Genomic DNA, 144,179 nt, shown 5'->3' with positions numbered 1-144,179 from the left:
GCCATGCTGTTCTGGAATGTAAGGATTGCTTTGGAAAAGGTAATGTGAAGATTTTAGGAGTAAAGTAAGAAAAATAAAATAAAAAAAAATACAAAATAACAGGTGTCTGTCAAGCATCTGCAAAAAACCCCCCAGAAAAACGGCTCTTTTCAGAGCCAACCTCAAAGGGGAAATGGAGCACACTATTTAAATGTACATTCACCACGCTCAGATTTACGATATGTCTGCGGACATGGCGGTAGTCCGTGGACATCGAAATCACTAGTTAGGGGTTCAGTATGTTCTGTTACATGTATATAAAGTCAGGGATATTATGATTAAGTTGTGCTACTTAAAACATATGAAATTCAGTAAAAAAAAACTTTGTTAAAGGGACGTTATGGTTAAGTTGCGCTAATAAAAACCTATGAAATTCAATGAAAAAACTTTGTTAAAAGGGACGTTATGGTTAAGTTGCACTACTAAAAACCTATCAAATTCAGTAAAAACACTTTGTTAAAGGGACGTTATGGTTAAAAGTAAAACCAAAAAACCCCTGAAATTTGTAATGTCATCTTTGATGTCCTGGGTGTTAGTGTTAGCAGTGCACGGTGGCGCGAGTTATGGTTGCTTATCTTACCATAACTGCCGAATTTCAGGGGTTTTTCAATTTTACTTTGAACCATAACGTCCCTTTAACACCGTTATTTTACTGAATTTGATAGGTTTTTAGTAGCGCAACTTAACCATAACGTCCCTTTTAACAACATGTTTTCATTGATATATATATACCTCTTAGTTTCCATATAATTTGTCATCTTTTTTAATTCTTGAGATGATTCCTCTGCTCGACTTTCATTTGGCTCATCAATCAGTCATAAAGCATGTCTGGGATGACAGCTTTTCAACTGATTGATGTGGACCCATTTTTCCTCTGTTCTCCTTTTGGGATGCGGATCTTGTAAGCAACAGGAGATATTTTATTCACAATGTCAAAGGCACCAAGCCAAGTTGGGAGGAAATTCCACTTCTTGGCCATATTCCTTTGAAAATTATACAGGTAAATCTTTCCTTCTACTTCATACTCTTTCTTGTTCGTCTTTAGATCATACTAGCTCTTCCTTCTGTCAGCTGACTTTTCTAAATTGTTCTGAGCATAAGCAAAAGCATGCTAGAAATACTTCCTTACATTTTCAATGTTCTCATGAGTAGTGTGCTCATTTATCAGTTTCTTCTCCTGGGTCCTATAGAGCAGATGCTGTGGTAACACCATTTTTCTTCCGGTCATGAGGTCAAATGGCAACATCTTAGTTGCAGAAAATGATTTAGAGCTTGTAGCCATCGGGACAAGCAGCAATCAGATGTCCCAACTGGGTGCAGAGTCTGCCACAAACTTCTTTAAGATACAGACAATTGTTTTGTTGTATCCCTCCAACCCCTGCTTGAGGCAGGCGGTAGGTAATGTAGAGTTTTCTTTTTACCCCGATAATCTCCCACATCTTCACCATCACCTCACTGGTAAAGTGTCTTCCTTGGTCGGACTCAATCATTTGCAGGAGGCCTGAAAGTGAGAGAAGATGTGGTTGATCATGAGTGCAGCAACTATCTCCGCCTTATAATTCGGGGCTGGTAGACATTCTACCTACTTTGTGAACAAGCATGTCACCGTCAACATGTACAAGCAAATCATTGGCCTGATGAAATCAACTTGCAAATGTGACCAAGGTAGTGTCATTCCCCTTTTTTGTAGAGGAGCTTTGTGTGTGAGTGAACTGGGTTGGAATTGAGCACACACAAGACACACCTTTAATTAAGTGTTGCGGTCCGGGCTCATGCATGGCCAGTAAACAACCGTGCGCAAGGTTCGTAATGTTGTGTGAAACCCCCTATGACCGGCAGTGGCCACATCAGGGTTGTGGTTGAACATCAGACTTTGGAATGAGGTAGGTTCCACCACTGGTTACAGCCAGATAGGGTTCTCTTTACCAACAAACCGACTTGGATCAACAACACCCGACACCCAGTGAACCTCTTTACCGGTATAATCCAGCTATGTTAAAGGAAAGATTACGGGGTCTTGAATGTGTCAATAAAATGTCCCAATTATCGGGTTCTTTTTCTGTGCTGTGATAAAATCTTCATCGGGGGTCTCTTTACTCCACTGGGCTGTCAATAGTTTGCTTTTTATGATATGATATGATATGGCATTTATAACGCGCCTATACACAATTGTTTCAAGGCGTGATGAGGCAAGGGAGGGGAAAACGGTGGAAGACAGACAACGATCCTACTAGGCCAGGTGTCATTCAGATCGCACAAGTGCGAGGGTAGGGACAAAGGTAAGAATGCCAGGGGGAAGGGGAAAGTGCAGTACATGGGAAAGAAGAATAAATACAATAAATAAAACGGCCAGATGGTGGCAAGGGCAAGGTAAGAGCAGACATAAGTGCTGGAAGGGGACTGAAGGGATACAGAAACAGTCCCTAAGTGCAGGGGGTTGCCATGGAGGCAGGGGAAGATGCAAAGGTGGGACCTGGGCAAAGATCACGAAGGGTGACCAGGTAACCAGTGCAGAATCGGCAGGAATTTCAGCAGGGGAGAGAGGCAGAGAAAGCAGAAGCAAAGAGGAAGGTTTTGAGGTGTTTCCGGAACCGGAGGCGGTTATCCTCAAGTTTCAGGGAGGCAGGAAGGCTGTTCGAGAGGGAGGCCCTAGCCGAGGAGATAGATCGACAACCAACTCGTTGCTTGGAGAAGCGGCTAACCCTGAGGGAGTTGGAGGCAGATGAGTGAAGAGCCTGAGAAGGAAGGTATTTAGGAAGTGAGAGTTGAATGTAATACGGCCCCAGGCCCCAGAAGGCCCTGTGGATAATGCAGAGGGTTTTGAACTTAAGCCTCTCAGCCACTGGGAGCCAGTGCAGAGATTTCAGTCCTGGAGAGATACGGTCCCTGGGCTTGAGGCCAAGGACAAGTCTCACAGTCCTGTTTTGGATAAGTTGCAAAGGCCGGAGAGTAGAGGCAGGCAGATTTAGATAGAGGCTGTTGCAATAGTCCAACTTAGAGAGAACCAGGGCTCTGGAGACGGTGAGCTTCTAGGGGAAGGAGAGGAGAGGAAGAATACCTCTGAGGAGTTGCAGCTGGTAGTGTGACTTCTTAGAGACGGAGATGTGAGGAGAGAAGGAGAGTGTGGAGTCGAAATGGACACTGAGGTTTTTAGCCTTGGAGGTGGGAGCAGGAAGACGGCCAAGAGAGGCCGGCCAGAGAGCTGGAGGGAAGGAAGAAGAGGGAGTGCTGATGAGTAGAATCTCGGTCTTGCTGGCATTAAGACAGAGGTCATTGATGGCGCACCACGCCTGGATTGCAGACAGACAGTCAGAGATGAGGGAAGGCGAGGATGAGGCAGAGTGTAGCGTGAAAATGAGCTAGCTATCATCCACATAGCACTGAAAATTTGAGCAGAGAGCGGCGATGCGGTGGGCAAGAAGTGCCAGGTATTGGTTGAACAGACAAGGAGAGAGGTTAGAACCCTGGGGGATGCCACAGGTAGAGAAAAAGATATTGGCGAGGAAGGACCCAAGTTGGACCTGGGAGGGTCGGTCGGAGAGGAAAGAAGTCAGCCACGCCAGAGCCTGTCCAGTGATACCCAGGTTATCACGGAGACGGTTGAGCAGGATGTCCACGTTTGTGACCTGGTGACAACAGCCATTTCGATTTCATCCAGCTGGGATTCCGTTTCTATGAAATCCTGCTGAAGAGTCCTGGTTTTAGCCAGCTGGTCAGCCAGGTAATTCCCAGTCTTATCTGGCCCCTCTATCTTGGAATGACCTATCTTCTTCCATTAGATGGTCATCTAATTGGAGGTCACCAGATCGTCAATTGAATGGATCAGTTTGGCATGCTTGAGGGGTTTGTTGTTGGCACAAAGCATGCCTCGATTCTTCCAGTTAATCAGATATTCCACAAACACTTTCCTGACATAATCAGAGTCAGTGATTATGACCAGTTGATTGAGTTGGTGGTGCACTGCAGTAGTATGTCTTGATAAACGACCATTAACTCTACAAATGGACTACTTTGGGGTCCTATTTGATAACCAGCAGAGGGTTCCAGGGTATCATTCACCCATATATTCCCTATGTCAACCATTAGTTATTTTCCCCGTTGCTATCAACATGGTAGGAGCACCCATCTACATAAACTGTGGGTATCCCCTGACACGTGTCTTCTTCATAGACCTTTTGTGGGAAATTAAGTATAGCTCAATGTTGTTGTAGGTCATTAGACTTTCGTCCTTGAGATAGTTCTCTTGAGCACAATCATGCAAGTCTGTCAACCTTTATGCTAGGGACTCTTATTGTTTTGGCCATATCTGACCTCCACAGGAAAGCCTTTCATGGACAGAATACAGGAAGTAATTCTGGAATTACTAACCTTCCCCACCTGGATTCTGCCACTGTGAAAATATTGCTAGGGTTGGTGAGGGGTCTTGACAATGATGTGCTCCCCCTCTATGAATGGGCAGTCATTTTTCAGCACCCACATCATTGCCAGGAGTGCCTTCACGCAGTCAATGAATTTTTCCTCCACAAAGGACAAAGATGTTCTTGCTTATGACATGACTTTTTGCACCTTGGCATGGTTTTGGTACAATACTGCTGTTATGTTATGTTATGTTATATTATGTTTGTTGGCATTTATATAGCGCTCTATATATCATTAGTATGACCACAAAGCGATGGTAGGTTGAACACCCTCGGGAACAGTAGTTCTGGTCAGTAGAGAGGGATAGTCTTGTACTTCGGGTGGGTGCACCAGATATGTGTGCAGCTGATGTAATTGCCGGATGGTAGCTGCATCCTAGCTTTAGGTGTGGTGATGAGGATATCAGATAGATGTTTGCAGTCTGGTGAGTGGACACCCAGACTGGGCTTTGGCTGTGGTAGGCCTGAAGGATGCATATGTGAGCAATTAGCTGGAATGTGCTCAGCTAGCTGTGTTTTATAGGGTGATGAGGTGATCATGGGGTCGAGTTCATATGTGGACAGCTAGGCCGAATTAGACAGGGTTATAGCTGTGTTCTAGTTGAATGATGGTGTATAGTAGAGAGTAAGCGTAGTGATGTGATGTGATGGTTATATTTAAGGTGCCCGAGACAGGCACGTGAGCAAGAAGGCAGGGAGCAGAGCGACCTACGGACACATCGAGACCGGGGGCTGGGTTTATAGTGACAGGAGGGGGATACGGATATAAAGCAAAAAAAAGGAGAACCAGGTTAACATTTTCTTTTGTGTTTCATCTGCTCTGTCAGTTCCATCCACTCTGTCCGTTCCGTCCACTCTGTCCATTCCTTCCACTCTGTCCATTCCATCGGCTCAATCCACTCTATCCATTCAGTGCACTCTGTCCATTCCAGCTACTGTTATTCATTCCATCTATTCCATCTATTCTGTCCGTTCCCTCCATTTTGTCCATTCTATCCATTTTGTCCATTCAGTCCTCTCCAACCAATCCATCCACTCAATCCATTCCATCCATTCCATCCTCTCTATCCATTCTGTCCACTTTTATTTATTCCATGAATTTCATCCACTCTATAAATTATATCCACTTCATTTCATTTATAGGCAAGAATCTGAGAACCCTGTCTCCCAGATGAACTATTTATGGGTTGAGCCAAAAAAGGAGCCTGGGAAGGCTTCTTTTCAGTTGTTTAACTGCCTCGGATTGTTCTGGATCCCACTCCCACTGGACTCCAGCCTTTAATAAGTGAACCATGGGTTGAGTGACCTCTGCGTAGTCTTCAATGAACTTCTGACTATACTAAGTCCAAGAAGGCTTCCACCTTATTTGCCGGGGATTACGACCCTCAGGGGTTATCTCCTGCTCTAAGAAGTTCACACAAGTCTTATAACAGTGTGCCTTCTAAAAGTACAGTTTTGCTCAGGCTTTCTGCAACTGGATTACAACATAACAAAATATTTGACAATGGTTGACATGTCGAGAATTGAATCTCAAAAAACCTATGCCCAGGTTTACATGTTGGAGCATAATCATACAGCCTTCATATCATAGCCTTTATGAGAAACCCAATGGTGTTCGCCCACCTACTTTCCCAGGATCTTCCATTCAGGTGGCCAGGGAAGGGCCATTGCTTTTGGGGATCCGACCCTAGGGGCGGACAAGCGAGGAAGGATCACTTGAGTGGAGGGTCAAGGGAGATTGGGAGGAGAATACCCAAGGGTGAAACATGGTATTCTACCTTTCCCAATTATACACCAACCCACTCTCCCTCTGCCTTAGTGGGGTATTTCAATCACACCCCATTCCCCCTTTCCAATAAGTACTCGGAGGAAGAAGATGAGATCAGGAGGGATGAGGATTACCCATATAAACAACATGGGAATACAAAGTGAGGTCTACCATGTAACACCAGTAGACTGTCCCACTGATAGAGTCAGGCATGGTCAGGCAAATAACCCAAACCATTTACACCTGACTCCACTTGAAAATTACATCAGGTAAGAAAAGTGTGATTCTGCCAAGAAGTACAAGCAAGCTGGGGTTGCTGGTTGGAATGTGAAGGCAGCAACACAAGAGTCCTGGGAGGTCCGGAGGGGAACGGGATGCTAAGATGCTGGCCTGGTGTACCAGAGGGGTTGCAGCACGGCAAAGCAGCAATGTCTCTTTGAAGCCAGAGGAAGACGATTGGTTGCTTATTGGCCGTGTCCCGGCCAGTGCTCATTCCCTTGGGATGTGTGTCCATCCAAGGGGTATCTGAGGAGCAGATGGTGAGACCCTGACCTCAGACCCCATATCGTGCTAGCTGCTCACAGGCGCTGCGCTGCCTGGGTGCGTGTCTATGTGAATGAGAGGAGCCAGTCATGTGAGGATGGCTGCAGCAAGAGCGGCGGCTTGAAGGAGAAAGTAGAAGGTAAAGCAGTAAAAGGAAAGAAAGAGAAAGCAAGTAAAAGCAGAGTGCACAAGAGGTGCAAAGGAAAAGACAGTACAGAGAGGGTGCAAGTGACCTGAAACAGGAAAGTAGGGTGTAAGCAACACAGCAGATTGGAAAGGTTAAAGATAAAGTGAAAGAAAGTAAAGAAAACGTGAGAGTGACCAGAAAGCAGGAAAGGAGGTATGGAGGGCCCGCAGGTTGAAAAGAGAAAGTGCAAGAGGCATGATACAAGGAAAGGAAGGTGAAAGGGTGCAACAGCAAAGAACAGAAAGTGCCAGGGGCATCATAAAGTAAGAGTAGTGTGCAAGAGGCACAGTGAAGGAGAAGAAGGTGTAGATGTGCACCATCAAAAGAAAGAAAGGTGAAAGAGTAATAAAGTTAGACTGTAAATAGCACAAGAGGGAAATGTGCCAGAAGGTAGAAACAGATTTCAAAGAGAGGGTTCAGGAGTGGTCATGCAGGGGAGGAGCCAAAGAAACTGGCCAAGGACATCTTAGAATTTAAAATTGAGGTAATTTATCCTTACCTTGACCCAAATTTTGCGGCCAATACTGCAAGCCAAAGGAACCAAACGGGCACTGCACGACAACGACGTCAAGTGACATTCTCAGGCAGCAGCAGTAACTCATTAGGATCTGACAGTGATTTCTACTACCCTCCCTTTTATTACCCCTTTCGAGTCCCTCCACAGTCTTTTTTAGGCGGAGGACCATCCCGAGGCCCCAGCCCAGGAGGGTTCCCTCCCCAATTAAAACCATGCGGTCGAATTCAGAGGCGACCCCGATATCGCAGGAGGAACATCAGACCGACACAGAGTCAGTAACACTGCCTATATTTAACTTATCCCAAATTCCGTTGTCTGAGACTGAAATGCAAGTCCTAGCTTAAGGATTGACATTAATTCCCACACACCCTGCAGACTGGTTCAGTGTTCAGACTGAGATCAGAAGATTTTTTAGGTCTGTGAGGCTCAAGATCTTCTTTTCGGACAGAGAAAATTTACCAGATGAGAGTGAAACAGGTCTGCATCCTCCTTCCACATTCACTCCGGAAGACAATACTATGCCAAATGAACTTCTCACATTTGAGAAATGCGTTCTAAGAGACCTTAAACAATTACAAAAAAAAGTATAAATCCATTCATTATAATCTGTCACAATCAGAATGACAGGCTTTAAAATCTCTCAGTAACAATCCACATATTGTTATAAAGCCTGTGGATAAGGGCGGTGGCATTGTAGTACTGAATCAGGCACAATACCATAACATGGTCCTAGATCTTCTTTATGTGCCGGGCAGTTACCGCCCTCTCTGTAAAGATCCAACTAAGGACATCCAGAAGTCTATTCTGGAAATTACGGAGTACGCCCTGCAACATACCTGGATCACTCCTAAAGAAGCACAATGTCTCAACAAACCAGATTGCTCTATCTCTAAATTCTACGCAATCCCAAAAATCCACAAGGATGCGGTTAGACCACCAGGCAGACCTATACTAGCAGGCTGCGGAACTATTCTTGAACCAGTTTGTCAATTTATTGACAAATATCTTCAGCCCATTAGTCAACAAACGGCGTCATACCTTAGGGACAACACCTCAGTATCTCACTGTTCGAAGGTAAGTTCTTTGACCCCTCTACTAGCCTATTAGTTACGCTCAACATCATAGCGCTCTATACTAACATTCCGCATGATGAGGCCATGGAATCCCTGCGAGCTAACCTTACTCTCTCTTCACTGTGCAATAAAGCTCTCGTTGAATTTATCATGGAACTGGTTACCTTGGCACTTAACAAGAACTATTTCAAATATCAGGACCAGTTCTATGAACAAATCCAAGGAACGGCCATGGGGGCAGCCTTTGCACCCAGCCTGGCCATTATTTTCATGGCCGACTTTGAAACCAAATTAATTTTCTCTGACCTCCTTTTCGCCAACACATTGAGAACTGGAGGTGATATATAGATGATATTTTCATCTGGCATGGCACCACTGATGAACTCAATTCTTTTCTGTCATGGTTGAATGAATGCCACCATATCATTAAATTTACTCTTGCTAAGAGTAAAACGCAAATTCCTTTTCTTGACTTACTAATTCAGTATCATACTAACCAACTGGTCTGTTCACTCTTCAACAAACCCACAGATCGCAATACTTTATTACACTTTGACAGCTACCACCCACGTACACAAAAAGAAAATCTGCCTTACTCTCAATTTTTGAGATTAAGGAGAAATTGTACATCCATAGTGGACTATGACCACCATGCACGTATCATGACCACTAAATTTCAGCAACGTGGGTACCCTAAAAAACTGATTACAAATTCTAACAAACGGGCAAGATTTACACCCCGTGACACCCTGCTTCTACCTAAGGATGTTGCACCACAGGACAAATTAGTATGTGCTGCATACCTTTCTGATTAAAAAATCTATTAAAAAATATTGGTCTGTCACACAGCTCTGTCTACCGGCAGAACCATTGCCAATATTTGCATGAAAAGACAAAATAATCTAAAGGACCAATTGGTCCATGCGTCCACTCAACATAAGACTTCCAAATCCTCTACATCAAGTTGGGATCTCCGTCCTCTGACGGGACATTTTCCTTGTGGGACTTGCTCAATTTGTAAATTTGCTGTTAGGATCAAATCGTTTCCTTTACATGGCAAATCCTGGGAAATACGCCATCACTCAAATTGCAAGACACTATGGGTAATTTACTGCATTGAGTGTCCTGTGCAACTTGAATGGATAAAGACCTTCAACAGAACAAATGTTTTTTCTTAATACATTACTTGTTGTTGCAATTTTCTTTTCCCTTCCTCCTTCCCCGTTTATGATTTTGTCCCCCTTTATTGCATAATTGAAAGAATTCCGTTTCTACTTGTAGATTGGTCTATATTTGTCTACCTATTTGTGTAAATACTGTTCATGTCTATAGCCAACAAATAAAAATTCTCATATTTTTGTAAATATCTTCTCAATGGTTTTTGAGGTTTATCTGATTGGTGATGTAAAAAAAATATATATGAGTACTGAATGATCTGTTCTGTTTTAGCTATTAGTTGAATATGCACTGATAGCTGTTTAAATTATATTACAACTTTTAGTCCCTTCGGGAACACCCTCTTGTTAAAAAGGAGCCAAAGCCCATCATTTTCAAAAGTCTCTGACATTACTCCATCGAAAGACAAGGTGAGCTTTTGTGTGAAACCAGACGGGCTTAGGCTTGGGGAAGGGACCCCTGTGAGGCCAACAAAACACATTGTTGAGTTTGAAGAAGAGGGACCTAGGCTTGGAGAAGGGAACCCTGAGAGGCCCATCAGAGACATTGATGATCTTTGTGAAGAAAGGCCTAAGCCTTGGGGAAGGAAACCCTGAGATACCTAACAGGAACTGTGGTTTTTGTTTGGAACTGGAAGGGCCAAAGCTTGGGGAAGGGAACCCCAAGAGACCCAGAGACATTGTGAACTCCATTGACTTACAGTGAGAACCCTACATGGAAGGTTCCAAGGGCAACCCTTGTGAGTTGAACTATTTTGAACTTGCAGAACTACACCTATTGGTAAGACTACCTGAAACCAGCTATGGTTTACATTTCCTTTTTTTTGGGAACCACTATTTTTCTTTAAGAGGACGTCCTATCACATTTTGTAAAAGAGTCAGGGCAAGCATAGGTTTAGACACAGGCAGATTTTGTTGTGGACTTTCAGACATGGACGGCCCTTGGAAGTGTCAGTTGAGGCAACAATCCCTTTAGAGTTAGGACCATTTAGGTATTTCACCAACCCTGTATTTTATTAAATAAAGGATTTCAAACTGTTACCTTTGAGCCTTTGTTTCTCTTAATACCATGCCTGTCTTGTGTCTTCCATTGATATGGTGGGACATAACTGTATTCACTAGTAGCTAAGCTCACATAAACACTTTAATGATTCAATAGCTTTTCACTATACATTTCTGAAGATTTCTAATGAAATCCGTGTAGAATTCTATCAAAGATTTCCAAAGGTTTAGTTATAATCATTTGATTTATTTCCACAAACTCTAGGCATCTATGTTTCTTAAATTGTGTGATCAAATTGTTAAGCTAGTTATGTTTCATTCTCAATATGTGTATTTTTCTCAGCACACTTTGAGTCCTTTAGATTGACACTTTCAGCGGGTGTTGACAATCCAAAAATGTCTTTAAAGAAACATAATTCTTCAATTAATATCCATGAATGAACAGCTCAATAAACATAAACAATCCTGCATATTTCATGACACTGACCTTGCAATTTTCATAATCCACTACCAACGTATTTTATTGAATATTTTGGATTAACAATATACCGGACAATACTATTATATCATACTCAATACACCATATCAGACAACAGGAATATTACATTATTAATGCACCCACTCAATATTACAACAGCCTGTATTTGCTTCTGAATCCAATAGCAAAGCTGGCGTATTTCAATGATTAGGTCAACTTTGAATCTATGTCAAGAGCATACTTGGAAGTTAAGGTTGAACATGCAAAAAAGTGTCTGTTTCCTGCAGATCATGTCAGGTCCATTTTCAATGTTAGTTTCAATGTTTTCAACACCATTACATTAACCTGCACTACATTTTTAAATTACATTAATCCTAAAAGGATGTTTTCCATAGGGCACTGAATGCAGAGGCCTTCTCCTAAAGCAGAACCAGATTACTTGACAGGATTTCTGTGAGCAGATGCACAGACTAGACGAAAGAGGTTATCTGGTGGAGCAGTTTGTAGCCAGTCAGTGTCCTCACCTGTTCTAGGCCTTTGAAAGACAGAGATGAAGTGACTACCATGATACCAAATTATTTAGCAAATGTCTAAAGAATGAATGAATTACCATACAGCAATTAAAACTATTTGGTGAGCACTGTTTAAAGGAAGTCACTGAAAGGGGGATTTAGTGCAAGTTCTGTTTGCTTTTGGATTCATAATTAACATGGAATCCTTAGGCAGTTTCCACATAATATCGCTTTGTCCTGCAATTTGATATAGGTGGATGCCTTAGACATCTCATGTTGAAAATTTGAGTGACAGGTCCTTTGATTGGTGTCTGCCACAGCCAATAAAGTAATGAAAACACATTCCTTAATGAACACATCATACTGAGGATAATTCTGATTCCCAGAGAATAGTGAGCAGTGTAGACACTGCTATACCAGCATTCCAAAAGAAAGCAATCCTAGTTCATATTTTATGGAAGCAATCAGAACACTTTTAGGAAACATTTTTCCACAAAATGGTTTTCAGTTTAACCAAATCTATTTTTAGATTTCAGATATAAACTTCTGCCACGTAAGTAATTTTTGGGATTGTTATAAAATCGTATCATAGGAGCAAATGAGAAATACCCAAATGTACCATTTATTATATTAATGTGTGCCAATGATGGCAAGGGGGCTACCCCATCCCACCCCCCACTAAGAGCTTTGGAGTAAGGAAAGCTGCATTCAAAGCACTATGATGGGCCAGGGATGAGGGAGACAGTGGTAGGACGCTACCCCAATATAATCAACCCACATACTGTAGCGCAGGGCACGAGCAAGACTGCCATATTTGTGTAAATGTTAGTAATCATAGTAAAGAGACAAGGCCTGCGCAGTGAATGCTGCATTTAATGCACTAGGTCCTTATTGCGATACAAGGGAAACCTCCAGCCATGCCCGAGCTCCCTTGAGGACAACCCACACCCCCAGCCAACATAAAGTTAATTCATTGTTCTAACAGATTTGCAAATATGTTTTTCTACCTGAAAGGAATGTGCCCTACAATGCCACAATCAGAGACTGGTGCCTGGTGTGCATGTTATCTCACACTGGCCAAAGCATGACCCTCCCCACCCTCAGGTGACCACAAGTTATAGACCATTTAACTGAATTCCATGGCTCCAGGTGACCTTCGACCACCAACCCTAAAGTAACAAGTCATGAATGTTCAAAGAGAATGGACTTTGCACGTTTTTGAGCTATAATCATATGATTTGTATTGCGAGGTGCTGGGAGGGACAAATTATAGTTCAAAACGAGGGTGGAGAACTTGGAGTCGGATGGTGCGAAGGGGAGTGATTGAAATGTGTGTCTGGAGGTCAGAGCACTCTAGAACCTCCTCTGTGACAGTCCTCAAGCCTGCCAGGTGCACAGAATAATAATTAAGTAGCATTGTGTTAGTAGTGTAGTTAATTTGTTCTTTGATCTTCGTTGGTCAGAAGAAGATGTTTTCCGCAGCACCCAAGTGATGGAAGATAGAAGGACTGGGCTGGAAGCGATGACCTACCATACCTTATGAAGCAGGCTGATTGTAAATAGGTGCACACCAACCAGCTGTGCGGGTTGCTACTCTATGGAATTGCATCACGATGACAATATCCCTCCTCTTAAGTCTCTGCTTGTACCCTTTTTCAGCAGAACATTCTTGGCAGCAAAATGTTTTGCTGTTGTTCTCATCTTTTTGTGAGATTAAAATGTGTATCCTTACAACATCGACTTGGGCATTTCTTGCCTAGCGGGTTGTATTCTCTATGGTTTGTGCGCAGTACAGAGGTGTGCCTTCACCACCAAGGACAACATTGACAATTGTATTTCTCAAATGACTTCCTGAAGTTCATTTTCCTATTAACAATGAATCAGAGGTATTTCCATGGATCTACTATCTTAAGCTTGACACTGTTTAAGGTCCAACAAGACAAACTAGCCTGATCATGGGCTTGAAAAATCATTACCTTGTTGCTATTGATTTCAAGATCATTCTTTTTCATGTAAGATTCCAACATTGTAAGGCTATGCTGATGGTTGAATGGACTTTGGTCTAACAGGACCAAGTCATCGACATATGGCAAACATTAAATGGGGGCTTCTGATAAAAGGGGAGGAAAGTATAAGTCAGTGTTGTATAAATGAAACAGGGCTAGCCCAAGGACACATCCGAGATATCGAGATATAGAGGACACAATTGGCGGAGACAAGGAACCCTCTGTGTTCAGTATTACCTGTTCCTGTGTGGCTTTGTTTAAATCTATTAAAATATTTACTGAGTGGTCCGGATACTTTCACCGTAACAATTTTTTCCAAAGTTGATCTCTATTTATTCAGTCAATTGCTGATGTTGAATCTGTAAAAAACAAGTATATGGCTTACTGGCTGATAATAGATTGATTTTTCAAAAGAGAGATTAAACGGTTATTCAGAGTGTTTCCTAAATGTTTTCTGGAACCAGATTGTAATTTATCAATTGAAGAACTCTCTAGACTCCATCGATTTAAATCTTCAAGAATCAGAGCTCAAAAAAGTGACTTACCCGCTCCAAAAGGGCTATTAGCCTATAGTCAGCTGGGAATATCTCCTTTCTTATAATTGGGAATCAAACGTCTAATTTTCCATCAAAATGACAAAGTATAATAGTGGAATCTAGACTCAGATCATAGGATGAAACTCCAGGCACTAGGATCACTTTGTAGGATTCAATTAGAAATTTGATCCAGAGTTGGATCTTTTGAAGATTTCACATTTTTAATTACTGCTGCAATCTCTTCCACTGAGGTTAACACACCTCTGTGGTATGTTCTATGGGGAATCAACAGCTTTTGAGGTAAACTATGAGAAACATGTCATTCACTAAAGTATGTTGCCAATTAGCTTTTTGTATCGGGTTGACCTGTGTCATTATCTGAAGTTGATCAGCGTTATTATTTATGTCCCCAAAGCTTTGGCTATTTTTGGAGTTGAGTTTTTGCAACATTCCCGCTGAGTACATGCGTATTAGGATGTACATTTGTGCTTTCAACCAGTTTTTGAAATTTAGTCTGATCAGTTTACAGATTCTCACTAGCTAAAAGGGATTTTAATTCAGTATGTTTCTGAGGTTTCTTCTGATCTCAATTTATTTACACTATACTAGCATGCTGGACACGTGTCACCTATGTCAATTAAGATTTTTGGGTAGAGAATTAGAATGACCGAATTGACATCCCCGCACGTTTTCCAAGAATGTCTAAGAAAGAGGTAGGAGAAGGATGTTGCACTGTTGATTATTAGTTAATATGTCACTCCATATCACCACTTTCTGGTTTAAGGCCAGAAATGATTTGAGATGCCATTTAATTCTGTTTTGAGCATTGTTATTTCACAAAGTTTCAAAGACAACTCCTCTAGGTTAGGTAGATATTTTTATATATATATAATTAGCTGGAGTGCAAAATGGTAGCTAAAAAGAAGTTTCTTCTATTGATCAATAGGTAATTTTATTGAATAGTGTTTGAGTGGTAAAAATATAATCCAATGAAGAGGATGAAGACGCTTCTAGGTTACAGTGAAAGGAATATTGCCAGCAAAATTGCCATTTAATTTCTTCGACCCCACGTGCTCATGACAAACCTGCTCTACCACTAGAAATGATTGGGCCAAAGTCATATCAGGTAGAGAGGTTAGTGATTTGATCAGGCTCTCTACAGAGGCAATTTAAATGTCCCACCCATCAAAATATTGTTGACTGTTTAGCATCAAAACAATTACTAAGACTGTCAGGTTCTCTAAGTACAAACATTGTAGGTATTTCAGGGATTCCAGTAGATATTGATCAAAGGGATTTCTTGATCTGTCCTTTTCTGGATACCTTTGCAAATTAGCTATTTTCTAAAAGTGGGGCCATTTACTGTACCAAATCGTAGAGTAAAATGTTCAGTTGCTTCTAACCACCATAATTAGACCACCAAAGGGATAAACCTTAGTCCCACTTTTAGCAGCTTTAAGATGTACTCCAAAACAATCCAGAAAAGGTTGTTATGAGAGCCAGACCTCTTGCAATAGTAAAATATCAAAATCTTTTAAGAGGGGAACCTCATTATGTTTATGTAGTAGATGCTTGAAGCCATAAGTATTCCAAAAGAGAATGCTGGAATCCCTTATGTCTTGTGTTCAATATATTTATATAGCCAGCACTCATTTATAATTTAAGAAAAATCTTGTTTTAAGTTAGCGTTCACAATGGTTACTTTATTGTGGCAGTGGATTTTCATCTGTGACACAAACTGGGACTTTTTGATTCTCCATTTGGTATAGATGGAGTCTGGTCTAGGAATTGAATCTATCAATAGAGAGTTTGCTTTATGAACACCATAGCCAAGTGACAACAATGTGTGAACGTCTTCGAGGGCTGTGTTACAAATTAGGTTTAAAAACACATGAAAAAATACAATACCCTTCCTATTTTCCACTGTAAACTTTATACAATTAAAGTCACTTTTATTTACAGGTCTAAGACAGGGAATTTAATTTAAAAAAATATCAAATGTTTTGCTGCTTTAAGATTACTGAGCCACCAGTGTGAAACTCCCTTTTCTAGGATTGTTTAGGGTGTTTCCATTGATGGGAATTTGGCGGTGAGCAGTGAGGAGCTGACAAGTCTTTCAACAAAGGGTTTAAAATGGTTCTTTTTAGTAAAGGGTGGCTCTGGCTGAACCTCCGCCATGTGAGAGACTATGTTAGGAAGTGATTCGGGGTCAATGTCAATATCCTTGTCAAAATATGTTGGGATATCACTTAAGTTTATCAAGATTAGATTTGTGTTTAAATCACCTTTCTTTCCTTGCTCTCTTTGTGGAGGATGCACTGAACACTTGTTGAGAACTGTTTTCTGACTATAAGTGTCTATGTTGAACACATCCCTTCCACCTCCGTGAATTCCTTTTCACCTCTTCTTAGATGTGTGCTTACTTGAGGTATGTTGAGGGAGAGATTAGAATACAACACTTTGGTGTGTAGGATGTTTTATATTCTTGGGGTTTTTGTTTGTTGCTTTCACTTCAGCTTATTATTAAAGAAAACATGATCCCTTACATTTGTACATATGCGTTTCGCTTTTGGTGATAGAAGAATTTGTTATTTCACAGCTCTAGGTACCACTACTTCTGATATGGTTATCAGGTCAGATTAAATAATAGAGAGGTTTCCCTTTAATATAGACTAAGACTTTCTTGTTCTTCAAAAGTTTCCTTTTCATCCGCGCAAACAACATCTCTTTGTGCACAAATGAAGCCTTCTATAATCGAGAATTTAAAGCTTAGTGAGTACATTATGTGGGTGTTATCTTTAAATTCGGGATTGATATTCTCGTGTTGCTTTACCAAAGAGGTTATCACAAAATATAGTGTACTGACTCCCAGCTTGACGTTGTTCTGAGGAGTCCATCACTTGAGGAGAAATGGGCGTTGGTTTGTAGGAAAAGGATGAGGGTGTAAACAGCAGAGTATTGTTTCCCGAGGGATTGCAAAAATCTCTGAGTGGAATTAGAGAACACTAGCCACTCACAGAGTGGATCATGATAGAGATGTTTTTTCAAGTCCTCCCAAAGCTGTTCCATTAGATTGGATCTTTCCACAGTTTGGCATAATGTAGCATCCATACGTTGTGCTTACATTACAACTTCTTGCTGAGTATCTATTAACTGTATCTCATTGAAATGCTCAGACAGATTTCCTTTTCGAGAGGCAGATTCACAAATTGTATTCAGATAAAAATCTGTAATTTTCAACCCCGATTTCTATGTTGGGGGTTATGTGATGTCCTTTTGACTAGATTGCATTGCCGCTTTGCTCTGGAGAGCTGATATTGCACACTGGCTTTAGGTTGAAAAGGGACTTAAGGGACTTAAATCTTGAAAGAATAAAAATTCAACACCACTTGTTGGAATTGCAAGCCTCTTATGTGACCAGTAAGACAATTAGAATGTACACAATGTACTACAATTATAGTTAAAGATAACCTCTACAAGAGTTGTAAACTCAAATGACTAGTCCTTTTTCCTCTCTAAAGTACAAGGCCATCTGAAATACATTCCGGGCCCTGCATTTTGACACTTTAGGAACTGGCTTCAGTTTCATATCATAGGACAACTGAAACTTCTATGTGTCAAATAATTATTGAGGTGCACCCAAAGAGATCACCTGTTAATATATGATGCAAAAGGACACACAGATGTATGCCACTTCTGTGAGAGTACACAAGAAATATCCCAGAGGAATGTCACAGTTAAGTGTTACATTTAAAAGCAAACTTTATATAGACTCAGAGAATACACTAGAGGCCTTTATGAATTAATTCACTTCACGGTTGATTAGCACACACATTCTATTACCATTGTTGACTAATTACTAATTACTTATGATTTAGTAATTGCATGTATTTTTTGCACAATCTTCCAAACAATGAGGTAGGACTAGAAAATAGTTTGTGTGTTTACAAATACTGCCAAATTTGTAAAATAATCATAGTGGCTCATTTCGGTCTTGGTGTGGCTATTTCATTCCTGGTTTTCTGCAGTGGCTTGTCTACTGTATCAAACATGTGTACTCAAAGTTAGTTAGGCATGTAGTGTAACTGGCCTTTCAAATTGTTCGTACTCAAGTACAGGTGAATATATATTAGAAAGATAACACTAATTTGTGCTACACAGTCAATTCTAAAAACAAATAACAGGTTGAATGCTTACGTGCATCACCATCATCAAACGCAGGTGCCTATAGTATGTTTGGACGATTTCCAAAGTTCATCAATGCCTAACAGTTGGAAACCATTGTAAAATTACTACCCAATTGTCCCCTAATAAAGTAACCATCCAACAATGGCATCCGACATTGATTCACTCCTTCTATTTCAGCATTGCTCAATTCCATGATCAGTTTCTAGACAACAAACACTTGACTGGACTTAAGGGCTGTCAGGCTAACATAGGACCTTGGACCTTTTTCAAGGACTAACATATCTTCTGACAGTCAAATATCTAATTAGGTAAACAGTGCTGCTTTTAAAACACCTCCTCAGTCAGTACTTAAATGGCTTTCAACTAAATCAGCATCTTGGGTGATTCCATTAGCAGCATTACCTTGTCTGGGCACCAGCCATTGCATCAATCTGTTAGTATTCACTAGTTACGTGAAACCTATTGAGGTTTAAAGCTATCATCATCTAACAACAAGCTCAACTTTAGGGTCGACATGTGTTACTGTGCCACTACAGAAGCACCGGGAACACTTAAGATCACTCGGATCTCTCCTAAGTCTGACCTGCCCACACACTTGAATTACTTCTCGATAGGGGGCCAGACCAGGTGGGAATGGGTTGGGGAGGATTTGCTGAGAGAAGAAACTTGGTGTAATCAATGAAAACATAAGTGACAGGTTAATGTGCTTCTTACCAGAAATCCTTAGATCTGCAGTCCCGTTCCCTTTGCAGGCCTCCCTTCAGTACACTAACAAATAAAAGCCCTTTCTTGTAAAAAAAAAAAATCCCCAGCAACATAGTTCAGGAGTACATCAACACCTAATCCCCTAATACCTTGTGCTTAACTAAAATATGACAAACAAATGTTAACTTTAGCTAAACCTTACATGTGGTACATTCCAAAACGAAACTTTGTCTCTCAGAACCATAGCTGCGCCTCATGGGAAGTCCATATTTGCATTTCAAATCCACCTTCACCTGTGCAGGTATTAGCCTGATGACAAATTTCTTTACAACAGAAAATAATCAGGATGAATGCCTTGCAATGCCTTCTGCTAACTTTGACAATATAGATCACAGTAAAAATGTTCTGCCTTAGGAGGACAATGGTTAAGGAACACCGGGATCACCATTTTCCAACCCAGATGAAAATCCAGTGAACCACGGCCATGATCACAGACACGGTCCACCCTGCCAGATTCTGAACAGAATCTAAATGACTCTGTAAGCACAGTCACTGATGATGCTCATAATCGAGTCCACTGCGATTTATTTTAGCAATTTATTGTGTTACTGGTCTATTGGACGTCTTATATGTTTGTCACAACTGCCACCGACATTGCTGGCCTTCTCGTACAAGCGATGACTACAATATCTGCAGAATCACTGTGAGTCTTTCAGACATCCCAAAGTGATAGTTTTGAATAGCATACTCACTCCCATTATAATTATAGCAAATGTCCAGCTTCCCGGTACTGATTGCATTCCCATTCAATACTTCTTTTACGCCTCTCCTATTCTGAACTCTGTTGGAGTCTCTTACATTCTGATGCCAAACTTGTGTTAGCCAATTCATCCTGCCCCCTTCCATGCTTGCTTGCATTCATGGTTGGCGGGGTGCGGTTCATTTCTAGGGCAAACAATATGGACATTTTAAGACTGATGATGAGTGAAATGTTCTTGGCCACTAGCTAGCTAAAGTGCAATGGACGGTTGCAGTATCTCCAGGCCAAACTGCTCTGACAGACCCAGGGATACTTCGCCTTGTTATACTCTGTGGTACATTCTACTGTTGATCTGAGGCATTTGGAACATGGAAGCCAGGCTAAGTGAAATCAATGTAAAATATTGAGAATTATAGGAATTGCCTCTTCGTTCTCTATATTTTAAACGGCTCTTAGGGATATATTGACAAGACACGTATGTTGCGGACTGATTAAGGATGTAGAACGAATGTTAAAAAGGAATTGCCCAAGAGTAATTGATTATGTACTTAAACATAATTGAAAGAAAATAGTGAAGCTCTGGACTAGTAGTTCAAGAGCCTCTTTTGAGAGGACTCCATTGCAATATTAATTTACACAAATGTAATGACATTTTGTGAGTGTTTTTAATTTAGAAAATGTGTCCTGTCTTAATTTAATTTTTCAATTAGCACAGAATACGGTAAACAGAGATGTAGTACTCGATTCCCATATATATATTTTTAATTATTTGTACACGTGCATGCTGCGCCTAAACAGCCACAGCTCCGGTTTGCGCACAAAAAAAAAAAGAAAATGTGCGAGATCCACAGAAAGGTGCATTTGCAAGATGTGTGTATGCATGAAAATCGGACGCATCGTGTACAACAGATGGCATAGTGGATGGACAATGCACATGACATGCTCTCCCCAAACACAAAAGGAGTAAGTGGACACCAAAAGTCAGCCACTATGATGGCAAGGCAACAAAAGTCGCACACGTTAGAACAGCACATCAACAAAAGATATATAAACAAGAGTGCATGCAGGTGAGACAAACGTTCAGCTTGCAAATGTACACACTTTGGTTTGGCCTTTCTGCCGAGAGAAAAGCAGACAAAAAAACAAACAGAAGAAATGTATCAATTAACACATCAACAGTGTGTCATGTCACTCCAAATAATGCACATCACATCTGTGCCAAAGACGACAGTAGGTCTGCACATCACTGTCAACCCTGCCTAACCTAGTGCTTCAGTACATTCACGGAGCTTGCGGTAGTGGATGTCATTTTTCAAGGCATGACAAACAGGGACTGATTTTCTATCAGATTGCACCATTGTAAATCACTTTTACACATCAGGCCCAGAGGGTGTTACCATTACTCTATGTAGTGTACATGAACTGCCATCTTGTGGATCCAAAACTAAATGAACACTTCCATGGCGCAATGATGGTGCCATGACTTCTCTTTGTTGTGCCAGTAGGTACATATGATGCCTAGCGTGCTATACAATTGTGTTATAATCATCACGCAGTACCACAGGTTGGTTGAGAGGATTTATTTGAAAGTGGTTGTAGGGTGAAGTATAGAAGATCCTCATGCAGGCAGCTTTCATAACTCTCCACCTCCCTGCCGTTCCAGTACCCGTCGGGTCTGTAACTCTTCGTTCAGATCTCGCACATAATGTGATGTGCTTGATGAACCAGCGGCATACCAAAGCTTCGCTCTCGACTGTTGAATCGTTATTTTCTGCGCCTTGCAGGGTGTATTAAACAATGGCCCCTATTGCTTTCTACCTCTGCTGTATTTGCTTCAGAGATGCCCCCAGTCTTACATTGCTCACATCTGTGGGTTGAATACTATGATCTAATAGATGGACATGACTAATGAAGGTATCCGGGAGCTGTGTTCTTTCATGTGAGTGAATATTTGTTCTTTTGTTCCAACCACACAAATATTGAGTTTGCCTTGAATAAGTCTCTTAATTGCACACATTTGCAGGCCGATTCATGGAATAAATGTGCGCCGAAAATCCCGGCGCAGAGGGGCCAATACGTGCGCTGCGCCGAAAATTAGCGAAAAGCGCAGGGAAACCAGCGCACGTCGATTCATGGAAGTCCGTGCGCAAGAAAAGCAGAGGACGTGCGCTGAAAAAGCGCGCGGCGCAGGCCGGCGCACAGGTCAACCAACGTCGTGCGCCACGGCCACTGCGCTATCACTCCGAGCGCAGCGCACAGCTCTAAAGTAGGCGGAACACAGGGCAGGACACTCGGAATGGGGAATAAAATGGGGCACAACACTCGGAATGGGGAAGAATGTGGGCGGCACGGGGAAAGTTTAGGAGGCAAGTGCGCGGAACGCCCACACGCTCGCATACAACACGTATTCATGGAATAGAATAGGGCAAAAAAGCGCACGCTCAAAGCAGCGCACAGGCACAAACAGGCACAAACACGACCGCCACAAGAAAGCAGGCGGTAGCGTCTCTGCGCCTGCAAGAAATGTGCGCTAAAAGGTGCGCCAACAAATAGCACCTATATACAGACATGATCAATGTCCAATACTGTAGCCCTCCAGGACAAATGACGTACAAAGGGGTACCCACAAACACAGACACGCGCTGAGAGAAAAAATAAACGTGTGCGTGTATACCGGGGTGCGCGGGAAGTTGCACACGCGATATGGCCGGGTACGTGGATTTCAGGGGTGCGCGGGAAGTTCCACACGCGATTAGTCAGGGTACGTGGATTGCAGGGGTGCGCGGGAAGTTCCACACGCGATATGGCCGGGTACGTGGATTTCAGGGGTGCGCGGGAAGTTCCACACGCGATTAGTCAGGGTACGTGGATTGCAGGGGTGCGCGGGAAGTTGCACACGCGATATGGCCGGGTACGTGGATTTCAGGGGTGCGCCGGAAGTTCCACACGCGATTAGTCAGGGTACGTGGATTGCAGGGGTGCGCGGGAAGTTGCACACGCGATATGGCCGGGTACGTGGATTTCAGGGGTGCGCGGGAAGTTCCACACGCGATATGGCCGGGTACGTGGATTTCAGGGGTGCGCGGGAAGTTCCACACGCGATATGGCAGGGTACGTGGATTTCAGGGGTGCGCGGGAAGTTCCACACGCGATATGGCCGGCTACGTGGATTTCAGGGGTGCGCGGGAAGTTCCACACGCGATATGGCCGGGTACGTGGATTTCAGGGGTGCGTGGGAAGTTCCACACGCGATATGGCCGGGTACGTGGATTGCAGGGGTGCGCGGGAAGTTCCACACGCGATTAGTCAGGGTACGTGGATTGCAGGGGTGCGCGGGAATTTCCACACGCGAATAGTCAGGGTACGTGGATTTCAGGGGTGCGCGGGAAGTTCCACACGCGAATAGTCAGGGTACGTGGATTTCATGGGTGCGCGGGAAGTTCCACACGCGATATGGCCGGGTACGTGGATTTCAGGGGTGCGCGGGAAGTTCCACACGCGAATTGGCTGTGTGCTCCCAGGCATTACCTGTACACCCTCCACGGCCCCTGCAGGCAGCACACACCACAGGGAACTACCCTGCACACCTGCTCATGTCTCCCACCACCCCCACCCCCCATCCACCAGGGACACCTTCCACCAGGCCCCCACCCATGTCTCCCACCACCCCCACCCCCCATCCACCAGGGACACCCTCCACCAGGCCCCCACCCATGTCTCCCACCACCCCCACCCCCAGCACTGTGGGGAACCTGCCAGCAGGCCCCCACCCATGTCCAACCCATGTCTCCCACCACCCCCACCCCCCATCCACCAGGGGCACCCTCCACCAGGCCCCCACCCATGTCTCCCACCACCCCCACCCCCCATCCACCAGGGACACCCTCCACCAGGCCCCCACCCATGTCTCCCACCACCCCCACCCCCAGCACTATGGGGAACCTGCCAGCAGGCCCCCACCCATGTCCAACCCATGTCTCCCACCACCCCCACCCCCCATCCACCAGGGACACCCTCCACCAGGCCCCCACCCATGTCTCCCACCACCCCCACCCCCCACCCCCCAGGGACACCCTCCACCAGGCCCCCACCCATGTCTCCCACCACCCCCACCCCCCATCCACCAGGGACACCCTCCACCAGGCCCCCACCCATGTCTCCCACCACCCCCACCCCCCACCCCCCAGGGACACCCTCCACCAGGCCCCCACCCATGTCTCCCACCACCCCCACCCCCCACCCCCCAGGGGCACCCTCCACCAGGCCCCCACCCATGTCTCCCACCACCCCCACCCCCCATCCACCAGGGACACCCTCCACCAGGCCCCCACCCATGTCTCCCACCACCCCCAGCACTGTGGGGAACCTGCCAGCAGGCCCCCACCCATGTCCAACCCATGTCTCCCACCACCCCCACCCCCCATCCACCAGGGGCACCCTCCACCAGGCCCCCACCCATGTCTCCCACCACCCCCACCCCCCATCCACCAGGGACACCCTCCACCAGGCCCCCACCCATGTCTCCCACCACCCCCACCCCCCATCCACCAGGGACACCCTCCACCAGGCCCCCACCCATGTCTCCCACCACCCCCAGCACTGTGGGGAACCTGCCAGCAGGCCCCCACCCATGTCCCCCTGGCCCCAGGTCCTGACGATACACAATCATGGCAGTAATGGCCAGCATACCCAGCACAAACACCCAGGCAAGGATTGCATGCACCCACATAGTGAATGCAATCACATGACACAACCCCAAAGGCAAGTATGCAAAAGAACACATGTCCGTCACACACACATACACAATGGGTGCAAGTGAATGTCAAAACCCATATCATGACATGTAAGAAACCAAAGAGAAAATAACACAAGTGTAAGATAATATAAAAATGTATTAAAAACAAAAATTAAGTAAACCAATAAAACATACAACTATGTGGCAAAGTAAATAAAAGGTCCATGTCCGAGAACAAAAATGATAAACCAAAAAACAAAGGATTAAAAAATCAATAGAATTTGTCCAAAGCAAAACCATGTAGTAGGAAATCAAAGAAAAACCATTACGTCATGGTGTAAACAATAAGAAAATAAAAAAATGTATCTCCCAAAAAATAACAATATATACAGGAATGTTCCAGGGTCCATGAGCCCAACACCACAAATGAAACCTAATACTAACTAATAAAAAAAATATGTACAAAAAAGTGGCCATTGTCCGAGCGGTCCAAAATAATAAAAATAAATAAAGGAAACCTAGCACTAACTAACTAAAAAATTATATACAAAGGCAGCGGGCTAGTCCTGCGGCTCACTTGGTGATGCTGGCCAGGGCATCCTCGAACTCCATGTCAATGTCCTGGAGGCGGGACTCTGTCCTGGCCCCGAGGTCTCGCAGGGACAACCCCATGTGCTCACCAAAATCCCTGCGAGCCTCCTCGAGGCACTCAGCCCGCCTCAATGCCCGACGCATGGAGATCTCCGCCCTGGCCATGGCGAGCCGCTCCTCTTCCGCCCGCTGCCGCTCCGCACCTATCCGCTGGCCAAACTCCTCCCACACGGAACACACCGCCATGCCAGGGTTGCCCTGCCCTCCGGCCGATGCCTGCCCCTCTGATCTTGATGGCCCTGAGCCATGATGCCTCCCACGTCGAGCCCGCTGCTGCCTCCGACGCCACTGCCTCTGCCAGCACGACGGCATCCAGGCTGATGGTAACCACCGACGCCGTCGTGCACGTGCCCTGCCCGATGATGCCGGCACATCTTCCATCTGCTGGGGTCCACTTGCTGTGTTGTCCACCCCTGCTGGACCTCCGACTCCCAACTGTGGCAGGGATGGGATCCCCACCGAGCTGGCTGCATTGGTCGGGGCAGGTCCACAGGGGGCCATGGTGGCATCTGGGCCGGAAGACGGCAAGGAGAACGACCGGTGGATAGCCTGCACAGAGGAGGAGAGGGCCGTCAGATTGGCCAACACATGCAGGAACCCCCCGAACATGGCCGATCCCAATTGGGCCACGTCGGCACGGTGCACTTCGTGATGACGTGCGTGCTCCTCCCGGGAAGCACGCACGTCATCACGAATCACAGCCGTGCGCATCGCGACCCCAATCAGGACCTGCTCCACGCGGCCAGGGGTTCCCACGGCCGCAGGTGGAGGGGAGTCAGTTGACATGGACATCCCCTCTACCTGCGGACGGGCCTGGGACGGGGCATCCCTGCTGGTGCATGGTGGTGCACTCACAGGGTCAGGGACAGCGACATGCACAGGCACCTCCACGGTGACCTGTGCTGCCTCCTGCCCCTGGCCCTGGACTGCACCACTTGCACCAGCAGGGATGCTCCCACCAGGCCCCATGTGTGCACCAGTGTCGGCCTCCTCCTCCTCTGTGCAAACCACCAACCTGGATGGCTCCTCACCGTCTCCCGCCGTAGCAGGCCCCTGTGGGGGCTCACCCACCCCTTCCGCTGCAGCCGTGGGGGCATCCCCGCCGCCTTGCTCCACAGCGCCGTCTCCGCCCTCTTCTTCACTAGCCGCTGCGTAGAGGGAGACAAAGGACACAAGCATCAGGCTACTGTAAAATTGTCCCCTAGACAGGAAGCAATAGCAGATGAGCACCCCTGTCAAAGTACACTTCCATCATGTCCCTCCACAACACATGGGTCAGTCCAGGCAAAACACACACAGTAACAGGCATGGTGCATGCCATGCACATTTCCATGCATGTCCAATTGACTCTTGAAACATTCAATGATATGTAACTCACATGCATCATGGCTCATGCATATCACATGCACACACTTCACCTCAGTCACATCCATCTGGCCCCAAACACAACGAACACAGGCGAAACAAGGGTAAGTTGGGTGCGTCACTGAATCTGTGCATTGTCACACACATGTGTCATGCATCCATGGCATGCACAAGTCACAGACACGCAGGTCAGGCACACAGACATGGCTACCATATATGTACCTGGCATCAGCACCCATCCTTCACCCCCATCCATGTCCAGGTACAGAGACTGGCATGCTCTCATGTCCTAAATCTGCATAGGGCTCCCCATGCCGCATTTCAACACATGCAACAACCATGTGGGTCACACATCACTGGTCGCACATGCATTACCATGATGTCCCTGCACACATACATGCATACATGGCCCATGGCACACATACAGGCAAGTATCATAGAACCAGCACACCGCAACATGCCCTGTCTCACACAGTAATGCTTGCACACTTACCGCTCAACTCCAGACGGGCCTCCCTCTCAAGGACCTGGGCGTGGAGCGCTGGGCGTACGCGTTCCAGGACCCTCTTCTGGATGGAACTCATGCGGCCCCGGCCCCCCTCCACGAGGCGCCGGGCCTTCACAAGGGTCCTGGACCTCAAGTCCTCCCAGCGCTTCTTGATCTTCTGGACGTTGCGGGTTGCCACCCCCTCCGCGTTGATGGCAACCACACAGTCGGCCCAGATCCTCTCCCGTCCTTCCTTGCTGGCGCGGGACGATCCAAAGAGGGCATCATACTGCCCCAGGACATGCTCCACCAGGACACCAACTTCGGTGGCAGTGAAGCTGGTGCCCCTCTGCCCCTCTGGCCTGGGGTTGCCACTGGTGCCAGATGTGGAAGTGCCCGACATGGCAACCCCAGAGGCAGGTGTGAGTGGGCAACTGGGTCCTGGGGCTGGGCTGTGGAGCGATGTAATCCCAGTTGGGAGTCTTCAGTTCCAGCAGGGGTGGACACAGCAACTGGACCCCTGCAGATGGCTGATGTGCAGGCACCAAATGGCAGGGCACGGTGGCAGCAGGCAGGCAGGCAGGCAGGCAGCAGCAGATAGCACGTGGGAGGCTGCTCAGGGCACTGGGGGGGCAGTAACTCGGCCTTCTGGGCAGGAGCGTGGTGTTCCGTGTGTTTTCGGGTGGCCAGCTTGATACGGAGTGATTTGGCACGTGAAATTCCTGCACGTCAGCGTGAAATCCGAGGAAAGGCCCTTAGCGCGTAAGTGCGTCAGCACGCATACGCGATTCTATTGGACCAGAGTCTCTCACCGCGTAAGCGCGTCTGACGTGATCCGCACGGGCGTTCCCCACTCAGCACGTGATGACGCAGCACACGTGGAAATACTGCACGTCAGAGTGTCATCGCGTGTAATTGGCCAAAAGTGCGCGTACACGCCATTGGCCTATGTACGTGTATTTCAGGGGTGCGCGGGCACTTACACACGCAAGTACGTCAGCGCACCTGTATGCCTGCTGCGTGGGAATTTCCACACGCTATTGGAGTGGGAACTAGATTCCAGGGGTGCGAGGGTCACACGCTCGCCTAGAACACGCGCAAGGCATTAATTTGCGCACTTATCAATAAACAAGCCAGATGCCAGGATGAACATACCGTTCCTAGCAGCAGTGGCAGTGGGCTACCAAAGGAGGAGGAGGAGGAGGAGAGTCAGGGCCAGAATATTCACACCCAGAACCAGCCTATTCGGGATGCCTGATGACCAGGTGTATGGGAGGTACAGGTTTCCAGCACACATCATACTGGACCTGGTCAGTGAGTGGGAGGATGACCTCACATCACCCACCCTGTGCTCCCAAGCACTCAGCCCCCTGCAGAAGGTCCTGAATGTACTGCACTTCTTGGCCACTGGATCCTTTCAGCGGACAAGTGCCATAGTGGGTGGTGTGTCACAGGCCACGCAGTCACGCTGCCTACACCAGGTCTTGAACATCATCACTGCACGGCCATCAGTCCGCAGGCACATATATCTCCCCAGGACTCATGCAGAAAGGCGGATGTGCATCCAGGAATTCTATGGTGTGGCTCAATTCCCCAAAGTGCTTGGTGCAATTGACTGCACACATGTGGCTCTACGTCCACCCAGGGCAACAGAGCACATCTATAGAAACCGCAAGCACTGGCATTCCATCAACGTGCAAGTTGTATGCAATGCCAAGGGAATAATCACATCAGTATATGCCAACTATCCCGGGTCCACCCACGACAGCTTCATCTACAGAATGTCTACCCTATGCCGGGACTGGCCAGCATGGAGATACATGGCTGCTTGGTGAGCATGAATGCCACTGCACATGCATGCATGTCAGATACTGGGTCATGACACAACACCACTAATGATACCCATCACCACCTCTGCAGGGGACAGTGCCTACCCTATCAGCCCCCACATGATGACCCCAATCCGGAACCCCACCACGCCACCCGAGGTAAGGTACAACACAGCCCACATTGCAACACGGGGCATAGTGGAGCGCACATTCGGAGTGCTGAAGTCACGCTTTCGCTCCCTTGACTGTTCTGGCGGGCAGCTGTTATATGCTCCCCGAATAGTGTGCAGGATCATAGTGGCAGCATGTGTCCTGCACAACGTTGCAACACGCCGGGGCCTGCCCGTGGACATGGTGGTGCCCCCACATCCACAACCACATGCACGCCCGCTGCGGATGGGAGGGGAAAGGGCACGGGGGAGGCAGCCCGTACGCAACTGGTGGCCAACTTCTTCACCTAGGAATCACAGTGCTGGCTACTGCACACTGCTCTGGCACATACCATCTGACAATCAATGATGACACTACCTGACAATGTCACAAAATTACTTGACAATAAACTGTCAGATACACATCAGCCTGAGATTGTTAACATGGAAGTGTCACTATGTGTGCACCCCTACCTACACATACACCAGCAATGCATCACAACGAAAAGACACAACTCCATCAATCAAATATGCATTGCCACAGGCGATTCACTACATGACAACATTGCCATGTCACCCATTCCCTTCACAGTCCCGCCACTGAGGACACCATGTCATGGTATGTGAGAGCAAACAAACTGGCCATCACAACATGACACCGGTGTCACAAATAGCAGTGCCCCAAATGGAACATAGCCGCACTTGAACAGCTAACCGCGCTGGAGCCACTACTACACACCTGTGTAAGAGTAATTTCAATCAAATTACACACAAACCCACCCTGAAGCCCACCCAAACAAGACACAATGCATGTAATCAATGGTAGTCTCATTACCTGATTCTGCTGGTATGTCCTCACCGTCCAGATGTGATGGCGCCACGCAAAAGTGTCAGTGCACATCTACCGACATGTAGTCTGACTCCAGAGAGTATGCCCGTGTGAATAACTGTGTGAAATACCTGCAAAACATGAGCAACATATGTAAGTAGAGGCACATATCAAACCATCATGCATAGTTAGGTGCAACAACAATGTACACTATGAATGTCTACACAGTATTGACTATGGACTGGCCAACAGCTCATGGGAGTCCAATGTCACCGTGTAATTTGCTGTCACTTGGGCACACCCTTTGCAAGCCCATGGAAACGGAAGCAGGAGGGGTGTGGATGTCTGGTACCCAAGCATCGAAACCAAACTCAGGACAAGCCTGCATGTGCCCAGCCACAATACAGTGTATGCCCAGGTACCCACACAAGGCAACACTCTTGAAAAAGAAAAAAAAATTGAGTTAAAATGGCCATGAAAGGGCCGGCGGGGGGGGGGGCACCTATGAGGTCCGAGGACAGGATGCACGCCACAATCCACCTGTGTGGATCATGGGAAACTAAAACACCCCATAGGCTCGTGGCCCACACGGCTACTCTGTTGTGGGAGATGAGTCGCTATCGCTCTGGCCAGACCCTGCAGCTGACTCAGGAGGTGGGGGAGCTGCCTCAGAAGATGGTGTGACAATGGGAGGCAGCCCACGCAAAGCACGAGTTTGCTCCTCCATGGCTGCAAGCAGGCGGGTCTGGTAGTTCTGGTTCTGGGTTATAATCATGCGGAGGTCCCCATGCAGTAACTTCCGGGATGACCTGACCTCCGCACGAGTTGCCTGCATCTCGGCCGAGAGCGTCCGTGTCAGACGCTCCAGCTGCTCCTCTGTCCTTCTATGGGATGAAGCCTCAAGCTCTAACAGGGTCGACCTGAGGTGATGGAATTCTTCCCTCAGGCCTTCCCTGTGGCGCTGGGACTCCATGGAAAGTGATTGCCGCAGAGTCGCCAGTGCCGCCCGCCTGTCCATGTTGGACGCCAACATGTCCTCCCTGTGTGCCTGGCAGATGGACTCTGTAGCCTGCTCCAGTCGCTCCATCAGCCTTTCTGGGGGGACAATGGAAGTGGCCACCCTATCCATGGCCTGTGCAATCATCTCGGATGATGCTGCCTGTTGGGTGGCCATACCGTAGATGGATTGCTCCCAAGCGGTATTGCCAGGTGGCATACGGCCACCACGTTGACGGGCACCACACCTGCCTGGGGCAAGGCGGACTGCGCCTTGCTGTGCCGGCAAGGCCTCAGGCTGCAGGACTGCATTCCCTCTCTGATCTGCAGCCCCAGGAACAGGATCAGAGATTGTGTGGTGTGGCCCTGCATCCGTAACCACCGGAGGCTGAGCTGCCGACACTGACATCCCCATTGAGGGCAATGGCCCGGCTGCAGGTGGGTCGGACAGAGGAGATTCTCTCCCAAGAACACTCACCTGCGACTGCACATAGGTGTCATCCTCCGAGTCTACACCTGAATACTGCTCGGGGGAGGAACCCCCAGAGACACCCCTCGACAGCACGACCTGCAGCACTTGTGGGTTTTCACCCACAAACACACCACGTCCCTCACTTGTGGAAGGTCGGCCCTGGTTGCCCTCCTGGGACGGCTCAACCACCACATCCCCAGCATCAACAAGTGCTTCGTCCCCTGCAAAGACATGAAAGAGAAAAATGGAAACAGGCATTAGCACCATGGCATGCAACAAGGGCTGATGAACAACAGAGGCAGTAGTTCTACGACACATGTCCCACATGACTGGGAGACCTCCTATGCATTCACCATCACTGGGTCTGTAGGGGAGGCTCAGGGCATACAATGTACAGATTGGAGAGCAACGCCTGCTCACCATGCTGCCTAGCACTGCCATCACACATTGGCCGGTGATTGCCATGTCAAAGGCACATGCCATCACACACATGGCATGTGACATAGCCACCAAGTGAAGAGGGAGAGGAGGGCAACTTTTTTGGATTTCAACCACTCTGGTCCTGACATTGCATCATCACATCAATAAGTTAACATGTTGTACATGGATCTGCTAGTCCAAATTGGCCACGATGCACAGTGCCTTGTCTACATCAACAAAATGCAGTAAACAATGAGATTCCACCTCCCCATCACCTGTAAAGGAATCATATAGCATTCGTGAAGCACCGGTCCAGAAATGTATGAAGGTACAGCGGAGCACTGAGGGGTGGTGGGGCAGAAGGGGATGCCAGTCAACAATCCTACTGGTGCTGGTGTCATTCATGTCACGCAAGTGCAGGGGTGGGTGGCACAATGAAGTGCAAGGGGAAGTGGCGGCTGGAAGTGCTGTACAAGGTAAGTAGGACTTAACGTCAAGGGCAGATGGTGTTAGGCGCAGACAAGTGCTGGGGGGGGGTGGCCTATAGGGGTACAGAGACAATCATGCAGTGCTGTGGGCTCGGAGGGGACAGGGGAGGTACACACTGCATCTGGCTCGGCAAGGTCCTTGCAGATTTCTATGTGTCCTGCAGAGTTGTCACATGCCGCAGATATGTGCCCTTGGATTGGGGATCTCATCTTGGTGAAAAGGGTGAGGCGCTATTGCCTTTGGAGCATGTGGCAGGCCAGTTTGCCAGAGGATGAGCATGATGCAGGACATTCCCTCTCTGCCACCCGGCACCTGTGGTTTGGGTTCACAAGATACGAGTCATGCCAGGACTCTGCATTGGCATGGGGCTTCAGACAGGTGGTCATGACCGTGGCAAAGACATCCAGTGTACCTGACATAGAGTGGAGCATGGAGTGGGCCCTGTCAGGATGGGAGTGAGCCTAAGGGGGAGCTGGATGGGGGGGAGATTTTGGCAGCATAAGCCTCGACTGACACACACTTCATGGGTTGGAATACCAAGAAGGTGTGTGACAGTGGTGAGGGTGGCTTTGCCTGTGGGGTGGTGAGGGTGAGCTGGGAGGAGAGGAGAATGTGATCACTCCAGGAGAGAGGAGTGCAGAGATGGACGGAGAGGGGAAAGTCAGATGAGATCAGAGCATCAAGAGTGTGCCCTGCAGAATGAGTAGGGACAGACGGGAGTCTAGAGGGTGAGAGGGAGTTGCTGAGGTCACAGAAAGGTCACGTGGGGGGGTCAACAAGCATGCAGGTGGATGCGTACAGCACCAAGGAAGAGGATTTCTGTGTCTGGGGACATGAGTGAGGAGGAGAGGTGAGGACACTCAGAAAGGAAGTAGTACATTTGACCAGTTTTCCCAGACACAGTACGCACAGTTTGTGAATGTCAAGGTGTGGTAGAGAGAGACGTCACACAAGCCATTCCAGAGTGGAGTAGGTCTAAGTAGGAGTGACAGTGGCAGGAATACCCTCAGGGAAGCCAAGGGCACACCCCCCCTGCACAGTAGTGGCGGGCCAAGGAGAGGGTCTCCTGAACATCAGGTAGGAGTGTGTGAAGGATGCAGACAGAGCTGGCCGTCAGACATGTTTCCATGAGACCAAGGATGTCAAGGTGCATAACCTCATGTAAGTGACAGATATTGGAGGAATGCCTGATGCAGCCGCAGTGAAAGGAGTGTAATTGTGGAGGAGGTTGACAGCCTTGTAGGACTTACGGGGAGTGCTAGAGATCAGAGGTGCAGCATGTGTAGGAGTTGGAGTGGGAGGCGGAGAAGGATCATGGGAGGGTGCAGGGAGGCAGTGCAGGATTGATGAGGAGAGAGGAGGGGGGACAGCAGGAGAGGAAAGGAAGTTGATGAGATGTGGGTAGCATTTCTCAAGGAGAATGAGGTTGGCCTAAGGGCCTTGGACTGAGATGCTCCCATTACCATGCACATCAATTGTGGCCTCTGAGGATTGGAAGGAGGCCAGGAGTACACCCCAACGGGTCCCACCATTGATGGTGGAAGAGGAGCAAGGAGAGAGGACAGGGACCATGTGAAGGGTCTATGGGACAGGCAAAGGCATGTATGAGCAGATGTCAGTGAGAGTTAGCTTTGAGTAGGCTCAGATGCACTTGTCAGCAATAGGGTGGGTCGCATTGGAGGGCAGGGTGCCCTCATTTGACTGTTAGCAAGCAGGTGTCGTGAGTAGGGCACGATGGTCTGAACTGTAGAAGTCAGGGAAGATAGACCATGAAGAGCAGCATGGAGTGTGAGGGAATGGGGCTCGAAACCAGACGGTACCAAAGCACACAGGTAGGAGGTGGATGTCAAGGCAACATCCACAGTATGACAGCATGTTGGTTGGCATTTATATACAGAGGACGCATTAGCATGTGGTATCATTGCATGTCAGGCATGTGAAGATGAAACTTGAATGGCTGGGGGAAAGTATAGGAATGGTATGTAAGACATCAGATGAATGGACAGGGGAGTATGAGCAACAATGTAGTGACAAAATGACAATTCAAGGGCAACTTCCATGGTGTAGGGCCATATGTGCACTGTTGCCAGTAGGGATAGTGCTGTGGGCAGATGGTGTTGCACTGAACATACTGGATGAGGCACATGGGTGCCACTATCAACTCTGCCACACACCCCCTTGACAGGCACCCAACATGAATGCTTCACACACACACCATGCACATGGATAATACACACATGCATGTGCACTCACCGGATGATGCCTCGTAATGAGGGAGATCTCCCACACCTAGGAGTTGTCCCTCGGTGACGTAGGATCCAGTTACGGACTCGTGTGGTGTGAGTTCTATTTCCTGTGCTGGGGACCCACCTCCAGTCACCAAGGTTGCGGCATGACTTGAGGCCAGTTTATCCTTTGCCCTGCGCTTAAGGTCATTCCAGCGCTTCTGGCAATCACTAGCTGTGCGCCTCACTACTCCAAGGGCACTTATTCTGTCAGCAATGGTCTGCCAGTGTGCCTGGCGTCTGGCATGTGTGGTCTTGGACCCTGCAACGATGACCATTTCCCTATCATGATCTGACACATACTGAACAAGTGCATTCAGTTCGGCGTCTGTGAAGCTTGGCTTCCTTGATGGGCCGGACTGTGCAGCCGTGCCTGGGGCATCAGCCTGTGCCGGACGTGCACTCTTCCTCTTGCGCTTGGAAGGGGGTGGGGATCCAGAGTGTCCTACGCCGCTGTGGACACTAGGGGCAGGAGCCGTGGTGGACTCAGTACTGGGTGTGTGGGATTGCACACTCAGCATGGGAGTAGGTGCAGGCATTGGGGGTAGAGGGATGGGGTCAGGCCTGATCTGAGGTGCATGAACTAGGACCGACACAGTCTTGGCAGGGTGTATGAGAGGTGGGGTGGATGGAGCCACACCCTGGCTACGGGGGCCAGCAGATGACCTATCTGGCATAGATGCGCGTGCCCTGATGACACCAATGTGCACCGGTGCACGTGCAGTGGACCTGCTGACCTGGATGTCAGCGATGGGATCACCCTCGGACAGGTCTGGTGCCACAATGGGCTGGTCCGACAAGGGCTGATCAGGGTTGGTATCAGCCACATGACCCTCAACTGGGGGGGGGGGGCATGGGTGTCCCTGACTGGTCCTCCAGACTGGGGGGGACAGGGGCACCCTGCAAGTCACAACTACGTCCCCTAGTGGATCCTCCACGGCCACCACGTGTGGCTCGGCCACCTTTGCCACCCTTACGGCTTGCACGCCTCCCAACCATGGCACTGATGTTATTGTGCGTATGGGAGTCGGTGTGCACAATTGTCCTGGGCAATTGGGTGTCAAAGGGGTTGGGTACCAGATGGTATTCGTACCCTAGTGCAGTGGCAAGGCTATATGACACCCCTGGGGAAAGATGACGGGTCACGCAACGCACAGGCACCCCAAAAAAGTTAAGGAACGTGCACAATACCCCTCCTAGACCACGTGTGCTGATGGAAAACCCTGCACTACGCTGTGGCATCCAGTAACACTTAAATGAACGTATGCGTGTCACACGCAGCCTAGAATGACCTCTGAAGGGGTAGGCTACACACGGGGCAAGCACAGAAGTTAGATACGTGCGTGACTCACCGTCTGCCAGGTAAAAGAGCGTGAAAAATGAGCGCGTTTGGTTGGCAACACCCCCGCCAAAAGAAGATGTGTACGCTGTCTGAGGAGACAGGACAACAGTAGAAGGGGACACTGTTTGAGGGAACAGGCCCAGGTTAAACCAGTACAAGAGGAAAAAGAGAAAAAGCTGTCAGAGGTAACAGGGAGTACGAACTGGAAACGCCGTGAAGTAAATCGCGTGTGAAACGACAAGAAGTGCAGAATTCACCCACTCGCTCTCCACGAAAAGCACGTACAAGGAAATGGTGTTCTACACTACCTTATATACAGGCCCACACGTACAGCGTCACTTACGGCGTGTACGTGCTTGGCCCATGTTCACCAATCACACGCTTTGTCACTTCTGCGTGTGGATCCTTTTTCTCCAATCACACGCTTTGACACTCCTGCGTGTAGCTCACTTTTCACCAATCACACGCTTTGTCACTCCTGCGTGTAGATCCATTTTCACCAATCACACGCTTTGTCACTCCTGCGTGTAGATCCATTTTCACCAATCACACGCTTTGTCACTCCTGCGTGTAGATCCATTTTCACCAATCACACGCTTTGACACTGCACGTGCAGGTAACTATAGACGCACATATGCTGGTGACGGGTTTTCGCGCAATTCGCTGAGTGTGGGATTTTCACGTGCAAAATCACTCCCTATCAGGCTGTCCACGCGTTCAAACACGAAAGACCACGCTCCTGGCCAGGAGGCCAAATTACAGTCCCCCAGAGCCCTGAGCACGCTCCCACCTGCCATCTGCTGCTGCCTGACTGCCTGCTGGCCACGTGCCCCACAGTGCTGGTGGGTGGGGGTGGTGGGAGACATGGGTGGGGGCCTGGTGGAGGGTGCCCCTGGTGGATGGGGGGTGGGGGTGGTGGGAGACATGGGTGGGGGCCTGCTGGCAGGTGCCCCTGCACTGCTGGGGGGTGGGGGTGGTGGGAGACATGGGTGGGGGCCTGGTGGAGGGTGCCCCTGGTGGATGGGGGTGCAGGGGGACATGATCAGCTGTGCAGGGTAGTCCCCTGTTTTGTGGGCTGCCTGCAGGGGCCGTGGAGGGTGTACAGGGTACACCTGTGAGGGCCCACCCAGCCTATTCGCGTGTGATAATTCCCGCGTACCCCTGTAATACACGTTCCCTGGCCTATCGCGTGTTCTACTTCACGCGTACCCCTGTAATACACGTACCCTGGCCAATCGCGTGTTGAACTTCCCGCTACCCCTGTAATACACGCACCCTGGCTGTTCGCGTGTGATAATTCCCGCGTACCCCTGTAATACACGTTCCCTGGCCTATCGCGTGTTCTACTTCACGTGTACCCCTGTAATACACGTTCCCTGGCCTATCGCGTGTTCTACTTCACGCGTACCCCTGTAATACGCGTTCCCTGGCTGTTCGCGTGTGATAATTCCCGCGTACCCCTGTAATTCACGTTCCCTGCCTAGTCGCGTGTAGAACTTCCCGCGTACTCCTGATTTGAAGATTGCCCGCTTTGCTTTCCTTGTTTGCCTGCCCTGTGAAGTGGTCCAGGGTTAGCGCAGCCCTTAGCGATGATTTAGCGATTTTGATGGCTTTTCCTTGCGCGAGGGCGTTCTTGGGGGCGTTACTGGCGCTGCTGCAGGCTCGCTGCGATTCTCTGCGCCACGGCTGGTTTGGGAGCATGAAATCCATGAATACGCTGTGCGCGGAAATCAGTTGCCTGGCGCAGACTATCGCAGGCGCACGCTGTGCGCCAGCCGCGTGCGCTACTTGTGCGCTGGATTCTATGAATTACCCTGTTGGTTGCAAAGTTGTCAATGAATTTTGAATAATAGGAATGTTTGCAGCCAATCCTTGTCCTTAGGGTCAATGCTTTACAGTCCCCGCCAAACTGATTTTCAGCAAATCCTTTTGTCAGTTATTAAAATATCCTGAATTGGCATGTTTCCTTTTAATTGTTATATCAGCGTGCTTTAGGTATTCTGGCTTGTGTACGATGCTCATCAAGCTTGGCAATGTCTTCTGCTTATGCTGGAGTTTGTAGAATAACCTCTCTATGACTCTTTGGAATACAGCGATGGTTGACACAAACCCAAATGCCAATCTTTTTAGTCTATATGCCACAAAAGTGTTTCTATGTGTCGTTAAATGTTTGGACTCTTATCCTTTGGACCCATATCCCTTGATTAAGTGACCACAAGTCCACACATGTTCTAATCTAATGATTCTGTTCCTTGCAATCAATATAGAAGAGGGCCACTCTGCAGCATCTATTTCTTCAATCACCCCATTAACACTCCATTTTGTCAGTTCCCACTTCAGTTGTACTTGTAATAATAGAGAGACTAGCCTTACTGGTGTTCTGTTGGAGTGGATGCCTTTCTGGGGTTTTTCTGTGTTGATAACCCTAGAGAAATCCCAAGTGGGAATTGAAAATGTCTGGGTATTCAGCACATATGGCAGAGGAAACTTGCATATGCGCCTTAATGGCATTAGGGGTGAGGTCTATGTTTGGCACCCTTCCAAGCCACATACAGTGTGCTCCTTGTTTTCCTGTCCTTTAATTCTATTTCTACGTGGGAACCAATTATGGCTATGCCTCCATATGATTTCAGGACTTATATTCGGACTCGCATGTTTTTATGATCCCACCCCAATCTACCACCCATGCATGCACTGATCACTGTGTATCACGCGCCAAATCATTTATCATTCTTAACTAGCGACCCTTCACTTTGAACACATAACACAGGGCATGAATGTCACCCTTATATACAGTGGCGCGCAATAGATCATTCATCTTTTCACGTTCAACGTACATTTCATCATCTAGATATCTAATGTTGTTATCACATGTGCAGCACAATTTGGAAAAATGTCCCCTTCTGTTGCACTTACTGAACACAGCCCCCATTCCCAGGCATTTGGAACTGCCTGCTATGTGGTCACTATTCCTGCATGCAAAACAGGAAAAGTTCTTCCTCCCATAATGTGTTCAACCTTTTGCTCCCATTCTTTGGTTTTCAAGTTGGAATTCTGTGAGCTGCTTCATTTGCCTGTAGTGCTTGGGTGCTGTAGAAATATTTGTGTTTGAATTCATGTATAGGTTCTGTTAGGGCGACATGACTAATTCCACGTTCGCAATATACAGTCCACTCCACAATTACAGGAAATAAATAACAGTGCATTTCTCAAAACTCGAAATGTATTTAAATATGTTAAATCAATCTAAACCATAGTGTGCACCAGATTTATGACAAGGAAATCACTACAATGTTATATACACATAGAAAATGTGTCAACACAACGTTGTACTTGTGTACATGTATCTCGCTACTACACTTCAGACAAGCATTCATTTCCATAATTGATTCTTGTTTGTATTATACCCTAAAAGACACAAGGCATTTTAAATACACTCATTCTTTAATGGATTTCATCCAAGCAACACAGTATGGACCCGATTCATGGAACAAATGTGCGCCGAAAACCGTGGCGCAAGCTGGCACAAGCGTGCGTATCATGGAAGACCCTGCGTGTGTTTTCCCCGGGATGTGCGCCAAATCAGAAATGACGTCTGTCATTGCCCAGAATTATGATTTATATTTTTATTTTCAATTTAAATCTCTTGCATGCATCTTTTGGTAATAATGTTTTTTGAAACCATTGCATCAAGCCGAGATTCCTATTCACCATTCTAATTTATTGTGTAATTTCCTGGCGTCCTTTGCTAATGAAAATTCATTCTTGAGTTAAGCAAACTTTGTAGAGAAGTGTTGCTCACCTTCATTGAGTTGAAGAGTGGCAATTCTGAGTTCTCATTTTCCTTATTTTTTAAAACATTGTTAAATTAAACAATTGGTGTATTTCAAACCTTTTTGTCATATTTGTTTCTTCATAAACATACCTATATCCCAGTTTCAGGTATCAATATTATTGTACTTTTAGGATAAAAGAGGTCAGAAATGTCCTCCCTCTAATAGTTCGTCTCATATTGCATATAGCTCTCTGGTCATTTTACGAGCTTGACACCGTAGAGGACCTGCTTCAGAAGCTTTATGAGGGCAAATATCACAGGAAAAAAACCTCCATGCTGTAAAATATGCCACAGGTCCTACGCTGCATCTATTTGAGTAAGGTCCACTTCTCTGCCAAGCCCGTACAAAAAAGTGTGATGTGTTTTAGCATCTCAAGTGTCCCCTCTAGGTGGCAAAATCGGCGATCTTCTGGAATTTGATGGTTATTGTAGAGTGATGGGGAGTATATTCATCCCGAATCGCATATATTGTGTCCTATACCGACTGGAAATGAGGGTAGATATTTAGGGAGGGAACCCCAAGTCTTATGTTCATCTTTCACAGCAGTTTCCAGTCTGTATAGGTTGTTCTCATTAATTGTCTTCACCCAGTCATCCTGCCACAGTTTCCATTTAACATTTGCTGGGCTCGAGATCAGGTCCTCCATTTTGACTTCCAAATGATCAAGCAAAATTTGGCAACAAATTTCCCATTCCAACAAAAAGGTGTTTTTCTTGGATTTCAATGCTCTTTCTAGTATCTGGTAGGGTTTCGGCATGTCAGGTAATCTGCATTTTCTATAGAGTGAAAGAGTCTTCAAGGTCACTTTTGCATTTAATGAAATTAAGCCCAGTTCAAACAATATCACAGACGCCGGGATAAGATTAGGAAGTTTTAGGAGGTAAGGGGGAAACCTTCGGCTCCGTTGGTTAGAGCCGGCGGGACCTTTGCCTTAAAGAAGGTCAAGATGGGATCCATGGAAAATTTCCCAAATGTTCTATGTAACTGTCTTCCTTGAGTGACTAGAGGATTTAGTTTTGCTCGCAAGCCCTTCTGTCGTGGAAGGATGATTTTGCTCTTGTTAACTACCAAGCCAAGGTATGTAACGTGATCATCCATTGTTAAATGAAACTTCCTGATGAACCACTTTTGTGTCCTTCTTGGGCCATGATTGCAATTGCCAAAAATAATAATAGAGTTTTCGTTCAACACTAGCAAAAGCCTTTTTAATATCTATGAATGTTACATAGATTTTTACTTTCTCGTTAAACACGTTGGCATTTAGTGAGTTAATCACAAAGATGTTTAATTCTGTGCCAACCTCTTTCACGAATCCTGTCTGTCTTGGAACTTCTCTGTTGGATTCTTTCATCCAGCGTTAGACATGTTTTAAAAGAAACACATCAAATAGCTTACCCATTGAATCCAAGAGCGGTATTGGGGGGTCACATTTTGGACGCTGCTTGTAGAGTGATACTATTATAGCAGAACGCCAAGAACCTGGGATCGTACCCTGCTTCAGGATTTGGCTGAACAATATGTGCATAAAAGGAATCCAAGTCTCTGAAGCTTCTTTTATCATTGAGTTCAAGATCCCATCAGGTCCCGGAGCCTTTGATTGGTTATATTTTTTGATTAGAAGTTTCACGTCAAGACAATCAAGATGGAATTCCCATCCCAACCTGATTTCTCTTCTGGCTTTTGGAGGGAGCTGTCTTTTGGCTTTAATAGCTGTTTGTTAAAGTCGATCAAGTCTTTTTCGGTGACTGTATGAAGCAGAGGGTCTTCTCCTCCCAACTGTCAGTAATTTTGAAATCGCCAAATTGATCTGGTGTCTTTATTGATAAGAACGTTGAGCATCTGGTCGGCGTCCAATTGTAGCATCTCTGCTTTATGAAGGGACAGCCAGTTCTTGAACCATTGCTTCCTTTTTCTTATTTGAATTACCTATTGAGACGTGCATTTCTTGTTAATCAGCTAAATGTCTCTATTTAGGATTTTTTTCTCAAAAGAAATTCTTTTGTTTGGAGCGTGTTCATGGTTTGTTTCCAGTGAAAGTGCTGGTTTTGAGGGCTGTTTAAATTCCTGGAGAGAAGAACATAGTTTATTACTTCAACTTGCGACAGCATTTCGATAGTTTTCGTGGAGAACCGCAGTATATTGCACTCACTCATAGAGAGGCAATTGGTTCCGTAGGAAGGCTTGAGTTCCACGTTATAAGTTTTCAGTGTGCAGCTGATCCCACCACTACATGAACATTTTAATAATGTGTGGTCACAGGTGGCTTTCTCAATTATTTCCAGCACTACTATACTCTGATTTATTTGACTGAAAACAAAGACGTAATATAGCATATCAGATCGGGATCCGTTCATCCACGTTGATTTAGCCAGCAGGTCACCAGTTTTTTGGCCATTGAGTATATTTAGGTCACAGTTTATCATAACATTCCACTATTCGGAAGCTCTCACTTCTCCTTGGATCCTGAAATCCCGCTGTGGGGGGGAAACCCATTGTTTTTTCGATGCATCAACAATTTAGGTCCCACCCACAATGGTAAAGTCCGGGTGAAATAGATGGGTCCAGTGATCGATGGAGGTTGCCAGTAGTTCTAGAATGTGATCTGTAGATAGAACAAACGGATTCGAGTAGATATTGATAAGTAGGCCTTTGGAAGCTCCTTCTTTGTGGAGTTCCTTTGGGAAGATTATTTGTAGAAACAGGCATGGAATTTTGAAGAATACCGTAGTCAGGGAGGACCTGTTTTTCACAAAAGTGATGAGGCCCGACGAATGACGACCTCTTTCATCCCCATGCATGGAAATAAATAGGGTAGTATATATGTCAGGGGACAGGGTTGGCTATTCCCCACCTCACAAACAACACAATGAATACTCCAGCACAGGCTGCGAGCTGGCTGGGTTTTTGAAGCTGTGCACTGGTGAAAGGGTGGTGAAAGCAGGTACTGCAGGCAGCAATGGAGGTTGTGTTACGCTCACCTGGTATCCACGGGGATGCCACCCAGCCCTGGTTGGATGATTTGCACTCTTGAACCCTCTCCCGGTCCCTTGGTAGGGCCTCTGGTTAAAGATGGGTCTGCAATATAGGAGAGCTGTATTCAATACCAGATTGTCTTTATGTTTTCCCACCTCCCTTGGCCTGAGCTCCTTCCTCCCCCTTGGGCCTTCTCCTCACCTTAATATTGTAAAAGGTGGATTCTCCCTCCTGCTCCTCGTGGCGTGGGCGTGCAGATGTGGGGGGCGAGCAACGACCAAGTTATTTCACTGGTGCAAGCCCCCCTGTGGGAATCCAGGCGTGCTCCGTAGGGGCTCCGTAGGTTTGCTGCTGTACAGGGCCTCATTACGAGGTGGACGGTAAGGGTTAACGGGCACCGGTAAGGAGACCGGTGCAGGTAAAACCCTTACCACCCTATTCCGAGGTCCATTTGTGGGTCCCGCTAAGGGACCAGGGAGCTAAAAACAGGCCTGCTATAAGCGGGCCCGTTATTAGCTCCATCCCCTTTCCCATTGAGCCCATGGGGGCTCGAATGGGAATGGGGAATGGTTTTCGAAATGGGGACTTACCGGGCCCTCCAAGGTTGGAATGACCCGGTAAGGCCCTATTTCGGGAACCCGGACCCGGAATGCAGTAAGGGGGTAGCCATGGTGCTATTAGCACCATGGCTACCTCCTACCTCATAATGAGGACCACAGTCTTTATATGCAGTTCTTATGTTCCTATTAGTTTGAATAATAATGTCTTGCTTCTTTCCTTTTAGGTATGGAAACGTATTTTGGTGTTTTCATGCAGTTTGAAGATGAGCATGGGCCGGTAGGCGAAAGCGCGGTGTGCGCAATGCTGTCCGGTGAGTAATGCACGATGCGCAGTGCTGTTTAGCATTTCATATTGCTAACCTGTGTCTTTTCTCTCCTTGCAGGTCGTGATGTTCCTCGCCGAGCTCTGTAATGTTCCAACGATGATACTGACCAGGAGATGACTACCCAGGTAAGAATTGTGTGGCTTTCTTCGTTCGGGAGGAAATGTGAGTAAACGCTTACTAATGCTGTCTTTCTTTCTCCTCTTTCCAGGTTATGGTATTCCAGGAGGCATGCGGTGCCGGATGAGGGAGTTCGTACCTTCAGGTGAGTGGAACTGAAGTCGGCGATGGATTGAGACAGGATACTGTTCCAGGTAAGTTTCGTAGTGTTCTTTCTCTCTCTGCAGGTCCTTGGTTTCAGATAAGCTGGCAACAAAGAACTGGACACGGTGAGCGTTATGCTGCCCACAGCAGAATAACACGAAGCGTGTTCTGCTGTTTGGGTGCGGTTTAAATAGTCTCAGGTAAAGTAGTCCAGGTAAAATAGTCCCAGGCCTGCCACACCCAAAGTAGTCCAGGTAAAGTAGTCCCAGGCCTGCCACACCCAAAAGACTAGACTGCATAGCTCAGTTCCTTGTAACTGAGCTATGTGTGTGCCTCCATGTTGGCTGAACCCCCAAGTTAAATAGTCCCAAGTGAATAGTCCCATTCTAATGTTGGTCTTCATGATGGTGATGAGCCTGGCGCCAAATGCGCCAGGACTGTCTCCAAGAGAGTCTTGGATGAGGTTTTGAGACCTTTGACCTGGCCCTAACTGGAAGGCTGACTTGCCAGTGAGGGCCAGGAGTAAGGGTCATGACAGGTTGAGAACAGACCTCCCAACACAATCAACATTCCAACACACTCCGCATCGCTCCGCGAGCTGGCATGGTTTTTGAAGCAGTGCACTGATGAAAGTGTGGTGAGAGCAGGTACTGCAGCCAGCAATAGGGTCTCCTTTTCTTTTTAGTGTAGCTACGATTCTGACTCATCCTCTGGTTTGCCTTGGTCCTCACAGGTGGTCTCACATGGATAACATTGAAGGGTATTTTCCTACAAAGTGCTGCTCCACTCATTATTTGGAGGTAGATGTATTCTAAAAGGATCTGTTGAAGTCCCTTTACTTCCATCATGTTTTTTGACAGATATGATAGTAGTGTCTGGGACTTCAGTGTTTTGGAAGCAAATCTCTATTCAATCTGGCCGTTTTTCAATCAAATGGAAAGTACCATTCGATTTGTCACTTCTTTTTAGTTGATCGGGTGACGAGTCCGGGCCCAGGTGGCCTGGTTTACACAATCTATCAGTCATGAAAGCCTCTGAAGTAGATTGTTTCCTAGTAAAACAGGTGTGTTCTGGGGAGCCATGACTAGCACTGGATGGGTAAGCCTTTGTCATTCTATTTTGATTTCCAGTTCAGAAATCTCCTCTACAGGGATTTATGACTTTTCACCCTTGCTTGGTTGAGAGTTTCAAGCACTTCTCTTGATATCAGGGTTGCTTTGGACCCTGTATCTATGAGTGCCAGTAAAATACATTGTTCATGAACTTGATAAGGCAACAAAAAAAAACTTTCATTTCCAATTTAGCGAAAGAGTGTGGATAATTAAGATCAAATTTAATGGATGTTTGGGATTTCATAATATTGACCTTGGGTAGTCCTCTCAGGGGCATTCTGCTAAGAGATCAGTTCATGGGGGAAGGCCAAGGCCTCTGTAGCAGGGGTTTCCCTGGTTGGGTTCAAGGTCACTGCTACTGATTGAATTGTGAGACCTATAAAAACCTGAATAGTGATGAATACATATTTGCTTTGAGATTTTTGTCGAAATTAATGGATTTTATTAATCATGGGTTATGTCTATGGGTTTCTTTAACATCATCTTTTTTCATTGATATTATTTTTTGGGAATCTGTGAAAAAGAAAATGCTGGGTTTCATCTCCACTGAATTATCTTCTTTTTCAATTGTTATTGTTACCTTTTTCACCTCACTAAACCATGTTTTTTTCCCTCTGGTTTTACTTCAAGGAATAAAAAGGGTTCACCATTGGCATATACCAATATCGTAGGGAACGCTGGGGTATTATCATGTGAGGCAAAAAAAGCTTCCTCTAAGACTTGGTATGTCTTTTCTGACTCTTCCCCCTTTCATCTTGCCCTTGTGTATGTTGAACTGGAACAATTCCCTGTTGTGATCATCAACCTGGAACTGTCAATTCATTCTGGCAAAGGTGTCTATGATCATTAGAATCTGAATTTCCCTGTTTGGAGCTCATGAATTGGTCAATGCTCTCTGTCAATTGCCTGACTTATCACCCCAGCTGTGAGACAATTTCTGCACTCTCTGGTCTACTTGGTCTTTTCTGTTCATATCTCTGTATTTCTTTAGAAGGGTAACTGTATCTTCGAGGGGAATAGTAGTTCTGAGAGCTATCGTTGCACATATACCTGGATCTGCACTCACCCTGGTATTGGGATCTATAATACTATAACCTAGGAGGAGGTGGAGGGTCATGTTCTTGATAATTATTTCTAGGAGGTAATCACTGCCTTCTCGCCCTAGAAAACCTCTGACTCGGATATCCCTGGGAATTTGATCCTGGCTTCTGAGTATTTCTAATAGACTAGGTAGACCGGGTATTTTCTAATAGACTGCACATTTTGTAGTCTGGGATGGGCTGCAAACCTAGATGCTGAGGACTGATGTATGTCTCTGATTGTATGGGATCAGTATTTTGCATGCCAGGTGGAGGAATCGTGTGCTGGCTTTGAACATAGTGTCTTTGCTCTCTGTTAGGTTCTTTAAGTGTAGCGGGATAGGTGTTTGCCCTCCTGTCCAACTGACTCTTGACCTCAACTACTTTAATAGTGGCAGGAGCAGGGGTATGTTTAGGGTTATTTTCTTTTTGGTTGTTGTAGTTCATACGTCCTTGTAGCCTGCATGATTATCCATTCCAAATGTATCGAGTCCTTAAAATCACAGACTAACTGAGTCACCGCATATTTTAGATGGGCGTGGAAACATGTCTTTTAAAACTGTCGACTTTCGGTCTCGACACGCCGTTAACTCTGAGTGAGTGCATGCTTTAAGTCTTGGCCAAACTCACTAGGAGTTTGACACTCAGCGCACATTCAATAAAAGCCTACCTTGCACACTTCTTTGGTATCTCGGTAAGTAGAAACATATTTAAAAATGGCCATCTTGTGTGACAATTTGTAATGATTTGGAGCTTCCCGTACAACAAAGAACTAGAAAACTCTGGAAAGAACATCTATTTTACAAAATCTATTTGATTTGATTACTCTTCAATCCAAATGATGCCACCATCTGTTCCTACCATTCTAGAAGTTCCCAAACAGAATATTTAAAATTTTTATGGTAAGGGATCACAAAGACTTTTATATCCTTAATAATATGTTTGATTTGATCTTTACAAACTGTGATTCTGGATTCCTTATTCCATATCTCTTTACCAGAGTCCAGCTTGACTCATCTGAACCAGAGGCCCTTCTTGTTTCACTGTCCCTATTTGCATATTTCCCTTCTTGCCGCTGCAACTTCTGCCCTGGAACTCTCCTCTGCGCCCTTCTCTGGGCTTCTTCCCATGCCTCTCCCTGGGATTCTCCTCAAGCCTCTCAACTGAACCATTTTTTAAAGTTCCCCGGTTCCATGATAATGAGTCTAATAACTAGACCGCTCATGCTTCTACTTCCAGTCTCTCTTCTGTGTGAATGGTGGCCTCCTTGTCCCAGTACCAAAGTGGTGTTTTTGTGAGTAAGAGTTTACAAAGAGAGAATGAATGGCTCTGGTGTGTTTCTTCCTCATCCCAGTACCTGACTGATATTCACTGGGAGATGATTTATGGAAAGAACAGGGAAGGGACAGATAACCTAAAAAAGGCCTGGGGGATGCTGGGTTCATTAAAAAAGGGAAATGGGGGATATTGTGTCTCACCCAAGGCTGCCTCATCCCCACTCCCCACTCCCCAAGTCTCCTCCACCCATTTGATCCTCACTCACATATCCACCCCCAGGGTCAAGATCTGATAGCACCAGCCTTTCTCAGATCCCCTGGGACGAGGATATATTGGAGAAAGAAGGGACGATACCCTTAGATTTCTCACAACTGTTGTTAAGTTATAGTATCCAATCAAAATGAAGAACACATAGAAAATCATTTAAAATCAATAGATCATAACGGAAGGTGTGATACTTTTAAAAAACAACTCTAAGCAGAGAAGGCGAGCTTTCTGAAATATCAAGTCCACACAAAACATCAGAGACAAACATGATTTTAAAACGCGAAAGAAAGGAGGCATTCCAGGCTAAGACTGAAAAATAGGGGAGTCAAGTACTTTGCAGCAGCGCCCGATAGCATACAACTGTATTTGGTTCCTGGCAGTAGCTTAAGGCCCTATGATTATGTTCTGACAGCGGTGAGAGGTTTGCTAGAGGAAGACTTACCAGCCTGTGCAAAGACCTGCAACCTTGTGCCCAATAAAGAAACCTTGAAAGTAAGTATGTATAATGACATCACCATATGAATAGCTCATAATTGTGGGCATACTTGCATCTGCTTAATGAAAACGAATGAATACCATTAGTTTTCACAGATACCTTAATATAAATGCATGGTAAGCCTTGGTGGCCATCACATCTTAAATATTTGCCGTGATCAAAAAGCTTTCAATATCTTTAATCAACATATTTGCTTGGTCTTAAAGGGCCTAGAAAAGGGAATACCTTAAGGGGAAATGCAATCAAAATAGACAAGTTTCGGTAGAATAGTTTTGCCCCTTCATTTTTCATTAGCAATACATTGTCATTTTAAAATGCCACATTTGGACGGCATTGTAATTTAGAACATTACAGGAGTCTAGTTATCTTGCCATAAGTGAATGCCTAAAACCTATACATGCCCAAAAAAGTGGTGGATGGAATTTATGAATAAATCTGAACCACTGGCACTGCTCTGGGCAACCTTCCACACCACCGTGTTATAGCTGCTCTGTGCCAGTGCAAAAGGGGTCCAGTCATATGCATATCAGTCAGGTACTGCCACCAATGGCAGATGAACTGCTAGGCCAATGGTTCTATCTGTATGGAAAAACAAGCAACTCCAGACATGTTTTGGCCTTGTTGGGCCTCCTTAGTGAGGTACAGCTTCGTTTCCTATGGCCAACTAGCAAGGGACCCATATCTGGACATACCCTCTCTCACATAAGGAGACAAACTACAAACAAAAAGTGATGGATAGAATGTTTTGAATACATCTAAAACAGTGGCACTGCTCTGGTAAACCTACCACACCACCGTTTGAGCCCATCTGTCCCATTGTCCAGCCATATGCAAACCAGTCAGGTGCTCTCACCAATGGTAGAAGAACAGCCCAAACTGCTATGTCAGGTAACCTGTGCATGGAATCTGCTGTGCAAGAGGTTTTGATTAATTTTAACCCTACCAGCCATCACCTTTTGTTTTGCTTTACCCACCCTAAGTGGGACGGGTATGCCCAGACGTGGGTCGCATGCCTGCCAGGCCTAGAGACCCAAGCTACTCCTCACTGATGATGCCCAATGAGGCCTAAGCATGTCTGGGAAGCTTGAGGTCTCGTACAGAAGGGATGTGACCTAGCAGTCTGGTTGGACTGCCCCTTTTGGGGTGGGACCAAGCCTGATTTGCATATGGTTTTACCCTTTCTGTAATGGCTTGGCAGGAAAAAGTACAATGGTTTCGAGGGTTGCCCAGAGTTGTGCCAGAGGTTATGATGATTTAGAAACATTGCAGCCATCACCTTTTATTTTGCGTTATACCTATATATGAGCAACATTTTGATACCATCCATATTCTGGTTTGATAAATTCATAATTGTTTGTAATTTCAAATGTGATGTGTATTTTGTTATACAAAAAACATTTAAAAAACAACTACATTAAAATAATGATCACATTTTCTTTTACTTAATGCACATCCACTGATCGGTGTTTGTTTTGAATGAATATTGCAAATGCAAGTGTAGTATAATGTATTGTAAATGCAAGTGTATTATAATGTATTGTAAATTATAATAGCATTACAGAATGTGAGTACATTTTAATTTTGAGATTATTTGTTGTGCAGGTTTCTAGCATCAGAGTTGCATTCGTTTTTCATTCATATTAAGAGTGGAGAGACATCTGTCATTTATTTTGTAAAAGAAATGGATTGTTACAAAACAGCTTGTTCCTCGTCCCAGAAGAATGCAGTGAGTTTTTGGTGTGCCAGATCATTAGACTTAGGTTACATAATTAATTGTGCAAGCCTTGCTTGCTGGGGTTGGCTTGTTAAAGCTCTGTGGAATGAGGTCCCCTGCAATCATGTGATAGTCTATGCTGATTCATCACTGAAAGCCCCAAACAAGACATAGTTGACCTAGTGTGACAAATGTTGGAATTACTCAAATAGTTAAATAGCCAGAATGCAGTAAAATAACGTGCTTGTACGTTGCTGACCACTAATTCACTTAGCATATGATTGTGACTAGCTTAAGTACCCAGCTTCACCCGAGATGTCCATTCTCAAATTTTGTTTCATATTCCACCGAAAAAGATGAACACATATTGGTGTTTGCCACAAAGGAAAAATGTGATACATTGTGGGATGTTTTACCCATGCAACCGAGCCCTACCACAAAAGAAACTGTGCATTACTGGCATTGAAAACATCATGATGGCCAGAACTCCAGAAAATGCACAGGGAAAACATGAAGAATAGGCTGCCACCCATTTTTGTCTGTGTTGTGAGCACAGGAGGGCACTGCCTAAAACCACCATTGGGCTACACACACAGTAGCCTGAAATCATTGGGAATGGCAAGGTTGATTGCCAAAAGCAAACCAGAGCTGTTGGGAATTCATTTTTTTGATGTCAAAAAGTTGCTAAAATCATGGGGGTGCAGTACCAGCTTTGTCCACAAATCGGCGCTAGTGGTCTAAACTCTGACAGGAGAACTGCTACTTCAGAAGCTAATCAGCCTCCTGAGACAGCTGGAAACTTCAAAGGCCCGCTGGTTAATTAAAACTCTTAAACACCTGCTGTTCGCAGAGACAATCTGATTGCATTAACAGGCCAAGAGGCTGGGAAACCTTCTCACCTCAGAGACCCACACAACAGCCCAGGAAATCACAGGTTCATGCTAACCAAATGTAGAGTGGCCCCCTGGCCTGCTGACCTCAGCTGACACAGAAGACTCTTGCAATTGAATGCGGTATGTTGATTTTCAGTGTGGACTGTAAACAGAGCCATGCCTGGGAGAGGAGAGACATGTGGTACTCCCAAGTTTCTGGGGGTGGACTCAGACACTTTTGTGGAATCATATGGCAGACAATATATGTTTAAGTTAAATGCTTCTAAAATATTGTATTAAGCTCACAAACATGTGCAATTTGGAGAACCTTAATCTGAGAAATGTACCCACAATTCAAGACTTGATTCAACTTTGTACCATGTTCTGAGGCAAAACCCTGCTATTTATTGATATTACAGACACTGGGTTTATGCTAGAAACCTAGTAAATAAATGGAATGTGTGTAGAAGGAGGGTGTACATTTGTGTAATTTTTGATACAGATTTAACATTGGTAAACCAACTAAAAACGAAAATAAGTTGTCATTTTTGAATGCAAGCCCCCAGGAAGATCAGAGTTGAACAAGCATGGACCATAAGTAATCTGTAATATGTACATGTAATGTCAAACAACTGTATATCTGGGAAGTATGTGTAGTTATGAAAAATGATTTTCAAAGCAAAAGTAAAGGGGCGTTCTTCAATAGATCATAAATGGCTGACATCACTCTGACACTCCATTTCCTTCCCCCAATCAAGGAAGAGAGGAGGAACTGGCCAATGATAAGTTGAGAGGGTTGAGCATGCAGAATTAGCCGACCCACCCACTTTCTAAACACATAAAAAGAGCCAATGGAAGCCAGATAGGGGTTTTCTTTTTCACTTTCTGCGGAGCATTTTGACAGACAATGCTACATCCTGATTTCAGACTTCACATCCAGAAACTCCAAGAACTCTAGAACCCAACAGCTGAACTCCTATCAGCAGGCCTTCAAAACCTAGCAACCAAACCAAACTATTCATACAGCCAGGCTGAGCTGTCTGATTCTGGCTAAAACCCTGTCCCACAAACACCCATAAAGCAGAGCTGTACCCGCAACCCGAGACCAGACGCCGTGCAGTGCCAAGAACTTTTGCCAGAACCAGAGACCCAGAAGGCAGAATTATCTGGAGACACCAGACCCAGACCAGATCGCTGTGCAGTGCTGAGAGCTGACCCAACGCTGTGGGCAGAACCGCCAGGAGTCCAGTCCAACCGGTTGACCCGATCCGTGACGAAGTCGCATTCCTGTCCAAAATCTAGTGTGAGTACCCACCTAGCACTGTGCCAAAACCAATCTCTTAGTTTAAAATAATCTAATCCAAACTATTTTAACCTATTAGAACTGCCTCCTAGAATCGTGTCATTCTGTCATCTTTAAAACTGAAAACTGTCATCTGTCATTCTGAAACTGTGATTTCATTTTTGAAAAACTACCTTCACAAAATCATCCGTATCTCCGGAACCGTTTGTGCTAGGAGCGAGTTTTAACCGACTTGCTACAACATCTGGAGAAGCAGGTGAGTGACCATGACTAACATCCCATGTACCTCATTTGTCCCCTCAATACCAATAGTGCTTCGTGCAAGACTGTCTCCAGACATCTGCTGCCCTGCAAGACACCAACCAGACCTTTCAACAGAAACCAATTCCTACCATGAAGAATGCCAAAACGCACCAAAGGCACACACAACATGTCCCATGCAATGCAGACAGACACACACACACCTTCAGCATGCGTCAACACACATCACTGAGTCCTACATGTCCCCTGTGCATGGTACATTCAACCCCAGTCCAAGATCCATGCACCATTGCCACCATCCACAAAGGCCCCCCTTTACCCATTCCCGCTGACAACACTCCAATGACCACACCTACACAAGCATACCACTTCCCCCTCACAGGCAGCCCACACACATCCACAATCCAGGGCAGCATATACATGACATCTGTCGCGGAACCCAACAGCAACCCAACCAACATGCACATCCCACAATGTGCACACACATCAGGATGTACCAACTCTGCCCCCCCACACATGTGTGCTGCAGGATAGGGGCCCCACCATGAGCATCAAGATGTTCATGACAGAAAACTGTACAATGTGTGATGGCTGTCACATGAATGATGTCACAACAGTAATTTACCCCAGGCATTGTCGCCCACAGGCACCACATCAGACAGCGAGGGCGAGCTTGCTACTACACCAACCACCACAGCATGTCGCAACACTCAGAAGAAGACTCCCAGCATCCAGGAACCTGGACACAGCGACAGCAGACATGGACCCATGGCCTCCACTTCACATCCCCCCAGTCACCCCCACACACCTGGCAGCCTCAAGAAGAAGGCAACAACACCTGAAGGCAAGTGCCAGCAGCAGCAGCATGGCCAAACATCAGTGGCAGACCTGCCATGCCGGGCCAGTACACCATGCATGAGGATGGCGCCACAAGAAGCTGAAGCGGCATCGCCGCAAATGGACATTGCAGATCAGCCACTATCACCATCAGTGAGCATGCCCCCTGATCCCCTTTTGCCAATACGTAGCATGCCTGAGCTGGAGGAATTGGGTACACCCATACATACTCCAGACATGCAGAGTATAGGGCATGCAACAGCTGCACGTGGCACTGCAGAGGTCACTGCTTCTGCAGATGATGCAAATGACCACCCGGAACCTGACCCTGTGTTCATAGCTCACTTTACGTTAATACACTTGTGTTGCAAAAAATAAAACAGTTGTCTGGCCATTCATTTCTGGAGTGTTTAAGTATTCAATGTTACACAGTCCACATCCATTCCCATGTGTGATGAATTCATCAGAAATAATTTGCAACCAATGCTTGTCTTGTAGCCTGTCCATCATGGCCATGGTGATGGTGAGGGATCCCAGCATCCTCATCATCATCCTGTGGCATCATGTCCATGTCTGGGGGCGGGGGTACATTGCGACAGATGCACATGTTGTGCAATCTTGTACAGACCATCACGATATGGCCCACCTTCTTGGGACCATAGATGAGTGTACCCCAGACCTGCACAAGCAGTGGAAACGACTCTTCATAGTCCAAATGTCTGTTCTATAGTCACGCGAGTCTTTACATGGGTTCGATTGCACGCCTCTTCATGTCAGTTACGTGGACGCCTGACTGGGGTCAGCAGCCAGCCCATCAGTGGATACTCAGCATCACATGCATGTTGGCATGAGAAAGGGTAGCTATGATGTTTTGCATCTTTTGACCAACATGGTTGTAAAAATTGTGTCTTGCCAGGATGCACAGGGTTTCCATTCGTGCAGTGTGCGCCTGTACCCCAGGATGGTGCAATGATGCGATTTGTAGACATGCCCAACATGGCCCACCCAGCAGGCAGGTTCCCAGCACTGGCAACATACCCCACCAATCATTACCCCACATGGCCCACCCAGCTGGCAGGTTCCCAGCACTGGCAACATACCCCCCCAATCATTACCCCACATGGCCCACCCAGCTGGCAGGTTCCCAGCACTGGCAACATACCCCCCCAATCATTACCCCACATGGCCCACCCAGCAGGCAGGTTCCCAGCACTGGCAACATAAGAATCATTACCCCACATGGCTCACCCAGTAGGCAGGTTCCCAGCACTGGCAACATACCCCCCCAATCATTAGCCCACATGGCCCACCCAGCAGGCAGGTTCCCAGCACTGGCAACATAACCCCCCTCATCAATGCTTGTGGAACTGTGGTCATACTCACCCAACAGCCAGGTATGGGGTCCAGCATCTTGTTCCATGTAGTGGGGCAGCGTCGAGTTCCACAGGACCATTGCGTCGTATGTGGAGCCTGGGTACCTGGCACAGCAGTGTTTTATTATTTGGCTGCCATCACACACCATCTGGATGTTTACTGAATGGTACTGCTTCCTGTTGCGGTATACCACCTCAACGGCATGCCACACCACTAGCTCAACATGTGTGCAGTCTATCACACCAATTACATTCGGCATGCCTGCTATCGCATGGAATGCAACTTTGGTAGCATTTACCTCTGCTGCAGTCCGCGGCATGCTGATGTGGTCACGTACATGTTTGAGGAGTGCCTGAAGTTCCTGCATCAGCACACGGGAGAAGCAGGGTTGTGATATCCCGTGCAGTTGGCCCACTGTATGCTGATTGATTCCTGTTGCCAAAAAGTGGAGCACACACACTACCTTGAGCAAGGGGGGGGTGGCTGTGCATATGGTGATGACACTCACAAGGTCGTCATGTATGAGGTCAACTATTACTGTGATGCTGTCCCTGTCCAGCCAGTATAGAGTGTGGATTTGTGCTGGGGTTAGGGTAAATGGGCTCACACATTGCCAGGGTATTGTTGGGTGCCTGCAGGGCACATTGGCCTACACAATGGGCATGTGCTGTGCCCTTCTTGCCATCATTCTCCTCCTGTGCATTTGTTGCATGGCCTGCCCCACTGCCTCCTCATAGAGTAGCTGTTCCTGTATGTACTCCTGCTCCAGCAGCGCTAGTGCTAGTGGTAGCATGTTTCCTTTGGGAGGGGTGTGGTGTGTGGGTGGGCTGCCTTTATGCTGTGCCTGGGTTTTAATGGTGCCCACCTGTGCTGATTTTGTACTCCTGTGGCAAGTTTCTGCTCACCTGATCCCTGTTAACGCCAGTCCCGTAATGTCGGTATTTAAGGCATAATTTATGGCCTTATTTCCTGTATGTTCATACCGGTATTTGCATATCCGTCCACCTCGGAATGTGCACTGCTCTGTGGCATGCCGGTGTCGAGGGCACGGCAGGCGTCTGTCAGGGCTCCTGCCAGTATCAGGGATGCCGCTCATGGAGGGGCCAATGCCGGTGCCATTAACACCTCCCTAAAGGGTCATAATTATCCAGTCTGGTAACCAATGCTGGTATTCGCTTACCGGTATCGTTAATACCGGGCCGCCAACCTTGTAATGAGGCCCAATGATTTCTGGTTTTAAGTTTTCTTTATTTGTGACTGAGAGCGTTTCTTCTTCTGCTGATAAAAAAATATCAGAATTTGGATCTCTGCAATATCAGTATATCCCTAGACTTACCCCTTCAAATTATTCATGTGTATTTCCTTAAACTCGTCATCAGGAATATCCATCTTTCATGACCGACTGTGGTTTAATTTTAACAGAAGAAGGGATATTCTATGATGTTATCATAATGGGCCCCACCGGGCACCGCATAGCAGGGGGCAGGGGCCTTACTGGTGGGCCAGGGGCCCTAAGGCAAAACAGTGACTAAAACAATTGTTTGCTTGAAACAATGCACGCCGTATATCGTCAAGAGCCGGCCCACATTCACCAAGCCTTATGAATTCAGAAGGAACAGTGAGCTGCAGCTGTCATTTCCCCGGCCGTGCAGACTTCCAGTTCACCAAAGCAACAACACAGCGCGAAGAGAGGTAAATGAAACAAAACATTAGCGGGTGTATTTCGATGTTGTATTTGTAAAGTGTGTGGCGTGGGTCTGATTGACTTTATATATGAACAGTGCTCTGTGACTGGGTGCGCAACCATGCTGATTGTATGTGTTTGGCTTCATAGGTGTTGGATCGGGCCTCCGCGGCTCTGCACGGGGGGAGACCGGATGACTAGTGGTACCAGGCCGCACGGCCTCTGTGTCGCAGCTCCAGCTGGAGCGAAGAAACCACGCAGCACACCATGCGTAGGTTGGCCCGGAACTGCCTCCCATGCTCGGGGGCGGGGCTTTTATTAGAATGCCCTGCGTCACCACGTAGCGGGACGCAGGGCAGATGCAACATTCCTCCTTTATTTGAAACAAGATTAACGATAAACAGAAATACTATGAACTTCAATTCAAAACAAATATTCAACTGTTCATATCCAAGGACCCTTCTTGCTCACAGTCCACAGGGGGCCGACTACCATACATAGTCTTTGAGCCTGGCGGGCGGTCTCGTGGCAGTTCTCAAACGATATCGCCCTCCTCGGGGGCTGACCCCCGCTGTCCCATTGGGTGGCTCACCTTCTCTGTCCGGCTCCCCCAGGTCTGGCTCGCTCCACTGCTCCCACATCCTGTCACCCGCTGCTGCCTCATCCTGGAGGGGCGCGGGCTCTTCTTCATTGAACTGAGATTCTTCATCTTCCTGGTGGCCCTCGCCATCAGTCCACAGATTGTGTGGCACCGCCTTGAACCACGACGCATTTCTTGTCACCTGGCGGCATCCTCTCGTTACCATCACCATGGTCCCTTGCCTGCCACTGAGGGTCCATGGGAGCTGTCGTATCTGGTGTCCAGTTTTGACTTTGTTGGGTTTCGCAGCATGACCACTTGGTTGCCCACTCGGTGGTCGGACAGTCTCGCCCTCCTCTTGACACTCATGTGTGCGTTGGCGCTCGTTCTCCTCCTTTCTGTGCGCTCCTCATCAACTTCGTCCAGGGTCCTGCTGGGGTGATGTGGAATCAAGGATTTTATAACTGTGCCAAACATGAGGTCAGCTGGCGGGATGCCCGTCGTGCTGTGAGGGGTGACCCGGTAGCTCTGCAGAAAACGGTATAGGTCAATGTTCCACGGGCTGGCGTTCGCCTTTGCCACTCTTAGTACTTTGTTTAGGGTCCTCATGAAACATTCTATATCGCCGTTCGCCTGGGGCCACCTCGGCATAATGTGATGGTACTTTACGTTCAGTTTGTGCAAATACTGTTTGAATTCCTCCCCTCGGAAGGGGGGACCATTGTCGCTCTTGATGGTGGTGGGTAAGCCATGTGTTGCAAACATTTTCTCCATGACCGGGATGACCACCTCTGGGTACCGGGAGTGGTCGTCAATGGCCACCAGGAGGTAGAGGCCTTCACGTAGTGTGCAGAAATCGATGATGATGGCCTCCCACCGCCAACGACCACGTTCCGCTGACTGTATGGGTTCGGGTTCAGGCGGGGCCCCGGTTATTTGGCAGGGTAGGCATGTACTTATCAGCTTTTCAACCTTCTTGTCAATCTGTGGGAACCACACCCGGTGCCTGATCCGAGCTTTTGTCCGTGCCATCCCTTGATGTCCTTCGTGGGCCAGTGCCACTATTCTATCTTGTATGCTCGGTGGGATGACAATCCGATTACCCCTAAGCAGCAGTCCACTCACTGTGATCGACAGCTCTTGTCTGACGGTGAACATCCCGGAGAGAAAAACCTTTGCTTCCACTGTCCTGTTGTGGGTGTTTTTCATGCATGTCTTCCAGTCGCCTGAGATGATGGCGTCCTTCACTAGGTCGCAAAATGGGTCTTTGTGCGTCTCAGACTTGATGTCCTCGATGCTGACAGCCTTTGGCCTCATGGCTCGCACCACCTGGCATATGTGCTCCTCGGTCTCTTCGGCCACTTGGACTTCTTGTGAGGTTGCCGCTCGAGGGTGCCTTGAGAGGAAGTCCGCCGGGTTTCCACTTCCCGGCTGGTAGGCCAGCTCAAAATTGTACTGCTGTAGGTGCAGCAACCATTTAGTGATCTTTGCCGGTGGGTGTGACGACGTACCCATGAAGATGGGTAATAGGGGTTTGTGATCTGTGATCGCCGTGAGTCTCCGTCCATAGAGGTATAAATGAAAATGATGACACCCCCATAGCACGGCAATGGCCTCCTTCTCGATATGAGAGTACCGCTGTTCTGTCATCGTGAGAGCTCTTGATGCGTATGCGATGGGCCTCTTCTCTCCCTCCTTGGTGACCTGCATAAGGATGGCCCCTAGCCCTACAGGGCTCGCATCCACAAACACTTCCGTCGGGAGCTCAGTGTCATAGTATGCCATTTTTATGTTGATGGACAGGGACTCCTTAATGCTTTCGAAGGCCTCCTGGCACTCCTGCCCCCAAGCCCATTTGGCGTTTAGTTTGGTCAGTTTGCGCAGGGGCTCCGAGAGAATTGCCAGATTTCAGATGAACCTACCGCAGTAGGTGGCCATGCCCAGGAAGCTGCGCACTGCAGTGAGTGTCATTGGCGGGCTTGCCGCTTGAATGTCTGCAACCTTCTGGGGGTCAGGGGAGATGCCTGTACTGCTGAATTTGTACCCAAAAAATGTGATTTCAGATTCGAGAAACTCACACTTTTCCTTATGTATGGTTAATCCAGTGTCTTCTAGCCTGCCCAGTAGGGTCTGGAGCCTCTTGAGATGTTCTTCCCTGTCAGGAGCGTGAATCAGGATATTGTCGCTCACGTTGAGGACACCAGGTATGCCCCGGATGACTTCTTGGATGGTTTGTTGGAAAACTTCAGCCGCTGACGATATCCCAAAACTCAGGCGTTTGTACCTCCGCAGCCCCAGGTGTTTTGAGAAGGTCGTGATGTAGCGGGAGTCTCTTTGAAGTTTTAACTGGTGGTACCCCGCCTTCAGATCAACTCTGGAGAACACTCGCGACCCTGTAAGGTCGGCCACGATTTCGTCGAGCGTGGGTGTGATGTGGTGCTCCCTCTTGATGGCGATGTTCGGGAGATGCATGTCTATGCAAATCCAGACTTTGCCGGGCTGTTTGGGCTTTCTTGTTACTACCATTGGATAGACCCATGGTGTAGACCCAGTCACCTCCTTTATTATGCCCGCTTCTTCCAACGCTTTGAGTTCTTTCTCCACTTGTTCTCGCATGTGGAACGGTGTTCTCCTGTGTCTCACTGCTTTCGGCTGTACCGATTCATCAATGTGAAGTCTGATGGTCTTCCCTTTTAGACACCCTATCCCCTTTTGCAGTTTGGGGGTAGTGCTTTAAAATGTTCTCAACTTCTTGCACTTCATCGACTTGGCAGATGAACTTGACCAAAACCAGATCCTGGACTAGAGTGGTGCGGAATTTGCCGACGACTGGTAGGGGCTTCCTGCTGCCGTACGCAAACTGCAGTGTGTCCGTGTCCTTCAGATACGGTTGTGGTCGTAAGGTATGGAACATGCTTGTGGGCATGACGTTAACGGAGGCTCCTGTGTCGATGGTCATCCATACTTGCTGATTTTGAATGGTGACAAAACATTTGCGCCTTCGGAGGTTCTTTCTCTGTTGTGTCTGCCCTTGATCCAACGCCAACACTAGGTAGACCTTCCTCCCTTTTCTCCCTTGTTCCTTACCGGCATCATGTGTGTGCCTGAGACATCATCGCCCTCTTACTCGGTCAAAGAGTTGGCCGCTTCGACTCGCCTTGCGCTGTCCTGCTTCTTCTTTTTGGTCCCACTCTTTTCTTGAGGGTTCTGTGAGGGCTGTGCTATGGTGCCCACTGACCGGCATACCTTTGCATAGTGGTCCTTCCTACCACATGCCCCGCATGTTGTTCCTTGCGCGGGGCAGTTTCACCGTCCATGTCACGGTCCACCACATCATCCACACTCTGTGGGACCCGGGACACGTGGTTGCCACCTGTTTTGAGCGTAGCTGCCACCAGCCTCGTCTCTCGTGAATTGTCTGTTGGTGACATGGGACACCATGGCTGTGGTGAGGGCGGGTTGTAGTTTGTGTAGCATTGCCCCCATGTTGGCAGCCCTGTTGTGTGCCAGTTCTCTTTGTCGACCCAATTCAAGAATCTGTTGGAGGGAGATGCCTTTCTCACCAAGTACCATCCGTCTCAGTTTTCCCGATTGGATCCCATTGATGAGTTGCCTCCGGATTTCCTTTTCGACGTTTGTGAATTCACAGGACATGGCTAACTTCCTCAGCCATGTGTGGTATGCGTTCACTGTTTCTTCTTCTGCCTGAATGGTGGTGCACAATATGAAGGTCTCATAGTCCGGGTTTAATTGGGGGAGGAAGTGCGCCGTCAGGGCATCTTTTGCGCTTTGGTATGCGTCCTGGCCATCATCAACGTTTAGAGAGTTGAAAATGTGTAGTACCTCATCCCCCACGTTTAGCTGCAGGTGCGACCTCATCCTTCTGGCCGTTGTTATGTCCTTGCATTCCATCACCATTTCGAATTTCTGGATCTATAGCTGCCACCTGGGGCCGACGGATGACAGGTCTGTGAAGGGGTTGAACGGCTGGATCAATCCCGAGGAACTTCCTTGCGGGCGAGGCTGTGGTGATGACATCGACAGGTTTGCTGCCAATCTCGATGGTGTGCTGGGTCTGGGGTTGGATGTCCCGGTCGCCATGATGTGGTTCGCTTGCCTTCCCCTCGGTGCAGGTCCCTGGGCGATCCCTTCGATCGTTCACATGGGCAGCAGTAGCGAGATCCGGCACTCACCACGTGTACTCGTGCCGACCTAGGCAATGTGGATCAGCCTTGGGCCTCCTCCAATGTTCCTGGAGCTTCTGACCCCTGGGAGGCAGATGGAGAGTCCTGGCGCCTCCACGTCCTGGTGAGCCGCCCTTGGAGAACAACCTGTGAAAGCAATTTTCTGTCAGCTGACAGTATTACGAGGGCAGTTTCTAGAAAATATTGCACCAAAGGCGAAAAACCAAAAGACATCCCTCAACTCACGTTGCTCCTCTGCTGCTACCCTGTACTTTACTCCCTCTCCAAAATCATTAAATGGTTGCAATTCATTTTAGTTACTTGTACTTAAAATTAATCAGTAGGCAACATACACATCAATATTTCAAACAATAATTAATTTTATCCTCATGTTTATGTTTGTTATCTGAATTAAGGTTGCTCTACTACATGCTGCTTCCACAAAAGTATTTATTGTTGCTACTGTGATCTACTTTGCCCAACTATTTTGCTAGAAGGTGTAACAAGCGTAAAAGCTACCAAATAAATGGAAAGAGGCAATGGGATCTGGCTACATAGATAAAAAAGCGTGTGAGCATATAATGGGTAAACCTGGCATATGGTGAGTGCACCTGAGTATAGGATGGCATAGATAATGGCATGAGTACCTATAGGGTGAGTTCCAGGCCATATAATGTTAGCTAGTGGTAAATATTTGCCTGCCATTTGGATAGTTCATGCGCAACAAGCTGGTTTTGTGACTGGCACAATGTCATGCAAGATTGAAACCCTGGAGGCAACCGACTAGGCCCTTCATTCTCATGGCCATTGGTAGGGTACCATCAGTAGGTGATAATAACACACACTAATACAAAGCTTAGAAGTGGCCCATCTACATGAAGCTTTATAAGAAAAGCCATGTTTCACACAGTGGTAAAATCATAGAAAATGCAACAGAGTCAGGGGGTCAATAGTTACAGATTAAGACAGGACAGACAAGGTTTCTGTCCTCTGCACAACAGAACAAAGAAAGCAGCCAGCAGAGGAGCTGAAACCCAAAATGAAAATTTAAGAAAAGCTATTAATTACACTGGTCCCTGTATTTACAGACTGAAGGTGATTTACTCACTCATTGAACTGCTTATATACTGATTGGGAACGGAAGTTATTTACAAATAGTAATTTATTTAGAAACTGAACCTGTAGGAACTTTATTTACAGTGCACAGTCAAGACCACTTGACGCAATGCTGAGTGACCCAAAATAAATATGCACAGGGCCTCATGATGTAGTTCCCTGTCTTTAGGCCACCCCAAGTACATGCTGGTCATGCCCCGTTTCCAGAGGCGGTCCCCTCATCATTTTGTATCCCACTCAATGCACTGACTTAGATTGTGACCCTACCTTCATGAAAGTAATGTATATGGACAATTCTTGAAAGTGATTGTCATTTCCCATACTGGCCTGGACTCTGGCCACTCTGCACCATGAAAGTGATTTTCAGTAATGCCCATATTAGCATAGGCTGTGGCCACATCTTCAGGAATTCTATTTACAGTGATCATATTGTATACACTGCTTTCTGAAAAGTGGCCTACAGTAGTGACCACACTGACATAGATTTTGGCCACAACTTCATTAAAGGGATCTACAATGGTAGAACTGTCATATATCGTGGACACAGATGCATGAATGTCGGTTTCAGTGCAAAGCAGGTGTATGTTTTAGAAAAATACAGCATGAAAATGTTGATACATTCTCCTGGGTACTGTTGGTGTATTGGCTTCTACAGGATTTTTTCATGTGTTACCCTAGAGAACCGATTGTAAACTGTATGGCTTTTTACCTTCTTTTTTTAATTTAAAACATTAGATTAACCATTTTCTTGCACTGCTTCATATGAAATGGCGATTGGCCTCGACCAAAAATACGCACCCGCCACTTAGGACGTTGAATCATGTACAATGCCAGTGCCTCCTCATCGGCTGCCCACCTTCTTGCCAACAAAAGCTGCCTCTGCCACTGGCATATGCATAATTATGTCACTGGCTGTGCACAGTATCGGCTGGTATGTTTGGGGGCAAGGCGTCACCCCCTTGTTTCTATGTTATATGAATGATGGAAGGTTTGATGAATGCAGTGCTCAGTGTACCATTTCAGCAGAATGATCATCATGCACATTGCACATGAGTGATAGCCCAGGCTGGCTCGGTAGCTTGAGTTGTGGCCTGTGCTTTTTCTTGGACCTTGATATACACAAGTGTTTGAACACGTGACGCGGCAAGTGAGGGGGAACAAGGGAAGACAGAGACAGTGATCATACTAGGCCGAGTGTCATTCAGATCGCGCAAGTACAGGGGTAGGGGAAAAGTGCGGAGTGGGAGCGGGGGGAAGGGGACAGTGCAGTACATGGGGTAATAGAATAATAAAACGATAAGAGACGTAGGGTCAGCTGGTGGCAAGTGCTAGGGTAAGTGCAGACATCCGGTGTCAAGCGCTGGTGGGGGACTGAAGTGATACAGAAAACATTCCCCAAGTGCAGGGGTTGCCAGGGAGGCAGTGCAGGTGTGTAAGTGGCAGGGGAGGGGACCTGGGCCCGAGTTCAGAGGGTGGACACGTAACCAGTACAGTTTCAGCCAGGAATTCGACAGGGGAGAGGAGGAGAGAAATCAGAAGCAATGAGGAAGGTTTTGAGCTGCTTAAAGAACCGTAGATGGTTCTCCTCAAGTTTCAGGGAGGCTGTTCCAGAGGCAGGCCCCAGCTGAGGAAAGAGATTGACCACCTACTCACTGCATGGAGAAGCCGCTGACCTTAAGGGAGCTGGAGGCAGATGAGCGAAGAGTTCGAGAAAGAAGATATTTAGGAAGAGAGAGTTGAAGGTATTGAGGCCCCAGGCCTCAGAAGGCCTTGTGGACAATGCCGAGGGTTTTGAACTTAATCCTTGCAGCCACTGGGAGCCAGTGCAGAGATTTCAGTGCTGAAGAGCTATGATCCCTGGGCTTGAGGCCGAGGACAAGTCTCGCAGTCCTGTTCTGGGTGAGTTGCAGAGGGCGGAGAGTAGAAGCAGGCAGATTTAGAAGGAGGCTGTTGCAATAGTCCAGCCTAGAGAGAACCGGAGCTCTGGATTCAGTGAGCTTCTGGGGGAAGGAGAAGAAAGGTAGAATACCTCTGAGGAGGTGCAGCTGGTAGTGTGACTTCTTCAAAACGTCAGAGATGTGAGGAGAGAATGAGAGTGTGGAGTCAAAGATGACCCTGAGGTTTTTAGCCTTGCGTGTGGCAACAGGAGGAGGGCCAAGAGAGGCCAGCCGGAGAGTGGCAGTAAAGGAGGGTGTGGGTGTGCCGATGAGGAGAATCTCAGTCTAACTGGCATTAAGACAGAGATCATTGGCGGCACACCACTCCTGGATAGCAGACAGTCAGAGATGAGAGACAGAGAATAGTTTGGGAGCTCTTCAGGGGGGAGCCCTCAGCAGGGCTCGCAGGTTGCCCCCAAATGCTGTTGGTTATCAGCAAGGGTTGTTCAGAACTCAGTCTGACAACCCCCTTGTGCAGGGCCCCCTTATTTAGCCAAATGAGTGAATAAAGGAAGCACGAAACATTAAGTCAAAAAGCTTACTGTAAAAAAGGCACTATTGAGGGGGCTTGTGCACTTTTGTGTAATAACAGGCAGTGTAAACAAATTGGACCTCCTATACCACGGACTGCTCCACATGGCACTTGCTTGCACCACAACTGTGCAGCGCTCTGTGCTGGAAGGTGTTTTTGTAAGTTCTTCTTTAAACGTGTGTCACGACACAAAGGATCCCTCCAGCAACACAACCGCCAGGTGAGGTGCCGCAGACTTGTTTTCAGGACTGTGCACTGGGAGGTGTTTTTGTAAATTCTTCCTTCCCCACGTGTCATGACACAAAGTATCCCCCTGAAAACACATCCGCCAGGTAAGGTGCTACAGACTGCACTTGCATGCATGCACTTATGCAGTATTTCCCAATATGCAACAGGAGATAGCTCATTAAACATAAGTGCAATGGTTGTGCGCATGCATTTAGAGATAGTGGGCATCTACCCATGCAAACCGATGCAGCTTCAAGTGGTGCTGTCTATATATTTTCAGCCTTACAAATGCAGATATCAGCCATCATGAACTGGATATTAGTCGAAGACAATAGAAAGCGGATGTTTCTGAACCTATGCCCTTACTCCCAGGTTACAATAGGACCATAAAAGATATCAGATTAAAGAAACTTTGCACCAGTGCAAGTGCAAGGTTTGCACGAAATTATCACCAGGTCAAAGTCTGCCCTATTTTTTTCAAAACACTGGGACACATTCTGAACCATTGCACCTCGACAAGTGCAGTTTGGCTTATTAAAAGCACCAGGGCCAAAATTTACCAAGTGCAAAGAAGATGTTTTGCTCCTGCCTTTGCTACCACGTGTAAATTAGGAACCTTTGCGCATGAGTAATATGGATGTGAGGCAGAGGCGGAAGGCCCAGGATGTGTGCAAACCTACGTTGGTCTCTGTCAGCAATCGTGTGGAAGAGGGTGCCTTGATGCAGTGGGAGCAAACTCCAGGGTCGTTTCCTTGCCCTTCTGTTTCCCAAACTCAGTTGACCAGGTGTAAGAAGCTGATAAGAATTAGTATAGGGGTCAGAATAATTCATGCCTTGGGGACATGTTTAATTGGGTTGTTGTTTGTGGAGATTCTAATTTATATGGGATGTGCACTGGACACAATTTTCCCTGTGTGTCCTTCTGGGTTCTTCCCCCCTTGTGCCCCCAGTCACCTCAGCCTCCACCCACTCCCCGGACTTGCCTTTGTGCGCCCACTGGCCTGTGCTATCACACAGAATTGAACTTATTGTATTGGCCGTTGTCCACTCTTACCAAGTGATCTCTGCCAGGCACTTAACAGTTGCTTGTGACTTACACCCTAGCACTTCCCTCCACGGAACTCCTGCTGTGCTTGCACGATCTGAATCCTCACAAGGCCTAGTAAGACCGCCTCTTTCCTTTCTCTTGATTGTTGTTATATTTGCCTTTCGATCCCATGTTCTCTCCCTGTTGCCCTGCGGTTGCTTTGAAACACAATTTACTTGATGTATAAGCACCTTACAAATGCACAATAAATAAATAAATAAATAAATAAATCAGTTCTGTTTCTATGGAATAGATGCGCATTTCATCATTTCATATCCATCCCCATTGGACCAAAGACTCACTTTGTTATTTCTTTCTTTAAAGCAATTGAAATCTAGTGCTGTGATTTCCTGCACCCCATATCCCCCGCTATGTATTATCAGGTAAATGTGTCAAGTGATGAAGATACAACAGGCTCTCCAGGGCAGTCACGCTTAAAAGGATTAAGATGCTCTAACCCCTCGCCTCCCGTGACACTGTGCACTTAGTTTGAGCTTGCCAGGCAGGCCGGCAGCACTATTCGCCTGCTGCAAGCCGCAGTCAGCAGAGGGCAAACAGTAATCCCATTGTTGATCACTAATTATCACATGAATCGTCGAATGACAGATAGGCCATTGGGGAATACAAATAGTTAATCTTTGACCTCACAATGTATTCAGTAGGAACCAAGAGGGGGTGGCATTTATGATTTGCAAGCCTGCCCTTTCTACACGGAATTACAGTAACAATACACAGACATAATCACAATAATGTCGGCCCGACAAACCATACACAAGTCCAACGCTACCCATTCAACTGGAAAAAACAAACACAATAAAACAGCGTCCTTGGTTGAAAGTGAAGATGCCATCATGGCGCAGTAACTTTGAGTGAACTCTTCATTGAAGGCAGGGCAAGTAGAAGCAATTAAAGGCATGGCTCATTTCAACTGCACTGATGCATTTTCAGGTGGGAATGCAAATGGCCTGTTAGCATCCGAGTTTATGCAGACACAAAGACATCTCTTCTTGTTTGTTCTTGCCCATTGTTAACGGTGATCTATAGAGAAAGGCACGGGATGTTCAGGTTGTATTCATATTTTCTCCAGCCATTCAAACAAGACTTCGTTGGGAGCCCGACCTGTCTGACCAATTGATCTTAAAGTACACTGTGCCTGCTATATCTTCAGGCTAACTCTCCTCTTTCACCGTTTCATCCCAATGTCCAATAGTCTCTGCACAATACCTGTGCTGGCAGCTGCAGCGCCCCACACAATGAAAGTAACATTTTGCGCCAATCCTTTTTTAACTCTGCGCTCCCGTGCCGGAGGAGGGAGATAATCACAGGAATATTGCGCCGATGCGAAAGCGTCAGCACCATATTCCAATGAAAACCGCCACGCTCCCGCGCTGGAGTGGGGAGGTAATAACCTCAATAGGTTCCCAATGCAAAAGCATCAGCACCCTATTGTTATTTAATGCGATGCGCTCCCGTGCTGAAAAGCCTGGCATCGGCACAAGAGCGGTGCGCGTATCAATTTTATAGGGTGCCTGCCGCTCCTTCTCCCACCAAGGCAGCTCTGCTGGGATCTTCAAAGAATTAACTGAGCGGGGGGCTAATGTCGCCCCTGGCAGTGTCCCATGTCGCCCTGCCCTAAATCCGGCCCTGCGTACATATCGTGGACCAAGGTACACGAGGAGGAGCAGCACAGTGCTTTCCTCCACATGGAACATTTGTGGTAGAGGGACAATATTGAACATGTTGATAGACCAGTATGGGGGCAGCGTTATGTAAGAGAGCATCACGGGGAGTGAAGTTAATTTGGGCAAAAATAGCTAGCACGGTGTGCATTTATTTTTTGCACAGCGCACAACTGTAGTTAGAGTAGAGAGAATAATGTTATTAGCCAACATGTTTAAAGAAATATCGATTATCGAAAACCGGTTTGGAAAGCAGGGATCAGGGGTATATTACATCTTGGAGGTGCATATTGACTTTTTGGAGTCACAGTGCGATTATCATCACCACAAATGCAGTTGCACCAGTGATAATTCCATTATGCGTGCCTTCTGTACCGTAATACTGACACTTCGGCAACAGGCCCAGGATTACAGGAATGTTGCATTAATGCACTGCAGTTTTTGTGCAGATGCTAAAATGTATGGCAATACACCACCTGCAACCTGCACAGCTTTTGTGAATCTTAATTGGCCACTTTGAGGGTCATGAGACTCGAACACAAGTCCTCTTTTACCCCACATCTTCTCCAGGCTCAGGTTGACTTTCCATGAGAATGCATAGAGACAGGTATCGCTCAGCTCCAATGGCGGATCTTCCTTTTTGACATGAGATATATTTTTATTTTTTTATTTAAATTGTATGCGTGTGTTTCAGTTATTGAAACAAATTTTCACACTTATGTCCTTAGCATACATACAGGGACCCCTGATGTCTCCCTTGCTACCGCTGAGTTCTCCCTTGCTACCCATTAAAAAAAACATCTTTTTTTTCTTCTTTTTTTTAATGCCAGGTCCTGTGCTGTGGCCAGTGCCATGTGGATCTATGCTTCTGAGTAGCTGGCTTTCTTGTTCAGGCCTCTTAAAAAAAAAAAAAAGAACAGGGGTTCCACAAGCAGTGACTCTAAATAAGAAAGAATAGGAATACCAAATAATTTGTCTTTCTGGAATTCATTACAATAATTGCTAGACTCATTAAAGGTTTAATTCGGGCACAGATCAGGGGGTGAGTCACTGATTTAGTCTGTTCTTAAAACACCTCAACTCAGCCTTTCATCCTTTTCAGGTCGATAAATGAGTACCAACACAGGTTGGGTGATATTGTATGTATATTTGTTCTATATAAATCGCTTAAGCATAAGTGCTATATAATGACACATCTTTATTATTTGGCCATGGACGTCTGCTTGCATTCACAGTAATTTGGTAATTTGAGCCTATGAACACTGATCTTAATGATAAATATGGCAAGTCATTCTTGTATGAAATGTATATCATGTTATAGTGATATTGTAACATTTTTCTCAGTGTACTTAGGAACAATGCTATGTGATGCCACTTCCTGTTTTGTAATGGGGTGAAAGGTCGTGTACCATCACTTCCTGTGATATCGCTTTGGGGTGGGGTCAAATGACATAACTTCCTGTGCTGTCATCAGAGGTCAAGGATCATGTGATGTCACGTCCGCTACCCCTGGCATTTTGGTGAAATGACGTCCTTGCATACATACAAAGACACACATCCATGTAAATGTTGACACATGAACATACACACAAGTTCATATATAAATTAGTCACAGTTAATATCACTAAAAAAACACTAAAAAACATCTTAAACCATAACAATCACTGTTTATTGTCACCCCGCCATTTCTGATAGTAATCTCGATTCTACCACCTGCCATACTCTAGTCATTGCAAGTACATCGTAGATGCACACCTCAGCCAAAAGGAGACACTAAGGACGCTATTCATTTCCTCCGCATGCTTTTCATCAAATAGTACATCGGTGTAAAATAAGGCAGGGCAAAACGTTAACACATTTCTAATTGTTTCAACTTTGGCTGGATCCCCGGACACTCGGCAAGACCATTTTTCCAGCAGGGTATTAAACCATGCTCCACTATTTGTCAGTACATTGAGTTTGTTCAACTGAATTAACATAATGGTCCTTCTCAAGGACGACGAAGGGAACTGGGAAACATATTGCTGTGTTTTTTTTCATAACCCACCCACATACTCGTGGCTCAACACCCAGTCCCATTTCCCCACACATATCTTGAATCATTTGAGCAATACCCCATGTTCCTTCCATGGCTTCCAAGCTATGGTATGAAAAAGAATGTCATTGGCCACTTTACATTCTAATAATGAGAGACAGGAGTCACTTAATATAGCTTTCTTTAACATTGGTAACACAGGCCCTTCGTTTGCACACATCATTTTAATATAAAGGTTATCTCAATTAATCTTCATCAAGCTAGCCAGCCAAATTGGTCCCGGCTCCAATCGTATTGCTTGAATCAGGCCCAAGATTTTCTACCATATAACTCCAACCAGCTTTCTCGCCCATGAGTCAAGATTGACATACGTAGTTTCTAATGCATAGATTATAGTTGGCGCACGTTTTTGCCTATAATTCCAAATAATACCTATAAGGCTGTACCCAGCCATCTATTGAACCACCTGTTTAATCATTAGCATGGTAGTAAATGATTTCACTCATCTCTTACTTAATGCGTCCTTAATATATTTTCTTATACCTATCCCCAATCCCAGATAGGGATAGCTATCCACCTTATACATACTACCTTCTATCGCATAGATTGATTTTCTATCTATTTCAACCTTCCCAAATTTCTTACGTTTGGATTCAGACAGATTAACAACCAGCCCTTTAACTTCAGCATAATCTATGAAAGCATGAGCACTTCTACTTATGCCCATTCAAGTATCATCAAAAATAACTACATTTTCTGCGTAGGCAACCCATCCAATTTTCCATTGTTCCAGTTTAGGACGTGTATTGATGATTCCTTCAAGGGCGCCACCAAAATCTGCAATAAACAAATCGAATAGGAGGGGGCCAGAACAAAATCTTGGCTGACCCCTCTTCTAATGGGAATTGGAGAAGTCAGTTCTCCCATACCATTCAATCTGGCTCCAGCTACATTTTCACTATACAGCAATCGACAGGGATACAATAGTTATTTAGGGAACCCCATAGTCGATAACTTCACTTACAATTTATTTCTATCTAACATGTCAAATGGTGCTGCGAAATCGATAAATAGAACAGAAGACGAGTCCCCTTTAATCGAGTTTGGTGTATCAGTGTTCACAAACAATACATTATAGGAAGTTGACAACGCTTTCCAGAATCATGTTTGAATAATATTTAATACATTCTTATTCTCTACCCAACCATTTAATTCACGCAGAATATAAGAAACACATATGTTACTGGCACCCTCTAACAGAGATCGGAGTCTGTAATTATCTGGTAGATTGCCTTTCCCCTTCTCAAAGACAAGGATAATATGTGACATCCTCCAAGACTGTGGTATTTTACCCACTGTAGCCACTTTATCAATTAATGCAACTAGGATATCCAACAATGTATAAGGATTTGCTCTCATCACAACATTCAAAACCCCATCGGGACCATAGGTGCGTGACTGTTTAAGACCTCATATGATAGTATAGATTGTGGGGTGTAATCAAAGGCCCCAAAGCAATGGAACAAAGGGCCAGCTGAAAAAAAAATGGCCTGCCAGCATTTAAAACAAAGCCTTCACACTGAAAACAGGCCTATTAAGGCAGAGTGTGGGGTTTCTGTAAGCAACACAAGGAATGGCCATGTGAAAAAGGCCTACCTGTAATTACAAAAGGAAAAGCAGCATTTTAATTCACAAGTGGCAGAAGAAATTCAAAGGTCCCTTTCACGTAAAAAACATGAGTTTGAAACATTGACACAAAAACGGCTTTGCATGTGTTTGCAGTTTAAAGCAAGACATGAGAACAATTTTCGCCAGCTAACATAAAGATGTCAGGCAAAGACACAGAGCCTCATTATGAGTACCATTGTAACCCGCCAGTGCTACCAGTGGGTTGCCACCATAATGTAACACCAGATTCGCTGCCTGACTTCCCGCTGCCACCAGGACTCAACAGGAATGGGGGCTCGGAAGCAATGACATCATTGCGAATGGTGCTTCCATGTCAACTCTGCCTACCGGGACTGCTGCATCGGCGGGGACAGACCTGCTGGGCGCAGTGGCCCTGGAATGCAAACTAGGTATTTGGCAGTCTTGAAACAAGGGTGCTGGTAAGCTTAACGGCACCCTTCATTCCGGATCACCACACTCGTAATGAGGCCTATAGTGTGTGTTGTCAAAAAGTAATGTATATTATGCTTCACATGCAAAATAGCAGAAAACATTTGAAAAGAAAAGTCCACTTTGTTTCCATGAAAAGTTCCTTTAGGTCTGAGACAGAAAATGTGGGTGACTATCTGCAGTGGAAATCCAGAGAAAGCTAAACCACAAATGTAATCAAAGTGCAGATTGGAAGAGAACATCAAAAATTAGCAGCTCGTGTGGCAACAGGCACGCCCTGTGTAGGCCACATCTCTCTGGTGGTTTGGACTCCCCACAGGCTTCCAGTGACCCAACGCATTAGGTTCAAAGCGTTGTGTATCATGCAACAAGCAATGCACGCTCTGGGTGCCGCATTTCTTCAAGTAAAATTGACTTGTTACCTTTCGAACCAGCGTCTGCGTTCCGCAGCTGATGATCTGCTTGTGGTGCCTTACTATCGGCGTGTGTGGATCAAGACATTCTTATTTTAGGCAGAGTTGTGTTTCTTTTTAGTTATGATTGACTGTCGAGCCTTCTAGCACCAGAATACCTTAGGGTGACCCTTCGCTTTAAAAATGTATGTAACATAAAATAACATAACATCACATTTCTGGCTGAGAAATAAATGCAGCATTTTCACTGAAAATGACACCCTTCAAAAGGTGTTTCACTGTCACAATCAGACTCACTTTTCAGCAGAAAAACAAACAGCAGATAATTAAAGTGTATTTTATTAATGACTGAAAGAAACAGCCCTGTACTTTCAGCACAAAAGCAAAGTGAACCCTGATCAGTAAAACACAGCGTATGTCAAAAAATCAAGGCTGATGTTAGAAAATGCACTATGTGAGTGCCTTTCAACCAAGGACAAATGGTGGGTTTCTGGGAAAAAATCACAACAGACTCCCATCCCCATTGCATCCCCACTATTTATAACTGCACTAAATGGGGCCTGCCCAAAGGGTGTTGAAAACAAAGATTCCCTAGATCTGCTCTCTCTGAGGGCAATTCATTGTAGGCCAAATGTTCTAGCCAGTGAATGAGAGGGGAGGTGTGAACACAGGGGCTGCAATCAAGGCTGAACTCTGAATTCAAACAATAAAAAGGTTAATACAAAGAAATACCTGGTCACATGCTGGCTAAGAGTGCCTATAAGCCTGGCAGAAGGGAAGCTCATATTTGCACATCTGAAGATTCCCTTTGTTTAAATGAAGTGTCACAATTGTTTAATTTTTCCAGAAACCACACGTCACACTGATAATTTCCAGGCAATTTTGTTTAATATAAATTCATCCACCTGTGACTTTGGGAATTGTAATAACCAGCTAAAAGGTGTTCCTGGCTGCTCTGAACATGTTCTAAGTTTGAGAGTTGGTGAACTGGTGGAGGGTACAATTAGGAATGTGGGGAGAACATTGCATGTTCCTAATGATTATGTTTTTGTAAAAATGGCCAAATGGCCTTGCAATATGGTGCAGACCCAGCAGTTTTATTAATTTCCCCCATGATTAGCTGAAACAGAAAATATATGTATTATGGCAGTTACTAGTAAATTCTGAAGTTTCTGACACATAACAAGATTTTTGCAAAGGTTGACATGGGAACAAAGGGAGAATTCAAATGGAAGTTGCTGTGTGTCTGCTCCATACTCCTAAACCAATCCTTAAAGGGAGGTTGGACTTGGGGATAGGGAGAGGTGTAACTGCCCAATCCTTGCAGGACATTGCCCAGTAGTGAAATCTTGACAGTGTCATAACTGGTATATAAAGTGAATGCCCTACCAGGAAAGGACAGAACTGCTGAAATGTACCATCTGATAGCCTCAAGGAAACACCAAAAGGACAGTTTTCTGAAATTGCATCTGGGTGGAGGGTCGTTTTATGAGAAGGCCTAAAAGCTGACCATCCTTGAGAGTGGAGTTACCAGATCCCTTCCCTGTACACCAAAAGGGCCCTGAAGTGTAGCTGGCTTTCCTGTAGAATAAATAGAGGTTTTACATTTAAGTAGAATTGTGCCATTTAAAACCAAAATATGGGGGGGTCTGCTTGCATTACATCCTTTCCCTTTATAGTGGGCTGGGGGGACAAAGCTGGGTAGATCCTTAGCCTAATTAATACAAATGTTAATTAAATTAATTGCCCATTTGGCGGAACACCACAGGATGATTTGTGTTCAAATTTGAAATTAACAAAGCTCTTTCCCAGTGTGCACTGAAAACTATAGCCTGTAATCTAATTCGGCAATCTTTCTGTTCAGCTTCGCCAACACAGGCCTTTAAGTGGAGCAGGGCTGAACATCCAAAATTCTGAAATCATCAATTTTGCATTGTCCAACTTTCCCAATACAGTTCTTTCATTGAGGGGGGCGGGGGGTCTGAAAACAAACTGCTAAATCCCCTTTGTGCTTCACTGTGATGGGAGTCTCTTTTTCCTCTCTATTGCCAGAAGGAGGAGCTGTACTACAAAACCTACACACTGGTGCGGTGCATGTGCGGTTTGCGATGTAGTGTGTTGGACACTCTCAGTACTTGCATATTGCTATGTGCGCCATTGTGTTTCACTGTGAATGAGAGTCTGATTTTCCTCTCTATTACCAGAGGGAGGAGCTGTACTACAAAAGCTACACACAGCGTCAAGAGCGCTCAGTGTGTGATGCAGAGTGTTTGAGTGTTGGGAGTTTGACTGTTGATGGTGGGTCGGGGTAATATGCTTTACAAAGAGGAGGACCTGCCAGTGTAATTTGAAACTCTCAGTGAGCAACCTTTTTACCAAGTTGATCCTCCATTTGGCAGGGAATGATGTATGATATTGGGTGTCAGGATGATTTTTTCTCCCGACTCATGCCATATTACGGACACAGAGATGCTTGCCGCTAACTCCTTTCATCTTCCTTGTCTCTGCATGAAAGTGGTCCTCCCCACCCAAAGGGCCTGACAACTCATATCCTGCCTAAAACAGCACAAAAGGAAAAAAAACAACGTCTCAATTGACGCCTTTATTTTCCCCAAAACCAGACATGGTTATGGCCTCTTCACTTTCAAATAATGATACGGATGCTATCTCTTACTCCAATGAGAGAACTGAAAATTTGGAACCCTCACCACAATATAATGTTGAGATCTACGATTCAGTTCAACATGTAGCCGCTTCTCCATAACGCGTCATCAACACACCAATACATATGTCAGTGATGGACTCTCCTCCTGACATAACTGCCCTCTCTGATCCTCAATTACAAAATGATCACTTCTTTTCGGGCACAGACCTTTTTTCATCATCCACTGCTCCCTCCCCAACTCCCCTGTCTTCGCTGAGGCTCTCTGTAGTTATGCGCATCATGAATGCAAGTATGGGTGAGGAGCGTGAAGGGTTATTTACCAAAATGAATCAGGTTCTGTGCATTTTAGTCTCTCTTTATGAGAGACGGCAGAGAAAGCCGAAAGCCAATAAAGCTCTTCTTGAATCCTTGCTGTTTAAATTTGAACACATAAATGTTCATGTGGCAGCCAGAGAGTTAATTTCTTTTCATGAAGGGCATTTGCCATGGAAAAGACATCATCTGTTACTCCCACTGAACCGGCACAAATTGCATCTTAGGTAGTACCATTGATTGATCTGCCCTGTGAGTGTGGTAGGCATGGCCTGAAAGTGTGCTTAGATCCGGCACCTTTGATTGTATCAGTGTCCATCACCCTTTGGGTTGGCTCAGCCTGTGGCAAGGCAGGGGAGCTCTTAACTAAAATCTTCTACAGGGTCGGACTGGAACAAGAAATAGGTTTGGACACCCAAAAAAAATGGGGGCCACCCCTCACCTCAAAAAAGTGCCCCACCCTTTGCTGCATGACCCTTGACCTCTGATGTCCTTTGAACCCACCACAAAGTGACATCCAGGTTAGCGATGAAACATTACCATTCACCCCTTGACAAAACAGGAAGTGGCATCAAATAGCATTGTTCCTAAGTAAACTACGAAAAATATGGTTATGATTTCACTAATGTGATATACATTTCATACAAAAATGGATCACCATATGTATCATTAATATATGTGTGTAAAGATCCTCATTGTCAAATTACCAGTGAATGCAAGCAGACGTCTAAGGCCAAATGATAATATGTCATTGTATAGCACTTACGGTTAAGCTCTTTTTTTTATAGAACATTGTTACTATATTGTTAATGAGGCCCATTACAACAAAGCATTCATTGTGGCGTTTGTCAATGGCCATTTGATGTGCTATGGTCAAATATTTCTACACTGTACAGAAGCTTTTAGGCACAAGGATTTTGTCAAGTGACCGAGGACACCGAGATGGAATGTCTTGTGATGATCGTAACAGAGACAACGGCAGAAAAAACTTGCAAAAGGCAAAATACATAGTCCGAAATGGATGCTTATTCTACTCTAAAATTGGTAGTTTATCACTAATATCACTAATACATATTTATCACTAATACAACAGCACAGCAACTCCAGGGGGCACCGTGTCCCTGGAGTGGTGACACAGTGACAGCCGCCGACCCGGCGGCAGATCTGTCCCCTCAATTTTGCATGCTGCAGCAGCATTTGATCATGCATGCAAATGCATCATCAAAGCAAGGAAACATGCGTTACCCTGCTTTGATGAATTATGTCGTTGCAGGTGTTATTTTTTCTCAAATTCTTATTTATTTAAAAAAATAATAATTTTCTTCAAAACTGGCCCAGGCATGGGCAGAAACCGGCCACCACTCCCAAGGGATGAAATCGGCCCACTGAGGGTCCAATCCAACCCTGATCTTCTGATGCATTAACTCCAGACGACTCTGTGGATGAGATCTTGAGCTTGTTGAATGTAGTAAAGGCTGATTCTCTAAACCACCATTCAGCAGAAGGCAGCGAGTGATACAAAACATGAAAACAAGCAAGGCACAAGGAGTGATTCGGCTGCTACTCCGCCTGTGGCCTCTGGATCGCAGTGTAACCATTGTGAGCTAAATAAAGTTCCATCTTCAGTGGAACTCAAGGAGGAGGGGGTGCAGAGTTGGAAAGGTCAGCTCACACCCTGCCTTCAGTACCTTCGGACCTTGATGTACCTTCTACATTTTATCGTGCTGCATCGACTATACAGACTTTGGTGCCAACTGCTGTTCAGCATTTGGCACGTGTGCCAAGGGATGCTTTGGTGCCTAACATAAGGACTCAAAACTCTTTGGAAAGTGACTTGGGCTAACATACAGCATCGTCGCCCTCTGGGTCCTATGATCTCCTCCAACTTTAACTCCCCGAATCAGCGGAAGAATTTGGATGAGCCGTTAATGGTTCTGATTGAAAGGGTCATCTTGGTCATCCCATCTTCTGTTATTAATAGGACAAACTTATAATCCCTTCTGCAAGAAATTCCAGCATAGGCAGGTATTCACTTTGGAGATTTTGAAAGAATTTATTTTCCCGAACAACGTAGATCAGATCTAGTTGTGATATATCTAAAATCAAAAATCATCTTGGACATTTTAATTAAGGAACGTGACAACTTGAGGCATTTGGGCTATGATTTGCTTTCTTTTACTGCCAAAAATCAGCAGGGTGATAGAAACCAGCATGAGCCCGCAAGAGGCATTATCAGCAAAAATAGACTGCAGTCTGAGACAGACAGTGTTCTGGAGGATCAGGTCTAGTTGTTAAAGAAGAAGATTATGGCTTTGGAAGAAAACCGGACTGATCCTGACGTGTTTCCATCTTCAAAATAGATTGCAGGGCATCAAGCCTGTGAACTTGATTACAATGGTGCATCCATTCACAGGCAGTTAGACTGCCTCTCTTTGATCTCATTTAACTCTGGGGGCCATTCACACGTATTTAAAAACACCATGTTGTCGCAACAATTTAGGAAACATACCATCAATACTCTCCAGGAGATATGGCTTAAATTTCAGCCAGCATTTGATGGATATGCAGTACTACATCCGGCAGCTCGTCAGGGTTACAGCATTCGCCTGTACAGTGGCCTCCAGACATTGTTGAAACTCTCCTCGATCATTAAGGTTATTGCCAGCATTGATGTGCAGTTTGGAATTTTAGCCGTCCACATTAAGATCTTGTCTAAGGAGGTTTTTAATATTTTAATTGTTGACATATATTGGTACTGTGGCACATGCTCCCTTGTTGATGTTGTTGATTGTTTGTGATTCAATGTCGCTGAATGGTATAACAGCACACCTAGTCGACATGTCCTCCTGGCAGGTGACTTTAATTCAGACTGCATTTCTGCTATGGAGTTAAGGGAGGTGTGTCCGGCCCATAAAGATTTAAAAACTAGGAATGGACAAGAGTGGGCAAAAAGTCTCATGGGGATGGCGCTTTCACATTTAAATGGGATGGTTGCTGGGGGTACCCCTCCTTCGGTCTTGGTCCAATGGCTCTAGTTCCTCGATTATCCACTATGTTTTCGTGGGGTCTTGGCTATTGAGGAAATGTAGCAGATTTAAAATCCTGTGGTCTCTCCTAGTGATCCCTTGTTATTGGTGGATCATTTCGATATCAGTGTAACAGGGTGAGGACCTGCTGCTGTGAACTCTGGTTGTTTGGCAGTTACACTGAAAACCCAGGGTAATTGACTCTATTGGTCTCTGCACTTACTACTGAGAGTTAATCAAACCATTACCATCACTATGGCTTTGAGGCTTGAGTCAGAAAGTCTACAGTCTTTTCAGTTGATAACATTGAGGCCTTTGTGACTTACACACTAACAACTAATTTACCAATAGTGGACAGCAGGAAGCCCTGCTGTTCACCACATATCCATACATATATTGTGGCCTTTTTCAAGAGAAGAGGAGAGTTGGAGGCATTTGATTATATTTGATTAGGTTGATTAAAAATGATCACATCAAGAGAAGAGGAGAGTTTGAGGCATTTGATTAGATTTGATTAGGTTGATTAAAAATGATCACACCACAATTGACCTTGTAAAAAACATCTATATGCATAAATCATGTCAGTCATATAAAAACTGGCTCTGTTCATCCCGAGCAAACCCCACCCAATTGGATGCAGGAATAATGTTATCTGTTCTTTTGCAAAATAACTCAAAGTCCTTCTGGGCACTGATTAACACGTATAATACGTCAGTGAGTAGGTTGTTGAACACTGTCACAGAAGTGACTTGGGTAGGTCATTTTGAATCCCTTTATGCCGACCCACCTTTACTGTCCGTTATTGAATCGTTAAACAAAGTGCCTGATTTTGATCACATTGAGATATAGTTTAGAGAGGCTACAATTCTGGGCACCAGGACTGAATGGGCTATCGAATCGTCTTTTTCAATCTGATCCTTTACTTTGGGCGGAAATCCTTTTATTCGTATTCTCGGATATTCTTAGGTTCAAGCAATTCCCTCCGACATGGGATCAGGCACATATCATCCCTATATACAAGAGGGGAGACAGATCCCTTCCAGGAAATGGTCACCCCATTGCGATCCTGTATGCGGATGCAAAAACCTTTTCCTGTACATTGCTTCAACACTTCAAATCATGGGCTAACAGCACAGGCATACTTTCCAAGTGGCAAATTGGATTCAGAAAAAAACATGCGTACCCAGCTGAATGGTACTTACATCAAATGTATAAAGTGACTGGCATGGACAAAGGGAAGTAATCCACCTTACCGTGCCTCGGTTGATCTGGCAGCAGCAGCCTTTGATGCCATAGATCGCACTCTCCTATGGCATAAGTTACAGGGCTAGGGAAATCCCCCAGGTCTGTTAAGATGAATAATTTCTCTGCACAGCCACTCCTCCATAAAAGTGAGCATTAGTTAGCAGTCACTGTTTCTTTCCATTCCTAGATAATTGTGTTGCTAAGTTTTTGAATTGATTTCTGCTCTCTGGAATCCTATGATTAATTGTTGCACAGTGCATTGTTTGCTGACTCTATTACTGCACATTTGTTTTTTAGATTAATTTGTTCAAACTGTCCCAATTTAAATTTCCCCTAACTAATTGCATCCACTCACTAGTGTCATTGTTTAATTGTTTCTAACTGTTGTCATGGATTAATTATTGCCCAGTATATTGATAGTTTCTCCACCATATCTCGGGGCTGTGACCAGCTGACACAAATTAATGATTTTACATGGCATTACATGCTGGCCATTGTATTTCTGACACATTCCAGGCCAGTAGAATCGGGGTATCACTTTGCTTTGGGTCTTCCCGATACCCTGATGGTAAATTAAAAAGCAGTGACTAACTCAAATATCTGAAACAATGGGGTCCTGCCACTTATTGTTTCAACATACCATGGTTGGTGTATGTATTAATTATTCAGAAGCACTGGCTAGAGTTGAACTGCCTTTCGAACCCAGAGCCTAATTCTAGGTTCATGAAGTCATATGCACATACAGTAAACTACAACTTGTATTTATCAAAGCAGACCTCTTAAATTGGCTGTATCATTAATTTAATTCCTGTTTTTAATTACATATGGTAAAGCATTATGGTGCTAATTATTTAATTCTCAGCAATTGGACATATGCTAAACTCAACATATTTATACACCTGTAACTGTAACAAAAATGGACAGTGCAATGTGTGGGTATCGTCAATTAGTTCAAAGGCGGTACTTATGAGCATTGTTGTAAATACAGAAAATACTTCAAAGAACAAATTGTCACAATTATTAAACACATATGCAAAAATGAAATAGTGCAACATCGTTAGTAAGCCCATGTATGTGTCCTCATCTGTGACCTAACATAGGTTGGGCTGCAGTGACCAATCCTGGGTCTACGTCGGGGTGGAAGTCCGTAGATGTACTATGGACTCTGCAGCGGGGTGATTGCTGGGTCTATGGACGTTTCAGCTATAGATTAGGGCGCCTTCTTCTGGGCCTTGGATCATGTCTCTCTAAAGGAAAAACACATGTGTAAACTATAGTGAGATAAAAAGATAACAAGAAAGCCAGATGGTAGGCTCTGGGAGGATGAGAGTAGCTTTAAATGAAGTTGAGGAAGACATCTATTCGAAAAGTAAGTACCACTGACTTTTACAAATACCCTTGAAGGGGCAAAGTAGAATGTGGAGTTGTTTCTGTTAGATTGTAGAGGCTTCTATATACCTCATCCACTTGTTGATGATGTTGTGGAACGGGTTAATATCATTAAGGACATAGGTTTTTTCATACTCCACCCATAGTCTCCTGCTCTGTCTTGATCCTCAAGCCCATCTCCAAGTCCATTGATACCATCACAGCTTTTAGAAATACACCATTCAATAAGACCAAAGACATCCTGTTGTCAATGGACATAAAAGCTCTATATATCAGCATTCCCCAAGGAGCAACTTTTAAGTGTGTGAGGGGCCACCTCACTCACCATATGACCCAAAAAAAGAGTACCTGTTAACTTCATCATCGAACTACTGGAATTGGCCCTTATTCCAAACTATTTTATGTTTGATAACATTTTTCATCTTCAAATCTGCGGCACTGCAATAGGTGCAGGCTTTGCCCCCTGTCTGGCTATCATCTACATGGCAGAGTATGACCAAACCTATGTTTAAATTAACCCGTTCCACAAAATCAAGTGAATTAGGTATATAGACAACATCATTTTCATTTGGAAGGGCAACTCCATGGCACTCAATGAATTCCACAATGGATTAACACTCAAACTCTGGAAATAAAATATACCATCAACAGAAGCCCTGGGGCCATCAATTTTCTTGACCTTACCATCATGGCGCAAGATGCCAAACTAATCTGTACCCTATACAAGAAGGACACAGACCGGAATACACTGTTGCACTACAGGAGCAGCCACACTAAGAACCTAAAGAATAACTTACCTTTTGGCCAATTTTCCAGACTAAGGAGACCTGTACTGAAATTCCACAATATAGACAACACGCACAACAACTGGAGTCCAGATGGCAAGCCCGAGGTTATCTCAAAAAATGTTTGAAAAACACTTGCAAAAGAGCACTTTGCAGCCCAAGGGAAACCGACTACAACCGTACACCAGAGCCCCAGAACAAACAACATCACTTGTGTGACCACCTTTGGCCCGGATACTACCAAGATTAAGCGTATAACCACACAGTTCTGGTTGCTGGTCCAACTCAGTCTACTGAACAAACCCAGCTGCAGGATGGCGTTAAAACATTCCAAAAACCTCATTGAGTCTAACCCATGCAAGGATGACCAAAAAGGCAACAAGAACCATGCTATGGAATCTTAGAGACATCCTAGGACACTACCTCTTCGGACCATGCACCGTCTGCAGGTTTACTAACAACATTAAAATGTTTGAAGTGGCAGGAACAGATTGGACCTTAATGAATGTCATCCATGTTACAGAATGCCCTTGTGTCCCAAGATATGTGGGCCAGACAATGAGACATGTTAACACAAGAATAGGCAAACAAAGCTCAAGAACTCACTGCCAGACACAAAATGCTCCTGTGGTTTCCCACTTTATCGAGCACCAACATAGATAAGATGACATTAGATGGTGGGTGATCGACAGAGTCCAAAATAACACCAATGTCGGCAATGCTCTCAACCACAAGGAATCATGGTGGATATTTAAACTTCAATCCATTATTTTAGGACTGAATGAGGTGAAGGCACACTCCCAATGATATCCGTAATATACAATAAAACACATATTGGGATGCTTCCCTTGTGGGGAATAAAGCTCTGATATAGATTTCAAGCATAACACACTTTATAAAAGAATGAAATGTGAGCAAATAACTCTGCTGCCCAGAGATTGCTCTGCCAAACAATACACAGGCAGCACATTTTAAGGGGAACATACGTCACTTGTGAAGAGGGGCTATAGGCACACAAATCTGGATAATAATTGGAGAAACAGAATGATATTGTCAATTCCATACGGTATGGCCAATTTGGATTGTCTGTTGCTTTGGTGTCACTCTGTAGCACATGGGTCGGCTGGGCTCATCTTGATGGTTAAGGTCAGGACACACATATATCGGACTAATTGAAACAACAGGAACTGATAATGCAAGAATAATGGTGTACATAAGATCTTGTATGAATATAGGTGCTTAGGTCAAATGAGCTAATTTAATGACATTCCAATCATTACCCTACGCAATGCTTTTGATGTTAGCAAGCCCCAAACCCAGGTGCCCCCACCCAGATGTTATGATCTACTGTCTGTCGTACTTATATCTGTGAACAATTGTTGATTCTAGACAATATACTGTGGTGCAGGATTAATACATTCATGGAGGTTCTGGAGTGGTCGGGGTCAGGCCAGGTCAGATAGGTATCTGCATGAATGCAAGTCAAGGAGTCAGTGCTAGTGGACTGTACTCTGGCTGGGTGGGGATTGAGGGGGCACAGGCAGTTTAGTGGAGCTGGATGTGCGTGGGCACAGAGGCCTGCTCTGATCTCATGGTCTGCGGAATGGACACTGTGAGGATGTGATGTTAGACTGTTTGCAACAAATGAATTGCTGGGCCTTCTGTGGGAACATGGCTGGTGTGGAGCTGGCAGGGTAGGAGGGGGTAGGTGTGCTCCGGGCTATCTGTGCAGGCGCTGGGAATGGGAGAGCTGTTTTCCGCAGGGGGATGATTTCTGGCCCTAGTAAAAAGATGGCGCCTACCATGGTACAAAATGGAATCTAACAGAAGTCTATGGGTTATGTTATACATGCATACATCTTATGTTATATCGCATTACAGGGTACCCCTACACTGTGTATTCATTTGGGAATGGTGAGGGGGTGGAATTGGACCACCTCCTTCCCAACATTCCCCCCTTTCTATACACCTAACGAAACAAATATCCCCCGTCGATGCGTCTGTGCTCAACTGCCCCTTTTACTGCTTCATCCCAAGCGGGAGTACCTTTTATGGGCATCCATGCTCTACATACATACCTCAGACCTGCCCTACGTCTAGCATATTCCTCAGGGGTACAAGTCATATAAATGCAATCCCTATCCCCATCTAGGTGTAACCATACCTCCCTTTAATTCTCAAGGTCTAATTGTTTCTTAATTGTTGTGTGATACAGCTTATCTACTTCATCTCATGTGTTATGAATTGCAACCATGTGGTATTTGGCTCGTTGCTTTCACCAATTTGCACCTGGGCCTCTTTAGTGTCTGGGTGTTTCTTATTAGCGACATTCTGTTTGCCGATTGTCACCATCATCATTGCACTGTTAGGCGCTGCTTTTGTGCAACACCTCCACTCTAATTGGCACACGCAGAAAAATAGCAGGAAGAGGATGATAATGGGAACTAACATCTTAACAGCCATCCCAAGCCACGATGGTATCCAGCTGAATGCCATGGCGAACCAGCTGTCATCTTCGATACCACCTTCCTCCTTAATTTTCACTCCCGGTTCATGCACTGCAACTATCACGTGTGATAATGTACCATGTTCAGTGTCAGAAGAGGGTACGAATGCATAGCAGGAACTTTCAATTGTCTTGCAAATACTGCCTTTCATTGTAGTGAGAAGGTCCAAAACATATCTGTTCTGCATAGTAATGAACATACGAGCTTGAAGTTCTACTTTGATGACATTGAATCCTTCCTCTGTGTTGTTTGCCTGCTGGATGAGCTCCCACCTCATGATCTGGAGCCATTTGGCATTTGCTCTTGTCTGGATGCTGGGCACAAGTGATGCAAAAAATGTCTCTACTGAGCTAAAGAGTTTGTAACGATCCGGTATTTGTGCAAGGAGGTCCGTGGATTCTTGTGATATGTAGTTTGAGTGTCTCTTTTTTCGGTGCACGGTACCTGGCTGCCCTTCTTCAGAGAATATTTGATAGATGAGGGATTGCTCTTCTGTTGGATGTGATGCCTGTGCTTGAATTTGATGCATTGCTCCCCCCTTTACATGATCTTCAGGTATCACCAGTAGTGCTGAATGTAGTGTTAATAGGGTACAGTAGCCTCTCCATGTTGGTTGGGGTGCATATATGCCTGATTGCCACACACCCAATGGAAGTCCATTAGAGCAGCTGTGCCTTTTCGAAGATCGGGAATGGCAAGTGCTTTGTTGCAAAGTCTGTTGGACCCCATGTGTGTCTTTCCTTCTCCATAGAAACATAGTCCATAATTATCCTCTTGTTGGACCTTGATGTGTTTTTCCAGGTCCAGGTTTGAGCACGGGTTTGATCCATCCAGTTTATTTGGTGATCTCACTATCCTCATAAAGCTTCTGCCTTGCACAGGAAAATTGATTACAGTTTCTTGTTGTCGGCAAAGCTTGTGCCTTCGATTGCCAGGATCGGTTCCTTCAGCCAGTCAGGACCTTTACATATTTTTTCATCCGCCGACTGGAGCTGCAATTTTACTGTACGTGCCTGAAATGAACTCTTAATGTGACATAGTGCCAGATGAAGGAGACATTGGGCTTCCATTACAGGGACTTCTAAGGGTACTAAATCCGTTGGTGTACCATCAGCATGCAGAATCATTAGTTGTTATTTATTTTACCAGTGGAACTCATGTCAGAGTACCAACTATTAGATTGGCCACGGTGGCATAGATCATCAATAGTATCTAGTCCTAGCCCATGATAGGCGTCACACTGGGGCTTATTGGCCTCTCTTTTCCTGTGTCGAAATATGTAAAAAGGATTGCTTTAATTTCGTGAAAACTTTACACATGTCATTAATACTACAGAGTGACCATTGGACATTTGCAGATAGTTCTCTGTACATGGGAAATATTTCAACATTTGCATCAGTGTTACTCTCCATTGCTTCTTGTTGGTACATTGCCGGGGTAATATAGTAGGAGGATCTTGTATTATATAGTGGGGTTTGAGGTACATACTCATGTTCACTAGAGGATGGGGTAACTCAATAGCAGGTTGTGAAACATCTAGTGAGGTCGTAAACATATACTTGGTTGGCAATGTGGGATTTGTCTCTTGGCAGTGGCTTGAATAGTCATTGTTCGTGGACACTTCAGGTAACAAGTTGATATTGGTGCAGCGTTGTTAGATTGTGGGATGCCTTGTTGTCATTTCTCTGAATTGCCCATATGGCTACCCTAGATAAAAGATGCTACCCAATACGCTCCCAATACCAAAATCATCAAAGTGCACAACATAGCAATACAATTCAGTGCAAATTGGAAGCTATATGAAGGCATTCTATTATTTCTATCCCTACTGCTAACTGACTCATCATCTGCATTTTCTGTATGTTCCATAATCATGGCTCCTAACAGATACATTAAAAAGTGGGAGGGGTGTTAATATATACACAGATGGGAAGTATAGTAAACTTGTGAGTGAGGTAAAGTTAGTGCTAGAGATGCAAGAGACAGATAGGAGCCGGGAATACTGTGCTATCCAAATGATCACCTTATATACCTACTACATAATCTTATCCTTTTGTCGTCTTTTTGTAATCATTGGAAGAGAGAGATGATAGGACAGTGTGGAAGAAGACCAATATTGAACCTGAGGAAAACATCATTATATATATAGATGAACATTCTTTCATCAATTATTACATGCAATCAATCTTTTGTTTTATTTACACTCAGTTACTTCTTCACTATTTAACATAGGGCACTTCAATGTTTCTTTGTTCCTCACTGATTGTTTTAGGCACCACACTGTTTTGTGCCTTTCTTATATCTGTTAGGTGTATCCAGTACCGTAGTCCCTTGACCTTCACTGCCAAAGGGGTACAATAGATCTCTTCATAAGGGCCAAAGAACCTTGGAGAGTTCCATTTGCGTACAAAACTTCTTATGTAAACCAGTTAGCCAGGCATCAGTCGTTGCTCTGGGCTGTTTGTGGCAGCAGTGGTTGTGTCTGTTTCTTTTTCTGTGGTAAATGGGTGTGCCATTTGTTTTGCTATGCTCCTGACAGCTTGTGTTAACTGAGGACGGTATTCTTTAAATTGCTCTCCTAATACTGTTGCTGTTCTGTGCACATGTGACATTCTCTGGACTGGCGACACAGGCGTCTGCATGCATCGACCAGTTACTATCTCCTTGGGGGACAGATGCTGGTCCTTACTTGGGCGGAGTGGAAATAGGGCCAAAGATAAGCAATAGACCCAATTTGTCTTTAGTAAGTGACATAGTTTAGATAATCTACTCTTGAGTAAGCCATTGCTGTTCTCGACCAGCCCTTTCACTTGCAGGTGGTAAATGAAGAACATTTTGTTTTTTATTCCTAATATTAAAGTTACTTCCTTGAACAAATCATTTACAAAGTGCGTTCCATTGTCGGAACACCTTCTGTCACATATGCCCCATCGGGGAAACACTTCCCTGACAAGAAATTTGGCTGCACACTTTGCATCTGGGTGGGCACAGGGCCCTGCTTCTACCCATCGTGAAAAGCGACACACCAGCACTATTAGATATCTCACTCCATTGGATCTCTCTCCCAAGTCTGCATAATCAATGTGCAACTCACAGAAGGGCCCTACAGGCCGGGGCAGTGTTCCTCTGAGTGTTCTCAAGGTCATTCCTAAATTTTACATTTGACATGTCGGGTATTCTATGACCATTTCTTTAATATGTTCCTGTAAGCCAATCCTCCTGGACTTCAGGGTCAATGTGTTGCTTGGTAGTATGTGCTGGGAAATGCAATTGTTCGAAAGCCACGATCAGAAGTTCAAAAGGCATTCCCACTTTTCCTATGTTATTTTGTCTCCAAAGTAAATCTGTTGGGGATTGTGTGCAACCCTGTTTAGTTCATAATTCTTGCTCTACAGGGGGTGCTTTCTTTTGTATCTCTATAATTTGTGCAATGGGTAATATACTGTAGCCTTCCTCTTTGGGTGGTTCTTGTTTGTTTATTGGTATGCATTCTGTGATGGTTGGTAGCTCGAGGTAAGCTGCTTCTTTGGTGCCTGTGTCTGCTGCTGCGTTTCCTAATGATATTTTGTCAGTGTTATGAGTGTGTGCTTGGCATTTTAACAGGGCCACTATGGAAGGTTCTGCAAGGGCTTTGATCAATTTGTTTAATAACTCATAGCCAAGGGTATGCCAGCAGTATTCTTTTTGAAGCCATAAATCCATTTCCCTGTGCCCACTGTGAGCAGGGGGGAGGGGGGGTTTGAGAAGGTTATTTTTGTTCATCTGCACCCAGGGAACATAATGGCGTCTCCCTGCTCCCTTGCGTATTAACGGCATCTCTATTTTTGATTTTGTCTTTCCTGTACTCCCTTTAACTGCTTTCTTGTTCTCCAAGGCAATCCTCCCCATTCTGCTTCTGAGCCTCCCTTCCCATGTCTTGTTCCTTCTAGGGGAGGCCCATTGCACCTGCTGTATCTCTCCCATTACTCTCTCCTCCTCCTCGACTAGATCAAATCACTCAAGTATTCCTCGTCCCTCACTGAAGACACTGTGTCATAACTTACACTGTATTCCTCCCACTCCCTATCTACTTGTATTTCTTGTATGGTTTTATTATCTGTTAGAAATATAAATTCCCTGGCCTTCCTTTCACCTTCGGGGACGGGTGATGTTCCGACAGTGAGCTGGAGTGCCCCTTGTCCTACTTGTGCTCCTTCGCACACTGCTTGCAATCGGGATAGTTATGTTCGGGTGGCATTCAATACTACTTCTAGATCCTGTGTGCTCACCCCTGGATTAGCTGGAGTGGCTGTAGTAGACGGGTCATAGGGAGGGTGTGGGGCTGTGCCTGGAGCACTTGGGCTGGTGCTCCCTGGTTGACATATTGGGTCTAAATACCCTTCTGCGGTACTTGTGAGCAGTGGGTTTATCTTTTTGGGTTCTTCTCCTTTCTCCTTTTCTTTTGCCTGTTCTGTTTCCTCCACTCCCCACTCCTCCAGTCTCCGCCACTCCCTTACCTTCATTTTTACTTGTTATGGGCATTTCCTCAAACATCTTCCATACATCCAATATCTGCCTTCTGTTTTGGAGTTGCGTTCCCTTGTATTTTGCAGATAGATAAGTCGATAGGTGTTCCAGGGTTCCCTTATCAAAATATCCCTCTTCTGGCCATGCGTGAGATAGTCCCTCCACCTTGGTTTCATTCACCCACAGTTCAAGATATTTTTTAATTCATTCACTGTACAAGGGGACCTGCTTACAAATTTGGGACAAGGAAGTGTCTGTCCCCATCTTTCTATCTCTCTCTCTCTCTCTGCTTGTTGCAACCTCTCTTCACTTCTCGCGAGTGATCTGGCTACTCCTAGCCCTTCTCGCTGTATTTTAACCTTTCTTTTAAAGATAGTCAATGAAATCTCAGATTTTCCCTCTTACACGTTGCAACACAAATAAATTGTACGATAGCAGACATATAACACAAGATTCATTGACATATTCATGACAACAATACTATGGACAGCGAAACATGAGGCATACACTCCCCCCTTGTTCTGCCATAGCCTATTCACGTTCACACTCTTCCAACACTCACGTCACCTCACCCCTCCTGGGCCTACCTCCACAATTGTAAGAAAAGATGCTAAGGTAATGAACTAAAACAATAACCACTATTGGTTCCCGAGCCGTCGACTTATATGGGCTCCTACTTTTTTTAAATCTATTTACTTCTTTAACTGCACTGGTCCAGACAGTGCATTACGGTGCAGTCTTCCACCCCCTTTTGGAGCTAAGTTCCCGTATCTCCTTTACATCACTTCATTTACTCCTTTAACCTCGTAACGAAATGGCCATGAAAAAGAGAAAGCGCTTTTGTTAAAAACAAATAGTCATTCATTCATATCCAGTCATTGCGTGTCATTCTCAGTCACACTGCTCTATATTCCCCTTAAGTTTGTTTTAGATTGCAACTTATACTCCCGTAATGGGACGCTTCCCTTGTGGGGAATAAAGCTCAGAGAAAAATTGCAAGTATAACGTGGGTCGGCTGGACTCATCTTCGTGGTGAAGGTCAGGACATAACAAGACACACATCTCACTAAACTAAACAACAGGAACTGATAATGCAAGAATAATGGTGTACATAAAAGCTTGTATGAATAGGGGTGCTTATGTCAAATGAGCTAATTTAATGAAATTCCAATCCTCACCCTGGCAATGGTTTTGATGTTTGCATGCCCCGCACCCAGATGCACCCCCAACGCCCCCCCCCGCACCTCTGAGATATGATCTACTGTCTGTTGTACTGATATTTGTGGGCAATTGTTGATTCTAGACAATATACTGCTGTGCATGATTTGTACTTTGATGGAGGTTCTGGTGTGGTCGGGGTGAGACCAGGTCAGGTAGCTATCTGCATGAAAGAAGTCGAGGGGTCAGTGCTAGTGGGCTACACTCCAGCTGGGTGGGGACCGAGGGGGCACAGGCAGTTTAGTGGAGATGGATGGGCTCGGGCACAGAGGTCTGCTCTGATCTCATGCTCTGCGGAATGGACACTGCGAGGATGTGATGTTAGACTGTTTGCAACAAATAAATTGCCGGGCTTCCATGGGAACAAGGCTGTTGCAGAGGGGGGTGGTGCTCAGGGCTATCTGTGCAGGCACTGGGAATGGGAGGGCTGGTTTCCGCAAGGGGATGATTACTGGGCCTAGTAAAAAGATGGCGTCTACCACGGTACAAAATGGAGTCTAAAAGAAGTCTACAGGTTATGTTATACATGCACACTTCTTATGTTATATCACATTACAGGGTACCCCTACACAGTGTAATCATTCAGGAATGATAACGGGGTGGAATTGGACCACCTCCTTCCCAACAGAGGCTAGGCCAGTGTGTCTGTATAGCTGAATTGCCCCCCTTTACTGCATACATTGAATGGCCCCAATGGCATTGGGCACCCAGCACAGCCGAGTCTCCCCTCCAGCTCACCGGCTACCCCATCCCGAGCGTGTGCTTTTTCCCTCTAGGTCTCCCAATATTTTTGTGGTCCCCTAAGCTAGCGATTGTAGCAGTTTGGGGATGGTTACCGCTCCTTTAAATCTTCAGAGCACGAGCGCACATTTTAGTTTGAGCCCTCTGCCTCAATCCATCTGGGCAGGTTTCCACGGTTCTCATCTAAACAAGTTACCTCATTCTATCAACACTACACGCATACAAACTACCCCGATCTAGCAGACACTACACTGACACGCAAGCCCGGTGCGGCCTGACAACAGCATTTCTGTATTGAAGGACTTTAGTTGCCTGTTCGCTGCCGCCAGCATTCCATGCTTCTTTGCAGCCATCAATACGGAGGTAAACTGCCTTTCTCCACGTGCCCCCCCTTTACGCCCCCACGTCCCCTGCATACTGAGTTCTGAGCCAACATTCCTACAGCTCTGTATGATAAGGAGAGAAGCGCATGTGTAACCCCAATGGTTCCAGGCGACTTCTATACGGAGCGTCCCCATGATTTCCTAATGTACACCTAAACAGGTGGAATACAAGGTACTTACCTCAGGGCTCACACCACAGGGAGTGCCCTACCAGTCCAACTGCCCCTTTACTGCTGCAGCTTTATTTTCTTTTCTATTTACTAGAACTATCAGGGTGGTGCCTGTTGTTTGCACTTCTTCATAATGTTACTATGCTTATCTCAACAGAGTCCACCGTTTCGCAGGGACAGCAGCCCCTAACTCGCACAGCACCCCCATGCTATATCTACCCAGTGATGATGCCCCTCCACCCCATCCCGGTGGCACATTAGACACCCCTACAATCTAACAGAAACAACTCTACATTCTACTTTGCCCCCTCAAGGGTATTTGCACAAGGTCAGTGGTACTTACTTTTGGAAGAGATGTCTTCCTCACCTTCATTTAAAGCTACACCCATCCTCCCAGAGCCTACCCTCTGGGTTTCCTTTGATCTGTTTATCTTCACTATGGTTTATATATGTATTCTTCCGCTAGAGAGACACAATCCAAGGACCAGAAGAAGGGCTCTAACCTGTAGCCGAAACGTCCATGGACCCAGCAATCAGCCAGCTGCAGAGTCCATAGTACATCTAGGGACTTCCACCCCGACATAGACCCAGGATAGGTCACTTTTTGCCTGTAGGACAACCTACATTAAGTCATAGACGAGGACACATACATGGACTTACTAATGATGTTGCACTATTTCATTTTTGCATATGTGTTTAATATTTGTGACAATATGTTGTTTGAAGTATTTTCTGTATTTACGACAATGCACATAATTATCATTTTTTAAATAATTGACGGTGCCCACATTTTGCACTGTGCATTTTTGTTAGTCTTACTCTGTGTTTTTTGTACAAATATGTTGAGTATAGCATATGTCGAATTGCTAATAATGAAATAATTAGCAACGTAATGCTTTACCATATGTAATTAAAAACAGGAATACAATCAATGATGCAGCCAATTTAAGAGGGTTGTTTTGATAAATACAAGTTGTAGCTTACTTTATATGCATATGACTCCATGAACCTCGAATTAGGCTTTGGATGGTTTCTAAAGGCAGACCAACTCTAGCAAATACTTATGAATAATTAATACATACACCAACCATGGTATTTTGAACCAATAAGTGTCAGGACCTCTCTGTTTCGTACATTTTGAGACCTTTGTCCTTCCATATAGGGTTCTTCCCTCAGGTTAATTTTCTTGTCTTTTTAACTCAAATATCCAGCTAAATTCAAAACAAAAGCTATATTCTAATGCAATCTATAAAAACACAGTGACATGCAAAACACGCTCTTCCTGTGTTTTCAATCAGTTATGATAAGATAACATGTCACCAATTTGGAAAATATTTATGGTTTATTAATGATAATTAATGCATTATCTGATATCATGATATCTTCAAAGCTGACGCTTTGAAGATATTACTAAACCATCAACATTTTCCGAATTGGGGACTTTTTATCTTATCATAACTGATTGAAATCATAGGAAGAGCGCGTTTTGCATGTCACTGTGTTTTTATAGATTGTCTACCTTACCGGGCTGTAGTGGGTACCTGGCTTTGACATTTGTAATGCAGCTCAATCCTATTATCAACCAGCTAGTCTGCAGAGCGCAAGCACTCAGCCTACACCCACTCAATCTTATCTTTATATTCTAATGCACACCTAAATTTAGAGTGGGAAAAGATACATAAATGGTATGTCAAAGTTGAAGTTACCGCCAAGAGGGTCAAGGTCCCACAGACAGAGGTCCAATGTTGAGACAGAGTAAAAGGAAGTAGACTACTCTACAACACAGACAGAATAGAGCATACATCACGGGAAGAACCACATGTTAAATTATATACTGAGAGATATGACTTTTGGACACAGAGCTAACAGATCTTTGGGAAGTCCCAACACTATGAAGGTGGGAAAGAAGGAAGTGTATTTTCAAGTCGTCTTGGAGGGATTGTAACATCAAATAATTAAGAGACTGTTTTCTTATCTGAGGGAAAGGGAAACGTCTACAGAAGCTAGTTGTTAATTTTCAAATAGGATTTGTTACAACAATTGTGGAGACAATCTCCAAGAACTGTAAAACTGGAAACATGTCACCAACAATGGAACCCAGCAGAAGTCCCCACTGAGGCTAAAAACAAGCCTCTTTTTTCTTTTGAGTTAGGCATTTTTCTAACGTGGTAAGGCCAAATAGATACATAGTATTCGGAGAGAAGACTTTGTATTTGGACTTGACGAGCATCCTTAGTTTTTCTTTAGTTAGTTAGGGAACTTCCCTCATAGAGATCGGGTTAATCAGGCACTTTTGTCATGATTTAAATAAAACTTGTGAATCATGACCACATGTAGTCTGAGTCCTTCGTCTGGTTCACCACAGGCCGCATATGAATGCGTATAGGGGTGCATACATACAGTCAGCAAGTGTACAGATATCATTATGCTTAAACATTTTAAACAATACTCGATTCCTTGACCATGGGATGTACACATTTCTTTCAATAACGCACATTGACAGTGTATTTTTTTATTTTATTTTTTTAACACGCTTAATACCCAAGTTCTGTTTCTAAGCACAGATCCGGGATTCAAACCTCAGTTGCTCTGGTGGTCTAGCTTCCAAGACAAAGCACGTTGCCACTGAGCTATCCTCAGTTCTTGCATATTTCAGTGCTGTGCAATTTATTGTTGTGTTATTTTTCACTGAGTTTTTCATAATATCAAGCAAATTAATACATTGTCTATGTTCTTTTCCAAATTATTATATAATATGTTTAGCACCCCAACAACAGCAAATTGTGGTCTGTGTGAATGCTTCTAAAAAAATGTGTATTCAATTTGAACAAATATTTAAGAGTCCAATGAGAGTGGCCTGGGCTCTAGGGGACTGTACGTATGATTTTAACTTATGAACGAAATAAGGAAAATACGAAAAGGTGAGATTGTGCTTTCCAGCAGTTCTTGGTGTACACATTGCAGGTAAGTGTAAGTATTATGCAACCACCAGCCCTTGTACAATGATACATTTTTAATGTTTAAATTTGAAGGTCAGTGTCATGCCGCTTGTTGGACTTGGGTTTGCTGAAGTAAGAGTATGTTACAGTGGAGCACTTCAGCCAACACAATTGTGTTTTTTTCGTATTGGTCCAGACTCCCAGACATTGTATTTTGTATATCTTTATGGGTCCAGACAGATTCTTAAAAATGAAAGTGTGTGTTTTAACAGTAGGAAATAAAATTGTGGTTGCTTGGGAGAGGAGATTCCCAGGAAATGTTGTGCACACATATTCTTTATTGGCAAGAGTAGAAGGGTGATTTTGCAAAGGGGGATGTCCCTAGCCAAACGCAAGTTATAATATGATAAAGGGGAGGCATTGTGTAGCAGATCTTTGACACAAGCAGTGGCCATATTACAGAAACTTTGCACCGGTGCAAGTGCTGGCCCACGCATCACAGGGAATGGGCCAGAACAAGACGGTTCAGGGCTCCGGAAAAACATGGTTTGCTGCCCTGTCTGAAGACTCAGGGCCCGATTCTCATCTTGGCGCAGTGAGCGTACTAAATAGCACGATTTACTGCGCCATTTCTTGACGCCCAGGCACCACTGCTATTCTCATGTGGGCATGGGCGTCTTCGCAAAGCACGACAGTGCTTTCCCTGTAATCCGCCTGTTTGTAATGGAAACAGGCGGATGGCAGAATCTCGGCAGCATTTTCGTTAAATAACGAGGGAATCGTTATTTAACGAAAATGCTGCCGAGATGAAAACAAAAATGCACTTGCTTTTTGGGTGTGCAGATGTTGACATGTGGGTCCAGCACTGAATTTGTGCTTCTTGTGGCACTCCTCCTGTACGACACCAATTTGGTACCGTACTTCAGCGCCAAATTCAAGCGCTTACGAAATTGGAGGAGTGCCACAAGAATAATCATGCAAAGGGATAGATAAGGAAATTGCCGGTTGCTAGGCCGGTTTCCAGCCCTTCCTAGCAACCGGCACCCATATTCCGAAAGTGGTGCAATCAGTCACCTTCAGAATAGGTCGTAATTACCGAAAATGTTGTTGGCACTTTTTACAACATTTTCGGTAATTAGCACCAACTTGAGAATCGGGCCCTCAGGGACTCACCAACAACACTCCGGCGTTAACGAGCAGGCTTCAGAAGACTCTGCAGCACTGCTGAGTCTTCTGTAAGTGGTCTGCTTAATTAAGGGTGGATTGGGTGTGCAAGCATGTGACAAATCTTCTTCAGAACAGGCTACTCCCAGCGAGATCTGTCCTGAAGCAGAGTTATCACATGCACAAGCCACCCACATTTCAACCAACAATTTCAGTAGACTCAGCATGGGCAAATGAATACAGAAACAACCAATGCCTCACGTACGTGTTGTAGCTGTCCAGACTGGTATACATGCCATGCAATGTACATAAATTGTTTTATTAGAGTGAGTAGTGTGACAAATTAAAACTGCAGACCCCAACTTCCATTATTTTCGCAAAAGAATTTCTTACTGAATCACAATAAGACATGTTTAAAATAAAAAATTCTGGAAATACTTATCTTCCCATAATGCTATTTGGTTTTAAGCAAACCACCAGGATTGGGTTCTATGAAGAGATACTGTATTGCTTGACCTTACCTGGGACCACGCCCTCGGCCCCACCCCCTCTCCCTCACAGACCCATCCCTCGAAGGATTAGAGGGTTCCCCCAATAAATATTTCCCACTTCCTGCACTGGGCCCACGTATCAATTGTCCCTCTTCAGATCCGTCTTCCTAGTGCTTGTCTCCTTTAATGTCATTGATGGGTGCTTGCATGCGCACTGGCATTTTTTAGTAATGATTGAGTCCCATGCAATCTATTCAGAGACATCAATAGCTATAAGCAGGACTTTAAGTGGGCTGGGGCTAGCCGAGCCACGGCCCCAACAGTTTCAGTAAACTGATCCCATTCCAGGTTTATTGCCAAGGCTCAACTGAGCCCCACAGATGATCTGAGCTGTGAGACAACTTGATTTAACCTGTGACCACAATCTGTTACTGCTGAACACCAACATTAAAGCACAAGTGCATAAGAAGAATGACAAGCTGGGTAGAGCACTAGAATGTGCAGATCACTGCGCTGATCATTGAAATAAGATAGTATCCAGCTGCTTGTGAGGGATTCTAAAAAGATGGTGTTTTTGCATCTTGGCGAGGTTTAGAGTAGGTTTGGGTAAGAACCGAGTCACCCGGGCGCTGTTTCACAGATCTTATTGTGGAGTGTGTCATTTAGATTGGACTCTGGCTGGTTAACCTGAAAGGCTAGTAGGGTGCCTGCATAAATATGGACCGCCCATCTTTATGCAGAGGCCCTACTGGCCTTTCAGGTTGGCCAGTCAGAGCCCCACGCTGAGCTCATGACCACCTTATGTCTATGTGCTCACCTCACACGTCGTGAAAAAGACCCATGTTGGGTAGAAATACATGTCGGCTTAAGTGTGTTATTAAATTACCCTAATCATGAAGTGACAAGATTTCTCATTCATTCTTAAGAGTACTGTCTAAATTACACAGTCAACAATAAGATCTCTGAGCCGGCCCCCGGGTGACTCAGTTCTTACCCAAACCCACACAAGCAAAATGTGATAGTGAATGCCTGACTGTATAGATATTAGCCTGACTATAACCCATACTCGGTTCTTACCTTCGCCAATAAGCCTTTCACTTCAGCCTTGAGTCACAAGTGAAGAACAAACCTGCACTGCCTTCCCTTTTCAATTAAGTGCATGGCAGATTCACCAAGCCATACCCGTATCAAGTTATATGGTTGCCTCGAAAAATCCTGCAAAAAAAATAAAGACAGAATTAGTAATTTATTTGTCCAATTTTCACGCACATATATATGCAGGGAGTTGGTTACACTAATTTTTATTGTATGGGGGTTAGGGAGAACTGCAGGGGCGAGAGGGGTCTCCCTTGCATACAAAGTGCACATGTATTTTTAAAAAAACACGCAGTCTTTTTTGCCACAGTATTTTTGCATAGAACCGCCAGACCATCGTTAATTATTAGCTTCACTCACAGCAACATGGTGTTAAGTATGCATGAGGCGATTACAACTTGCACATCTTCTCTTTCTCATGCGAGGAAGGAGACCAAATCAATTCACTTAACACTGTAGTGCAACTTAAATATATTAACTCCAAAGAGAAGTTTAGGTTGCTGGCGATTCTTTTTCAAACACGTAATATTGGTGTAGTATTTTATTATCCAAAGGCGGGTGTATTTATCACGCAGCAGTACAAAGAACAGACATTGGGCAACAGTAACTTCAGAGGTCGAAGTGGACAGGAGGGGTCGGGAGCGGTGTTCACATAGTTTTTATTTTTAAGTTTCACTGTTCCTATACTTTTATTTTAAAAATAAATCGTTCTGCAATGGTTTAGCTTTAAAATAAAAGTGCAGGAAGAAGATGAAGCTTTCAGTGTTTGTTTGGGGTTTGGATTGTGTGTGGGAGGGGGCACAGGGATGGGGTTTGTGGGAAGCAGGGCAGCCCAGCAGGGAACATAGTTCCACTACATCTTTTCGTACACTTTGACCACTGAGTAACTTATTAGCGTTTGATCCTCAGCAGAACATACGTGCTATTTGTCAAGCTGTCTGACATATATCAGGAATATGTGTTGTTTAGGCAGCTCGCTTAGAGAGCTTTTTAATGAATTGCCATTTTCTAACAACCCCTGCTTTGCACTATGTAGGCCACACACCCCCAAATACAAATGCTGTGACGTTTTAGAACACCTGGATTTATCATCCCACTTAAACCCCTTAAGTGCCAGGCTATTATTGAAGTCTATGTAAAAAGGACGAGTATACCATAGCCAGTCCATGCTATCAACCAACAGTGGGCGACTAAGGTTTGGCATAGGAAGAGAGAGCAAAAAGTAAAGACATATTCGGTATAGAGTTCAGAACAGTGTTATGTACAATGTGTGTTTCTTTGATCACCTAATAGCTGAAGTTAATGCCATGTATATTGGACTTCATTTACAAGGCGTTTTTCAACAAGGTTTTTTTTTCCAGTGAAAAAGGCTTTTACAAATCAGGCCCATTAGGTGTAAAGGTTCCACTGATACACATGCTGACACACATGCTGACACACATGCTGATGCACATGCTGATACACATGCTGATACACATCCTGATACACATGCTGACACACATGCTGATACACATGCTGATACACATGCTGACACACATGCTGATACACATGCTGACACACATGCTGATACACATGCTGATACACATGCCGATACACATGCTGTCACACATGCTGACACACATGCTGATACACATGCTGACACACATGCTGATACACATGCTGATACACATGCTGACACACATTCTGATACACATGCTGATACACATGCTGACACACATGCTGATACACATGCTGATACACATGCCGATATACATGCTGACACACATGCTGATACACATGCTGACACACATGCTGATACACATGCTGACACACATGCTGATACACATGCTGATACACATGCTGACACACATGCTGATACACATGCTGACACACATGCCGATACACATGCTGATACACATGCCGATACACATGCTGACACACATGCTGACACACATGCTGATACACATGCTGACACACATGCTGATACACATGCTGACACACATGCTGACACACATGCTGATGCACATGCTGATACACATGCTGATACACATGCTGACACACATGCTGACACACATGCTGATACACATGCTGACACACATGCTGAGGGTGCATGACACTTACATTTAAGAAGCTCCTTTTATTCATTTGAGCAGTTTTGGAATAACAATGTTCTGTTACATGGCACCATTGTTATACCTGAAATGTTCGGATTACAGCAATTTTGTCTGTTTACCGTTAGCTCTCTGTGTGGGGGGGGGGGCATCCAGGATAAATACCACTGCACAGATGATATACAATTGTGTTTTCCTTGTGGACTTTTTTATGAGCTATCCCGGTACTAAAGAAGTCAGTGCATTTTGGTCCCCTGAAGTACATATGTAGCGCCATGTTGAAACACTCTTGTACCTTTCTCACCAAGATTGCCACATATCTGTGTTCATGCCTTATACATGTGATAATTAAATTATGTTTTGGTTTTCAAAAGCATCTGACCATGGACTAATCCCAATGGACGCTCAGCAGGCAACTCACAGTACTGCGCTACTATAAAAACGATTGCAGCACAAACGATGGCTACCCAAACATTGTACAGCGCTTCACTGCTCCCAAGCTAGGTCTGTGCTTTAAAGAATAAAATAAAGTGAACATAAAATGTTTGAATAGTTCCCAGGTGCTCTGATGGCCCTGCAAGAGAGGACCTGGAAGAGAGTGGATAGGTGTGGTTAGTTGGGAGGAGAGGGAAAGATGAGTTTGCAGTGCTTTGTGTTGAGTTTGCTGATCGAGAATACCCTGAGCTCTGCATGTGTGTAAGATTTCTATGTCTGAGTGAAGTGCAGTAGTCAACTAAGGCTTTGTGTCCAGAGGGGCGATGTTGTGCCTGAGTTGTAGGAGTGTGTTTGCCAGTGTTTCAATGGTAATTGGAGGTGTATGTTTGTGATGTTTAAAGTGTTCTTTTTAAAAGCTGTGTGTGAATGGCTGGTTTGACTTGTGTATGAAGAGTGAAGCACAGAGAAATCTAGGGTTTGTGTAAAGGTGAGGAATGTTCTTGGTGTGTTTGTAGTCAGTGAGGGTGAGCCAGTGGAAGTGTGAATGAGAGAGAGTTTGCGTTAAGCGAAAGAGCAAGGTTGTGAGAGAGGAAGCGTAGCAAGAATGTAAGGACTTGCGTGAAGGTGAGAGCGAGTGAAGATTTGGTCAGGGTACATGAGGGAAGGCAAGCAATGGGGCCAGTGTGAGCGGGTTATCGAGAGACTCAGGGAGAGAGTAAGTGTGTGAGGAGAGTGAGAAGGCACGGATAGGCACGGATAACGAGCAACATTGCAAAAGGAGAGAGAGAGAAATGGCGGCATCAAGGGTACCCCAACAGATGGAAGGTCGCCAGCAGAGGCGTAGACAGGGTAGGGCCTGTGACGTCCCCGTAGTGTGCAGCGCATGCGCGAGCCTCGTTCCCGGCCGCGCATGCGCAGAGGAATAAACGGCGCCCGTGTGGCAGTTCCCGCCGGGACGCAGACCAGGCAACAACGCGTCCCGCATCGTCCTTGCATGTGTGTCAGGTGTGCGTGCGTGCATGCAGGAGTGAGTGCGGGTCCTTACCCCGACCATCCGGGGGTGAGGATACAACAGGGCCTGAGCAGGCAAGGCCCACCACAAATCTGTAAAGGCCCACTCGGCAGCGCTGTGCGCCTATTTACAGATGTTAATACCACTGCGGTGGGTGGGACCAACTACATCAGCTTCATGCTCCACGTGTTAGACAATCCTGGCTACGCCCCTGGTCGCCAGTAGTACACATTAGCGTTTTCAACACGTCTGGCTGTCCAGTTGTAAAGGTAAACGTAGGCCTTGCTTGACAACATATGCTAGCATTACTCATGCCGGCTGGTCCCAATGTATGCCAGTACATGCATTTAATAAGCAGATACTTACCATCGACATGTTAGTGAACCACTTTTTGGTTTAGTGCAGCTGAGCAGCACTCAATTTAAATAGCCAAATTCTCATTAACATGAGTTTCTATTGCTAATCAATGAACCCTATATGTTTTCGTTACCAGAATGTAGCCATTTATCTTTTATACTTGCACAAGTGAAATGGTAGGTAAGCATTCCGTTCTAACGAAACAACTTGTATTTCTCAATGTGTTTTGTTTTATCTATACAAATGCAGTCCTGCCGCTGAGAGACAGTGACGATATGAGCCTCTTTACCAGTGTGAGCAAACTTAATTGTCTTATATAATCTGCAGCTACTCAAGCACGCACCACTCCCCAAATTGTTTGAGCAGCTTTCCTTAGAATTGCTCTCCTTCAGCTATTCGGCCATGCCAAATATTTATCAGAATATTGTTTGGAAAATGTGCTCCAAAAGACATGTTTACTTGCATTCCACACATAAGCTCAAAGAAAAATTGGAACATGGGCTCGGGCCAGCAGGGAAACAGGAACACATGTTGGAATACTATTGAAAACACATGCAGCTTGACTGAAACACATGGTCCAGTGAGTACAATGATCTAGTCAAGTGTTTTTGTCCTCTGTTATTTGGTAATACAATAGGAGTTTGGCCTAGTCTCTAAACTGCTAGACCGCATTGCTTTAACATGATAAACTCAGTTATGATCGGGACCATGGGCCCAATCATGGCATTTTTTGCACTGCTGAAAAGTGACTTTGCACTGCTGAAAAGTGACTTTGCACTGCCGATACAAACCCTGATTCATGGAACTGTGCAAAGTGTATTTTTGCAGTGCACAGTCCGTGCAAAGTAATTTTCTACTGCAAAAATGACTATACTCTGACTTTGCACGGTCCTGTGCAACGGCATGCACTGTCACGTGTCACATAGTCTTGCCTCTGTCAAGCCACTGTTTGTGTCGGCAGTAGTGAACCGTGCTGTGGTGAGCTCAGCCTGGGAGAACTTTATGGTTAGATCAATTGTGGGATGATAGAAACCACAGCTCCTGGAGCTCCACAATGACCAATTTAGAGTTCCACCTTCTGGTCTACCAATGTTTTGGCAATGGTGCGTGTCTGAGCACACTGAATACACTTTTAGCTAAGACACCTGTCTCTCATTCATGTTGGGTGCATTATTGCCACCACCCCCTAGCTGCAAATAGATGTTGATGCCCGTTGAGCAATGCTTTGTGAAAAGGTATATTTTTTAAAAGGCACAATCACTCCCTCTCCATCACCAGATCCCAAACAGATTCTATTATTATTATTTTATTGTTCTTATACTTATTAGTTTTATAATTATTATTATAATTATAATTATTATTATTATTATTATTATTATTATTATTATTATTATTATTATTATAATAATTATATAGGGCATTTATTGAACAAAGCTAAAGCTATGGGAAGCAATAAAGCTCATTACCATCATAGGGGGGAGAACATGTTGAGGGAAACAAGGGAGCAGGAATAAAACAACAGGGGAGGAGGAGGGTGACAATTGTGGCTGCAATTTGGGGAGGAAACAGTGAGGAGCAGATCACTCACTCTCAGGACGGCTGGGAAGTGCAGTTTCCTCTGCTTCCATGAAATTAAATATGCAGCTGACTTTCCAAGGAAGTTGAAATTGGTAGCATAATGAAATCTGAAATCACTTGCTGTCTTGGTTCTACTTTTTCCAACTTCAGCCCTCTCAGCCACAATTACCAGCAACACCCCTAACACAGATTTTCTGTTTGTTTTAGGGCCTTACTGGTAAATCAAGGTTGTCTAGCATCTACATGTGAGCAGGCTCAATACAAGTGGGTGGGTGACAAGGAAATGGCGACTGAGCAATGTGGCCAAGGGAAGAGATTGTGTGTGTGAGTTTAGAAAAGGGGATTGGGTTAAGTGATAGAGCAAAAAGAGTACATCGGTATACATATTACCTGCAAGGAAGGGCAGATGAAGGACATTGAGCGGCATTGAGGATGATGTGCCAGGGAAGGACAATGGAGGGTGATGTGTAGGGAAAACAGGATGAATAAGACAGAGGTACACATCTGGAAAGGAAGGTCAGCCGAATTAGTGACTGTTGCTGAGATGTTTGCCTGACTTGCATGCTACTGTACCAGATTGAGGGACTTTACAAACCCTTTTTTTAGCCAAAGCCAGATTCATTGTACAGTGTACTGGTTTAGCCATTGAATAACACCTTTGCAGAAAGTGTTTTGTTGGCTCTAAGAATTAAGATGAATAGGAGAAGATGAAGTCTCCTTTCCTGTATAAAGTGGGAGCTGTGGAACTAAGAAGTCAGAGCTGAATTCCTGCCTACCACACTTCACACATTATGTGAATGTCTTCATTGTGCCCTTTTGCTTCCTTAACTATCTGTTGGGGAAGTCTCACTCATATGGGTTTACATTATATAAATATTTTCAGAAATGATTCTAATATTTGCAATTTACATAATACGTACTGGCTGGGAGGCATGATGTCAAGTGAGGGTCTTATGTTTTTGGGGGTGGCTAAACAGGGGCCCAGGTGTAGCTTTTGAGTCGTGGGGTGGGCGAGCAGGAAGCCACAAATTGGACTTTTGCCGTGCCAGCTCATATTTTGCTCTTAGAGCAAAGCCAGAGCTCTTGACGCAGCACTTTGCTCCGACTGGCCTATAGGACAATGCCCGAACCAAAACACAAAGTTCTAGTGTTGGCCTGTATTTTGGGTCTAAGTGGACCAGTTTGATAAGTTACTTCACTATGCAGCTAGTAGTTTTGACCTGTGTTACTGAATAAATATTCTTTAAATGCACAATGTGCATTTTATTTTTTAAAAGCTCCCAATTGGGTACCACTCAAACAGTCAGTCACACAAGGAATGCATTGCAATTTGAAACTCTGGGCCACGTTTTCATTGGTGCCCGAGACAATGTTCTGCCCCTCTCCGACCCTGCTCAGCTCTACTGATGAATACTCACCTCTTTACATTGGCCTAAAACAAAATATAAGATGGGGTGGAATGGGAGGAGAAGTAGTCTGCTGTCAAATTGTAAATTGGGATACAAGGAAACCTGGTCTCAAATCCCAGCTTACACATTTCACCATTCACCAAATGATATTATCCTGATGAAATCATGTTAATGGATTTGATTGGTTGGGGATGTTCCCTGGAGCACCGGGTCTCTAAGAAAAGTGGAACGTAATGCCATTAATGTGTACTGTATATGCATAACAATGAGTGGATGGCAGAAATGTTGGTATTCATTTTAGTTGCTCTGGAAGTTGGTGCTGCTGCATTCTTGGGTCAGTGAAACATGGGCCAGAAAATTATGCCTGCCACCGGCCCAAAAGTTGCCAGTTCTCCCCTGTCTGTGCACTCTGCCCCTTTGGTTTTAACTGGCGCCTAATGCACATGTCCTGTCATGGAATAACTTTTAAAAATCTTTATGATTGTTTCTGAGGTAGGAATGAACTACAGTCGAAGACGGAAGTTCAAGTAATTTTATAGGATAGAACACAGACGCTTTAAAAAAGTAGCCTCTTTGGACATTTCTATAAGATCACATTTCCATAAGTGTCTCAGGTCCTGATACCGAGGTGCTTGCAAACATAAGAATGTGGTCTTCCATGAAGGGGGTTTTTACTTTCAAGTGCACTGGTTTTTCAACCGAGTGCAACCCTTTCCTAAATTTCTGAAAGCTTAAGGACACTTTTGTAAATTAGAAAAGTGATAGTCTTTAAAGAAATGCTTGTGCTGCCAATGATGAATATGTTTATCCGAGAACGAGAGATTTTAACAGTTTTTGCTGCAGTAATGCACAACATCTCCCCTCTAATACTTACACCCACCTCAGAATGGTGGAGCTGGAAAATGAAGGGCAGAAAGAATAGGGCCTATGTCTGGAAGTCATTACACTTTAGCAACGCGACAGCAAATGTGTGATTGGTTGTTTTGCACTTTTGCAGTGTAGACGGTTATTCGAAATACCACTGCAAATATACAGTGAAAAACAAAAGCTGCCTCCATATGAGTTTCTTCTGGCCAATGTACAAACTTGCTAGAAACAAACATTTCATCAAAAAGCGAGACTAATGACCATTTTTAGCAAGCCCTAATGTGTACTATAGCCACCAATTGCCAACTGTTGCTAGGTTTAAGGTAGAGATCTCAGGACAAGACTAAGTAGGCCATTCCAAACATTCAGTGCTGTGTGTTCCCCATACAGTAGTGCACTGTGGAAGGACACCCATGAATGACCTGCTGTGAGATAAACATTGCAGTGCCTGCCAATAGAGTATTTTGGGTGGTTGTGTACTGTTGGGTGTCCTGACCCACTTTTGAGCTACCATGCTGCAACATTTGGTGCTGTGGGCTTAGAATATCCAAGATGGCCAAAAAGCCCACAAGTGCGCCAGAATCCAGGAGAACCACGCAGTTTGTGCGCACACCAAAATGGTTACCTCACTTGCCACCCACCAGTGTAAAGAAAGATCTTTGTTAACAAAATCCACTGTTATTGATGTCAAAAAGTTGCTGAAATCGTGGCTCACCGGACCACTTTAAAGATTCAACCCTTTTGTGGGGTTCCACATAACCATTTTACTGTAAGGAGCCCCATCAAAACAATGTTAAGCAAGGATTTACTACCATGTAAGAACCATTCCTGTTTGGAATGCATTAATTCAAGAAAAATCCCAAAAATGGTTGCATTACCAATACTCACCACTATCAGAAAGCCGGCGTTTTAAAACAACACCAGACATTTGTGTAAAACTGAATAAATGAACCCAAAGCAGGCCAAAGAAAGACTTACTAAGAGGTGGATACAATGTAAAGTTATATTCTGAAGTGACTTGAATGTTCATAACAAGACTGGCTGAGCTCTGCAGGTCTGCAGCAGCCTAACTGAAACTGGATTTAAAACTACCACAAATCTAAATGTTTAAAAGAAATGAGTGACCTACTTTTGAGTGTCGCATAGGTTTCAATTGTTTAAATGTCATAGTTTTAAACTTAGAATCAGCATCTAGCTGCACATGTAAAAATGGTTAGTTTTATTTGAATGCAGAAAACTGGGTAACTAAAAGTGACATTAGCTGGGGCCTGGATTAAGGAACTGAATTCTGCCCACCAGCTACCCCCGACAGGAGATGACACTTGCACAACAGCTGTGTTCCCAGGCCTAGCTGCCTTTTGCTGTTCCCACCAAAAGGGATATGACACTTCTCTGATTGAATTACCTGGGCTCTGCAGGAAATTGAACAAAGCCCTGTCCTGACTCAGGCAAATGTTTTATTGGTGGGAGTCGTAAATGTGGCTTCCTCCTGGAAGGAAAGGGGAGGAGCACTGCATGTGAGAGCAAGCTGGCTTGGCAGAACTGGAAAAACCAGAAATTCAACCTTGTGCTGGGGGGAAACCACACCCCTTTGGGGCCAGAACATAACTCTAAAAAGATGGATCATTCATAGAGCGGACTTGTGAAAATTATTTAAATGATACCATAATTCTTGTGATTTTTCTGCCCACATTTTAAGAGGTTTTTAGAACCGGTGGTATGATCTGGGGGCAAGCTAGCAGTTAAGAGGGTATTACTTAAAATGTATGCATGTTAAAAATCTGACACTTCATCAATTAATGTCCATACTCCTTGCGCACATGTCTGTAAATTTGGGTTAATGTCCGATATTGCAAAACCAGTTAAAAAGCGCAAATGTTGCCATTTCTGAATGCAAGCCCCCAGGAAGAGCAGATTTGGACAGGGTATACCTCCTGTGATATGTGATGGGTGCATGTAATTTTAAACAAATGTGTACCTGTGCAAATATGTCTTTTGGGTCAAAATATAGATTGTGTGACAGGCGTGGGTTCTCTGTATCATAAACAGACCACAGACCTCATCATGATGACACTTCATTTCATTCCCCCAATCAAGGGGAAGAGGATGAAGTGGCCAATGATAAGTGGAGAGGGGTAGGGTCTAGAAAGCTAGCCTCTCCACCCACTTTCAAAACACATAAAAGCAGACAGTCAGGACAGATAGGGACATTCAATTCCATTTGCTGCAACGCGCTCTGCCGGACCACACAACATCCAGAAGATACTAGATTCAACACTTAGACTTTAAAACTCCAAAGAACTTGATTCAGAACTCAAAGCAAGGGCCTAAACCCACAAACTGAGAACTCTTCTCAGTGGGCCTCAGCATCCAGCAAACCTAACAGCGATAGCAGCATCCAGGAGCCGTGCAGATCAGCGCTGGGTCCAGAGAAAGCTGTGCAGAAAGATCCAGAAGCAGTGCTGTACCCAGAGAAAGCAGAACAGTATCCAGAACCAGAGGCAGAGCAGAGCTGACCCAGACCGCTGTTCGCAGAACCAGAGAGCTGACCCAGACCGCTGTGCGCAGAGACCGTCCGTGGCGAGTGAAGAAAACCTGACCACATCCGTGGCGAGGCCCATTCTATTTCTAAATATATTGTGAATACCTAGCAGAACTGTGCAGAACCAATCTCTTAGTTAAAATAATATAATTCAATCTATTTTAATCTAACCAGAACTGTCTCCTAACTGTCACCTGTCATTTGCAAAGCTGTCACCTGTCTTTTCTAGTTGTTAGCTGTAACTTGTCACTTTGAACTTTTAAAATTTCAAATCTGAAAAACGACCTTTACCATATCGCTCATATCTCCGTGACCGTATGTCTTAGAGACTTGCAGTAACTTTCCTCTGAAAGCTGGGAATCTTGGCTTTTCAACAAATCTATTCCCTATACTTTTTCTACAATCGCGAAAAACGCACTCGCGAATTTTACCACGATTTGCAAATTTCTCCACGTGTGAAAACAGCAGCTTCCTCGCTTTCATTTGCCAAAAATTCGTTTAACCTGCCAATCATTCCTAGAACATTGCTAAAGTAAGCCTGAACTTATTTAAACCAACTAATCCTCAACCTGAACCTCCAGAGGGAATTAAAATAATTTTAGCACAATTTCCAATATATTGCTATCACATTTTAAAGCATTTTGAGCCTGTGTAAAACTCATATCTATTCTCCTCTAAGCTTGCTGGGAAACTGGAACTCTGTATTACATTGTGATTGTATACCTGAACCGTGTGCTCTTCCTTCCATCTCCTTACATTGTATAGGGGGGGTGAATTGCCACAAAGGGAAAGTGATTACCTTGTCTTTTGTGAAACCATATCAGTTTATCTTCTATACTGCATTTCATTCATTCAACCTTGCATTTCCTTGAACCCTATAAAGCATTCTCTACCACATTATTCTTCTGTCCCTATTTACCGGTGTGCTACCTTATCCATTTCATGTCAACTCCTTAGTGATTATAAAGAAGTGGGCTAGTGCCAGATTCTCCGTTGTTAATCTTTATCATATCAGATTAAGTGTGATATTCAATTATTAAATGATTATAAAGTGTGATATATATATATATTGTTTACATTCTCAAATAAACCTTTTAACTTGCAAAACAGAACTACTTCTTGGCTCAGTTGGGTCAGGGGGATTCCAAGAGAGGGGTGTTATATAGGGGTAGTCATCCAGAACGCATGAACTGGACATAAAGATATATCAATAAAGGTTTCCATTCAGTATCCCAGACTAGGCATTGACTTAGCTGTAGTGTTGAATTGAATCCTCTTACAGTACTGCATCCAAGGAAGGTATGATGTTAGGTCACAATACACGAACACTAGGCATTTGATGGCAAGCTCTGGTTATGGTTTTAGCACCAAGGAGTTAATAGCAAAACCAGGCAATAGTGGAAGTACCTGGGATGTGTTTGGCAATGTTTGATGTATATCATAGCAATTCCTTTAGTATGAGGAGTACTTTAGAATAAATGCTGTGCAGTAACTTGGAATGTGATTGCAACAGCTGGCACATGCTGAGTGCCTCGCCAATACCTATACAAAATCCCGCACTGCTGGACGTGTGGATATTTGCTTTCTTTCTAACACTTAACTCACTAGAGCACTCAATGAACTGGCTCCTGTCACTACCTTCATTAACACATTTGTCTTCTATTAGCTATGTATTATTGTGGGCAGCAAATGAGTATACAGAAACATTAAAACAAATGATGTTTGTCCAATTGTTGTCTTTTACTTGGGTTAGTCATAGATTGCTGATGCACAGATGGCTGAAATAACTGTGGTGTTCTCTTTGCAACCACATTTGCCAAATATCTACTGCAGTTTATTGAGAATTGTTCTAATACATTCTTGGGACATCATGTTCCTTAAGAAATGTGTTTTAGCATCTGCGTAATGGAGAGCTTAAAGTAGATGGCCGTACCAAAGGCACTATTTCTTTCTAATCAGGTGGCACTCATTACATTGTTAAAGTAAGAGTTCAGCATATAGTGCAACACTGGCTAATTCCAATTCTACAATGTACAGAATACCACGAATCAGAGTGTTGAATTTACTTAGTGATTGTACAATTTGCTGACATCTAAATACACTCTAAATACACTCCTAAAAAGAGGGCAGTTTGTCTGACAAGAGTTGCTACTAATCCTCTGGCCACCTTTAGTGGAAAATAAGAAACATCTAACGTTGTCAAATCAAATCGGCTTGTCTTTGTAAATGCAGTTTATAAATTTATAAAATGATCACGGAGTGCCTCTAATTAGTAAAAATACATTACTCTATACATTTTCAAAACCATACCTATTGGCTTGCCCTATATTTGTTACAGAAGAGTGTTGCTGGAGCAATTTCTTGATGCTTCCACTTTGTAGAGTCTGCCCGATTTCCAAGCTCCATGTTTGGTATGAAGTGTTATTTTGTATACATTTCTCTGACCAGCACTTGTTATTCTTAGCCCTGAAATCAGCCAGCCCATTAACATATTGTGATGACGTCATATAGGTGATGAAAGGAATTGAGAAGGGGTCCACCCTAGGCCGAGGACTGCCATCTGCTCTGTGAAGAAGACCCTGGAGGCGGTATAAGAAAGGTTCCCAGCTTCCACAGCCCATCCCTAGACTTTTGTCTAGGAGAACTCCCATTACCCTGTGGACATTATTGTATACTGGGGAATGTATGTGAAATTGTGAAATTAAAAATAACATCAAATGAAATTAAACAATTTGTAAACCATCCAGAGGTTTCTGTGTGGCTCATTGCACACATAAGAAAGGACTGCTCTCTCAGCAGGGTCAAATGAAGTCTTCAGGATTGTTCAAGATGAGTCCAGATGACAGGATGAGTCCAGATGATTCAAAGAAGTAGTGGAAGACCCCTTCTTTCACAGGCATATGTCCGGCCGAAGGTGATTAGACTAAAGCAAGCCTGCTTTTGGGTTCCAATCCCTCCCCTTCAAATGAGTGGACCTTCCCCTTCTGAAGTCATGCCCAAAGTGCTTTTCTCCACAGGAATCGGAAGGCACTGGAAAGAGAGAGACAGAGAGAATCAAGATGGCAGGACCTTCCAAAATCTTTCTGTCTATCCTAGCTCCACCCAACCCTTTCTCAATAGTATCAAAGGGCCTTCTGAAATGCAGCACCCTGGTGTGAGGCCTGGCTCTCTGTGTATGAGTGTGCCTCTTGGTTTTGGCTCCCAGGCCATAATCCTGTGGAGTTGCTGTCCTGGGGAAAAGGGTGTTAGCTACCCTTACAAAGGAACAAAGAGAAGCAATCCCCCAAGGCTAGTCCTGTAAGTGGGCATGTGTGGGCCTTGGCTGAGAGGAATACAAATAATCCTTCCACAGCTGAACCGGTCCCTGAGGGATGACACATTTGTGAAATCAATGTAATGTGGCTGGGATAACTCTGAATGATGCTGGACACCATACCCTACCTGAGGTATGGCTTATATTTACAGTTTTATGTGCAACCTGGACATCATCTTTTGGGTTATGTAGTTTTTGGCAAAGGGGTGCATATTTTAAATTCAGTCCCTGTGCTGTAGAGACTATGGTGTCACTGCAGAGGTCAAGAGGGTCTCTGAACCTGCTCTGTGCCAATAGTAGAGCAGGTGCTGCAAATCAGGATACTAACGCAGCAAGGCACAATTCCCAACTATGCTTATGCCATTCAGCTTAAAGGGGAATCTGATTAGCAGATTTCTATTTCAGAGATGGAATTACCTGCATCATTTTAGTATTTAATAACAATCAAAAAAGTCAGGGCTTTCACACACTTGCCAGATGGCAATTCATCACAGTGTTCAATTAAAAAAAAAAGATGACCTTTGCAATATAATCTAAGTCATTGGCCTGAGACTGCGGTAATGGTACTACTGCCTACATTAAGGGACCCTTGTTTAATTTGGTCCTTTAAATTGGATGTTGGGTGGTAACCAGTAGGGTTAGCCCATTGTTGTGGTGCTTAATATTAAACCCACTTCCCCCCAGCTAAGATCTGTCTTTGATTTTTCATGGTGGATCTAAAAAGAACTGTTATGGGGTGTAAGGGAGAAGGGGTGGATTTAGAAAAGATACGTGGAAAGTAAACAACTTTTGTTTTATAACTTTTAAAAAAGAATTAACCTTCAGGTAAAAATAAACCTGAAAAAGGGAGTACAAAAAACAAAAATAAATACTGGCAATTTTGCCCATATTTCACCCAGGCATTCTCAATTGCCTCAAAGGTTGTTGCATTTAGTGAGTATGACATCGAGCACTTCCTGAAGTTGAAAATACCACCTACTGGAGACCTGCATTGGCATGGAGGGTCCAACGCTGGGGCGGCAGAGGTAACATTCCCATCATTGGAACCAGATGAAGTTGATGTGAGAGGTCCCACAGATGATACAACTGGTGATGATGTCCTGCTTCCTCCTGTGGTATTGCTGCACGGTCATGGGTTGCAGGGCATTGTAACTAAGGCGGATTTCTTGGTGCCAGACCCTGCTGCTGAAATGTTCATCCACTTGCTGCTTGAGGACACAAATCAAGTGTTGTTTCACCAATGCTGTGGTGCCCAGGAATGTGCAGGAGCCATGGAATATCCTCTCATTTAGACCTTTCCACAAAATGTATACTGTCCCTTCTTGACATCGGATAGTGGAGTGTCTCTATTCATCTTAAAGTACTGCCAGCAGAGGTATATGTGAAGTTCCTGCAGTGGCATTTCTTGGGCGGAGCTGGCTGCTCTACCCACTCAACGCCTTCTATGTCTTCTTGGACAGTTACAAGGTCGATCCTTTAATCGCTTAAGGGTAACTTGGGATAATAATGAAAAAGTAAATGCAAAAAAAAACATTAATAAAAGGATACAAAAATCTGCAAAAATTGAATTTTTAAAAAAGAATATAAAACAAACAGACAGAAAAAAATATACAACAAAGGGAAAATACAAAGGGGAAAGGTTTGGATAGTAAATCGTGCCAAAGAGCAAATTTGGTAGACAAGTGTTCAATTTGTCTAACTGAATTCTTCTCCAAAAGCAATGAGGAAATGTGAGGCTTTCTGTAGTATATAAATGTGATTCACGATCTATGTGTCTATAAATATATCATCTCTCAAATTGCATACCGTGTACGCGCCCTTAGGTTAATCATTTTGCAGAATGTGTGTTGCAATACACAAAACGGAAAATGCATTTCTTCTGCGTTTTATTGAACTTTTTGCAAAAGAGAGTGCAATTATCAATGTTTTGTGTAGTGTTGCATTCTCCAGTCACATTATAAGGTTATTGGACAATTAAATGGCAGTTTTTTTTTATTTTATTGGATGTATACATGGTTCATGATCGGCATTGTTGTTCAATGTATTCTTCCTGGGCTAAGTATGGTCTGAATGATTCGTAACATTATGACTTTTCGATTCACAATGTGTTTTCATATTATTCTCTTTTTGTTAATTCTCAATCTCAATAATTAAAGATGTAGCTATTGTTCATGAATCTAGATCTCATATCAGCACGTGGCTCTACCAAATCCAAGTACTTTCACAGTTCTCAATCTGAGGATTATTTTGAAAAAATAATTTCATATTTATAGATAGGCCTTAAAAAGTAGGCGTTAAAAGGATTTCTGTGTTTTTAAAGTGTAAGATATATTTATGTAACAACTCAGTTTTCCTTGTGAAGGTTAAGCTCTAATCATGCCTTTCTATTCCTCATCACACTTCCCAACTACCCTCACTCTTCCTTGTCACAATTCCTTGTCACAATTCGTAAATACACATCTCACTCTTTTTTGTCACAGTGCCCACCTGCACAACTTCAGTCTTCCGCCTCACAGTCTACCATTAACCCCAACCCACTCTTCCTGGTCACAGTACACCATTATAAATCCCATTTTATCTAGTGGACACAAAAAACATGGCATTCTTGATAAACCTGATGTTGCATAGCTCAAGAACAGATATTGATATCAAATTATATGATATCAGATATGTTATCAGAAAAACAAGACATAATTACATGTGGTTCGAAGTGCTGAATAACAAAACCTGTGACATTCATTGAAAACATTTTAGTTAAAGGAAAGTTATAGTGAATGAGTTCAGTTCTACAAAATTCTTGAAATTCAGTGTAAAAACTTTAGTTGAGCTGACATTAAGGTGAAACAATCAGAGGCAAAACAATCCTTGAAATTGGGTGAAAAAACTTTAGTTGAAGTGATGTTAAAGTTAAGGAAATAAAACCCATGAAATTAGGCATGTGCTGAAGCTGCACCACCTTAACTACGATGCCCAATTGCATGACCCCTAAGAACAGTGATGGCATCATAAATGTCATCACTGATGATATAACATATGACATCACATATAGCATCATGAGTGACATCACTGGTACAACGGATCAGGGGTGCAAGTAAGAGAAAAGCGTGAAACATTTAAAAAGTCTGTTTCTGCATGTAAGGGTGGATTCACCTTGGTTGGAGTTTGCATTTAAAAATACTGACCATTTACATCCATGGTATTCTTATGCATCAGAGCTACTCTGTGTTGATTGAGCATTCACCATGATGAGATACAGTAGTACCCTTATTACTCTGTTCTAGAAATTGTCCCCTTACAAAGAAACCATTTGAGTACTCTTATAATGACTTCATACCTGTCTGCCAAAGAAAACAAAATACATAACAATTGTCAGTTTTTGAAGTCAATGTAACATATGGCGACCAACTTACTGTCATTATAACAAATTAAATGTTAGGACTTGACCATGTAAAATAATAAATGCTAGGGCAGGTAGCCCACAAGGGCCAACAATATAAAAAAACACTTACTTTTTGTGAGTACAGATTGGACTACAGTAGCTAATGTACTGGCGAGACAAATGTAATAGTTTTCATGCTGGGATTTGAAGCTGACATTCCACCACATGCTTTGGACTATGACTCCCATGTATCCTCACCAAAGCCTATGCTGGGTAGTGCTAGTGGAAGTTGTAATGTAAAACCTCTGGAGATCCAAAGCTTACAGACTTCTTATATATGGCATCTACGTTGTCAAGTCCTCTGTAGAAGAACAACTTTCTGCAGTTCCCCAACCATTATTTATAATGCTTAATAAATATAGTCAAACCTTCATACAAGACAGAGTATATTGCATATGTGCTACATGTCCAGATACAGTCAACATGTTTCCCATGGCTGGTACTTACCAGTGAGGTCATTGAGGAGATTGCTGGTTACTCCTGGCATCTGACATGTCTTAAATTGTTAGGAAGTATGGTTAAGTGAAAGGGCTGTACATTTTGCATGTATTTGTGAGTCTGGACACACCTTTGCCTACATTCAGTTCTTGTTTGACGTCAATGCACAGTTAAATGTCAGTGTGAGTGTGCATGAAAGTATAGGTTATTAGTGAAAGTCACATGATAAAGGCACAGTGCAATGTTAATGCACATGTGCGACACAATGAGAAATGTACATATTCGGGCAGCTAACCCTGATAATTCACCATATCACAGGACCAGTATTTTTCAATGTAAACTTCAACCAAGCCGAATCCACCCTTCGATACAGAAACACGCTTTTCAAATGGTGCATCTCTTTTTCTTGAACATGTGACCTGCTGTACCAATGATGTCACTCCTGATGCCATAAATGACGTCATATATGACATCATTAGTGATGCAATTTGTGATACCATCAGTGTTCTTACGGGCATTATAGTTAAGGTTGCACATCTTCCAGTCCCAGCTGAATTTCAGGGTTTTTGGTGCTTTGAATCTGCAAACTTTAACAGGTTGTTTCATCTTAAAATCGCTTCAACTAAAGTTTTTTCATTGAATTTGAAGGGTTAATACATTGAACCTTTTCACCTTAACTGTCCCTTAACTGAAGTGTTTTCAATGTTTTGTTATACTGTACCTCCAACTACCTTTAATTCTATTTTTCTTTCTGGTACTTGATATCACACCATGTGTTATCAATATATGTTCTTGAGCTATTCAACATGGGGTTTTAGTCAAGTATTTATTTTTTTGTGTCCACTAGATAAGAAGACATTATTAATGGTTTATCATGATGAGGAAGAGCGAGGTGGGATAGTTGGTGACTGTGAGAAGGAATAGCAAAGCGTGGTTAGTGGGGGATGAGGAAGAGTGAGTTGATACAGAAATATGCCTTACACATTATAAACACAGAACTCCTTTTATGGACTGCCTATAAATATAAACTTTCTTTTTCAAAAATTATACTCAGGGCGAGAACTACGAAAGGGCTGGGACAAAGAAGACGTGATCTTGATTCACAAACAGTATACATAAGAATATATAAAAATGAGTAAACACAGAACTCCTTTTATGGATTACCTATAAATATAAAGTTTATTTTTCAAAAATAATCCTGAGGACAAGGAAGACGAGATCTTGATTCACAAACTGTATATATATACAAATATATAAAGAAAAGTAAACACTGCACACTTATATTGAACACACTACTCAAAATATGTGAAATCCTTGCTTTCTGTGCCTTATGTCCACTTTAACCACTCATCATGAATTTAGATTTCATACCCACACTGCTTTCTTACTCGTCCCAGTACTCTATTGAATCACAAATTCAATATAAAAACAAAGAAAAACCTTCTCAGCACATTTGAATTGCATACACATCTGAAAATATTGCCTTTTTTATTAGTCACTCATCTCTAATCCCTTGTGGATGAGTTTCATATATTGTTCACATTTTATGTCTTTCGGTATTGATAGTCAAGAATTAACAAAAAGGAGAAATGTGATGACAATATGTGAATCGGGAACCAGATAAATAATATTTTCAAAGTGTACCTTTTTAATATCCCCCACCGAAAAAGAATAAAGAACCTATAATGTTACTAATTATTAAGAAGATACCGGTGCGGGGAAGAGTACAGTGAGCAACAATGCACTTTGACAACTGCGTATACACCCAATGAAATAAAAACTGCATCTTAATATTCCAATAACGATATTTATGGCAAGTGAGATGCACAAACTACAAAAAATGTTGATGATTGCACTCTCTTTTGGAAAAAGTGAAATAAAAAAGGTGAATAAATTTCACTAGTTTGCTTAACTTCACGATTCAATCCACAATGTGAGCAGCACTAACATTTGACATTCGAATCCCAATTCCTGATTTGTCAGCTTATTCATATAAGGAAATGCATAAATATAACATTGGTTGAAAAATGTATTTGTAACACCCAAGCTAATTAACAACCAAACTGACATTTAACATTATCAAAAATCCTTAAAAAGAATAATAAAGGACACATTTATTTTCGAATGACGATTCACACATACATTGAAATCTGCATATAGATTGGCAAAAAGACACGTGCACACAATGAAATTCGAGAGCTGATTGGTTCATAGATACCTAAATTGCAAGTCACATATATATGCTCCAGGAAACCTTAAATGTTCTTGTTGCTCTGGAGACAAATTCAGTTTGCCACAGTGCAAACTTTGACTGTTCTATGTTTCCCTGCCCAAATTCTTTCTCTGTGTGTTCTCCCTTTGTTGTACTTTGTTTTTTGTTGGTTTGTTTTATATTTCTTTTTTTGTATTCCCTTTTTAAGGATTGTTTTATCTTTTTGTTTTTATTTTTGTTTTTTAATTTGATTTATATTTTTGATTATTTTCAGGAGATTGACACACAAAATCCTGAGGCAACCTCCAGCGACGAGATAGACCTCATCACTGTCCCTTAATATAAGGAAGACAATGAGTGGGTAAAGCAGCCCGCTCCACTCAAGAAGTACCACTGCAGGAGTTTCACACTTTCCCTGTGCTGGAAGTACTTCAAGGTCCCTAAAGACACGGCACTGCCAGACATTAAGAAGGGAAAGTGCACAATTTGGGGGGAGGTGCACATGAGAGGAATCTCTATGGTTACTGTGCAGAGCCTGGTCACCACAGCATTTGTCAACCACCTGGCACATTAACACTGGACACACTTTTCAGTAGCAGGTTCTGGAAACTAGCAATCTGTCTTGGTTGCAATGCACTGCAACCCACCACTGGACCTGCAATGAGGGGAGTGTCTCCTCTGCCGTCCCTGCATTGAACCCTTCACACAAATGTTGTTCTCCAGTTGGTGTTGTTGTCACCTGCAGGAAGTGCTATATGCCAATATGCACTGAATTCAAGCACTTCTTAGGCAATTGAGGATCCCTAGGTGGAGCATAGTTGAAATTGACAGTAGTTTTTTGGGTGTTTTTACTCCCTTTTCCAGGTTTGTTTTTAACTGACTGTCAATTTTAAAAACAAAAATCTAAAAAAATATAAATCTTGTCATAAAAGGTGTCTACTTTCTAACTAGCTTTCCTACATCCACTCCAACCCCCTCCCATTCCCTCCTTTTATGGTGGTTCTTTTCAGAATCACCATAAAAGTTTAAAGTTGAAAAACAGTCTAAATGGGGGGGGTTAACATTAAGCATCACAGCAACAGGCTAACTCTACTGGTAACCTCCTATAGCCCAAGTTAAAGGCCCAAATAAAACAAGGGTTCATTTACACAGGCAGTGGTATTGTTACCGGCAATCTCAGGCCTCAGCTGTGGATTATATCGCCATTACACCTGTGTAGATTAAAATAAATGGACACTTAACTTGCAGGGAATTTTTGCGCAATGCCCCAGTTCCTGAAATCATTTTTCTCTGCTGATGACTGTGATATCATCAACAGAGAAACAGACTTTAGAAAGTATGGCAATGCACCACATCGCAAGGTCATTTAAAAGAAATAACTATACATAGCACCAGCATAGGAAACTACATGGGTGCAAAGAGCTGAGAGAGGAGTTGGGAGGGGAACACTGCTCAGGGGAAGGTTGATGGGCAAACAGCACTCAGGCTGCTCATAATGCATGCTCATACCAGAGAATACAGCCTGCGTTGTGAGCACCCTCATTGTCCAGTGTCTCCTTCTAGGGATGTAATGAAAAAAAAGTAATATATACCTTTAGCTTATGCAACATCACTGCTAATCCTCCCGAACTATTTTCATGTGAATATAAACACAACACCATCAACTTCTAATATAAAAATATACATCTGAATCAAGAATCACAGTTCTCGAACCAATACTCATACATCTTTAACTTTCAGAAAATAAACTTCTTTAAAAAAGATCCCAACCTAATTTTTTTACATTGGCTAATTCAACTTTTTTACATTGTATACTCTTTGCAAACTACATTTTATGAATTGAGAAATAATGCAAAAGTGCAGATTTATGTCTGTCCCCACTGCAACTTTCCCAAAACTTACAACACAACTCTTCCTCCTTTATACCCCTAACACCCACCCTTCAAACAAATCAAATATTAAACAATCCTAAAATCAACTTTTCAAACTTCTGTACAAAGCCTGATTTTGAGAATCGTGACAAAAAAAGAACGCTGAATCGAGAAGTGTCCCTTCAGATTACATGAAAACCTCTTTGAATCAAAATTTTTTGAAAAAGATCTTGCTCTCATTTTTTACACTTGATAATTCAAATGTTTTGCTTTGTATACTTTACATTAGTCATATCTCATGAATGGTGAAATCATGGAAAATAGTGCAGATCTTACTCCATGCACACTGCCATTTCCCCAAAACAGACATTACGAATCTACCTCTTTTATACACCTCACATCCTCCCTTCAAACAAATCAAACATTAAATAATCCTAAAATCAATGTTGACAACTTCTGTAAAAATCCTGACTTTGAAAATCACTCCGAAGAGAACACTGAATCGATAAATGTGCCTGATCAGTCATAGACCCACATCTCTGCACCATAAAGTCTCAAGGCTTTAGCACAGTCAGGATAACCATTATACTTAGCCCTGCTTGTCATCTAAATTAGTGCCCCCATTTTTAACGACCACTATACTTTGAATCATTTTTTCAGGTTTCAGTATCTATATGCTCACCCCCCGACCCCCTTAGTGTTAAATCAAATGTTACCCAAATAGGTACAAAACAAATTATTCTCTGGAATCCTGCCACCTTGTTCCATGGTACAAATAATTCCCCTATTAGTTTGTTTGTTTGTTTGTTTATTTGGTAATGCGTGCCAATCCCTTAGGTAGCTGGGCGCAATAGGTACAAGGTTACTTGAGGCTTAGTTACACAATGGAATAGGTACAATAAAGGCAATAAGAAAAATGCAGTTAGATGCAGAGATATGGTACAGTAAATTACATACATAGATGCAGTGATATGCTACAGTATACATACATAGGCAGGTACATAGGTATATATGGCAGGTTCTCCAGGGATCACAAGTCATTAGCATGCAGCCAGTTTAGGGTATTGCGCCTGAAGCTGTAGTAAGACTGGTCAGTTCTGAAGGCTGGGGGTAGTGCATTCCAGGATTGTGCAGCTTTCACCGGAAAACTGCTACCTCCCGCTTTTGTTAACTTAAATCTAGGTATCTCTAGGCAGTGGGAGTTGGTTGCTCTGGAAGTGCGGGTCGAAGTTCTTCTGACCATTCTCTCTGTAAGGTATGGCGGTGCTGCATTGTTGAGGCATTTGTATGTGAGTTAGACGGTTTTTAGTAGGATCCTGTCACTTATCTTTAGCCAATGGTGATCTCTTCTAATGTTGGAAATGTGTTCTCTGTATGGTATGTTTAGGGCAGTTCTGAGTGCATTGTTTTGTAACATTTGTATTTTGTCGAGGATATATTTCTTAGCTCATAGGTATAGGGCATTACAGTAATCCAATTATGACAATATTAGGGCGAGAGGGTGATGCAGCTGGTTTAAGTTAGAAATGGTCTGTAGGCCCTGATGAGCTTGCAGGTGTAAGCAGTAGAAAATGCCATGGAGTTGACCTGTTTATTTAGGGTTAATGTGGAATCAAGGTAGAAACCTAGCATTTTTACCTCTTTAACTACTTTGATTGTATTGCCGTCTATATTGAATGCAGAGTAGTTTGAGTTCAGTTTTGTTAGGTTGGCATCAGAACCAAGAATAAGGATCTCTGTTTTATCGTCATTCAGGTAGAGGCCATGTGACGCCATCCATGCCTGAATGAGGAGGTATATTTTATTTACCAAGGCCGTGTCTTTGTCAAAATTGCTCGAAAGTGGAATGAGGATCTGGGTGTCATCCGCATACTTTGTGTAGGTGACACCCAGTCTGTCCAATTTGTCAAATAGGGGCTTGGAAAATATGTCATACATAGTGGGCGAGACACATGATCCTTGTGGAACACCGCAAGTGGTCTGGATGCGGTCTGCTGATGCCGAAGGGGAAAAGACTCTCATCATTCTATTTTCCAAAAAGGACATCACTCGAGAAATGGGCTGCCGATACCAGATCTTTACATAAGGCCACTAGGTCGAAGGCCGCTGATAAATCGAGGAGGAGTAGGTTTCTTTTTCAAAGTAAAATCAACCACTACTGACTTGGCTGATGTGCTATAGAGTATAAGCATGGATTAGCCATATTTTAGGCTGGCCTTATTATCGCTATGAAGTTCTATCAGAACCCTAATCAAATGCTATTGTAGACCCTATTGTGTGATGACCTGCTGTAATTGTGCCCTTTTAATTGAATCAAAAGCAGTTGGAAGTTCCATGAATTCAACCATCACAGCTTCTTCCTTGATGTTCAAAGAATTGACTAGAATTAAGTATACATTTAAAACCTGATTTGCAGTTCTGGGACTTTTCTGAAAACCCAGTTGGGAGTTGGCCAATATATTGCAGAAATTTCAATGATTTGAAACAATAAGGTTCTGGCAAACATTTTAAAGGTACTATCTATTAGGGAAATTGCTCAATATCAGGCAGGAGATGCAATATCACTTTGTTTATGAAGTGGGTCAGCAGATTCATTGACACCCACTAAATGGATTCACTGGCACCCAATTGAAGATATATGGGACTATGAGCTCCCTAATTGGGAGGTGAGCTAAAACTGGGGACTGGTGTTCCATTATTAGTACTACATCTAGGAGACTGCTGATTATTGTCTGCATACAGGTCAGAGAAATGATCCACCCTTGCTTCTCAAAGGAAGACATCTGAATTTGCAAGGCCATTCAATTTTTTAAAAGGCCCTAAATTCATGATTTTCCAAAAACATTTCCCATCATTATCACAAGATGCTCCTGACAGTAAATTCAGTGTTACACCTACCAATTCTCATTTTCTATTCTTAATAGCTACATTCTCTCATACACAACCCAATAATGCTGGTATCAGTTAAATTCATCTTCAGTGCTTTCAGTAACTCAATAATGGCTAATATACAGTCAGAATCAGACCAGCCTTTGTTTGGTGGCACCTTATCAGGCCTCTGAGTAGCCTCAAAAAAAATCCTCCATTGCCCTAGTAATAACATGGATGCCACTGTTTATGAAATCATTATGGTCCAATATTTTGTTTCTGAAGGGGAGATTGTGAAAGACCAGTGCATCCTCCTCGATGTACAGCAAATTGACTATAATTAAGTATACATTTAAAGCCTAATTTGCTGTTCTGGGACCCTCCCAAAATCCCAAGTTGGCCAGTATGCTGTGGGAATTGACCCAATTGGTAATGTGAAACAATAAGGTTCTCCAAATAATGTAAAGGTACTGTCTAATAGGGATATTGTTCGATATCAGGCAGGGATGCAATAACATCTTGTTTATGTATTGGGATCAGCAGAGCTTTCTTCCGTGACGTTGGGAATGTTTTATTAATGAACATGGTATTCAACAGGATATATAGAACAGCAGATCAGCAATTTGGATCAAATATAAATACATCGCTGGCACCCATCCGGGTCCAGGTGCTTTGCATTTATTTTTTATAGATATTGACCTCATAACATCTTCCCAAGTACATATCAGATTGATGTGATTATGATCTCCCTAATCGGGAGAGGAGCTGAGACTTGGGACTGGTGTTCAATTATGAGCACTTGCATCTAGGAGACTGGTAATTCTTGTCTACATAAAGCTCAGTGAAATGAGCACCCCTTGCTTCTGACAGGACGACACCTGAATTTATTGGGCAACTCCATTTCATAAACACCATGAATTCACGATTTCCAAAACATCTCCCATCTTTAGCGTGAGAGGCTACCAACAATGAATTTGAGGCTATATCTAAAAATGCTCGTTTTCTGTTTTTAAAAACTACATTATATATTCTCTCATACACAACCCAACACTACTGTTAGATTCATCATTAGTGCTTTCAGTAATTTTATTTTGGATAATCTACAGTTAGAATCAAACCAGCCTTTAGTTGGGGCCACCCTGCCAAGCCTTTGAGTAGACTCAAAATAACGTCTAAGCAAGAGCAAAAAAATCTTCATTGCTCCACTAAAAACATTGTTACCACTATGTATGAAATCATTAGGGTCCAGTATTTTTTTGATGAAGTGGAGATTGTGAAAGACCACTTCATCAAACATTGATTGGTCCTTATCCCGTTTCCAACAAATAGTGTGTTTATTTGACATGGTTACTCCCTCACTACTCCGGGGTACATACACCAATCTGATCCAAATTTAAGGGAACGGTTAAGGGGAAATTGTTCACTCTCAAATTGATCCAAAATTCTAAAATTGTCATTGTTTGGCAAACACGTAACAGAAATAAAAAATATAGTCAATTGGACTCATGCTTTGGTGGCGTAGAAAAGTCTGTTTTCCTGGTAAGTTGAGGGAAACCAACCTTTTGCCGGCCTTATTCCATCATTAGTTATCCAAAGGCTGAGATGACATCCAGCGAGGTCAGTTGTTTTATCCACTAGGACTGGATATCATATACCATGCAGTCTATCTACCTCATGATCATACTGTTCAATCTCTGGACCTTCTCCCATACATTAACATTTCCAATTATCCATTTTGTACTAAAATGCATACTTTCCAATAAACGCTGCTTACTCTCATAAAATACATTCTGAGAAAAACCAGGTGATTGCTGTCTGACATTGCAGAATTTAACAAAACAATAAATAAATTGTAGTACATTCATGTTCTTGTTTTTAACACAATGACGTATCCCATGATGTTTGCAAGCCTGTACCGAGATACCTTTCAAGGATGTGGCAACTCGAATTGCCAGGCCCCCAGCATTTCTGACCCATTTACTTTTAGTTGCTGGCACAAATAAGGAAAGAGACCACCTCAGTGCAAGGCCCATAAGCAGCCAAAACTCTTGTAATAAAATCACATCATAGCTTTCTAGGAATGTATCAGCTCACTGTCCTCAGGATTGTGAAAAGCACCCACAATGTTCCATGACAGGATCTTCAGGTGCATGTCCAACGGTTCAGGATCCCTAGAAACAGTCGTACATATAGCCACAGTTGTGGAACCTTCACATTCCAGGGCATGGTCTTGCTATTTCTAGAACAATGTATGTGTGAATCAACTGTGTGATCTAGAGGTGAAACATCCATGAAAAAACGTCCGGACAGTTGTATTCCGAACTGGGCAAATAGAATTTCTCCTAATAAGTGGTAAATACAAATTGAAGCAATCTAAATTCTCAACGTTCTCTAGAGGCAGGAATCTATTGGACAATGGGAGCATGACGGCAGGGGCACCATATAGACTCATCTGGACACCCAACCTCTGCAGCTGGGTGAGTACCAGATGCATTAATTGGCTTAAAATGGTATCGCTCTGGTTCTTTACTGTGTTTAAATATATATGAAAGACCCCAATGGCATCAATTTGATATTAGTACTGCCTGTTGAGTAAGACCTTGAGATATACAAAATGTGAGAAACCACCACAGAGAGGCAAAAGAAAGCATAATACAATCACCCCTTAAGGTTTTCTTTTTATGTGGGACCGATCCACGGCACACCACAGGTTATACAGTTCAATTGGGGGTTAAAATTACTCACGGGTTTTGTAGTTTTCAACCATCACCGTATTGTAGGTGCTGTTAATTTTCATCTGCTTGTTGGTGTCGGTCTTCATGTCAAATTCTCTCTCTCTGAATGTAGGTATTGTTTTTGGGTGTGGAGGTGTTTGGACATTGACGATCTTCCAAATCAGTAGCAGTTTATCCATTCCCTGACTAAAGCTGTGATTATATAGCAACTGGAACATATAGCTGGCTTGTGCTTTAGGAAGGCCATATTTACTTCTGAAAAAGTGCACATACTATTTTTAGATGAAGAATTAGGTAGTGTCTTCCTGCTCAAAATTCACCTGCATCAACAGGCGGCTTGTGACCACAAAATGTAACTTTATTTACCACCCAAATGTTGCATACTATTTTCTTTGTCGCCACAAAGACAGACATTTGAGCTGAGAGTAGAAAGACAAAGAACAATCAGCCAGTGCAATGTTTCGCTAAACGTATTGCACTCAATGTGGGTTTGTTTTTCAGATCACAAATGATTTGGATTTTTGCCCATGATCTAGGATACTAATTTAAATACTTAATTGTATGCAGTTCTAAAGACACACAATTATGGAGCACAAATGTCATGAAAAGTATAAGGGTTTAACAGAGTATTATACGTGTTCTTAGTTGTCTTTCGTAGAAATAACATTTTGTTTTCCTTTGCAGACAAAGAGAACACACCAGGAGCAGTTTAAATGTGTAGACACAAATTGGTTCAATGCTCTGTTGACCTTCATAAAGGCCTTTTTTCCAATTATTTTTTTGAAGGGTCTTTATGTTTAAACTGCGAAACAGGTTAATAGTTATACTGTAACTTTGGAACAAAATATGGCCATGCCTTAGTCCTCATACTGTGAAAAACAGTAATAGAATGAATATAAAAAGGTTGAAGAATGAAAGAGCTGCAAATCTGGCCTTGTTTTATCAAACAGCTCTCCAAAATACAGGAATATGCTGTTAGGCAATTGAAATTATTGGGTTTCATATTGTTCTGTGCAACCAGTTGTGTCTTTGTGTGTGTGTTTGTTTCTGTGTTCATCAGCATCAGTGCCAAACAGTAACCATTGCTATTCTGCACTCATAATCCCTAAAAATTATGAAGCATGTATGCAGTTGTCTGAATCGTGAGAGCTATATGTCTTAGGTTGCTAGACAAAGACATGTTCCTAATCATTTGAGCAAATTTTCATACCCACAATGCATTGCCCATCTGGCTCTAATCTGGCGGTAAACTTAGCTAAAATGGCAAATTCTGACTTGATTAGGCTGGTGCCAATCATTCTGGTACTGGGATTATGTTTCTAGAACACCAGTAGAGAGAGGGTGAAAGGGGCCTCTAGGGGACCCTGACGTCTATGGAAACAAGGCGAGTCACCACACACGATAGATATGCCAGACACGAGGTTGTATTCCCAAAGCTAGGGTTTATTGCAAAGCAAGAGTCTCAGTTTGCCAACTCGGTCTCACGCCCCGCGACGTGTATCTCTAGACCTCGAGGGACGCAAGAGAGTGAATTACGTACATCAGTTACATATATACAAAATGCATATCAAACAATCAGCTATGACATGTTTAACACCCCCATTTATTGGGTTTCTTTGAACTTGGTGTGATGATGGACATCTCCGACTACTATGACACCTTCAAACTATTCTAGTAACAATTTGCAATTTGTGAGTGCAAAGGCATCTTTCAGTTGTTGAACAGAACACAGCGCTTATGTTCTTGGAAGCGAGCTACATACGGGGGGGGGGGAAAGTTGCATTCCGGACCTTGCTATCTATCAGGTGCTATTCGCGTCCTGGGAGCCGACACGCTCTAGCGGGCTCAGCAAAGGGGGGGCCATAGGAAAAGCATAATTCAAGCCTTTAGCGGTATTATTCTAACGTATTCTACCATATAACAAGACTGGCTGGCAGCTGTGAAATTATTAAATGCCCTGCAGGTCTGCTTCAAGGCTACATTCGGGAGGGAGCCGGGCATTTTTCCTGGTGCTGCCTACATTTGTGTTTCAGCAAACTCTTGTTATCCTCTCGGCCCTGCGGCCTTGTCCTTTTCACATACAGACAACAATGTTTCACAGTTGAGCAGTGTAAGCGGAAAATATACTGCGAAGCAATAGGAACAGAAAGCAATGAGCAATGGTTAGAAAACAAAATAGCGTTTCTTGTTACATCAAAATGGCCGTTCATTGGCAAACTCGAAAATGTATATTTTGTCCTATCGTGCATGAGACGGTTGGCCCACGGCCTCCAAAATGCGTTTGCGGTCACAAAGTAGAGGTATCCCTATTTCTAGACTGACAAGGGAACAATCTTTAATGTGTTCAACTTTTTTCTTGTGAAGGCTGGTGTCAATGGTATGGCGTTAAATGCCATTTTCAGAATCTATTTCTCTACATACGATAAAGGGCAGGGTCGGACATGGAACAAGAACACTGGCAGGCCCCTGAGCAACCTTATCTATAACAGAGTTAAGATGATCACAATCATTGCAAGAAATCTAGCTTTCTGTGACCTCATGTATGCGTTCATGGGCTGAGAGAGGGGATGGGGTGACTCTGAGTTCAGATGGTCATCACTACCCACAACCACTAACATCAATGGGTTTTGGTGTGATAAATCATCAATCATTCATTTAGTTAGCTTTATTTGGGATTTTTTTAAACAAGCAAACAAGCAAACAGCGCCATATAAATACATATAAAATATGTAAAATATATATTAGAAACAAAAACTAAAACCAGCATACACATGATTTGTCTTTCTTTCTTTTTGAACAGGCTTTGCAAATAAAGGTGGCCACACTCGAACATCAGAGTGGTAAGTAGAATCACAAAAAAATGTGGTCGTATGTTAAGTTATAATCCCATATTGTTTCATTCATGTCTGGAGATACATCAGCCTTATGTTTTCATAGGCTGGACAAATACAAAGTAAGTTGCCTAGGAAACATTTAACTGGGGCACCAGGATTCTATTTTCAACTGAGGCTAGTGGGAGAATGACCAAATGTATTCAGATAAGAAGACATTGCATCTGAACCGTAAACATATTACCTAAATGAGGTTCAAGGCTCCTTCTCGTTTTAAATGAAAAGTAACAAAGGGACTAAGTGCAATTGGAAACAATTCTTAAATTATCCTCTTCAATCTTATCATAGTTTACCCTTCTACCAGTCGTTCCAGGTGCTGTGTGTAAACTGAATGAATGTGTCCAAAATTCCATAAGCCAAAAAAATGTAATATCTTCTTTTACTTGGGTATAACAAGCACATGTTCTTAATATCACCACACCCTGAGACATCCAGATGTTCTTCTTTTATAAAATGTATTCTTGATTGAATCCGTAAGCAAATTCAATATGAATATAATGAACAGTTCATTACATATACATTTCAGAGCCAATTAAAAAATAAACTAGTACATTTGGCGTGCTTTCGAGAAATCCCAAACTTTTTTTTTAATGAACTGATTTTTAACTATAACGAGTTTGGAGCTTTACAGCAAGCCCCATAACTGTGCCCCATGTAATGCACTTGACAGAGCTTGCCTTCAGTATATACCAAGTGCTTTGCTGATAGATCTATTCTTGACTCAACGGTAACATTTCACATTCTCAGTACTTGTTCTGGGCCTTATCACTATAAGCTCTATATATCCTCTCGGCCCTGCGGCCTTGTCCTTTTCACATACAGACAACAATGTTTCACAGTCGAGCAGTGTAAGCAGAAAATATACTGCAAAGCAATAGGAACAGAAAGCAATGAGCAATGGTTAGAAAACAAAATGGCGATTCTTGTTACATCAAAATGGCCGTTCATTGGCAAACTCGAAAACCTATATGTTGTCATATCGTGCATGAGGCGGTTGGCCCACAGCCACCAAAATGCGTTTGCGGTCACAAAGTAGAGGTATCCACATTACTAGCCTGACAAACCCTCCTTTGGGCGTATGCCAAACGTCTCATCTATTTATTGAAACCTCCTCTAGTGATGATGAATCTGAAGTACTTATGTCTGAGTCTTGCATGCTATCGTGAACATCAATGTCTTCATCAATATCTATTGCCATCAACTCTTTTACTGCTCTCATCTCATTTGGGTCTGGGTCAGTTCGATCACGAGGTTGTTTTTTGTTTTTTATCATATGCATACATCCTTCCGTACATCCCTCAGTTACCTCAGCGCAAACTATGGGTAAACAATGTATGCAACAACAGCACGTTAGGAATGTTCCAAAAACCACTACTAATATTGAGATCAACTTCCATCCCCAAGAACGTAGTATTCCCCAAAACCAAGATCCTATTCCTCAGCTCCCTTCTCCAGTAGGGAGTTCAGAGCTTAGGATGTGCATTTTCTTTATTGCTTCAAAGATTGTGGGGGAATAGTCATCGACATAAACGCAACATGCTGATCCCACTATTTTGCAAATTCCACCACGATCAACCAGGATCACATCGAGAGCCATTCTATTTTGCAGCGTCATTAACCTGATTCCTCTTTCTTCCAACGTAATGTTAAATAATATATCTGTTGTTGTGTTTATTGTATTCTTTAGGATTCTGGACAGTTGCCTTACATTATAGGAGTTCACTATCTGCCCTAAGAATGGAATGAATGATTTTGCTACAGTAGTTGCTATTAAAACACCTTTGTCAGTCCTTTTGACTCTAGTTCTGGATAATCTGGCCATGGCGGCTGTTTCTAAGAGGAATACTCCTGGGAACAGTGGCCCTAGGTAACATGTACCTCCCCAGTTTCTGGGCAACCAAGGGTATGCTTTCTCTCCACATATAAAATAAACCGGATCACCTACGTATACTGGTTCTATTTCCCATTTTAATACCACTGTATTCATACAACCAGTATATGCTCCGACTGAAAAAGAGCCTTTCTTTTATAGACAAAAAGGGACAGTTCTTGGGCTATAATTCACTGTGTAAAATGGGGGAATTGCATCTTTGTCCCCTTCTGTTCTTACACAAAACGTCATTACAGATGTTTTTTCTGGTGGGGACAATCTATCTCGTCTATTTTTTTGTGTTATCTTTCGTGTACTTTTTCCTCGTGGACTCTGGGGCTATTACTTGTGCTTTATGGAAAATTGAACAACCCACAGGCTTCATTATTATCTCCTCAAACTCATTCATGTTGGTTCTAATTGACCTGTATTACTCTCATTCCATTTCTCATAGAACATTGCTCCTAAAGATGCACTACATGCAGAATAATGGCTGCACATACCACCCTATTCCTTTCCCAGCATGCTGTGGTAAATGGGCACATACTCAGCAATTTGTTTTCTTCAGGATTGCATGTGTCATGTTCATGATCAACAGTAAAGTGTTATTTCCAAAACCTTTTCTGTATTTTTCTTCCATTGGGGGTAGGGTATAAGTGATCACCTGAACCGGGCTTTCAGTAGTGGATATATTAATTATTGGTAAAAACATTTCTAATGGGTGTATTGTTTCTACCCACCATAATATTAGGGCTGTCGATATTGGTGCTACCACACTCATAAAGCACCTTATTATCGTTCGTAGCAGCATACAATTTGTTTTACCATGCGTTTTTCTTAAGCTTATAGGGCCTCATTACAACCCTGGCGTAAAAGGCTGCGGCGCCGTTAAACCCTTAACGCCCGATTCACACTTTACGCCTGCTTTTTGCAGGCGTTAAAGTCCAACCCGCTAAGGGACCTTGGTGCTAATTACAGCACCGTAATTTACGGTGCCGTAATTAGCGCCTTCCCCATTCCCATTGAGCCCTATGGGCCAAAAATGGGAATGGGGAAGGGGCCATGGTGAACGGGGATTTACCGCCCCGCCAACCTTGGAATGGGGCGGTAAATCCACCATGGCGGAATCCGGCATGGACCATGGTGCTAATAGCACCATGGTCCAACGCCAGGGTTGTAATGAGGCCCATAGTCTTTATAATTGACTCATTCTCAGCGGTGGTGCAGGAGGAGGCTGGCACCGGTCCCGGCATGTTTCTCGTCGTCCTTCTTCTTTCTTATCACAGTTCGTTGTGGATATCTCTCTTCGACGCGCTTGCTCTGATGTCAATAAGTTCAATGGAATTGTCACAGTTCAGTTCTGCCTGTCCTTTTTAGCCTGGATTTGATTATTCGTTTTTAGGCGAGATCACTTGTCCTTTCTTATACTGCTCAGAGGACCTTTGATCAGTTATCTTATAGCCTTAGTATCATGTGCGCCCAGCTTGTCCGCTCTGGTTCCGGACACATGTACTGTTAATCAGTTATCTCACTTGCCATAGTACCATGTGCGCCCAGCTTGTCCGCTCTGGTTCCGGACACATGTACTTTTTATGATAGCACCGAGGAGCTGCGAGTCTTGAATTGTCCGACTTGCAGAATTCTCACGCTTCTCTCCTCTACACCTCTGGTTCCTTCTCCGTCCATGAGCTGAAACAGAGGTTGATATAAACACTAAAATTAACTGCGGATCACTTTGTCTTCCGAGGCCGCAGGTTGTATCGCCTTGCTCCTGGTATCGTATGATCCGTGAACAGTGCCGGTGCACTTCCAGATTCAGGTTCAAAGTCAGCCTGTGGCGCTACTGCAGGTGCTGGTGTGCGGCGCGCCAATGATGCAGATCCGTTTTTTGGTGTGTTGGCAAGTGCTGGTGGGCGCCAAAGGGGTACACGATTTGTTTTTGCTGGTATTTGCAAGGCAGATTTCTCGTCGGTCAGCAGTGATATCTATTCTGCTGGGCAATGTTGAGGCACTCTTTGCCTTCCCCCTCTTTGGCAATCGTCTCAGGCTTTATTTCGAGTTTCACTTCTCGTTTTGGCAGATTAGGTGACTGCTTACTGGCAACAGTTTCTTTCGTTTCTGGGACCGCTGTCTCTTTCCGGTCATCAGTGTCAGGCAAGTCTTTCAGTGCAGTTGGAATCTTCTTGGCATGGGTGGCATGGATCCACAACTTCCTTCCATCCACCCGTATTGCCGTCTGCGTTGCCAAAAGTAATTGATAGGGCCCGCGCCGCCAGGGTGCTAATGATGACTTTCTTTCAAAGTTTTTTAGCAGCACCCAGTCTCCTGGCTCCAGCGCGTGCCCCAGACCGGTGTATCTCACTGGTAATGCTTCCTGCACCTGCTGATGAATCAAACACAATTTCTGCATTAAAAGGCCACAATAAGTACTAAGCACAGGATGTTCTATGTCACTAAGTCGTTTTGGCTGAGGTGCGCATGAAACATTTGCCGGCCTCCCCATTACGATTTTGTACAGGGAGAGCCCAGTTTTAGCCTCTACAGACGTACGCATGCATAATAGTGCTATTGGTAATGCATCCACCCAACTCAACTTGCTTCCCGCACAAATCTTGCTAATCTTTGATTTAAGAATCCTGTTGTGCCTCTCCACAAGACCGGCAGAGCTCGGAATCTCTTATCAATCTGAAGACCAGCACATATTTGTAATACCACTGCACCCACAAAATGTGGTCCATTATCAGACCATAGGACTCGGGGCAAGCCAAATCTGGAAAAGTACTCCTTCAACATTACTTTTGCCGTGCTCATTGCTGTGCAGTCCTTCAAAGGATATGCCTCCACCCACTTACTGAATGCACAGATCACCACCAAGACGTATTTTAAGTTTTGGCACCTCTCCATCTCTATGAAATCCAAATGAATTACCTCAAATGGCATGGAGGGTGGGCCAAAACTGCCTGTTGGAGTCACTGTTCCCTTCCCTACATTGTGTTGCAAACACGTGATACAGTTCTGCACCAACCTCTCTGCATTCTTTTTTATGTTTACATTCTGCCAAACTGTAGAAAGGTGCTGTATTATTTTCTTCGCACAGATGTGCATAGGGCTGTGGGCCATTGTGACCATTGCAGTCACGTACAAATTTGGCAACATCCAGTTTCTAGTTCCCTTGTCCACCCAACAACCCTCCAGATCCAACTCAGCAGATCCCTCTGCCCACCCCTGTATTTCATCGGCCGTAGCCTCGGCCTGCATTTCTTTGACAGTGGCAACTCCATCTTCTATCATAAAGGGTACTTCCTCTGTCTGAACCCTCATCATTTTGGTATTCAAATCAGTGGCAGTTTGTTTCGCAATTCTGTCTGCCAACGCGTTTCCCTCTCCTACTTTGCATGTTACTTTTTTATGTGCCTCGCATTTCACTATTGCTAGGCGCTTTGGAAACGTGAGTGCAGACTGCAATCGTACAATCAAAGGGCCATGTTGAATTTTGGCGCCATGTGATGTCAGAAACCCTCTCTCAGCCCAGAGTCGACCAAAATTATGAACCACTCCAAAAGCATACTGACTATCAGTATATATATTCACATTCAAATTTTCAGAAATCTCGCAGGCTCTGGTTAATGCTATTATTTTCGCGGCTTGTGCTGAATTGTAGGGAATTCTTTTGCTTTCTACAACGCTCTCTAGGGTAGTGATAGCATATGCGGCAGTTGTCGTGCCATCTCTTAATTTAAAACATGAGCCGTCACAAAATAACTCTCCATCTGGCTCTTTCTGTGGGATATCACTTAAATCAACTCTTCCCTTGGTTTCTTCCACAGTGACCATTAAGCAATCGTGGGGGGGTGATTCATTCTTCCCAATTTCTTTTATTGTTGGTGTCATTAATTCTGCAGGATTCAAAGTGCTACACCTCATAATTTGGATATGGGGGCGAACAAGATAATCTCATATCTTGTCAATCTAGCAGAGGGGAGGTGTTGCGTCTGTGTACTATTTAATAGAACGTCTATGGCATGTGGCACCCTCAAAATTAAAGTGTGCCCCAATACCATCCCTTCCGTTTGTTTCACTGACGCAGCAGCCGCCGCGACAGATCGCAAACATCATGGTAGTGCGCGCGCTACAGGGTCCAGCGCAGAAGAAAAATAGCTGCACGGCCTATTTCTTCCACCTTGTTCCTGTGTCAAAACCGCCAATGCATATCCTTCACTTTCACACACAAATAACCTAAAAATGTTCTCATAGTTCGGCGTACCCAAAACTGGAGCCGAGCATAATGCAGTTTTCAATCCATCAAATGCTTTCTGACATTCCTCATCCCACTGCAAAGGCATAACCACATCCTTTCTAATTAAATTCACCCAACTGTTTCACAATTAACGCAAAATTACCAATCCATTGTCGGCAATATGAAGCCATGCCTATTATGGCTCTGACTCCTTTTTGTGTCTTCGGAATAGGCATACAAGAAATACTTTCTATGCGTTCTGGCGTTAGTCTTCTCCCTCCTTTCGAAAGTAGGTAGCCCAAGTAGGACACCTCCTTTCGATTATACTGAAATTTCTTCAAACTAGCTTTATGGCCATGTGCCACTAGGTGTGACAGTAGTAATACAGTGCTTTCTTTACAAATCTCCTCTGTATCTGCAGCTGGTAATAGATCGTCTATGTATTGCAAAAGTACACAACCCACGGGTAATTCCAGCATGTCTAGCTGCTCTTTAAATGCTCTACTGTAAATACTGGGACTTTCCGTGTAACCTTGCGGAACCCGCGTAAATGTAAATGATCGTCCTCCTTATGTGAACGCGAACAAATATCTGCTGTCCTTGTCCACTGGAATACTGAAGAATGCGTTTTTCAAATCTACTACACTCAAATATTCTGCTGAAACAGGTATCATTGTCAATATTGTAGTGACGTCTGGCAATAGAGGAAATTGTGGATCTACTACCTTATTCAATGCGCGTAGATCAATTATGAAATGGTATGGTACCTCATTACCTCCTTTTTTATAAACCGGAAGAATCGGGCTGTTGCACGTACTGCCTGTAATTTCCTCGAATACCACTAATTTCACCAAATCTGTAACAATACTTTTCAATCCTTTCTCACCTTCAACCGAAATGTTGTATTGGGGTATTCGCGGTAGGGTAACACCTTCTTTCAAAATGATCTTTACTGGCTCTATCTTTAAACATCCTACATCATTGTCATGCATTGCCCATATACAGGTTGGTACTTTACTTAGTTCCCCTGGTAACGCTTCGACATGAATTCTGACACAGGGGCATCGTGTGGCCATATCGTTAGAAACACTCTGTCTGCCATGCAATGTATAACAGAACCTAGTTTTTTCAACAAGTTTAATCACAACAAATTCTCCCCACAATTTTCTGTTAAAAGAAAAGTAAATGGTAAATGGTCCAGTAAATGGTCCTATGGTAACTGGGACTGGTTTGGACACCGGGTTTATGACTGGTGTACCTGCGAACCCTAGGGAAATATTCTTTTGCCTGACAGTGGTATATCCGGAACCAAGTGATGGTCTATTGAACACTTCTGTGCTCCTGTATCTACAAGAAAGCGGTGCTCCTCATTCCCGACTCTCATTTCTATGTAGGGTCCTCTCTGATTCACGGGATTAGACACTGGTTCCGACCCCTGTCTTGGGCTGTCCTATTGGGGAAATAACACCTCATCCGATGTGTAATCATTACTATTACTGTAATACGTGTTTGGCTGTGTATCAAAAACATTCCCACTCTTCCCTCTATTTCCCCCACTCTGGTTTCCATATTGTTGATTTTGCTGTCCCTGACTCTGGTTTGGGGCATTTTGGTTTTGGCCTTGGTTTTGATTACCTCCGTTATTGTGATGCTGCTGCACACTATTCCTATTTGGTCCATGCGCTCCTGGGTGGCGTCTATGCTGTCTCCTCTGACCAGACCCATTTCTATTCTGTAGATTCGGACATTGCACTCGCCAATGTCCTTCCTCCTTACAATATGCACAGTGATTCGGTCCCACTGTTCCCCCATGCATGTTCGAATTACTCCTTCCTTGTGCGTTCCCTCGCCCTATATTATGTCCTGTTACTTGCTGCAATAGTACCTGTGTTCTTATTAGACATTCTTTCAAGTGTGCCCCCACCTGTTTTAGCAACGATAATTCGTTCACCATCTCCTTCTGCCCCAGCGATGGTAATTGCTGCCGTTCATTATGCGACCCCTTTTCCCCCTTCCCAGGTCTCCCGATATCCCTACTGCTGTATGCAGGTGTAGTAAACCCTTTGACAGGTGCAGTAAACATTTCGACATAATCATTATCTAATTCATCGTTAAGCTCAAAAAGTCTATATACATGTTCTCTCTCTTCTTCATCCCTCTCCCTACAGCGTGCTAATGCATTCAAATCTAACAATCGCTGCGGTGGTAATTTCCCAATGAGCTAATTCCATTTCTCCACCAAATATTCGCCCATGCATTCCAACACCACCTGTCTTTCGTTGCTTCTATGGAAGTCATATATCGAAGCCATTGCTGCCGTCCCATCTTTCCTGTCTATATACATCTCTGCCTGTTGCTGCAATTCCACCTTCCTTTCTTTGCTGATTGCACTGCGAGTTACCCTCGTGCATCCCCGTTGGTCAGTCCCACCTCTTGCCCCGTGGTTTCAAATTCAACCCCGGGAGGAACGGACGGTACCGAGTCTGTGCCTGAGGCGGGAGGTGCGGATGGGACTATGGGAACAGGGAGTGTCTGTTGTGGGCCTGATTGGCTAATAGGAAGTGTTATGCGCGCGGTCTGTGGCTGCGGGAGGGCTTGAGCTACCAGAGGGGGAGCTTGAGCTACGGGCGGGGTCTGGGCAATAGCTGCTGACGTGTCTGGTCTTACTTCTGCTCTTGGGCCTTGTTTTGTATGGGTCAATATATTTTCTATCAATTCATCTGCTATGTGTAATTCTCGTTGTGGATATATCTTTTCTATATTCAACTGGTCACGCCTACCTGCCCTTCTTAGATTCTCATTCCACTCCTCCTCTTCTTTCTCTTCCACTACTTCACCTTTCGATTTATGCCTGCGCGCATGCTTTGCTCTGCTTTTAAATTGGAGCATCGCTTCCTTTCTCCAGTCTTTAATAGTCTCAAATCCTGCAGGACGCCCTTTCTTTCTTATCAACACCCTTTCTAGGTTGTCTATCCTCGCTATCTCAAAACTACCATTAATCGGCCACTGATGGTCTTGCTGCTTTCTGGTTTGCCTATGCCAAGTCTCACAGAATATTATCGCACCCACTCCATACTTCACATACATCTCATACGCCGGCGTTCCCCCAGGTGGTACAATTTGGCCATCTTCCAAAGATTGTCTACCACAGAGGAAAAACCCTGCTAAGGTGGACAATACCCCAGGCATGTTTTCAACCTTCCCCCTGGTTAATCAACCTTACCTAATCAAACGCATTTTAAAAGTCAACTCTCAACCAATATCAGGATACTTTGAATCGGGGAATGACTCACCTGATAAATCAAGTCGTCTGTATACTGACGCACCAAAGGACGTCATGTCTGCGTTTCTTGGCTTCTGCCTCATTTCGGGAACCCCGCCTCCTTGTTCTCTAGCCAGGCACGTCGATCAGGGATCAGTTGTGTTCAGATCTGCAAAGGAGTCTCTCATCACTTTTACAGGGCGCCCCGAACACCTCTTGATCCCGGCTCGATCGTCCCGTCCTCGCCGTTCTCTGCCTTACACAATTACAATGTTATGCGATGGAACAAGTGGGGGAGGGTCTCTATTCGGGCACCATCTTGAAAGGGGCCCCTAGGGGTCCCTGACATCTATGGAAACAAGGCGAGTCACCACACACGATAGATACGCCAGACACAAGGTTGTATTCCCAAAGCTAGGGTTTATTGCAAAGCAAGAGTCTCAGTTGGCCAACTCGGTCTCCCGCCCCGCAACGTGTATCTCTAGACCTAGAGGGACGCAAGAGAGTGAATTACGTACATCAGTTACATATATACAAAATGCATATCAAACAATCAGCTATGACATGTTTAACACCCCCTTTTTTTGTATTTTTTTTAACTTGGTTTGATGATGGACATCTCCGACTACTATGACACCTTCAAACATCTATTCTAGTAACAATTTGCAATTTGTGAGTGCGAAGGCATCTTTCAGTTGTTGAATAGAACACAGCGCTTCTGTTCTTGGAAGCAAGCTACATACGGGGGGGGGGAGAGTTGCATTCCGGACCTTGCAATCTATCAGGTGCTATTTGCGTCCTGGGAGCCGACACGCTCTAGCGGGCTCAGCAAAGGGGGGCCGTAAGAAAAGCATAATTCAAGCCTTTAGTGGTATATTATAACGTATTCTACTATATAACGAGACTGGCTGGCAGCTGTTAAATGATTAAATGCCCTGCAGCTCTGCTTCAAGGCTACATTCGGGAGGGAGCCGGGCATTTTTCCTGGCGCTGCCTACGTTTGTGTTTCAGCGAACTCTTGTTATCCTCTCGGCCCTGCGGCCTTGTCCTTTTCACATACAGACAACAATGTTTCACAGTTGAGCAGTGTAAGCGGAAAATATACTGCGAAGCAATAGGAACAGAAAGCAATGAGCAATGGTTAGAAAACAAAATAGCGATTCTTGTTACATCAAAATGGCCGTTCATTGGCAAACTCGAAAATGTATATTTTGTCCTATCGTGCATGAGACGGTTGGCCCACGGCCTCCAAAATGCGTTTGCGGTCACAAAGTAGAGGTATCCCTATTTCTAGACTGACAAGGGAACAATCTTTAATGTGTTAAACTTTTTTCTTGTGAAGGCTGGTGTCAATGGTATGGCGTTAAATGCCATTTTCAGAATCTATTTCTCTACATACGATAAAGGGCAGGGTCGGACATGGAACAAGAACACTGGCAGGCCCCTGAGCAACCTTATCTATAACAGAGTTAAGATGATCACACTCATTGCAAGAAATCTAGCTTTCTGTGACCTCATGTATGCGTTCATGGGCTGAGAGAGGGGATGGGGTGACTGAGTTCAGATGGTCATCACTACCCACAACCACTAACATCAATGGGTTTTGGTGTGATAAATCATCAATCATTCATTTAGTTAGCTTTATTTGGGATTTTTTTAAACAAGCAAACAAGCAAACAGCACCATATAAATACATATAAAATATGTAAAATATATATTAGAAACAAAAATGAAAACCAGCATACACATGATTTGTCTTTCTTTCTTTTTGAACAGGCTTTGCAAATAAAGGTGGCCACACTCGAACATCAGAGTGGTAAGTAGAATCACAAAAACATTTGGTCGTATGTTAAGTAATAATCCCATATTGTTTCATTCATGTCTGGAGATACATCAGCCTTATGTTTTCACAGGCTGGACAAATACAAAGTAAGTTGCCTAGGAAACATTTAACTGGGGCACCAGGATTCTATTTTCAACTGAGGCTAGTGGCAGAATGACCAAATGTATTCAGATAAGAAGACATTGCATCTGAACCGTAAACATATTACCTAAATGAGGTTCAAGGCTCCTTCTCGTTTTAAATGAAAAGTAACAAAGGGACTAAGTGCAATTGGAAACAATTCTTAAATTATCCTCTTCAATCTTATCATAGTTTACCCTTCTACCAGTCGTTCCAGGTGCTGTGTATAAACTGAATGAATGTGTCCAAAATTCCATAAGCCAAAAAAATGTAATATCTTCTTTTACTTGGGTATAACAAGCACATGTTCTTAATTTCACCACACCCTGAGACATCCAGATGTTCTTCTTTTATAAAATGTATTCTTGATTGAATCCGTAAGCAAATTCAATATGAATATAATGAACAGTTCATTACATATACATTTCAGAGCCAATTAAAAAATAAACTAGTACATTTGGCGTGCTTTCGAGAAATCCCAAACTTTTTTTTTAATGAACTGATTTTTAACTATAACGAGTTTGGAGCTTTACAGCAAGCCCCATAACTGTGCCCCATGTAATGCACTCGACAGAGCTTGCCTTCAGTATATATCAAGTGCTTTGCTGATAGATCTATTCCTGACTCAACGGTAACATTTCACATTCTCAGTACTTGTTCTGGGCCTTATCACTATAAGCTCTATATTCCTCTCGGCCTCTGTCATGATTTTGTATTTTGTATTTGTATTCATTTCTCATTTATATAGTGCTTTACTGCAAAGCGCTGCACTGATCAAACTTTACAGAACAATAAAATCAGTATAATTAAGTATAGAATGAAATAAAGAATAAGTAGTAATAGAATGAAGAGACTGAGACATAGCCAGGATTGTCTAATAAGTGGGGCCTGAAGATCGTGTAGTTGGACCTACTGCAGGGACATTGACATCTGTAAATGCACAGACAGGGGTGCTGAGTGGGTATTTATAGATTTTGGGTGGATTGAATATAGGGCACCTGGCAGGACCCTGAAAAACCCAGGCGGGAGTTCCTAGATAAACTAAACCAAAATTTCAAGGTGAGAGGTCAAACGATTCCAATCTAATACTGGAAAAAACAGTTAGTCGTACTGCTTTCCATTCTTCACAAAATGTATTTTAATAACATCTGGATAGTATTAGTGGGGATAGAGCACCCAGGAATATTAAGACACAACAATACAAATGAGTGTGATCCAGTGGACAACAACTGGATCTCAATGTAACAACAACAAAGAGGAACTGCTATTTTTGATGAGTCATTTCAATTATGCAGTCACAAAAATAAACATACACCCACATAAAATGGACATATATACAAAAGACACATGAACAATGCTTCCAATGTGCATTGTTTGAATGGTGATATCGTCGACACAACGGTGTTTCGGCCTAAAGGAGCTGTGCAGTGCAGCTATGTGAACAGGCCTTCATCAGGACGTGTGGTAACCTTACAGGTGGTCCTGGGTTCTCTATCTAAGAACAAAAGAAATGGGGGATTGTCAGTGGAAACGTGACCTAAAATTAAGATGATAATTCAAAAAGCTCCCATAGGATGCTTAAGTTAAAAAAGGGGGGGACTCCTTGGTGTAGGAGCCAAAAATGCTTACTGGAGATTTATCCAGTGTAGGGGTAAACGAGAAAATCCATCACATTTAGAACATTTGTGGAGGTGGATGGAGTCACATTTAGATTTGTTAGTGGTTTCAGTCACACCACGAGCACAGAACCATATTTTAATGAAGAAGAATATAAACAAAAGCAAACAAACCCAATTGCCATACATAGCAGTGGACGAGGGTATGAAAAACTTAATAACACCATTATGGAACAATAAACTCTGCTCACAATGGTTTCATTCTGTTTAAAACTAACATAAATAACTTCCTTTTGAGAAGGATTCCACTGTCTATGAGAGCTTCTAGGATTACTTTTCTACAGTAGGTTTTAAGGGTTGTGCATGTTCTCTCTCCTGTTTTTATAAGGTTCTGAAGGTCTCTGTGGCGGAATATTTTTTGTAAAATATTTTTTTTGGTATGGTTATTTGCCTCTATACCCAGATTTATAGCTGCAGTGTTAGCAGTAGTGGTAGTTGAAGTCTTGTTAATCACTTTCTGTTTCGGTTTACATTTTGATAGAGTAGGCAAAGTTTCTGTACTGGAAGCTTGTTTTGTTTCTCTTAATGACTCTATTAGTGTTTTGTTTGAACTCTTTGTACAAAATCTGCTAGAGATGGTTGCTTATTTTGGATACTTTCATTTTGATTTGCTCTACTTCTGCCTTGCTTTCTTGCTTTTTGGTAGGAATTCTTTGGGGTCTGTTGGAGAAAAAAAGAAAGTGTGGGTTGGGCTGTTGTGCAGTGTATGTGTGCTTTTTGCATGAGTGTCCGAGTATGACGGTAAGGATGATTGTGGAGGTGCGTGATTGCGCAATGGGAGCTACATCAAGTTTGGAAGGCTATTCTTGTATTTGTGTGTTACTATACTCGGCTTGAGATGACAATATAAAGTATACAACTGGTAAGGGGAAGCACTAATACTACATCTAATGGCAAAGGGTTAATACACTTCTTTGTTCTACAATACTAAAATGCTAGTGTGTTTGAGTAACAGTTAGAACATTATGTTAGTATTGTACTTACTTTTTTGTATGGAAAGAGTAGGTTTCTTATAAGTCCTTGTTCGTACTTCAGACGCTGCTGCTTTTCAGGAGAGTGGTCTTCACTGCAATTGTAAAAAAAAAAGTTAGTGAATATGTGTGTTTATAGCACTTTTGTTAATGTAGACATTGTTTTTTTTTGTAGTAGTAGTGTTTTCTCACAACTCAGCATAGTATGCACATGCACTTTCCTTTGCCTATGTGCATCCTGTATATTTTATTTAGAGTCTGTTAGTTGAAATTGGTTTTACAAATGATTATAATAGTAAACGTATAGCGCACACTTGTTTTTTTATGTTATGTTATTGGATGTTAAGAGATAGAAGAAATAATCACATGCATTTTTTGCTATTTTTACAGGGTAAATGGCAGAGATTGTACAGAAAAGCATGCAATGTATGCATTTGTGAAGGTGTGGGAAATAAAGCAGATGGATTTCATATAGAGAAAGTAGTGTTGTTTGAGCTGGGAGCCTTTCTAATTATATTGTCTGTGTGTGTGCTTGAATGAAGATGCACATACTCATCCTGGCTGCGTGTACTTTTATAACACACTGGACAGCTTTTTTCATAATTATACTGTTATTTCTCCCATCTTTTAATATGAACAAACTTTTTTTTAGTTAGCTGTGTGGGTAAACAAAAATTTGGAGAGCAGACAGGTTTGCACTTAACACTTCTTCATAGTAGATGGGAGAAATGACAGTAAGTTCATTTTACAGTTTATACAGGGTAAGTGGCAGTTACTCTGTTTATATGTATTCCTAGAAGAGATGAACATGTACTGTGTAGAAAATATTCATACCTGTAGTCTGTTTTCATGCATGTGGATGTGCATGAATCTGAAAGTAGAAATCTGTTATAGTAGTTGTTGCTGTAGGTCCGTTGCAGTGACAGCCGAATTGTACTGAGAGTGATCAATGGTACATCTAAAGTGCTGATCTATGATGACAGAGTTAGATGTAGAGTTCTTGGATGTGATTAGTGGATGACTGTATGACTGCTTAACAGTAGCCAATGAGGAAATGGTGCAGAGAGTGAAGTGGAAAGGGTAGAAGAGCTTCCCCAGTGTTACGTGCCCCACGGACACCACGGCTGTCCATGAACAGGGCGTGCCACATCTGAGGTTTCTCAGAAACTGCAGCATGGAAAGGGGACTATAGGGATCAGCCAATCAGATGTTGAGGTTGTGGTTTGTGTTGAAAGAGGCTGTTTGTAGTGAAGATGGCAGAGGTGGAGAAAGTCAGGGTGTTGGTGGTTAGAGATATTGTGTGCATGGTTTGGAGCAGTATGATAAATGTAAGATTGTGGCAAACAATTTTGATGTTAAAGGAGTGGAGGTGGTGTGGAGCACAGTGATTGGTTTCAATGTGCAGGTAATTGTACAAGTTTGTGGAGATATGGGTAGGGTAAACATTCCACATGTAGTTGTTTTGCACTGTGGTGCTTTGCATTTGGCGTATATCAGTGCCCCTGTTTTGTTGGCAGATTTGGAACACTTGGTTCAGGCAGTAATGAAAATACTTCCAAAGGCCAAGGTTATTTTTTCTGGTTTAGTACCTAGGGCAATATGGGGCAATAGTTTTGTTTTTTGTCCTCAACAGGTGGAGAGAGGAAGATGTAGGGTGGGATTTATCGAGGGAGGTCGCAGACCTTCTCATTCTCTGTTTTACAGTAATGTTGGTATCATTATATTTGACCCATCCACACTTCTTTTTTATATATGCAGTGTAGTGACCTGCATTGGTTGTGGCTCCTGCGTGGTAGATTATACCTACTTTTGTGAAGGTTTTCTTACCAAGTGATAGTTTACCATGTGTGAATTCAGTTAGCTTGCAGTTGTTTTTGGTACCATCTGCATAATAATGCATAAGCATTAATATTACGTATTTAGCATGCGTCTGTACTTGTAATGTGGCAAGACCCCCACACCGTTCATCTCGCTAGTGACCGAAAGTGGGATAGTACAAACACACGTGTGCAAATTATAGGCCTCTAATATATAATTGCTGTCATTGGGGTTACGGGACCGCGGCCTGGCCAGAGCTGGTTGCAGCAGGGTTTGCTCGGACATTCTCATACAAGCACATTTTGCAGGGCTTGAGACTTGCTCCTTTGAAAAATGTTTACGTGATTTGCCGTGTGAAGAGGAGATGGGCCAAGCTGACAGGTGGTGTGGCCTGGCTGTGGGAGTTGCTGGGATTGTGGAAGTCTGTAGAAATGTCGCCTGCATTGGTGAATGGTAGCAAACAATTCATATGTTGAAACAAAGGGAGGATTCCGAAAGGAATGCATGAAGGGAAGGATGTATCAATTTTAAATATGATAAGGTTCACCATTCCAAAACTGGACAAAGGAACATGTAATTTCATTTTATGAAAATTAGTTGACCTGAACGGAGTGTCAGCATTACGCCGATAGAATGGAAATGCCAAATATTCTGTATGTTTTACTTTCAATGATTTTATAGACAAACTAGTCAAATTATCATTCGCCGACCATTATTGGTGGCTTACATTGAACTCGATTTTTGTTTGTGGCATATTGCAATGACAGGCAATTACAACTTGTGTGTGTACTTGGCTTTGTCCTGTGCTCATGGCCAGTCCAGCATCGAGATGCGTGTAGTCCACTAGTGGGTTCCCCCAGGTTCCACATACGCGTAATTCAACGCTAATATTGAATTAAAATTCTGTGTATGTGTTCTTCTTGGCCTTAGCTTGCTCCCTGATTTTAGCGTCAGCCTCCGCATCCCATTTCGGACTGACCATACTCCATAGCACTAACTTCTGAAGCAAATTGAAGAGTACTTTCCACATTCTCTGTGTTCCCATTGCTTCACGTTTCACATCCGTGTTTACCAATAATTGTAACACAGGGCCAAATTAATGGTTAAAATGATAAACTGTAATAAAGATCGGCTACTGAGACACATTTCTGTTATCTTTTTTAAACAGGTACATCCTGCCTTTCTGCAATTGCTATCGATTCCAGATACCAACTGATGGGTTTTTTTTAACCGTCAGCTGCAGATACAGGTGAATGGGTGGATCATAGTGACTCTTTTTTGGGACGATCGCCATGGGCCGATATACCCTTACGCGGTACCGGCAATAAGGAGCAACCTGACATCATTTACGGTGGCCTAGCACCAAGATGATGCCAAAGACTTGCGATTCACAGTGCGTCCAATGCACTTCTTATACCCAAAAGGAACACAGCGTGACTCACGATAATCATTTGTGGATCAAGAAGGAAGAAAAAAATTACCTATTTGCTTGAATATGGCAATTGCCAGATGTTCTCTGAGCATTTATTGTGAAATAAAAGTACTTTACAGATTGTACAGTTTTGCTATTTCCTTTAAAAGTATGGTCTTA

Source organism: Ambystoma mexicanum, chromosome 1q, assembly GCF_040938575.1.
Source record: "Ambystoma mexicanum isolate Mex_15411 chromosome 1q, UKY_AmexF1_1, whole genome shotgun sequence".
Classification (NCBI taxonomy): domain Eukaryota; kingdom Metazoa; phylum Chordata; class Amphibia; order Caudata; family Ambystomatidae; genus Ambystoma; species Ambystoma mexicanum.
The sequence above is the reverse complement of the archived record's forward strand: the minus strand, read 5'-3'. Positions refer to the sequence as shown.